We start from the raw sequence: 144,179 nt of genomic DNA on the forward strand, positions 1-144,179 counted from the left end.
AGTCCTGAGCTGCTAAAGAGAAGGTTGGCAGTTTGAACCCACCAGCTGCAGAGAAAGAGGAGGCTTTCTATTCCCATAAGGCGCTATAGTTTCAGAAATACCCACAGGGGAAATTTTAACCTCTCCTGTAGGATCAATATGAGTCAGAATCGACTTATCGGTGGTGAGCAAGTGGAGGGGACCCTAAACAGGTTCCGGTGGACCTTAAGCGTTCTACTCATTGTGCATGCTCTGTAAAATGTAAACCAAGATTTTACTTTTGCAAACATTATTTTTTCTAAACACATCTAACTGTGAAACTATACTCGCATGCGGGTCTTTGAACCTGGTCAGTGGTCTGGGGAAGTGAAGGGCCCTGACATCCTTTGTTGTTGTTAGTGCTGTCCAATCATTCTGACATCACAGGGACCTTCTTTGCAACACAAGGCAGCACTGCCCGGTCCTTTGCCAGCCTCAGGGGTAGTATGTTGGAGCCCATGGTTTCAGCTACCGTGTCCTCCAGTTCACCAAGGAGTTTCCTCTTTGTGCTGCTTACTAAACCCGTTTCTGAGGAGTCCATTCCAACTCACGGTGACGCCGTGTGGGTCAGCACCACGGGACCCCACAGAGCTTTCAAAGGCTGGTCGTTCAGAAGTCAATCAGCAGGCCTTTCTTCTGAGGGGCCTTGGATTTGAACCGCAAACCTTTTAATCAGCAGTGGTTGAGCGTGCTAACTGTTCACATTGCCCGGGGACACCCAACCCTTCTTACCCTCATCGCTTCATAGGTGATCCATCTCCAATCCAAGAGGGCAGAGAAGATAGATAATACAGCCTGAGCTGCGTATGTCAGGTCCAAACTTTTCAGTGTCATGGAACAAATAGCCAAAAACCTTGATTCCAAAGAAATGAGTAGCGGTGCACTCTTGGGAACTTGCTCTGTGACAGCAGCCACCAGGAAGACCCCGGTAGACCAGAGCCTTGCCACCCCAAATATGGTCACAGACTGGCAACATCAGGAGCTTGTTAGAAATGCAAATTCTCAAGCCCTACACAAGGTCCACTGAACCAGCGTGTGCAATTTACCAAGACCACCAATGGATCGGGGTACCTGTGAAAACCAAACCAAACCCATACTCACTGCTGTCCAGTCGAGTCAGACTCAGAGCAGCCCTATGGGCCAGGGTAGAGCTACCACTGTGCATTCCCAAGACTGTAATTCTTTAAAGGAGCAGACAGCTTGTTGTTCTCCTTCAGAATGCCTGCTAATTTAGAACTGCTAGTTTGGTGGTTAGCAGCCCACTGCCTAACCGCTAGGCCACCAGGGCTCCTTTTGTGCTTGTGAGAGGTCGAGCAAATACCATTAGCAACTAGAGAAGAACCTGGAAGAAGAAGAGCAGGGTGGGAACTGTGAGTCAATTTGGTCATTAGCACATTTCTGTGTTCACTTACTCTGTTCCTTCCCTTGTGTATTCAGTCAGCAATTCTTCTTTGAACATCACCTCTGAGCCAGGATCTGTGATATGCTAATTAAGCTGGTTTAGGAAAGGGGTCTGCCTAAGTGACTCCTGCTTCCTGGCTTTTCCTGCTTCCAGATCCCCTCTCTTTACTTCCTTCCACATTAGAAGCACATCCTTACATGTGCAGCTGATCCCTAGTTCAGGACCAGAAGTTACGTGTTGGCATGCATGCATGCTCATAGCTCGCTCAGTGGGAGTGCAAAAAGTCAATTCCTTCAAGAGCCTAGCACAGTCTGTAAGGTTGGGATGGTGTTAAAAGAGGTGGGGTTGGTGTTAGTTCCCGTTGAGCCCATTCTGCACAGGATGCCTTCATGTGACAGAGTAGAAATGTCCCCATTGGGTTTCCTAATCTGTCATCGTTACCAAAGGAGCCCCGGGGGGTACTTTAAGGGAATTGTTGGACTGTCAACTGCAAAGTCAGGGGTTCACACCTACCAGCTGCTCCGCAGGAGACAGATGAGGCCCTCTGCTCCCATGAAGATTTATAGCCTCAGAATCCCATGATTGGGTCGCTATGAGCCAGGGTTGGTTCCATGACAGACCCAAAGCCCACTTTCTGTCGAGTTGATTCCAACTCATGGTGATCTTATATACTTGTTGTTGTTGCTGTCGGGTGCCATTGAGTGGTTTCTGACCCAAAGTGACCCTATGCACAACAGAACCAAACACTTCCAGGTCCTGCACCATCATCACATTTGTTCTCTGCCAGAGTTCATTGATGCAGCCACGGTGTCAATCCAGCTCGTTGAGGGCCTTCCTCTTTTGTGCTGCCCCTCCACTTTACCAAGCAGGATGTCCTTCTCCAGGCAATATGTCCAACATATTTGGGAGGCAAAATCTTGCCATATATGCTGTCAAGGGCACTCTGGCCTGACTTCTTCCAAGACAGATTAGGTTGTTCGTTTAGTAGTCCATGGCAGGGTAGAATTTTCCCTATAGGTTTCTGAGATATTATGTCTCTATAGGAAGAGATAGCTTCATCTTTCTCCCACAGTGAAGCTGGTGGGTTAGAACTGTTGACTTTGCATTTAGTAGCTCTGTGAGTAGCCCGCCATGTCACCAGAGGTCCTTTGCGTTTGATGGCAGTGGGGTGGAATGTTTACAATGGCAAGACCTTTTTCTCATGCATTGCTACTGACCGCGGTCTAAAGCCCAAGTGCTTAGCCATTGGGCCACCAGGATTCTTCGTGGTAAGGATGTGTTCCTGCCAAAGTTCATGAACACTACACAGCAGTGGGGTTTTGGAACTGCTAGGTAGTTTAGCTTAGGGACTGAGGCATTCATTACGCATGGTCAGCAGTCTGAGCCATTGTCCCATGAACGAGTGGTACACTGCGCATGCTCAGAGGCTCAGGTTCCCAGCCAGGAAGGGGAGGTACACCTGGGTGTGTTCTGCACCTGAATTGGCCCAACAAGGCCAGGTGAATTCAGTTCAGCCAATGAGTTCAACCAGGGTCACCAGCACGCCCCACCTCTTGGAGTAATTTAAAAGGCAGGAGCACAGAGCAGACCTCGTGACTTTCAGGGAAGCTTCTAAGGAGATGCACATTTCTGAAGAGCCCTGCAAGTGCCTTTATAAACCTGAAACTTCTTCTAATTCTCATAAAACTCACTTGGATCACAAACTAGGCTTGGAGGTGAATGCTTTCTCGTGTGTAGCCAAGGAGCAAGGTATATCTCTATCCTGAGAGATCTCACAGAACCATTGATTGCCCTGGCATGTTTTGGAGTCCTGATGGTGTCATGGTTATACTTTGTGCAACAGTTTAAAACCACTAGCCACTCCACAAGGGAAAGATGGGGCTTTCTATTCCTATAAAGAGATACATCCTCAGTAACTCACAGGGGAATTCTACCCTGTCCTATAGGGTTGTTATGAGTCAGCATTGACTCAATGGCAGTGAGTGAGTGCCCTGGCAAGAATGCCTTGCATATCTACATTGACTCTCAGTTTCTGGTTAGCTTTTCACCACTTCACCCCATGAACTTGAACTGCAGTGGATGAGGGTTGGGAGCTCTGGCTCTGGGGCTGCTTGCTTGAATTTTCACATCAGGGCCCTGCCCGTGATGGGATCTTTGACAGTTGGGCAAATGAGCTCAAGCCCGAGTTTCCTTTTGTGCAGCATAGGCTGAGGAAGGAGATGTCTTCCTTCTTGTGTGCTAACTGACTTTTACCAGTTAGTATGAATTAGATCTTTCCACGAGGAAGATCAGGGAGAAGGATGACGCAACTTGGATAGAGGTGAAGGCAGCATGAGGGGACAGAGAGCGATGAAAGGACCACCATGTCACCATTGCCTACTCTTAGTGAGGCTGGCTTGGAGTGCAGGAGACGGGGAGAGTTAGGACACGGGCTAAAGGCAGTGCTCATTCATTACTTCCGGGCAGAGTTCAGCCTTTGGCATGCTTGTTGGATGCTGGCGCTGTGTTCATCCAATGAAACTTCAAAATTCTGTCCTGTCATTAACCCTTTGTCTCTCCTTTGTTCACGATTTAGAACGTCTATTCTCGGGTTCTCTTTAGAGCCCCAGGAAATCAGAAGTCACAAGTAACTTCTGTTTACAGAGAGGCCCCCAGCATGCAAAGGCAGGAGGGTGTGTTAACAGCACACCGGTCCAGTGGCTGGTCACGCCCATGCAGTACATTCTCCATCCCTTAGCTCACCAAGAGGAAAATCACCAAAGAAAAAAATTTTTCTTTTTCATGGATATTTACTTTTTCAGTTCCCTCCCCCACCCATAATCTGTGTGAATTACAATAGAACACGCACACACACACATACACACAATTTTCTGCCAGAATGTGTTACCCCAGTACATTCTACCCTCCTCCCTCACTGCCTCCTACCCTTTTTTCTCCTATCTACTTTCTTCCCATGACACCCAATGGACAGGTAGGGGAATTCAAAATAGACCCCAGTCTCAAATGTAGTTTAAAGCTCAATCACGCACTGCTATTGTGCCAGTTCTGACCCATAGTTACAGGATACAACTGTCCTTGTGGATTTCTGAAACAACAATTCTTTGTGGGAGTTGAAAGCTGCCCTTTCTACAGGAATGCAGCAGGTGCGTTTGAACTGCCAACCCTGCAGTTAACAGGCCAATGTGAAGGGATTTTGCCACTTTGCCACCAAGGATCCTAAAGGTAGCATGAGGAGAACATTTATTAAATCTTCCATGGTACACAGGCAAGGGGGAGACCTGAACTACAGCTCTCGGGATTCTTGGTGCCTCACAGTGGACAGTTCCAGCCGCATCGGATCCAGGCTTCCCAAGATTTGCAGAGCCACCAGCATAGTCTTTGCTCCTCTCCAGGATTCACAATTGCTTCCTGGTTGCTCAGGTATATAGGGGTTTAGTGGTTCTCTAATGCAATCATCCCATTTTGCAAAGAAGATGCTGATGCCCAGACCGGGGAGAAGATTATCGGAGGCCACTGAGAAGGACACCATCACCTCAAGTCCTTCTGACCCCCCACAAGTTTCTGCCAACAGCAATGAGCTCTGGGTTACCTACTCAGTCTTTTGAAGCCTTAGCCAGCTGATGCAGCTGCCAGTTGGATTGATCAGGGTATGTGACCCAGAGCTCCTTAGAACGCGCCCCACCCCCAAATGCAAATTTACTGCCATAGAGTTGATACTGATTCATAATGACACTATAAGACAGGGTAGAACTTCCCCTGCAGGTTTCTGAGACTAACTTTCAGCCTTTCTCCTGAGAAGTGGCTGGTTGTGTGGTGGTTTAGACCTTGCAGTTAGCAGCCTTTTAGCATGAGAGGTAGGGTCACATTTCTGTTCTGATTATGCTCCATTTTCTGAGATGCCAGTGTCGAGGCTCCCCCCCTGCAGGTAGCAGTGAGATTTTTCTCACTAAACTGCACTGGATGGGAAACTTGGGGCAAGTAGTGCATCGCAGCCAAGGAAGATCTCATTGACAATGCAGAACTTGAATAAGGCAGGAAGACACAGGAGTGGCCATCTGGCGGTGGGGAAAGTGTTCCAGGTAGGAGACAGTCAGTGCAAAAGGCCTTGTGATTGGGTTCTCCAAGCTTCTTCCTGGAACAGCAAGGAGACCAATGTGAGTGGGGCATGACACTCTGTGTAATGAGGAAAGATGATCAGTGTGTGGGCCTCCTGTATGATTGAGAAGCCAAGGGGAATTTTTAAACCCTAAGCCAGATCAATGCTCAAGGAAGCATCAGTCAAGACATCAAACGACACGTTGCATTGGCTAAATGTGCTACAACAGATCTCTTAAAAAGACTGAAGATCAAGGATGTTACTTTGAGGACACTGCCTGATCTTGTGCCAATTCTCGCCATGGTTGTTAGGTTGGAGGCCATTGTTGCAGCCATGGTGTCAGCCCATCTCCTTGATGGTCAGTCTCTTTTCTTGTGGACCTTCAGTTTTACCGAGCATGATGTCCCTTTCCATGGACTGGTCTTTCCTGATAAAATGTAGTAGCTACCAGATTGGATGTCATGCCTTTAGAACAGTGATTTTCAACCTTCCTAATGTTGTGACACTTTCATATAGTTCCTCATGTGTGGTGCTCCCCCCAACTATAAAATTATTTTTGTTGCTACTTCATAACTATAATATGGCTACTGTGATGAATCGGATGACCCCTGTGAAAGCATTGTTCGACCCCCCCCCATGGGGGTCGCGACTCACAGGTTGAGAATCACTGCTCTGGAACATTTTCATCATAGAAGAGAGTTCGGTTGCACAGCTCTGAGTTAGAGGGTGAGACGGGTTATTTGACATTCATTTGCTGATGTGTTTGCGAACCCAGTGGAAACACTCGGGAATGAGCATCTTCTTTAGCCATTTTCCTGGATCATTCAAATGCCATCTCCCTGTGAATGCCTCACTCCATCCTTGGCTTTCCATACTTGCCATATGAAAATGGGATAATATTCAATACTTAGCATTATATATAACCCAGTATTTGGTAGTCTGCCTCAAACAGATGCGAGTCTCTCTCTTTTTCTACTAATATTTAATTTTGATATGTGAAAACATACAAAGCAAAATCTGTTCCATTTCAACCCTTTCTGGACACAATGTTCAGTGACATTGGTCACACTCTTCATATTGAATTAACATTCTTGTTCTTTCTATTCTAGGTGTTTCCTTTCTTTTTACTTAATCTCTCTGCCACAACCCTCTCACATATATTTTGAATTATCTGTAGCCCATTTAATTTTGTGCTGATTTTTTAAAGACTGAAATACTCAAGGATGCAATCCTTTAAGAGCTAAATTGTTATTTAGTTTAAAGATGACTTCAGGGGACAGTTTCAATTCAAGGTTTGAAGAGTAACTCAGGGTCATAGTCTCTGGGACTCTTCCAGTTAAGTAAGTCTAGATAATTAAAGAATTTTAAATTATGTTCCACAAGGTTCTCCCTTTCTATCAGCATCCTTAGGAATCATGGTGCTATGGTGCCTGCTAACCTCAAAGTCAATAGTTGAAACCACCAGCCACTCTGCAGGGGAAAGCAAAGGCTTTCTGTTTCCTTAAAGAATAGCAAGCGAGGAAACCACAGGGGGTGTTCTATACTGAGTCAAAATTGACTCCATGGCAGTGAGTTTATGTTGTTATCGAAAAAAGAACACATTTTAATGGGGGCTCTGACAGATAATATAACAATCCATAAATCATTTAGATCAAGCGAGTTTGTACATATGCTGCCACCATCATTTTCTAAACACTATCATTCTACTTGACCCCTTTGATATCAGCTCCTGTTTTTCCCTCTTTCCTCAACCCTCACACCCTTACTAAATTATATATAAATTAATATCTTTATACACACCGTCTTCTGTGTCCCTCTACTCATATTTCTGTTATTCGGCCCCTAGGCTGTGTGTGTGTGTGTTCCATTGTTATCAGTTCCCTCTTCCTCCCCTTCCCTACACAGCCACCCTGTGCCCTCATGGTATCTGAGTCAATTCGAGTTGACTAGAGAAGCACATTCATAAACACTCATGTGTCTTAAAAAAGCTTTATATAGAAGAATAATTTTATATTAAGAAAACATCCCAGCCCAGTCCAGACCACGTCCATAAGTACGAAATTAACCCATATATCCAATAACAGTGTGTACATTTTTTTCAGACTTATGCAACACATGCAATGACACCAAGAGCTGGAAGATCACAGGGCAGTCGGTGGAATGTCTTATGGACCCAGTGGAGGTGGAAAGTGGCATGGGTCTCCACATGACTCCTCCCGTTCAAGGCTCTGGCTGCCGTCAATGTAGATCCATGTACCTTGTCAGCAGGAATATCAATCATGGGTGTCTCTCACCCCCAGGAAAGAATACAGGAGTTGCCAGAATCCTCAAGAGAAGGCCATGCCCACATTGAGACCTCACTGGCTATGGCCTGAGTGACAGCCTGGACTCCACTCCTATGCAAGATGATGGGAGATTAAAAAGCTACCACAGTATCGCTACTCCCATTACTGTTCCTGAGGATTTTATCTGTCCTGGATTCCGTGCGTGGTTGCTATTTTTTATGATTTTACTTTCAGCATCTATCTGTGGTGTCCCTGATCTGAATGCCCTGATGCAGTATCTGTGAGTCTCCTGTGAGCAGGGACTGTGTTCTCTACATCTGGGTCTTCTTAAAGCTTTGCAAATGTTGTCATTTGAATAACACTCAATACATATTTGTTGAAGGAATGGCATTGCAGGTGACAGTCAGTACCTATTCTCCCATCAGTTATATGGTTGGCGGTCTTTTTACCTCTCAGACATATAGCTGAATCATTACAATGTGAGGGTCTGAGCCTGGTTATATTATGGGGACATGTAGTCAAAAGACAAAATATGTTTGCCTAAAGCACCTTTTGAGTATGATGTTTCAATAAAATAAATTGGACAGATCCTGGCAGCAGACATGTTTCAGCCGCTCACAAGATATGTGGCTTTGGGTAGTGTACCCTAAGCTCTGAATTCAAGGTAAGTAGTTTCAATGGTCAATATGCATGTGAGAGCTGGACAGTGAGTAAGGAAAACTGAAGAAGAATCAATGCATGTGAATGATGTGCAAACAATACCGAAAGTCGTCTGGGCGGTCAGAAGAACAAGCAAATCCCTCTTGGAGGAAGCACGGCCAGAATGCCCCTTAGAAGTGAGGATGGCAAGTCTTCATGTCACATCCATTGGACATGCTATCAGGAGAGACTGGTTCTTAAGAAAGGACATAATGCTTGTTAAAGTACAGGGGCAGCAAGAGGGAAGAAGACCCTTGATAAGATGGATGTCCACAGTGGCTACAGCAATGGGCTCAACATGGACCAACGACTGTGGTGATGACACAAGAGCAGGCAGGGTTTCATTCCGTTGTACAGTTCCGGTCTCTGGTACAAAGGAAAATAAGTTGCCCTATTCTGTGGGGTCGAGGCTATTTTGCCTGCTGTGTATTTTGTCCTAAGGACTTGCAGTGTTGTTCTTTATACAGTGTTGTTGTTATTAGCTGCTTTTCGGTCCATTTTGACTCATAGCGACCCCCATGCATTTCAGAGTAGAACTGTTCCATAGGGTTTTTAAGGCTGTGACCTTTTGGAAGCAGATATTCAGGCCTACCTTCCTTAGGCACCTCTTGGATTCTGGGTGGGATTTAACTGCCGACCTCCTGGGTGCTAGTCAAACGCTACCCAGGGAGTCCTCCCACTGAATAGTGTGAGTGTATTCTCACCTAGGGTGCTCCTCTTCCAGTACTTGTTTGGACGGTATTCTCTTTTGATCCATAGGGTTCCATGGACTCATTTTCAGTAGTACATCATCAGGTCTTTCTTCCCAGTGTGTCCTAGCTTGGATGCTCTGGTGAAGCGTGTCCAGAGTGGCTTGCTCTGGTTATAATCGTAGCTGGTGACACCGCTTACAGCAATCACAGCTAGAGACAAATGACAACATGATGACAAACTGACAGATGGGTGGCAGCCTAGGGAAGGAATGATCAACACAACACAACCTGAGTGGAAATCGAGCTATGGAGTCTCTGAGAGTCCAGGCTCTTCGTCCTGGCACAGCCTGGGGCAGGGCCTGGAGCCAGGAACTGTGGCTGCTGGGGTGAGGACCCCCAGCTTCCCCACCTGGCATTCCCTCCCCAAACACAGCTGGCAGCCTGTGGGAATTGTCTTTCCCCTTGCACATGACAGCACTGACGAGCATAACGCAAACCTGCTGGTGGTTAATGACTGGTGACATTATGAGGCCGCTGCCCACCTTTGGTTGAGGGAATTTGCCAATGCTCGGAAGTAGTTGGGCTCTAACGAAATGCAACCCCTGCAAGCAAGCACTGAGTCAAGTGCACGAGGTGTGGGGCACTCTGACATCCCCGCGTGACCGTGAAAAGCAGGCTGCGGAGCAGTGGTGGCTGCTGAGGCTCCTTTCTCCTGGCAATACTGGCGTGCTGAAATGGTGGGCTGATTTGCCATGGAAAGCAGGGTTTCATGGGAACTTGAGGATTAAGAATCCACATGCCTGCAATCAATATTGTATGTTCATCGTATAATTTACTTTGAAAGGGAGACGACAGAGTTCTCCGAATTTTGGGGTGAAGTAAACCACTTTTCCAAAGGAGTAAGTGGATTTCTGTGTGTATGAATCATGCCCACCACTTGGGAGTGCAGAGGAGGATATGGGAGGATGGTAAAGAAGAGCAGCAGGAGAGGACCTGAAGACCTCCTGTTTCCTCAGGGTCAGGGGCCAGGCAAAACCAATGTCCCTGGAACACCACTGTCTCTCTGGAATGGTATTAGCACAGCTTGTTCTTTGCATACTGTACTGAGTTCATTCTGACTCGCAGCGCCCCTGTAGGGAAGAATAAACATGCCCCAATGAGTCTCTGAGACTATAATTCTTTACTCAAATAGAAAGCCTCATCTTTTTTCCATGGAGGAACTGGTGGATTCAGAACTGCTGACCTCGTGGTTAGCAGGCCAACACCGAAACTACTATACCACCAGGACATTTCTGTTTAGCCTAGAGACTTTCAAATGGATAGACCAAGACCCATCCCAACCCTGTTCACGGCTATCAACCCCCCTTTCTTTGAAGTCCCCACTACGTTCTGTGAAGTTCACCACTTTCTCTGTGTGTGTGTGTGTGTGTGTGTGTGTGTCTGTGTGTGTGAGAGAGAGTTATAAAAACAGGAACTTTGACCTCCTTTTAGAACTCTTGCAATTCCAGGGCTTGCTCAACAAAGCACAAATCCCCAGTGTCTTCAACCTGACTTGTCCCATGTGGAAATACACATTGGGGTTCCAGACACACTGAGCTAATGAGTGAGTGGACACTACTGTGCTATCTAAACAAACCCTGCGTGACAGGACTGCACCTGCCTTACTTAATTGAATAACCAGGACCGTTTTCTAAAATAGGTAATATCAACTTAATCTCCCTGCCATCGAGTCATTGCTGATGCATAGCGACCTTCTAGGACGGGAGAATTGCCCCCATGAGTTTCTGAGCCTGTAACTCTTGACAGGAGTAGAAAGCCTCATCTTTCCCTCACTGAGTGCTGCTGTTTTCGAACTGCTGAGTTTAAGGTTAGGGACACAATGTGTAACCCACTGCACCACCAGGAGATGCTTGTGTCAACTTTCTATATACGAAAATGAAGTGTCGCCAGGTCCGATGCCATCTTCATGGTCACTGCTGTATGTGAGTCCAAAGTTGTGGGCCAATACATCTCAAGGAGAATCGCCTGCATATCCAATGACACATCCCCGCACAAAACCCGATTTCCTTTTCTACTGATCAGCCTTGCTTAATGACTTGGCCAAAGTGAGCAAGCATAAATCCTCCCAGCCTCCCTTGCCAGGCACACTGTGGTTCCCGAGAGCAGTGTTTCTTCTACAATGGGAGTGCTCATGCTTTTGCCACACTGGGCAGATTCTATGAATATTTTGACTTTTTTAAAAACTTATTTGATCATAGAGCATGTTTCCCTTTTCCCTTTGTATGAGATGACAAAATTTCACTCACTTCCTAGTCATCCAAGGAAAGAGTAAACTTCCCTGCCCTGCCAGCAAAGGGCTTGGCCAATAGAATAAAAGTGGAAGGAGTTGTGTGCCACTCTAGATCAGAGGTTTTAAGAGAAATGGTCCTTTTGTTGCTTACCTATCCTTCAAGAGGCAGGAACCCTGGTAATATAGTGGTTATGTGTTGGGCTCTTAACCTCATGGGTCACATGCATGCAAGTCTTTCAATTTCAAAGCCTGATTGTTCCCCTGCACAAAGCTAACAGAGATAAGCAACAACTGCTTGTAGGCTGGAAAGATTGCCCGAACATAGTGTACTTTGGGGATTTCTTACTGCCAGGAGAAATACATTCGATGTGGCAGGTGACGGTCCTAGTATCTCTCAGCTGCCAATCAGAGGCAGGTTCTGAGCCTTCAGTCAGGGCCACTGGAGGAAGTGGCTCATGGTGCTGCTGCCATAGTCCATCCCAGGTCAAGCCCTCTGAGGTGCTGGGTTACAGAGTTTTGGATTGGCACTCAGTGAGGGCTGCTTCAAAGCTCTTTCCTTTCTTAAACTTGCTCCTGCAACCACATTCTTTCTGAAGGTCCTTGTCAGTAAGCCGAAATCCGACCCAATTTGCTAAGTCAGGACAAAATGCAAAGTTGATGGTACCGAGAGACATTAAACCACCTACAACCTTTTAGACCATGTCAACAGATCATCTGTAGCCTCAACTGCAGAAATATTTCACTAAATCCTCTCTGTTTCTCCACAAAGATTAGGAATGCCCTTCTATCTTTTAAAAACAGATATTGGTCTGGCACCACTTCGGTTCCAGCTGAGGTAGTGGATTCACCTGAGCTAAGCTCTAGAGAGGATCACTTAATCTTCATTCAAGATATATGTCATGAGGACTGTAGATCATGCAGGGACTGCACAATCCCTCTGTGTCGGCACTGGCTGCATCACGGTCTAGCCCATTGGGAAGACAGACGGACCCATGGCAATTATAAGGCAAGATGCTGAGGGTGCTGGGGTGGTCTAGGGATACAGGAAAGGAACTATTGGGCATGGAGGCAATTATGAAGGGTTCTTTTTTCCCATGGACCAAACCCATGCCAGTTGCCATGAAGTTAACTCTGATTCATAGGGACTCTTTTGGGCCAGAGTAGAACGACATTCTGTTGTTTTTTTCTATAACTGATTTTGTTGTTGTTGTTTGAAATGCAGCACCAGGCCTTTCTTCAAAGACACTTCTGGCTGGGCTTGAAGCTCCAACCTATGAGTTAGTAGCCCAGTATATTAGCCAACTGCACTACCCAGGGACTCCTCCATGTGACTAAAGAATGACTTAAGGACTTCCCCCACAGACCCAAACCAAAACCAAATCCACTGCCATGGGGTTGACCTCATACATGGCACAATAGACTGGCTCTGCTGATTTTCAGAATTGCACATCTTTACTGGAGCAGAAAACCCTCATCTTTCTCCCAAGGAGTAGCTGGTGGGTTTGAACCATTAACTTTGCCATTAGCAGCAGCCCAACTCTTAACCCATTATACCACCAAGAGTGGTTCAATTTGGAAAAATAGTATGTGATCACCTATCTATGAAGGGAAACCCCTCTCATAGAGTGCACTTACACAAATGAGAAAGAAATGAGTCCCCAAATGCCCGTCTTAATCAACAATCTGGGGAAGGGTGTTCTGGGAAGCAGCTTTCAAATGTTCCTGGAGATTTTAAAATTAATCAACCTAATCCCTGTTTTAAAGAGCCCTGGTGGTACAATGGCTAAGGACTGGGTGGCTAAACAAAAGGCTGGTAGTTTGAACCTACCCATGGGCTCTAAAGGGGAAAAGACCTGATGAGCTGGTCCCATAACGATCTCAGCCTAGGACACCTTTGGGTGCAGTTCTACTCTGTCCTGTAGGGTCACTATGAGCTGACATCAACTTAAAGACACACAGCACGTTTGACTCTGCATTATTTGTTGATAGAGTTTGTGCAGAGCATTCTGAGTAGAAAACAGACTCGGGCATCTGACATCAACCAGCAACAGTCTCTTTCCTTGAGAAAGACTGTGGAAAGGGATGAGGAGGGAGCTTCCAAAAGCGTGTGGAAAATGATATGAAAAAATAATGGAATTTTGCCATGAGCTTTTTGAAGCTCTCTTCATGAGAGCTAGTCCTCCATGGAGGTTTCTAGAAAAGTGAAACACGAAGGAAGAGGCTGGTAAGTCCCACTGAACAATTCCAGGGGAGATTGGGTCTTGACTCAGAGTACTTGAGCATTCTGGCTTATTCCTCCAAATAGCAAATCAGACTAGACCAGGTTCTGAGACTCAGGGAAGGCAAATAAGACACACCAGGCCCATGATTCAGACTTATGGGGAAAGTCACACTGGAGAGGGAAGGCCTCTTTACCTTGTGTGCCTGACAAGTGTCTCATTTGCCTCATCTAAAACCCAGCCCTGGAAATAAAGCTAACAGTACCAGCTTCAAACTTGTGTTTGAATCTTGTCTCTGTCACTTATTAACTTAGCCACCTTAAATCCCTTCCTCTAGTTTTCCATCTGTAAATGAAGCACAGTTCCAATCATAGGGCCTTCAGTAAATGGCTATTATTAGCTAGGCATGCACTCCTGTGTTCTAGGCGAGAGTTCTCAGCCAGGTTTTTGTGGGAGCTTGTTCTTCAGGGTATTGTCATAGATGAGTGTGTCACCCAGATTCCTCTCAGGGCCAAGAGACTGATTTCCCCAGCTGCTGAGAGAGCCACTGATAGAAAAGGTCCCAGCTGTCTGGCCCCTATCGGGATTGCCTCAGCTGATGAGAGCTCATCCATGGTCTGCTCCTTCCCAAACTAACCTTCATCCAACGACTTGTCAATGTAGGGGTATAAATGGCATAGTGGAGGCATTTGACCCCCCTGTAACTTCACAAAAGGCAATGGAGGAAAATCAAGATAAACAGCCCAAGGCTGATTCCTATGAGACAGAGAACAAAATGCCTCCACCCTCCTTTCTTTTCACAGTTTCTGACACCAACCATCCGTACCATGACACTCTCTTCTTCTCTGCTGGGTTTGATAATCCTTAAGTGGCAATGGCCACACAGAACTCACAAACAATACTTATTTTTCTGGGGTTAATTGGGGACCTAGCAGGTGACAATTCAGGATCAGAAATGACTGGGGATATAGTTCTTCAGTCAGGACAGTCTCTTCCCAGTGGTGTCCAGAGGCAGAACTTTTTCTGGTCCTTGGCCTGTGCCCTGCAGCTCCTTGACCTCTGCTCTGCTTGGGACCGTGTGCAAAGTTCTTTCAGCTCTGCTGATAGGTGCGTTGAGGCAGCCCGCTTTGTCTGGAAGCCTTGACCCAAAACACTCAGCTTTCTCATTCTGTGTGCTGGCGAGCTCCCTGTTCTGGGGTCTTGGTGTTGCTGCCTCTGCTTCCATGAGCTATTTATCTGCCACTGTTTTTCAGTGTCTCCTGATGCATCCAGTGTCAGGGATCTCTGTCTCCTGGACAGAGGTGGTGCTCAGAGTAATAATCCTGGGTCCAAAGAGCTCACTCCACTGCTGGCTCGTCTTTCTCGGTGCTCTTGAAACTCCACTTTCTGTTTCTGAGTTAACTCACCCAGGATGACCATACCGACCAATCCCCACATTAGGGGTCTACAGGTCTTATTTGAATGGTCTCACCTCTTCGAGGATGCCATGCACTTTACTGATATTATTAGCATGCTATCTACTTCCCTCGGTGGCATAGTTCCACCCTGTCATTGGTAGGCGTTACAAAGACTATAGCTAGAGGAGAACTAGTAAGCAATTTGCTGCAACACATTAGGCTACAAAGTCCCAGGCTACTGGTCACCACTTGGCCAGGTCCCAGTTACAGAGCTCCCTGTGATGGCTCCTTTTGCATATCAATGTGGCGAGGCTATGGTGCCCAGTTTTTTGGTCAAATAAGCATTCATCTATTTGCTCTTGCTTTTTAAACATTTTATTTGGGGCTCATACCACTCTTATCACAATCCATAGATATACATACATCAATTTTATAAAGCACATCTGTACATTCTTTGCCCTAATCACTCTCAAAGCATTTGCTCTCCACTTAAGCCCTCCGCATCAGGTCCTCTTTTTTTGTCCCCGCTCCCCATCCCTCATGAGCTCTTGATAATCCACAGATTGTTATTTTGTCATCTCTTGCCCTTTCCGGAGACTCCCTTCCCCCATTCTCTGCCGTCCATCTCCCAGGGAGGAGGTCACATGTGGATCCTTGTAATCAGTTACCCCTTTCCAACCCACTCACCCTCCACTCTCCCAGTATCACCCCTCACACCCCTGGTCCTGATGGTATCATCCACCCTGGATTCCCTGTGCCTCCAGCTTCCATATGCACCAGTGTACAGCCTCTGCCCTATCCAGTCCTGCAAGGTAGAATTTGGATCCTAGTAGTTGGGGAGAGGAAGCATCCAGGATCTGGGGGAAAGCTGTGTTCTTCATCGGTAATACATCGCACCCTGACTGACCCATCTCCTCTCCTAAAGCCCTCTATGAGGGGATCTCCAGTGGTCGACATTTGGGCCTCTGGTCTCCACTCTGCACTTCCCCCTTCATTCTCTATGGTATATATATATATATATATACGTATATATATTCTTTTTTTTTTTTTGCATGATGCCTTATACCTGGTCCCTTTGGCACCTCATGATCGCACCGGCTGGTGTGCTTCTTCCAGGTGGGCTTTATTGCTTCTGAGCTAGATGGCCGCTTGTTCACCTCATCTATTTGCTCTTATGAAGGAGTTGGTCTCAAGCAAAATAGAATACCTTCCATAATGTGGGAAGGGGTAAACCTATCAGCCAAAGGCCTTCAGCGCAGAAAGGGAGTTTCCCTAGGGTGTGTTCTGACCATTCTTATTCTTGTCTTTTCCCATCACCTAACCTATGGATTTTAGGATGAACATCTACAGAGCTCTTTAGGCTGTTGCCTGACCTATGAATTTGGAACTTGCCATTTCCCTATGTGAGCCAATTCCTAGAAATAAGCCTCACTCTATGGGGCTCTGGTGTCGTAGTTGGTGGCCCTTTGGGCATTCAACAGCAAGGACATCAGTTTGAAAACACCAAGGGCTCCTTGAGGGAAAGATGAAGCTTCGTAATCTCCTGAAGAGTTACAGTCTCCAACGCTCAAAAGGTCAGTTCTATACTGTTTTACACAGTCACTTTGAGTCCACCTTGATGGCAATGAGTGGCCGGTGCAGTGGTTAACCATAGGAGCCTTGGTGGATATATCAATATCTCCAGTTACAGCTATATAACTGGTTTGGTTTCTCTAGGGAACACTGACTATGACACTCTCCATAGGCAGGGCTGAGACCTCTGTTGAGATTTCCCTCTTGTGCCCTTCCTTGATTCCCCCCACAGGTGCTTATTCCCTGAGCATTCCTCAATAAATGTCAGGAATCCAGAGCTAATTCCATCACAGTGTCTCCTTCTTTCAGGGAGTCTGAATGGCTTCCGGGGAGTATGAACTGCAGTCTCCATCCAACTTCCTCCTTCTATTTCTATGATCTGGATCTTATTTGGGGCTCATTTGGTTGTAAACAGGTAAAGAGACCAATACTTGGAAGAGAGAATCCTAGGAAAATGGAAAGGTGGGGAGAACAAGAGGACAGCTGGCTCTGTCGACCGTTCCTGACCACCACTGGCATGTTCCTGTGTTCTTTGTGTCTGTCTCTCAGGGCACATGCTGTAATCTCGCAACATAGACTGCCTCCTCCACATGGCGGGACATGTGCTTCTGAATTATGCTTCTTAGATGCCAGGCCACTTGCAAAAGCGGGACTTTCTTTTTCGTTTTTTGTTTGGAAATGCTCCAGAAAAAGCGTCTAGTTGACACATCTTATGTCAGTGTCTCCACTGGGCCAATGAAAACAGCATTGTGACCGTATTGAAATGTGATGTCTTCCCCAGGGACCTGATGTTTCAGCCAGTGAGGTAGTTCACAGGGACAGATAAGAAAGGGGGTTGGGACAGATTAAAATAATAATAATGTCTATTTGCAAAGAATAGGGCCTTATTATTTTTCGGATGCCCCCATCTGAACACCCTACCACTGAATATAGGCAGGAGGTAGGGCCCACCTGTCACTCAAGCAGCTAAAAATGTACAGCACTTGCTGTAGCAGCTGCTAATGTGCCCATGTATTAGCATTTGGCACCCACCACTCCCATAAATACCAATGGTCTCACAGGAAGCACATGTAACTCCCCACACAGGGAACAGTCATTGAGCAGACAGGGGAGTTGACATCCTCCAGGACCTAATGCCACTTTAACCAATGACACATGTGGATAGGTGGAGCCACACTCCAGTTCCCTCAGCCTTTGTCTGGGACAACTACAAGAGGATTTATACTGTCTCTGGGAACCTACTCAATGACATTTCTTTATCGGCCTCTTCCCTTTGCTCTATCAGTATTACCCTTCTCCACTGGTCCTTCCTGGAGGCACCTCCCAAGGAAACAATAGTCTAGCTGCTATTCCAATTCTAGGGGATTCCAATTCTTGGTGACCGCATTCATGTGAGTCAATCAGAACTGTGCTTTCTGCAGATTCTTTCTCTCCCCTTTTTAAGAGTAGTTTTAAGGACACTGTGAAAGCTTTCCACCATCCAGTTCCAGAACATTTTCATCGACCCTGCAGCCATTAAGCAGTCATTCCCCATTGCCCCTCCCACCCCACCCTGGGAAACCACCAATCTACTCTATGGCTCTACAGGATTTACCTGTCCAGCATTTTTGCTCTAAATGGACTCACAATACATGGCATTTGGTGTTTGGCGTCTTTCACTACATGTCTTGCGTTCACCTGTGTTACAGAGTCTGTCTGAATCAAAGGCCTTAGTTTTCTTGTGGCAGACTATATGTATATCCCATTCTGTGTAGGTCATATTTTCTCTATTCTTCTACTGATGGGTATTGTTGGCTTATTGTTTACCTTTTGCCCATAGTGATTAGTGCAGCATCCATCTGGGTACTCGTCTTTCATTCTTTTAGATATGCACTTGGGAATGGACTCCCTGGATCAGCTGGCAAGGGTTCATGACCAAGTGGGTTATGTTGGGCTGCTAACCATAAGGCCAGCATTTTGGACCCTTTAGCTACTGCGAGATAGAAATGCTCTCATAATGATCCACAGCCCCCCAGACCCACCAGCCGCAGTTCTACTCTGTCCTTTTGGGTTGCTGTGAGTCAGAATCAACTCGATGGCAGTGGTAGTGATGAAGCCAGCGACTTGAGAGTGGAACCAGGGACCGTGGAGAATTCTGGCAGTAGCCATGGTGTCCTCACTACCCAGATGCCAGCAGCCACCAGTGAACAAAGGAGGCACAAGCAACATTCTCGCTGACTTCATGCTGGTGACCCAGCTGCCCCTGCTTCCTCAAATGCCATTTCCTCAGCTTTACTGGCAAGGGGGTGTACTCCCTATTATCATGTCACCAACTCTTTCAATGGTCCACCTAGCCAGGTGTGATTCCAGACACTGTGCAGCCACCATCAGCGCAGGTGGCTGCCCACCTCATTTGTACACATGCAAAGAATGTGATCATTCTAGGCATTGGTGTCCTTAGTCATCCTGGTTGGTATATTTACATCCCTCGGGAGCTGGGTCAGTGAGCAAGCACTTCTCAAGGTGCCCATATGATCTGTTTACTGAGAGTGCCAGCCCAAGGATCTGACTTGCCACCCACAGAGAACGCACCTCTGAGGCAAAGGGGAAGGCTTCTTTCTAACTGGGAGACCAGCAGGTCTTCTGCAGACATCACTCCCCTGCAGCACTCTGATCCGAGGCCTTTCATATTCCAAAGAGCAGCATTAAGATTCCCATCTGTCACCCAGTCAGACTCACATGTGCGAATTCTCTTTTCAGAGCAAGACAGCCAATGCAGTGAGCTGGGTAAAGGGGCAGGCTCACTCTGAGGAGACTCAGCCAAGAGTGTAGGGACAGGGAGTGAAATGTGCAGCTTCCAGCTGCCACCCAAGCCTCCTTAGTGCAGTGGCATGAGATCAAAGAGATAGTCCTTTGTGACTCTTTGATCTCCTTCCTGCCCTTGGTGGAATTAACACTGCTCAGTGCCAGTCTCTTCTGAATATATGGAAAAGATAGCTCAGAAAAGAGTAGAGTTAAATAAGAGCAGGACAGAGTAAGGTGGCTTCATGGTGTTGCATTTGTGTGTCTCAGAGCCCATCCTGGCTCACAGTGACCCTCTGTGACAGAGAAGAACTGTTCCACAGATTTTTCTAGGCAGAATTTTAGGGAAATGTACCTAGCAGCACAGTGGTTGCATGTGCGGCTGTAACAGAGAGACTGGCAGTTTGAACTCACTGATCCCCATTGAGAGAGTGAAGACGTGACTGCCTGCTCCCATGAAGACTCCTATCCTGTTGTTGTCTGTCCATTTGTGGTGCTGTGGTGAGTTGTGTGTTACTGTGATGCTGGAAGCCACGTGACTGGTATTTCAAATGCCAGCAGGGTTACCCGAAGCGAAGAGGTGTCAGGGAAACTTCCAGGCTAAGAACAGAATACAAAGAAGGGTTCCACTGCCCACTTCAGAGGAAGTAGCCGCTGAAAACCCTTACACTATAGCACAGTGTGCCTTTCCTTCCCGTCACAGGGAGTCAGAATCGCCTCAATGGCACATAACAACCAACAACACCTTTGAGGAGGGAAATCTCCTTCACAAAAGTTCAAATTCTTTAACAAAATATTTTGTTCATTCACATTTTTAATTATGCATAAATTTATGTCTACTTGCATTACATCTCATAAAAAGGCATAAGAATTGTTTTTGCACTGTTTAAAACTAAATAGAAGATAGTGAAGGTGAAAAATAGTTTTCGTGAATGTTGCTTTGAAATACAAATGGCATTGTCCTAAGAAATATAAATGAGTTAATTTTTTTAAATCATTTTATTAGGGGCACATACAACTCTTATCACAATCCATACATACATCAGTTGTGTAAAGCACATCCGTACATTCATTGCCCTCATCATTCTCAAAACATTTGCTCTCCACTTAAGGCCTTGGCATCATGTCCTCATTTTTCTCCGCCCTCCCTGTTCCCCCCTCACTCATGAACCCTTGATAATTTGTCAGATCTTACATATTTTGTCTCCCTTCACCCACTTTTCTGTTGTCCATCCCCCAGGGAGGAAGTTATATGTAGATCCTTGTAACTGAGGTCTCAGAGCAGCTGGGTGTGATGCGGGGGAGGCTCTGGAAGCAGCTGAAGACACTGTGGGAGTTGGCAGCCCAACAGTGAGGGTCACTGCATCCGGGGGTACCAGAAAACTGGCTGGGGTTGCTTATTCCCCTAGATGCTACCCCTGCCTTGAAGAGAACCGTGACAGAGGCCTGTAGACATGTGTCAGGAAAAGATGAGTCCTTCACTGTTTCCTCTTCCCACAAACCTTTGAGGAGAGCCTGCAGGGCAGGGGCTCGGCTCCCTGGATCCAGTCACCTGCCCTTCCCCACAGCCACACCCTCGCCAGCCCCAACTCCCCCTGCCCTGGGTTTGCTTCTTGAATCCAGAGGAGCAGCCTGGGCAAAGACCTTGAATAAACTTGTCCTTCAGGCAGCCCCTTTGATTGAGTCCCTTGTCCTCCAGAGTGTGGACACATGCACACTAACTGTTGGGGGACTCAGCTGTCACCACAGGGGCCAGGATCTGAAGAGGATGCTGACACTGCAGGGCTTCCTGAGGGAAGCCAAGGACTTGCAGAGCTGGCTGAGCAGCCAGCAGCTGGTGGCCAGAGGAGAGAGCACTATGAGCACACCCTAGTGAGGAAGGGGCTAGGGGCAAGGAAGGTTCCCTGGAGCCGAAGGAAGACGGGTGGTGGAGGGGGGGCTGCATGCACAAGGGGCTGATGGGGAACATCAGTCTGGACTGAGAACAGCTGTGGCTTCCTATTCCCCTCTGTGCGTAGAGGGGCAAGTTCTGTGGCTGTCCAGTCTTGCCCTGCCCAGTCACTCACTGAGGTGTCTCACAGCCCACCAGCCAGGGCCCCCTGTGACCCCTCTCCTCTCTTCTCAGCTCCTCTTAACCAAGTTTGCAATGTTTCAGCACCAAGTGAAGATGGGTGGCCACCAGGGGGCAGCCTGCCCCACTAGCGGAGAGCCTGCTGGAGTGGCGGCCCAGCACTGCCCCCAGGGCCCAGCAGTGGTGACAGGACCTACAGTGAGTACCAGCAGCCTGGAGCAGGGGTGAGTTTGGGGGAGGTGCTGGGCATGGGCTGGACGGGCTTCCAGGGAGACCCTTGCTGTGCTGCGGCTCTGCCAAACCCCTGAGAGGTGAACTGGCTTTCTGTGTGCCCACATTGGGGGCCCGGGCCACGTGTTCCAGGGAGCAACTTGTGCAGCCTGGAGTTGGGACCCCTTACTTAAGCTGAGAGGCCATGTCAGACGACCTTCAGCAAAGCTCAGCCTTTGAGTTCTGGGCTTCTGGCTTCAGGGCACGGTGAGGGCAGCTGCTGGTTCTGGCCCAGCTGCAAGCAGCCTGGCTGTACCTGGCCCTTCTGGGGACTCCAGATAGCACTGGGGAAACTGGGTGCACCGAGAGGCTGGGTTACTTGCTAGAGACCACAGCTAATTAGCAGTGAAGTTGAGACGCGATATGGCCCTCACCATAAAAAGGAAGTGTTTTCTGCCCTGGTGACCCTTGGCCTTCCCTGAGGTCAAGGGTGACCATAGCAGCCACATGAAGAGTGTCAGAAGCAGGGCACAGTGACTGCCTCAACCTCCCCACTCTCCCCTGCCGGGGCTCTTCCAGTCTTGGCCTAGTGCCTCTATTGCTGGGGAACAGGCTGGAGAGTACCCCACCCCTGCAGGGCCCACAACCTTCCTAGCAGTGCCAGCGGATCTGAGGAGGCACAGCCTGGCAGTGTGTGGCCAGGCTCCCTGGAAATGGTCCCATTGAAGATCTGGAGAGCAGACCGATTGTTTTCCTTTGATTGTGTTACAGACACCTTACAGGAGAGAAGGACGTTTATAGATCACTGTCTACAGTTTCTGACCTTCAAAGCACTCAAAACATTGCCATCAAGTCGATTTCTATCATCGAGGCCCTATAGGACAGCACACGACGGCCCCTGCGTCTCTGAGGCTGTCACTACGGGAGCAGACAGCCGAGCCGCGTCTTTCTGATGGGTTTCAGACCACTGACCTTGCCATGAGCAGCAGCCCGGGGCATGCCTTTTTCTGACCTTAGGTTTGACATATATATATATATATATATATATATATATATATATATATATATATATATATATATATATATATAATGCACATATATATATGAATTTTAATATAGAGGGTTTTGTTTTAAGTGGAAACATGCAGAGCAGTTTAACAATTTCTACACATTTTGTTTGCAGCTCTCATAATATAACACAGCACTCTTCTTGCCTTCTCCCTGGCCCCTCCCTCCCTCCTGAACTTTGAGGGCAAATGCTCCCCTTTGCTCTGGGAAGCACTTGCCTTAGAGGTGCCATGTGTTCACTTTATCAGCTCGACTGTTGCTTGGGCAGGGGTGATTCCCGGAGCTGCGCTCTGTTTTGGATTTGAAGGGCCTTGGTCTCGGGGTTCCAGCAGTCCCTGTCAAACTTGTAATGCCCTCTTCATGAAGTCACCTTCCATTGGCTTTCAAGCTGTGCACAAGTTGCCAGTTTGAGCTCAACCAGAGCAGTTTGAGGCGGTGGCTGGGCACCATCTAACTCTCCTGGTCTCCAGGACAAGGATGGAGGGCTGTGGTGTTGGTGGTCCGTTAGTCCTGTGGACTGCTTTGCTTCAGTTTTTTATTTTCTTCACTCGTCAACTCCAGATGGGGAGAGAGGGGATCCTAGTTGCTAGAGGTGGCTTTGCAATGGAGACAAACATTTTATACTAAAGTGAGATTCTTACGTGACATTTGCGTGACTGCAGCAGCCCCTGCTCATCTTCCTCCGTACTCACCCTAGCTGACCACCTTCCTGCCTCAGAGGATGGGGCACTCCCTCTGCCCGTCCACCCTCAGGTCCTCACTTTCAGTCCCACAGGATCCTGTGGTATCAATCCCCCCCTATCAGCCCCACCCCCAGCCTACACAAGGATTACAAACCCTTGCTCCACTCAGATTCTCTGTAGCTAGTGTCACCACCCTGTGTTCCTCAGAGTGTGCTCTGCACCCATGAGATTATTGATTGGTTTCCACCCATAGTGACCCTGTGTGTCCCACAGGGCTTGCTCTGGGGGCAACTCTCACAGGGCGAAACCAGGAAGAGGAGGGGAGGGAGCAGTTGGGCAGAAGAAGCTGTGATGGACCCCACAGAGCCAGACTGCCCATGGAGGACAGGACCCTGTGGCTGTTTCCCCGAAGGTGTGCCCCTCAGGGCAGATCAATGCTCTGGAGACCCCACCGCAGGTGGAGGCCCCTCGACCCCTCCTCAGTCCCGCACTCCACACCCTCACCTGCATTTGGAGCTGGGTGAGCTTCTCCTCCTGGGCCACCAGCTGCCTTTCCAAGTCCTGGTGCCAGGCATGTGGCCCTCTAAGGGGCGGATCCCTGCTCACCCCACAGTCAGGGTCTAGCAGGAGGTCCTCTCAGGAGGCCAGCCAGACCTCGGCCTGACCCAGCATTCCCCGCAGCTCCTCCTAGTCCTGGCTCACCTGGCAGTGGTCCTGGTGAAGGGCCCAGGCCATCCGGAGCTCCTGCAGCTGCCTGTCCAGTTCCCGGAGACACTGTGACCTGGGGGGCAGAGGGCTGTTGGGAGGGGCGCAGGGTGTCGCCTGGGTGGGATAGGGCTGGGTTACTGTGGAGCAGGGAGCAGCAGGAAAGGGAGCTCTGGCCACGCACCACCCTGGCCCTAGACCTCAGCGCGCACATCTCTGGGGCCATGACGTAGCTGGTGTCCAGCAGCTGCTACCCCGCCGGCCGCACTGCCTGGGCTCTGAGGCAGAGCTCCTGCCCCAGTGTCTTCTTGGCCCCAGCTGGCCCTTCTGAGGATATAGACTAGCACCTGCTTCTCTTGAGCCTGAGTGCTGGGTGGGGGACAGGGCATGGGAACAGGTCTCAGGGCCAGAGGGCAGAACAGGGAGGAGGCAGGGAAGTGCTGGGTGCCCCCACCCGCATGGGACAGAGCGAGCCCCCATCCAGGTGGGGTGGCACATACAGCAGTTCCTGGCAGTGCCTGAGGAAGGCGTGGCCATGGGCTACCCACTCCAGCTGCTGGCCCTGCTCCCAGGCCTTCATGTTCAGGTGGCCCAGGCCTCCAGCACCTCAGCCAGCTGCTCGGCCAGGCCCTCCTGGACCGCAGGGTGTACCTGGATGGCCTCCATCCCCATCTGAAACACCACCTTGTCCACAGCCACCAGCTCCCTCTGCAGCTGGCAGAGAGCAGGCTGAATGCTCCTCCACCCAGGACTCTGCAGGCCATCCTGGCTGTACCCCAGCCTAGGTCAAACCCAGGCCCGTCACCCCTATCCCAGAGGGGGAAGGGGCGGGCTGCAGTCCTGCCTGGGGTCAGCTGGGGGTGAGGGTTCCTCATCCATCCATTGCCTACAGAAGAGGGGTTCTTGCGGGGGGGAGGGACTGGGGCCCTCCCCTGCAGGAGGCGGTGCTGGCACTGCAGGACCTCCACAGACACCAGGTCGTGGCCAAGGACAGCACCCTCCACCAGGACCACCTTCTGCATGTGGCCCCACAGCTCGAGCGCCGCCTTGTGGAAGTCGAGGGCACAGCGGGAAGGAGGGCCAGCAACTTTCTCCCTGAGAACAGGGCCACCTCCTTTTGAGCAAAGACTGTGGCTTGGGGATTTGTGGGGCTTTAACACGGAGGGAAATAGGACGAAGACTCTATTCCCTAACTTATAACAGGGAGAATCTGGAAAGCTGGTATTCCACGGTAGGAAAGCCTCTACTTTGGTAAGTTAGAGGTAAAGTCCAAGTACATTATCCTGCTTTAAAAATCATTCCCACGGATTCTCCGTTAACAGCTAGGCTGCTTAATGTGAGCACATGGCTGATTGTATCTCTGTGTAGAAGCAGATATGATCCTTTTGCCCTCTCTTCCCACCGTGACACCCAGCCCCCGTTGTAGCTTCCCCCAATGCAGGTATTAGCTTTCCTCACCTTGGTGAGCTCAAGTACAGGGGCCTTACGATAGATACCGCCCACCTTGTGACCCATGTCACTACTGAAGAGGTGTGTCTCCAGGCTCCCTATACACGTCCCAAGATAGCAAAGGTTCCACTTCTCCCAGTTCCACGTGGTCCATCAAGAGGAGCTGACGTGAGCATGCCTAATAAAACATGTCTGACTCTGTATTGTATTCTCTCGCCCCTGTCTTTCCTGTCCTCTGTGACTTTACCGTGACCTTTACCTATTATCATCGCTGTACATTCGCGCCTTCTGGCCCTTCGGTGGTTAGAAGATGGATGGTTTCCTCTGATCACAGCAGGTTCCTGATGAGGCCCGGGGGCCACAGGCAGGGCCCGAGGGAGTAAAGGGTCTTGACACGCATGTTGGGAGGAAGGCAATAAGATGGGGAGCCCTGAGCACATGAGACGGCGGCTCAGGGAGCGAGTGGGCTGCCTGTCAGGGGGTCTGCCTGTAGCACCTCCAACAGTCAGTGAGGAGAGGGCTGGCCCCGGGGCCACCCAGCCCCAGGATTTCGGTTGCAGGACCTGTCAGGTGCTCAGTGCACTTAGACACCAGATCCCGCGAAAGGAGGCTGTGGGGAGGGGCGGCAGGGAGCTCTAAGAGTGGCGGTCAGCAAGAAGACCAGCAGGGCCTGTGCCCCCAACGAAACTGCGGCCTGTGCTCAGGGAGCATAGGGAGAGCCCACTTCGTGGTCCTGCCACAAGGAGTGACCTGCGCTGAACAACTCCAAACTGGGGGCAGGAAGGAGCGTGGTTGGACGGGGAAGGATGATTGATGCTGGGAGCTGGAGTCAGCCATGCCCCTTCATACAAACATGTGCACACGAGAATACACACAGAAGTATGCATGCACACACCCACATGCCCACCCCTACACATGAGCACACACACACACACACGCACACGATGCACACACATCTGGGGTAGGCCCCTTTGTCCCGAGCCCCTTGGCTGTCACTGGCCTGTCCCTCTGAGCACCCACCTCTCTGCGGGCTTTCATTGCCTTGTCCAGCCTCACCCATGTGGCCTCAACGCCGCTCCTGTGGACTTGACTCTGGGCCATGGAGCTGGGGGAGGCGAGTTCCAGGGCACCTGCCAGCTCCCTCAGGGCCTGCACCCTGGCAGCCCCACACTCTGCCCTTTCTCCCGGAAGACCTTGAAATTCTCTTCCAGCATCTGCCAAAGGTGGGGCTGGAGAGGGTCAATGTGGATGGAATTCAGGCAGCTCCTAAAACTCACGAAAGGGCCATCTGGTCCCAACAGCTCCCACATCCCTCAGCCCTGGTTCTAGAACTCTGCAGGGCATCTCCTGCCCCCTCAGCCCACCCAGCATCTACCCTACCCTCCGTTCCTCCATCCACTTTCCCAGCACGACTCACTTCCACACCCTCCAGATCCTGCCCACACTGTCTCTGGAGATAGCCCGAGTTCAGGGAACTCAGGGCAGCCCCTGCTGTCTGCAGCCTGTGGAGGAGGCAAACCTGGGTCGGTGGATCAGGGAGCCTGGTCACAAAGCCCACTTAGCAGGGTCACTTTCCCAAGCCAAGGGCTCCCTGCACCTGCAGGGGTGTTCTGGGAAGAGTTGAGCTGGGCTGAGGATGCCCTGCACAGCCCCAGGCTGACCCAGGTCACAGTACAAGCTACTGCGTTTCCAGCCCAGATGGAGCTTAGGCGAGATAACGATTTGCCCATGATCCTAGCCCAGAGGCTGGCCCGGAGTCTCAGGGTCCCTGCATTTGCTGCATGCAAGAACCATGGAGGGGTGCAGCTTCTACCTTTGAAGGGTGTGCAGTCTCTTCCAAACACACAGCATGCCTGGGTGGCACACAACGTGGCTACCTGCGGAGTGCCGGGCTTTAGAATGACCCCACCTACTGACTCATGGGGATCCTCCAGAGGGTTTGCAAGCCAGTAAATCTTTCCAAGAGCAGGGAACCTCTTCTTTCTCCTGAGGAGCAGTTAGTGGGGCTGAACCAGGCAACAGCCCAACACTTCCCAAGCAGGCCTCCTGGAGCATCGTTAGAGCAAGGGGTAAACTGCTAGTGATAATGGGCTCCTGGGAGGAGAGTTTGCAGAAAGGCCTGAAGCGCTGAGCAAGATCTCAAGACGGTGGCCCTCTGGGAGCTTAGGACAAGTTCTAAACCCAGCCAGGAAGCTGAAGGGCTGACCAGACAGAAGCTGAGGGGGAGGAATGAGCTTGCTGGGATAACTGCTGACCCCCGCCTGGGGGCAGGGCTTCCTGGTTGGAGCTGTGGGAGCTGACTCAGGCCAGACCCCACCTGCTCTGAGACACTGAGGCCACCCTCAAAGTTCACAGCCAACTGTCTCACGTGCTCATCCATATCCAGGTGGGTGCCTGGGGGAGGGGGTGGCTTCTGCAAGTGCTGCCACCCCAGGCCCAGAGTCCCACCCTCAAGTCTGGGCCCTTGGCCACCATGCTGTCTCAGGAGAAAGCCACAAGCCTCCCAGATGCTGTGTCCCACTGGGTGGAGGCCCCCCTGAGGAGATATGGATCGCACCAATGAATCACACAATCTGCCTCTGACCCCTTGAGGTCTCATCACCGCCCACTATCATCACCCCAGTGCCGCTTCCCACTCTGGACTAGAGTGCATAGGTATTAGCAAGAGATAAAACTCACAACACATGGAACCCAGGAACAGGAATGGGAATAGAGATACCAAATGACATATAACCGCACACCCCTCGCAGGGAGAGGAACAACAGAAAGCTGAGGATAAAAGAGACAATGGTCGATGTGAGATATGAAAATAATAACAATCTATAATCTATCAAGGAACCACGAGTGGGGGAGGAGGAAAAAAAGGGGAGCTGATCCCAAGGGCTCAATAGAAAGTAAATGTCTAGAAAAGAATGATGGCAATATACGTATGACTACGTCAGATACAATTGGTGTATGGATTGTAACAAGAGTTGTAAGAGCCCCCAATAAGGACACACTGAGGATGACAAAATACACCACTGAAAACCTTATGCTAATCATTGATACACTGTCAGGTAGTGGAGGACTAGTAAAACTAGGCAGAACCTTGTCAGAGAGAGGACCAGATGACGAACACTTTTGGTCAGATTAAAGGGGAGGATCAGTGACAAAGAGTCAGGCCGTTTGCAGGATGCATGGCCACGGGAGCTGCAACGATGGGTTCAAACATCAGAAAGAAATGAGGGTGGCCCAGGACTGGCAAGCCTTTCCTTGTCCTGTACATTGGGGTTGCTTTGAAGCAGACCAACTGGACAGCACCTACCAACAAGACCAACCGAGGAAGAGGAAGCCACTATGGTCCCAGAAACAGACATCACTAGGACGTGTCAGGAGACTTTTATAAAGGTAACCAATGGCCTGGCCCTTCATCACAGAAAGCTGGGGAAGCACCATTGTCCTGGTTTACCAGACGTTCCCCAGATAAATTACTGTCCAGCTGCCCATAGGAAGGAGAAATACCTATAGACATGAGGGAAGGGAGGTTCACTCCGCTATGGGAATGTGCTAATCTGTGCTCTGAAATGTTGAAATCCACAGAAACACGTGTATAAAAGAGAGTTGAAATTAAATGTTTTACCGTGGAAGACGGGTCACCACAGAGCTGTGTCTTTTGTGTTGAAACAAACTTTGCTGAATTTACCAGCCAGCAGTTGTGTGTCCTCCCTTTCTTTTAAGGTCGATGGAGACGCACGAGTGTAAGGAGAACGGTGAATGGTGGCCGTTCATAACCCAGGATCATCAGAAACCACAGAGTAAATTTTAGGAACGTAGACGTAGGACAGCGGAGAAAACTTCACTCAGGGACTTCAGTGAACTCTCCTTACAATGCTGAGGCCTGACACGCCTAGTGCCTGGGGGCAACCGGGCTCCTGCCCTAGGTAGTTTTGTTGAGCATGGCTCACTCAGGTGGTGCCTTTTCTCTCCCAGCAATATTGCTCCGTGAAATTCTGCCCATGATGAAAACTATTTGCCATGGGTATGTCTTTTCACATCATTGGCCGACTCTTCGAAGTACAAATGCTTTTCTAAACGGGTGCTGCCTCCCTGAGCTTTCCTTTGTCTTGGCTCAATTGATGCAGATTCCTGTGCTGAATAAGCCATGGACTAGCACAGGTGGGTGCTTGTCAGTATAGCCAGCACAAGCAGCAATTTCGTTTGTCAAGACCCACCTGGCTGGATCAAGATTCCTTATTCCCGTGAAAACGATTTTTATCCAAATTCTAGAGGAGCACCAGTGTGCCTCTGGGAGCTACACCCAGGCCTGCTGAACAGAGGCTCCGGAGTTTTCATTTTCTGACTGAAATTCAACACGGAATTTCATGGATCTAAGGAAACCGTGAATTGTGGACGTACCAGATTCTCACATCTTCATTGTCTAATGGAAGCTTAAGTTTCCCAGTCTGATCCGGCTGCCACTTCATTTCTGGCAATGACCATTCAATTGTGGACGTTCAGCCTTCTTCAGAGTCGTTCTGTGCCTGGAACACTTGTTTCCTCATAAAGGGAGACAATTGGTAGCAAACATCACTAAGGACATGGCATATATTTAGTCCCAGATATCACCACAGTTATTTTCTCAGACAAAGAGATCACTAGTCATTTGGTGCCAACAGAGCACAGGGAGCAATGCAGAAGGAAACCTCACAGACCTGCCTCTGGACGGTAGTATGTCACTGAGCTCAGTATATTTGAAATCATGCACTGCACGCATGAATCTGGCTATGCCTGTAGGATGAGAATTGCCATGATAACCTGTATTTCAAGAAGGAAAGTGGGTTCTATAGGATGACAATGAAATATTAGAGTCACTTTAATATTTGTTCTGCAAACAGAGAATACTAGTTCCTCCTTTCAAGTGGGCAGTGAGGAGAAAATTTAGGTTAAGGAAAAGAAAAACTCTCCATGGAGACCTGATTCCAACAGGAAATCCTCCCTATCCTTCATCTGTGTCTGTCTAGGGCTGGGTGTCTGTGCTCAGTGGGTCCTGTGTGCCCCCTGCTGCCCAGTGTTTTCCCTGTAGGGGAGGCTTATGTCTGGGCTCACACTGACTTCCCCTCACTGTGCTCCTTGCACAGTAATACATGGCCGTGTCCTCAGCAGTCACGGAGCTCAACTGCAGGGAGAACTGGTTCTTGGATGTGTCTGGGTTGATGACTAGACGATCTTTTAGAGATGGCGCATATTCTCTGTACCATTTTGAGCTGTAGTAGTAAGTCCTTCCCATCCATTCAAGGCCGCTTCCAGAGTGCTGCCTGATCCAATCCCAAGTAGCACTGGTACTGGAAAGAGAGTCCCCCGTGATGGTGCAGGTGAGAGTGATGGTCTGTGAAGGTCTAACCATCTGAGGACCAGACTCCTGAAGCTGCACCTGCGCCAGGCCACCTGGAGACATAGGAAATAAACATAAAACACCCTACCTCTGTGAATATGCCTTGTAGGATTCCATCTTCCCCCAACACTGACCTGATGGGAGACACAGCACTATGAGGAGAAGGAGGAAGGAAGCAGACATTTTGGAGCAAGGTCACCCTTATTCAGCAGTCACTTGAGTCCCTGGTGGGGAGACAGCATTTAAACAGGAAATCACATTAGTGATTTGCCTATGAACACCATTGGCTGGATAAGGTCTGGAGACTGTGAACAGTCCACGGGCACATAGGTCCTGCTGCTCCAAAAGGAGTTTTCTCCAAGACTGGCTCCTGCCGCATGCTGGACCAAGGCAGCTTGCAGACATGGAGGTTATCAGATGCCTAAGCAGAGGCTCAGGTTCACATCTTGCCAGATCGAAGTGTGTGCTCGCTGAAATTAATCAGAGTCCTGGTGTATCTGTGTTCTTTGATATGAACACTTCACATTTTCATTCACTTATTCTTTCTGTTGTTCATTGTGAGCTCTGAGAGCTATTCACACACCAGGAACTTTTCTCCACTGAGGAAAAAAAATCATTGAATCAAGCAAGCAAGTCAACAAGCAAGCAAAGAAATATTTGCCTCAAAAATCTAACCCTCTCTCCTTGAGTCTTTTCTGCCTCATAGAGACCCTGTATGGTTGAACAGAACTTCTCTGTGGGATTCTTGGTACAGTTTGACAGTTCATAAATGTACCCCGGGTCTGATAACCTCCTATTTCTGCAAGGACTAACTAGTGATTTTAAATCATCGAGCTTTCATTTAATAACCAGATACATAACCTCAAACTGTCACTTGCCTCTTCATATCTCCTCCCTAAGGTGTCTAATATATTACAGGGCATTATGATGTCACATTCAGGATGAAGGAGCCCATGAAAACAGCCATGGGTCAGAGTTTTCGCTCACATTACATACAAGTGAAGCTGGGCGATGGGTAAAGAAAGCTGGAGAATACTTTGATGGACTTTGAATGATGGTGGTTTTGGAGAAGAATTTTGAAAATACCATGGGGTACTATAAAAATAAATTGATCTTAGAGGGAGTACAGGCACGGAATTTCCTAGAAGTAAGGATACGGATGGTAGCACTTCACCTCACACACGTTGGTCATGCTATGAGGAGAGGGCAGTACCTGGATAAAAAGACTACATGCTCAGTAAAGTCGAGGGTCAGTGAAAAACGGGGACCTCCCTAATGACATGGATTGATGCAACAGATGTAGCCATGAGACCAAGCATAACCAGTGTGATGATGGCGCAGCATCAGACCGTGCTCTGTTCTGCAGAAGGTTGGTATCAGTTGGAACAGATTCAAAGGTACCTGAAATAAGCAAAAATGTGTCAAAACACACAACAGTATTCTACACAGGCCCTGTTAGAATGATAGTTTGGGGAAGGGGGTTGGAAATGAATATGTAATGTCATGTTGAAAAACACACTGCACCAAGGGCTCAAGTAGAAAGAAAATATTTTGAAAATAATGACAGCAACATATATACAAATGTGCTTGACATAATAGATGGATGTATGGATTGTGATAAGAGCTGTAAGAGCTCAAAATGAAATGATATTTTTTTAAAAAGAAGAACCAACTAATAAAAATTTTTTTTAAAAGAAATGTACTCATCAAAAGGAAATGTGTTCCAAGTTTCCAACCCAATTACTGCTGAGAAACAAAGGCAGGGGCTGGATGACAATGAAATGGGGAAGCTTTACTTGGAAAGTGGAAGGAATGATCCAAAAGGAGAATCCTCAAGATAAGATCCTGAAAAAAAAGGAATATAAAAAGAGAAGGAGAATTTTTTTAATTTATACTTTTAGGCATAAGGATCAGTAAGTAAATTTAGGGATTAATGGATATGTACCAGTTTCACAGGAACAATCATGGATATGCACAGGGTGGGGTTGTGATTATTGAAAAGACATGGCTTTTTGTACTTCTTGCTTCTAAATGTCTTTCCATTTCATCTGATGTCTTTCAAGCACATTTTGGATCCTTGGCCAAAGTCCTGTTTCATGGTGACCTGGAGGTTGGGAATGTCTTTCCTCTGCATGTGTGCCCAGCAGGTTTAGTCCTAAATGATAGTAGGACCCATTCTCAGAGGAAATGGGTCAACAAAGAGAGGGTATCAGGAAGTAAAATGCAGAATAAGTATCGGCAATACATAAGGTATGTATATTTCATAATCTTGTGTCAATATGTCATCTCCCAGGGGAGATTCCTTGGGGAAGTGTGAAATTTGCAGTGTTACACAGGGCCAAGGAGTTTGGGCAGTGGTCTCACACAGAATGTCCAATGACTTCATTGTTCTTATTCTGGAATCTGATTCTTCTTGGTTCCTTTATTGGTAATAAATTATTGGTAATAATTATTGGTGATAAATATTGGTAAAATTTCACCAAAGATTATTTACAACATTAATAAAAATAAAATTTCCTTAAGATGGTAAATCTATTGTCATATATTGTTGCTTATTTTCCTTTCCTCCCTTCCTCTCTCCCTCCTTCCCTCCCTCCTTCCCTCCCTCCTTCCCTCCCTCTCATCCTTCTTTCCTTCCTTCCTTTCAGGATGTAGCAGTGATTGATAGACAGCCTTGAGAAAGAATGTGCATACCATTTCCTCTTCCATCATTCCTGTCAAAGAGAAAACTGGGGTTTCTGTTAAAAATTAAAGAGTTTATTTGAGTAACAAAACAATCCAGGGAGTGGCAGTAGTATCTCTAAGGACCCAAAGTACTGATGTGAAAGGAAATTTTCAGAGAGTATACATACAGAGGGATCCGGGAAGTTACAAGAAAATTCTGATTGCTTGGCAATTTATAAAGTTTGAGTAATTTCACAATTATATATATATATATAAGTGTGTATATATATTATATATGAATAGGTGTGCTCATAAGCTTCTTGAAGTATGACAACTTTGGAAAGTAATTACAAAAACAATACACATCATCAACAACAAAAATGAGGTCTGACCTATATCTTTGGCAGAAAGCATCTCCTTATGCTGACCACATAGTTCTTTTGAGCTCCTTCGCAGAATTCAAAAGAAACTCACAAACAATTAGTGGCAGATCAATTAAACACAATCACATGTGGGACTACAGGAGCAGGGAAAGGACCCTGACTGGGAGAGGTACACTACTGCCAAACTGAATAGCTTACAAAATTGGGGCAGACATCTCTGATGTCCAAGTATGACTTAAGAGCATAGGACTCTAGCTCCCCAATATCCATCTAGGACATAACCAGGGAGTGTGTTCTTAACTGTGTCTCCCTGCACTGGCCAGGGTGCTCTCAGCAACCTTGCTCTGTCTGACACTCCTTACATTGCTTTACATTGCAAGTCAGGGACCAGAAATAACTCAGTAGAGGCTGACTATGTGGAGATAGAAGCTGAGTTTAGCTGAGTCTGAACTTAAAGTGTCAAACTGCTATTATTTTATGGTAGAAATATAAACTAGTTAGGGGAATTTTATACTTTGTTTAGCTGTAACTTTGCAAGAACTTCTCCATAGCCCTGACCCAGGTTAACCCCCTCTATCTTGTCTCACTGATTCTCCTGTGACTGTGTGTAGGCATGAGTTGTCATGGGTGCTAGCTAAGTCAAAGGCCTAATTTTTTCCTTAGTGTCATTTCTGTCCCTACTTGTTAAGATCTGGCACCTGTATACATGGCCGGTCTCATCGATATTTAGGGCCCTAGCACTGAAAGCCCTGAAAAAAAGATCTTAGTTAAAGCAAATTGTTTTCACCGTTTGTAGCTGTCATTCCAAGATTTGTGTCTGTGTGAAAAATTGTTTCACTCAGTCTGTGTACATGTGTGTATATGTGTTAGGCCAGGGTGACTAGAAAAAAAATGTAATGACACTCCTATAGGTATAAGAAAGAGCTTTATATCAAGGAGTGATTGTATATCAAACAAACATCCCAGTCCAGATCAAGTCCATTAGTCCAGTACTAGTCCAGGAATCCCTCATCAAACTCACACAGCCACAAGCAACGATGCAGAGTGCAGGAAGCACAGCCTTGTGGGTGAAGAGTTCTGTGGTGGACGCATCTCCAGGGCTTTGGCAGGTCTCCCAGTGGCCCCTCAACAAGAAGGTGAAAACAGAGAGAGGAAGTTCCCAGGATGATCCTTGTGATAAGGCCACACCCACTAGGAGCTATCATCAGGCTTCCAAAATCCACCTCTTCATTTCTATATCTTCAATTTGACATGACATTGTGTGTGTGTGTGTGTGTGTGTGTGTGTGTGTAATCACTTCTAGTCAGTTGGCCACACAGCTGTGTTAAATATTACATGGCAAAGGTGAGTGAGTGCTTCCAGTGCCTCATCTGCTTGTTGAAGCATTTCAGTAGGCATTCCACTGCTTCCTGGACCTACTTTTTCACTGATGCTCTTAGTGCACCTTTACCTTTTTCTTGAGTGATCCTGGTTTTTGCTCAGATGGTTCCTCTTGAAGCAGTGTGGGAAACAGCTACCTGTCTTTTGCCCTTTGTTCTGTATCCTTGAACAGCGTTCTGCCATTTGTTTCAAAGTTCACTGTAAAGGTGAACTCTCATGTATTTTAGCCTAAAGACCTTTATTATAGACATTTAGAGTCTTTACCACTGGGAATGTTAACATTTTTTTAAAAACTACCAAAAGTCCCATGGAAGTTTATTTCCAATAATTTTGATAAAGCTGCCTCTGAAGCTCACCCTGGCTAAGAAGGTTCTGGAGTCCCCTGGTGGAGAAGCTGCATTTAAAGATGCCAGGTATTTGTATATGAGTGTCACTGTGAATGGTATACAATATGGGAACAGGGAACAGCTTGCTAAACTCATGGATCACAACTCCACAGGAAGGTTTCCCCAAGAGCTGGTTCCTGAAGCAAGTGGGATGCAGGCAAGTGAAAGACCAAGAAGGTTTCCAGGGCTCTCAATATTATGACACACATAATTTAATCTTTGACTCAAGGAGTGGATGCTGGGTTTGAACCCATAACCTGTGGTTAGTAACTTAATACTTAGTCCACTGCACCATGCAGCCTTTTTATAAACATCTGCTTCAGGGAACCTGTATTACAGGGTAGTGTGATGTCACTTTGAGGATCAATTGCCTCAAATGCCTGTGATATCTGTACAATGGGTAGGGACGACTGCTGAAAAGTCGATGACCAAAATTATGGTTTGGGGGAAGATATTGAAAGTATCAGTGACTGCAAGTAAGGAAACCTTACTTTATCGACTCGGCATCCCTGATATTCTCCTTCAGTCTTATTTTTGTTCCCCAAATGCAAAGGGTATTTAAAAGAACGTGATTGGAGTTCTCAAAAATGTTCGAAAAGGAAAACACTGACTTGAACATTAAATTACATTAAAATACACTGTCAGGAAATAGCTTTTTTTTTAAGATTTCTGTTTTTTATCAGTAATAAATCTGGTGTACATGTACAAGGGACCCTCAAAGTGGCAGATATACTTATATTTCTTTTTACATATATACTCATACTTTGAATATATTGAGCATATATTCAAATAATATATTACAAATATATTGAAATATTTTAAAAACATTTTATTAGGGACTCATACAACTCTTATCAAAATCCATGCACACATCAATTGTGTAAAGCACATCTGTACATTCGTTGCCCTCATCATTTTCAATGCATTTGCTCTCCACTTAAGCCCTTTGCATCAGGTCCTTTTTTCCCCCTTCCTCCCCGCTTCCCCCTCTCCCCTCCTTTGTGAGCCATTGATAATTTATAAATTATTATTTTGTCATATCTTGCCCTGTCCTATGTCTCCCTTCACCTCGTTTTCTGTTGTCATCCCCCAGGGAGGAGGTCACATGTAGATCTTTGTAATCGGTTCCCTCTTTCCAACCCACTCACCCTCAATCCTCCCAGTATCGCCCCTCACATCCCTGGTCCTGAAGGTTTCAACTGCCCTTGATTCCCTGTGCCGCCAGCTCCTATCTGCACCAGTGTTCATACTCTGCTCTATCCAGACTTGCAAGGTAGAATTCAGATCATAATAGTTGGGGGGGAGGAAGCATTTAGGAACTGGAGGAAAGCTGTATTCTTCATCGGTGCTACATCCCACCCTGATGGACTCATCTCCTCCCCTAGACCCCTCTGCAAGGGAATCTCCAGTGTCCGACAAATGGGCTTTGGGTCTCCACTCTGCACTTCCCCCTTCATTCACTATGGTATGATTTTTTTCCCCTGATGATGCCTTATACCTGATCCCTTCGACACCTCGTGATCGCACAGGCTGGTGTGCTTCTTCCATGTTGGCTTTGTTGCTTGTGAGCTAGATGGCCACGTGTTTACCTTCAAGCTTTTAAGACCCCAGACACTATCTCTTTTGATAGCTGGGCACCATCAGCTTTCTTCACCACATTTGCTTATGCACCCATTTGTCCTCAGCGATCATATCATGAAATATTTTTATTTTATATAATGATATTTGTGTTTATTTATTCACTTTAACATATATTTACTTATATTGATATTCACAGTAATTTTCATATTTAGATTCATATTTATGTTCACATATATGTTTAGATTCATATGTGTATTTAGATTTAGATTCATTTACATTGACATGCATATTCATATTCACACTCAAATTGTTATTCATGTTTATATTGTCAATTATATTTACACTAATATTCATGTTCTTATTTGTATTGATATTAATATCTGTACTTCCATACATATTCACATGTATATGTGTATTCATATTTAGGGCATGTTTGAGTCAAATTAATCTAGCAACCAATGATTACTGTTTTCCAGTGCAGTCATAGAGGTCTACCATTTTTACAGTTTGAACATTTTTTATAGCATATGATCTATTTCTTCTTTTTTAATTTTCAGTTGACATCTTGGACATCAGACTTTTTAAACTTAGATAGATAGTGTTCAGGGCCCAGGCCCAATCCCAACTACATGGAAAGCCACTGCTCCCCCCAGAAGAATTTACTTCAGAAGATAGCACAGAAGCTACAGGTCAGAGAGAGGGATATGTCTGATCAAAGCACATGGGAGCAATGAAGGGTGAGGAAGAGGGAGTGGAGCACATCCTGACCCACCAAGCCTTGAGGACTGATATCCTTGCTCAGAGTAGTCAATGCACAGAGAGAACCATATGGCCGGCCCCACTAGGAGACATGAAAACCCTCATGAACCCAAAGCCCTACAGGGGACAACACTGGAGATACAGTGTGGGAGTGGCACCCGATCTGACCCCACCACAACAAGGCAAAACACTAAGGCCGGGCAATAGAACAGCAAGAGTACAGAGCAAGGAAGTCCCAAAGGAGTACCAAAAATAGACGTTGGGGCCAGGCCGTGGCACCCCATCAAACTCCACTGGAAAACACTCCTAAACGTCATCAAACAGACCTTGAACTATTATGTCTTTGTTTTGTTTTTGCTGCTGTTTTGTTTTCTTTTGTCACTTTGTCTTGCTCTGTCTTATTTTGTGTGCGTATTATTATCTCTGCAGGTCTATCTAGGTAAGATAGGCTAGATAAAAAATCTGGAGGAGAAAACAACGTGACCGATGGTCCTGGGGGAGGGGGGGTCAAAGGAGAGGGGGAGGTTGGGGAAAGGAAATGGTGTTAATAAACCTGGGGACAAGGGTACAAGAAGGGATCCAAAATCAATGGCAAGAAGCATGTGAGACGCCTGATAGGGATTGATCAAGGACAATGTAACTGAGTAGGATTACTGAATCCAAAATGGAGGCTGAGCATGATAGTGGGACAAGAGGAAAGTAAAAGGAAATAATGGAAAGAACTAGGAGGCAAAGGACATTTATAGAGGTCACAATGCAGGCATGCACATATGTAAATATATTTATATATGATGATGGGGGAATAAATCTATGTCCATATATTTATAAGTTTATATTAAGGTAGCCAATTGACATTGAACCTCCACTCAAGTACTCCCTCAGTGCAAGAACACTTTGTTCTATTAAACTAGCATTCCATAATGCTCACCTTCCTAATACTATCACTGAAGACATATGGGTGCATAATCAAATGTGGTGAAGAAAGCTGATGGCGCCCAGCTATCAAAAGATATAGCGTCTGGTTTCTTAAAGTCTTGAAAGTAAACAAGCAGTCATCTAGCTCAGAAGCAACAAAGCCCACATGGAAGAAGCCCACTAGACTGTGTGATCACGAGGTGTCAAAGGATCAGGGACCAGGCATCAAAGAACAAAAATTCATATCACTGTGAATGAGGGGAAGTACAGATTTGGGAGCCAAAGCCCATCTCTAGGCAACTGGACATGCCCCTACAGAAGGGTCTTGGGGAGAAAAAGAGTGCAGGGTGCAGTGTAGCAAATATGGAACACAAAACTTTCCGCTAGTTCTTAAATGCTTCCTCCCCCCACCACTATCATGATCCCAATTCTACCTTACAAATCCATCCCGACCAGATAATGTACACTGGTACAGACAGGAACTGGAAACGCATGGAATCCAGTTCAGAAGATCCCTTCAGGAACAGTGGAGTGAGTGGCGATACTGGGAGGGTTGAGGGAATTTGGGGATGTAAAGGGGGAACCGATTTCAAGGATCTATATATAACCTCCTCCCTAGGGGATGAACAAGAGAAAAGTGGGTGAAGGGCAACATCAGACAGTGTGAGATATGACAAAATAATAATAATTTATAAATTATCAAGGGTTCATGAGTGAGGCAGAAGTGGGAGGGAGGGGAAAATGAGAAGGTGATACTAAGGGCTCAAGTAGAAAGCAAATGTTTTGAGAATGATGATGGCAACAAATGTACAAATGTGCTTGACACAATGGATGGATGGATGTATGGTTTGTGACAAGAGTTGTACGAGCCCCACCCCACCCCCGCAAATGATTTTTTAAAAATAAAGATAGGTAGTGTTTTTCTAGAAATATGTCCACTTATTATAAATTTTCAAATTCACTGTTGTGATCTTCATAGTTTTGGTTCTGTTGTGATATTGGCCTTTTCATTTCTTATTCTTTATATTTGCTTTTCTTATTCCTTTTAGTTTAATAAATTTACCAGTAGTTTGTCAAACTTTGTTAATATTTTTAAAGAATTAACTTGTCTTATTGATTATTTCCCTGTTTCCTTTTCATTTATTTCTTCTTTTTTTTTTTTTGCTGCAAAAGATCTCTTTATTGTTTTTTTTTTAACAATTTATTGGGGCTCATACAATTCTTGTCACAGTTCATAGATATACATACATCAATTGTATAAAGCACATCTGTACAGTCTTTGCCTTAATCATTTTTTTCTCCTCTTTTCTTTTTTTACATTTTGTTAGGGACTCATACAACTCTTATCACCATCCATACATATACATACATCAATTGTATAAAGCACATCCATACATTCCCTGCCCCAATCATTCTCAAGGCATTTGCTCTCCACTTAAGCCCCTTGCATCAGGTCCTCTTTTTTTTCCCACTCCCTCCCCTTTCCCCCCTCCCTCATGTGCCCTTGGTAATTTATACATCGTTATTTTGTCATATCTTTTCCTATCCAGAGTCTCCCTTCCCCCCTTCTCTGCTGTCCCTCTCCCAGGGAAGAGGTCACATGTGGATCCTTGTAATCAGTTCCCCCTTTCCAACCCACTCACCCTCCACTCTCCCAGCATCATCCCTCACACCCTTGGTCCTGAATGTATCATCCACCCTGGATTCCCTGTACCTCCAGCCCTCATATGTACCAGTATACAGCCTCTGTCCTATCCAGCCCTGCAAGGTAGAATTCGGATCATGGTAGTTGGGGGGAGGAAGCATCCAGAATATGGGGGAAAGCTGTGCTCTTCATCGGTACTACCTCGCACCCTAATTAACCCATCTCCTCTCCTAAACCCCTCTATGAGGGGATCTCCATTGGCCGACACTTGGGCCTTGAGTCTCCACTCTGCACTTCCCCTTTCATTTAATATGGTATATATATACATATATACATATACATATATACATATACACAGATATACACATACATACACACACATACATCTTTTTTTTTTTTGCATGATGCCTTATACCTGGTCCCTTTGGCACCTCGTGATCGCACTGGCCGTTGTGCTTCTTCCATGTGGGCTTTTTTGCTTCTGAGCTAGATGGCCGCTTGTTCACCTTCAAGCCTTTAAGACCCCAGACACTATCTCTTTTGATAGCCAGGCACCATCAGCTTTCTTCACCACATTTGCTTATGCACCCATTTGTCTTCAGCGATCCTATCATGGAGGTGTGCAGTCAATGATATGATTTTTTGTTCTTTGATGCCTGGTAACTGATCCCTTTGGGACCACTTGCTCACACAGGCTGGTGTGTTCTTCCATGTGGACTTTGTTGCTTCTGAGCTAGATGGCCGCTTGTTTATCTTCACCTTTTCATTTATTTCTGCTCTATTCTTTAATATTTATTGTCTTCTGGTGACTGATGTTTTACTTAGCTCTTTTTTGTTCTAATTGTTGAAGGTTTGTGTTACCATGCTGACTTTTGCTTTATTTTTTGATATCTTCATATATTGTTCATAACGTATGTTCTTAGTATTGCTTCTGAAGTATACTAAAGCTTTTGGTATGCTTATTTTTGTTTTTGTAAGGAATTTAAAATCTTAATCCCTACCATTTCCAAGTAATTTAATGCACACAATTGCTCATTTTCCATGTTAGATTTTATTCTTTTATGTTCTTATTATTCATATATAATTTAATAATGCGGTGAAGTAACATTTATTTGTAATATCACAATTTTTAAAAATGTATTAAAGCTAGCATTGTAGCCTAACGTATGGTTTATTCTGAAGAATGGTACATATGAACATGAGAAGAAGGTACATTGACGTTTTCCCAGATAGTATGTTTCCTACATGTCTAAGAGGTCAGTAATTGTGGTATTTAGTTCTTCTGTTACTGTATTGATTTATTATCCAGTTGATATTTAGTGTTGTTCTGTCAAACCCAGTGTGGATGTATTTAACTCTATTACTGTAAAATTATGTAGTTCTATCTTTAAGTCTATAAGAGCTTGATTAATATATTTTGAGGGTCTGCCACTAAATTAATATATACTTATTACTATTTTTCATCTTGCTCTTTTGTTCCTTTTATCATATAATGCCCTTATTTGTCTCTCATTAAAGATTTGGTCCTATTTTATTATTAATTTGTATAGCCAGTAACACATTTTAAAATTGTAATTGATTAATATTGCTACCCTTGCTTTTTTAATTTCCATTTTCTTCTACCTTTGATTTTTAGATTATATTTGTCTTTGTGTCTTAATTGTGTTTCTTTTTTTTTTTTCACAGTTGAGCTTGCTTTATGGGTGGCATGCTGGCTGGGTTGTGGGGGCAGGGCAAAGACTCAGACTGAGCTTATCAAGGGACTGGGGCATGGCGTCCTAGCTGGTGCCAGGATGGGATCAACTCCTTCAGGACGGAGGGGCTATGAGAAGAGGCGGCAGAGAGAGCGAGAGAGGTGGGGAAGGAGGGAGGGGTGACAAGGGGATGGGGTAGGAAGAGAGACAAAGGGAAGGCAAGGAGGAGACAAAAAGCAGGGCCTGGCTGGGGCTGATGTACAAACCAGAGGTGCTCCGTCCGGTCAGCAGCAGGAGAGGCTCAAAGGGGAGCCTCCTGGGAAGTGTAGGCAGCCATGAGGGCCCGCTTCAGCTGCTCGTAGGTGACGAACATCACCACGTTCCAGGAACCCAGGCGGAGAAAGGAGGGCATGACCCCTTTGTAGAAGGCCCGGGGCCCCTCCTTCTGGAGCATGGTAAGGGCGCAGTTGCCAGCGCTGCTGTACTGGCCCAGGGCAGAGTTCATATATCTTGTCTTGACCACGTTGACGGGGAGGCGATAACGGTGGTGCAGAAGCCGGCCCCGAAGGCGGAAATGAAATGGCAAGGGAGGTCATCCGTCATGAGGTTGGCCTTCAGGAGGGAATCTTTGATGAGGTCATAGGTCACCAGTTCAGCACAGTTGACAATGGCATTCCGAGCCACATTGGGTGAGGTCCCTTTCCAGAGTCCCTGAAACCCTTCCTCCCGAGCAATGATCTTGTAGGCATCCACAGTGCTCTGGTATCTTGGGCTACCTCCAGCTGGGGCCTGACCTTGGAACCAGACCTTCACCACATCTGTGGGCTGGGCCACCACCACAGCCAGGGCACCAGTGGTGCTGCCTGCCAGGAGGCGGCTACCGATGCCGGCATGCTCAGAGCCCTTGGTGTAGAACTGCTTGACGGAGTCATAAAGGCCCATGCGAACAGAGGCGAAGCTCATCTGGCGCTGGAGGCCGGCGACCAGCCCGTTGTAGAGGTTGCGGGGGCCCTCTGTGCGCACCATGGTCATGGTGGTGCCCAGCACGCCGGGTACTGAGCGCTGGCTATGGCCCGCAATGGCCCTTGGCTTTCTCCTTGGATCTGCAGCCGGACTTTAGCGGTATCCAGGGGGAAGGTCATGAGATCCGCGATGCAGGCGGCTGTGCCAGCCCCCAGGAACTTCACCGTGGCGGTCGGGGGCACATCGGTAGCCTTGGACCCAACCATGATGCTGACTTCCTGCTACCTCCCAGTAATGAAGACGGGTGGAGAAGGGGAGGGCACCTTCAATCAGCAACGAGATGAGATAGAGGAACTCTGCCGGAATCCGGACTTGTAAGGTCTCAAGATGAGGCCTCCGAAGATCAAGCTTCTCTAAAGACGTCCCATTCTTCAAAGCCAACAGTGGCGATCAGGATCTGATCTCTTTGGTTTTCCATAGAAAATAGCTGAGATATGGAACACCTATTGGTCATACTATGTATCCGGGTTGCGGGGAGAACACGAGATGCAGATGGCAGTGCGGTCGGCGGGGACACAATCGGAGATGAAGCCGTCGCGGTGCAGCAGATTTATGGATCAAGCAGATTTATGCTTTTCACTGCCTCTTGAGAGGTGCATTGAGTCCTTTTACATTCCATGTCATTATTGATGTGTATGCATTTATTGCTGTCATAATGCATTGCATTTCTGGGGTTTTTTTCCCCCTTTGTGGAGTTATTGAGTTTTTCCCCTCAAATTTTGTGCCCTGAGTTCATTTTTTTAAGTTTCTGTTAATTTTTTTCATTATTATTTTGTAAGACTCCATGCTTTGTTCTTGTTTTTCTTATGGATTAGCTTTATCTTTTCTTCTTCTTCATCCTTTCCATATTACTTGAGAATTTTGTTAATAATTATATGATTCCAGACAATAATATTGGCATAGAAAATATTTTCTAGATCATTCTAAGGGAAATTTATTGAATAAATATGCATTTTTGAGTATTTATTAGGATGAAAAGATTCAAGATACATCAGAGGGTGTGAAGAAAATTTCCACTCAGCATGAGAATATTTTTTTTGCATTAACTATTTCTAACTTTGACAACAAATGGCCCTAGTTAGTTTCCTGGAGTGTAAACTGAGATCTCATCTATACTTATTATTCTGAAGTCTGCCTTTGGATCTCTGGTGACAGACAGACAAAGCCCATTCCGATGAAGAGAAGGCAAGTGCCAATGCAGGAAGTTTCCCAAGAGTCACTGTGCACGGTATCCCTAGAAAGGTGCTGACAAGGTGGGGAAACCACAGCTTCTGAGAGGAAATCATCACGATTTCATTGCCTGGCATCTGCTGAAAATGGCCTAAAGAACATTTTGAGAAATTAGTTTGCAATTTCCTCCCCTTGTGACATATTTACTATCCTTTGGAATCAAAGCTGTCCTTCCAATGAGTGCTCCCTTTATTGTGACTCCAATGAGTGATCTTACTAATGACTCCGCCCACCGGACAGGTCATTCCAGTTCACCTGTTCCCAGTGTCAGGAGTCTCTCTGTTTGGAACCCTTGTTTCTGCATACAGGGAGACAATGGGTAGCAAGCATCACGAAGGACATGTCACAAATTTAGCCCCAGAAGTCACCACAATTGTTTTCTCAGATATAGAGATCATTAGTCATTCACTGCACGATTCACTGACAACAGTGCACAGGGAGCAAAACAGAAGGAAACCTTCACAGACCTGACCCTGGGCGATAGTAGGTCACTGAGTACATTTGAAATCATGCATTGCATGCATGAATCTGGCATGCCTGTATTTTATTGTCAAAGGTTTTGAGTCATGGATAGGGTGAGAATTACCATGATAACCTGTTTTTCAAGAAGGAAACTGGTTTCTAAAGGAAGGCAATGAAATATTAGAGTAACTTTAATATTTGTACTGTGAACAGACAATGCTAGTTCCTCCTTTCAAGTTGGCAGTGAGGAGAAAATTTAGAGAGTAATAAATTCTACATTACAAATCTGACTAGATGAGAGGATGTGCATAGGCACAGATAGCAACTGGAAACACAGGGAATTCAGGACAGATGACACCTTCTGGACCAGTGGTGAGAGTGGTGATTCCTGAAGGGTGGAGAGAATGTGGGGTAGAAAGGGGGAACTGATTACAAGAATCTAGGTATAGCCTCCTCCCTGGGGGATTGACAGCAGAGAAAATGGTGGGGAGAGATGTCAGACAGTGTAATGTATGACAAAATAATAACAATAATTTATGAATGATGAAGGGTTAATGAGGTAGGGAGAGTGGGGAGGGAGGGGAAAATGAACAGCAGATACTAAGGGCTCAAGTCGAAGGCAAATGTGAGAATGATGATGGCAACACATGTACATATGTTCTTGACACAATGGATGTATGTGTGGATTATGATAAGAATTGTACGAGCCCCCAGGAAAATGATTTAAAAAGAAAAACAAAAACTGTCCGTGGACATGCTGAGAGATGAAAGAGGGAAGGAACCCTGAGTCCTCCTTGTCATCCATCTCTGCCTGTCTAGTGCTGGGGATGTGTGCTCAGTGAGTCCTGTGTGCCCCCTGCTGCCCAGTGTCTTCCTTGCAGGGAAGTTTGTGTCTGGGCTCACACTGACTTCCCCTCACTGTGTTTCCCTTGCACTTAAAGTAATACACAGCTGTGTCCTCAGCAGTCACCGAGCTCAGCTGCAGGGAGAACTGATTCTTAGATGTGTCTCTAGTGATGGAGAGCCGGCTTTGGAGGGATGGGTCATAATTTGTACTGCCATTATAGCATATGAGTCCCATCCACTGCAGACCCTTCACTGAGGGCAGGCGGATCCAGTGCCAGCAGTAACCACTGCTTGTGATGGAGAAACCAAAGACAGTGCAGGTGAGTGACAGCTTCTGGGAGGGCTTCACCAGTACTGGACTCGACTCCTGAAGCTTCACCTGGGACAAGACGCCTGCAGAAAAAACAGATGGTCCACGTCAGTCACGTGAATTCACAACAATTCCCAAAGACCCAGGGCAGATATCTGAATCTCCACTTTGGGAACTGTTACCAGGCACAGGAGAACACACAGAAATAGCATCTTTAGACCACAGCTCTGCTTTCCCAAGAGACCTAGAGCCCTGTCTGTAGAGAACTGATAGCTTTCCCGCCCAAGGGAGCCCTGTCCTTATAAACAGATAGTAATAGAGACCAGACAACCTTTTTCCTCCTGAGCCCATGCTAGGGTAGCTCTTTGTTTGACCTCATATGCATGTTAGTCTACAGAGAGAGAGCACTTGACCTAAGTGGTGTGTATTAAAGATCAAAGGAAAACCAAGTATTTCTGAGCTCAGTGTTTTCTCCCTCCAGCCCCTCAACGTCTCTGCCCTGCCTTGGGCTCCTGTATGTCCTGTGCCCTAGAGAGTGGACAGACTATCATTTGTTGAAACATCAGGTGGACACCAGGGTATCGTCATCACCCACAGTCTCCAAACATCTTTTCTTTCCACTTCAACACTTCCATATCAACCTCCTCAAAGTCTTCAGGGGTTTTCTTTGGGCCACTGCCATCACCAACACCAGCACTCCTACAAACAACACATCTCAGGTTTTGATAACTAGGGCCAATCTCAGTGTAAATAAAGAGATCCAAGTGGCATAGGGCCTCAGGGAGGAGGTTTCCAACTGGGGAATGTGGGCCCCAGAAAAGAATAGTTTCAACTTTGTAACTTCTAACTGATGCAAGACTGAGATGACAGTCCCTTGGTTTGCCAGAGCACATGCAACATTAGGGCAAAACTAGTCAGGAGTTCAAGGATAAATACATAACAGAGAAGTGAGTGAAAATTTAAGTCACCAGGGGTACAGAATAAGAATAATGATATTTCAGGTTTTGAACAAAAAGACACCCACTTGAGACCCAACATGCACCCTGAATTAAAATAAGGTCCATCCAGGCACTAGTCCTGATCCTGAGCAGGAGCTGGAAATAAAGGAGGGAAGGCGAGGGACGGATTAAACGGTAATCACCTGTAATACTTCAGCATCATTAATAAATCGATGTAATTTATACTCCAGGAGCCTTCCTTATTGGAATCTCCAGCCTTTGGTGAGTCCAGAAAATCAGGGGTTCTCAACCTTCCTAAGGCCACGACTCTTTAATACAGTGTCTCATATTGTGGTGATGCCCAAACATAAAATTCTGTTCTTTTTAACATTTTATTAGGGGCCCATACAACTCTTATCACAATCCATACATACACATACATCAATTGTATAAAGCACATCGTTACAATCTTTGCCTTAAACATTTTCAAAGCATTTGCTCTCCACTTAAGCCCTTTGTATCAGGTCCTTTTTTTCCCCCTCCCTCCCCACTCCCCTCCCTCATGAGCCCTTGATAATTTATAGATTATTATTTTGTCATATCTTGCCCTGTCCTATTTCTCCCTTCCCCCCTTTCTCTGCTGTCCGTCTCCCAGGGAGGAGGTCACATGTAGATCCTTATAATCGGTTCCCCCTTTCCAACCCACTCACCCTCTACGCTCCCAGTATTGCCCCTCACACCCCGGTCCTGAAGGTATCATCCACCCTGGATTCCCTGTGCCTCCAACTCCTATATGCACCAGTGTACAACCTCTGCTCTATCCAGTCTTGCAAGGTAGAATTCGGATCATGGTAGTTTGGGGGAGGAAGCATCCAGGAACTGGGGGAAAGCTGTATTCTTCATCGGTACCATATCACACCCTGACTGACTCATCTCCTCCCCTAAACCCCTCTGTGAGGGGATCTCCAGTGGCCAACAAATGGGCTTTGGGTCTCCACTCTGCACTTCCCCCTTCATTCACTATGATATATTGGATGATGTCTGCCTTATACCTGGTCCCTTTGGCATCTCGTGATCACACAGGTTGGTGTGCTTCTTCCACGTGGGCTTTGTTGCTTCTGAGCCAGATGGCCGCTTGTTCACCTTCCAGCCTTTAAGACCCCAGACACTATCTCTTTTGATAGCCAGGCACCATCAGCTTTCTTCACCACATTTGCTTATGCACCTGTTTGTCTTCGGCGATGGTGTCATGGAGGTGTGAAGCCAATGATATGATTTTTTGTCCTTTGATGCCTGAAAACTGACCCCTCATAAAATTATTTTCATTGCTACTTCATAACTATCATTTTGCTACTGTTATGCATCAGGAGAAACATGTGAAATGGTCGTTCCACCCCTAAAGGGGTCGCGACCCACAGGTTGAGAACTACTGTTCCAGATGAAGGCAGAATAAACCCGGGTTGGATTGGGTGAAGTTGCTGTGGGAGGTGTTCTTAGGAAACACTTGGCACCTCTGGGAACGCCTTGCACACACAGACACACATGCACACAGGTGAACACATGAAAATATTAGCAAACAAAAACCTAAAATGTACGCAGAGAGAATTCAAAAGCCAAGTCAAGTAAGAGACCATGTACAATATTTAACTTACAATAAGAGCTCACCCAAAAACCCAGAGCTTAGCATCGTGATCTGCGTGTTCGTTGCATTTATAAAATGTAATACTTGGTGACACTTTTTTTCCAGTTAATCTCATTTATCAAACAAGGTTTTTTCAACAGTAAATAAACTCTTGTCAAACTTCATTGTTCATTGTTCAACCATAACCACCCTTAAATATTATAAATGATCTCTCTCTCTCTCACCTCTCTCTCTCTCTTCCTCCTTTCAGTGTAGACTGGTTAAATTTTTTCATGTTTGTAATTTTTGAATACTAAGAGGGCACTACAGCATCACCCCAGGGCATAATTACCAATGAAAGCAAATTAATTAATTATAAAGATTGTTTAGCTTAATTATGTCTCCTTAATTATGTGTGTCTTATTTGGAGATAAATAGAATGAATGGGATTAACAATGAATGGTAATTTTTTTATCACCATTCTTTGCAAAAATCTGCCTGGGCACACAGACAAGACAGTAAGGCGAACATCAGCTTGAGAAGTGATGTCCACTGGCTGGAGAGTACATCGTCAGAGGACCATACTGGGGATACATGGTGTGGAGTGAGCCTGGTCTGACCCCCACCTCCCTCCACAGTGGGGTGGACCAATAAGGGAACAGAACAGGTCAGCAATGGGAGCCAGGCCAAGCCATAAAGCCCCTGAGGAGCCACAAAAGTAGACTTCAGGCTAGGAGGAGAAGTTCCCTAAACTCCCCAGGACCGGCGGGGAGAGAGTCATAAAGGTCAGCAGACAGATCTGGGATTATGTATGTTTTTAGGGTTGGGTTTGTTTGTTTTTTGCTAGTTTTTCCACCCTTTATAATTCAATCTATTCTTTCTGTTTTGTTTTGGCTTTTGTTGTTTTGCCTACCCATATAGGCAATGGTTTTGGAGGGCCTTGGTTCTGGAGTGTGGGGGAAGGGAGTGCTTATCAAACAATTCCATAGGTAGAGGAACAATTAGGAAATTAAATCAATAATGAGGAGGACTTAGAGATTCTGGGGGTGTTGGAGCAATAGCAATTTAGCTAAGAGGCATTACTAAGAGGCAGAAAAGGCGTGAGTGTGATGGTAGAACAGGGGGAATGTAAAACAAAATACAGAAAAGATCTAGGAAGCAAAACTATGGATAGAGGTATAAACATAAGGGTGTACATATATAAATATATTAATTCATAAAATAGAGATATTGACTTATGTACATATAATTGTATGGCCATACATTGAGGAAGTGGATGGACTATGGTCTTCTGCTCCAGCCCGCCCTCAACACCAGATCACTTTGTTCTAACAACATGGCATTTTACTGTATTGTTATTTAAGTTCAAGTTAATTGGGTACAAACATAACAATGGTTGAGAGACAACAATTAATAACACATTCTATGAGTCCAGTAATATTCTGATACCAGGGTCAGATAATGATACTTCAAGAAAATGTAGACCAATATTGATAATTGAGCTACAAGAAAAATTTTTTTAATATTAAGAACTGAGGCAGACAACATTTAATATGTTGTCTGACTCAGTTCCCAAATAACTTGAACTTAAATAACAATACAATAAAATGGTATTTATTCATAACTGCCAGAATCTGCACCTTTAAAAATCTTACAATTAGGCTAGAAGTGTCTCATGGAATTTTATTTATTTTATTAAATATTTTATTGGGGGCCCTTACACCTCTTATCACAATTCATGTAGTCATCCATTGTTTCAAGCAGATTTGTACAGGAATTAACAAGACTAACAATAGCATTGACCACACATGCTAATGATCCTCAGAAATCAGGATGGTGACATGTTGTCTCATGTACTTTGAATATGTTATCAGGAGAGATCCATCTTGGGAAAATGATATCATGCCTGGTAAAGTAAAAGGCAAATGAAAAGAGGAAGAGCCTTGTGTGGATCATTGGCTGCAGCAATGGGCTCAAACATAAAATCCACCGTGAGATGGAGCAGGACTTGGGAGTGTTTCATCCGATTGTACCTAGGTTCTCTGTGAGCTGGAACCTACTTGAGGGCAACTAACAACAACAACACACTGTCCTCTTTGTCCAAGACTCTCCTGTTTCCATTCTTCCCCCTGAGCTAAATCCTGTCCTTGATCTTACTTACATGACTGGTTCGCCTAGCAGGGGGTGAGTTCAGTTCTGGACATGAAAGTGACCAAAAGCAATTCCTTGAGGGTCTTTTTTGTGAGTCTGAGTTTGGGTCCCCATTTTTCTCCCACTCTCTCCAGGATTTTCTAAAGGGATTACTTTTGGAGCACTTGGTAGCAGTGGCTATGCACATCCCGTTCTGCTGATCAATCACTAATTTTTGGTGAGCAACCCACTGGAAAGTGGCTTGTATAACTAAGAAACCGTTTGGACTCTAGTTGCATGCTATTGTGGGTGGCTCTACAATGAATGAACAAACCCCTGTTTGTGAAGAGGGTAGAAGTTGGGCTGCTAACTTTAAGACTAGCAGTTTGGAACCACCTATAACACCACAGGAGAAAGAGTGAGCGTTCTACTCCAGCAAACGTTTTCATTCTTGGAAACTCACCAGGGAAGTTCCCCCTTGTCCTATAGTATCTATGTGAGTCTGCATTGACTCGATGACAATGAGGTTTTTATGGTGGAGGTTGGGGAAAGGGAAGTTATTGATTTATCCACAGAAACAGGAAACCTCACATGAAAACAGGTGTAGTAGCTACATAGTTTCATTTCAACTTGGGAAATAAGTCTAGGGGTAGAGGGTAGCCTGTCAATCAGATCACAGCTTGATGATGCCTCCTGGTGGGCATGACCTTCTCATGTAGATTCTGGGAATTTCTACTCTTTTTCCCTGGAGCTGTGCTACCCTCTCTTTCTGCTTCACCTTCCTGCTCTTGAGTAACTTGGAGAGCTAGAAGAGCCACACGAGACCCATGCCAGCACTAAAAGCTTCTACCACCATTGGATACACAAAACTTTTCACCCACTGGCCTGCGGTCTTCCTGCATTCGTCATCATTCCATGTGCTGTGTGAGTCTGAAGGGGAAATTTTGGACTACTATCAGATATATGGGCTAATATTGGATGTTTAGAGCTGATCTGGATTGGGATAAAATGTTTTCTTGTTATCTATTAGTCATTGATGTAAATCTCTTTCTTGCACATATTTGAATGACCGTGAATTTGTTTCTCTAGTCTACCCAGTATAACACAGCAAGTATTTCCAGAGAAGTCACCCTTTAGTTGCAAAACCTAGGCTAAGTTTTCCCAGATCTAAGGATAAGGTGGCTCCAGCAGAACTGGGAACATAAACCAGTTTAATTCAGAAAATATTGCCTGATAAGTGATGTTTGTGGATTCCTGATAAAGTCAGGTAACAGTTTTCTGTACAGCCTGGGGAACTATCTGACCATATTGGGAAACATAACCGAGTGTTACAAATCAACTTTCTCTATTTTCAGCCAGGAACTTTGGAATCTGACTTGAACTTTCATAAAGGAATTCCCAAGTATAACAGGCATGAAAGAAGCACAATCTTTCTGGATGCAAGTTAATCGGGAAATAGTTCACTTTGATCTTTCCCAAAAACACTTATTCTGAGAGTCTCAGCAGCCAAGAGTTACCTGCAGGTAGGAAATTTAAATTTCAGATCACTCAACTTGGAAAAGTCTTCCCCACTGTCCATAACGACCTGTTGGACTGATAGAAACTTGAATGAGTGATACATTAAATTAGCAGAGTGCACGAATCATGATAAGCATCATAGAAGAACATAACTCTCATGTTTAACTATCCCCAAAGCTTCCCGGTGAAATCAAACAAGAAGATAGTATAAATTCCAGCTCTATGGACATTACGTTTAACAACCATTCTCCCATCTACGTTCCTCCATTCCCTTTTCACTGCTCCTGCTGAAGGTTTATTTTTAAATTTTGTTAAAATGACATATAACTTACCTAGACGTGCATGCCATTAGGTACTTCTCTTTTCCCCAAAACCAGTCATACACGATAGTGCTTTAGGTCAAAGAATGGACCATCACTGTAAAGGTTAAGCAAGGACCCTAAGTTCTTGCTTCAGACCCATTAACACCTTGGCAGGATTGGATGGTTGGGTGTTTGGAGTTAGTTAGGAGGATGCACATCCGGGGAATCTGATCACAGGCTTACGCACCCAACGTACATTGTTGTATTTCACCCATGTCACCCATACACGCTCTCTGCTATGGGGGAAAGTACTGGAGCCTCGGCCATTGTTATCTGAGTCTCAGCCACTGCTGTGGGCCCTTTGGCGCGGACCGCCTCTCCCTGGCTCCTCCCCGAGCCCCGTCCCAGGCCCGCCATGCCCCGCCCACCCTTGCCAGGCACCTGTGTTGGTGCCTCAGCAGAAATGGGCGGGGCAAGAGCTGCCGTGAGAGGACTGAAGGCAGAGACCCTACTCCTCCCTGACCCCGCTAGCTCCTCCCCCTCCGGGTCACGCCCAGAAAGGGCCGGAAGTGGCGGTGTCTTATACTGAACTGCCGCTCACAGCGAGGATTCCGCTGTCTGGTGCTCTGCTTGTGGTGCCAGAGAAGCGCCCACAGCCTGAGCACCCTGTTGCCGGCGCTCCCAGGTGGGAGGCCCTGGGCTCCGGGACATGTGTGTGGGCGGAGGCTGTTTTAGTCCAGCTGACTAGGTTGCAAGCGCCCTTTCTCTCCCCCAGGAACCCTGCCAGCGCTTCTCTTGGTGAGAGGTGGGCGGGTGTCCCCAAGGCCGGTCCTATTTCCCTGCTTTCAGATTGGTTGTGGTTCATGGTGGGAGTCCCTGTTGGAGAAAGGGGATCCCGGCTGGGGTTTGGGGCTTCGGGGTTCCCTGATTCTCTCTTTGCGGGTCTCCTAACCCCCCTCCCTTGTTTCCTTCCGCACAGCGATGCCTCCTCCCGAGACTCCTTGTGCCTCCTCAGCTCAAAAGTGAGCCCGGGATCTTGTTCTGCTGACCTCTCTCTGGACCCGACCAGAGTCTGTTCTAGGCGCAAGATCTGTTACTGGTCCGTGACAGAAACGTCTTCCCTGGCTTTAAAATATTGGTGGCCGCCCTTTCTTCTTACTCTTTGTTTTTATTTCTATCTATATATTACTAAGGTTTTTAAAATCATTCCCATTTCATTTCCTTTCTATTCTTTATTGTTTCTGTTGGGTTCAGTTTGTGAAGCACAAAAGGAGTGGATGCCTATAGATGAAATAACATGCGAGTGTCTGTAAGGATGTCTGGGTGGGGTCGGGGTGGGTCGCTGGCGGAGTTGGGGAGGGTGAGGGGACTTGGGGAGTAAGAATGAAGGATTGAGGGGACTGAACACTACAACTGAAGGTGACTAATAAGTCTGCTTAAAGGCGATTTAATCATAGTGGGAAAATAGACGATGTGAAATCGATTGTGGTAGTGATTGTGGAATGCTTAAGTAGGCTGAATTGTGGGATTATGTGGGATATGTGGATTAAGTGCCCCAAAACGTGTTAAAAAGAAAGAAAGATGCTCTCCATCACAAAAGTAATCTAACTAAACTATGCACAGAAGAATCAAAAACCAAACTGAAACAAAGGAACCAAAAACAAGGTAATGCTAAGGTGTTCAACCTCTATTTGGGGGATGAAACTGGAAGTGACCCTGAAATGGGCCCTTGGCGTTTGAACGTTGTGAGGCTGAAGGACAATTTATTTGGGGCTGGTGTACTGGGCGTTGGCCCTGGGGCCCTTGGCCAAGGCGCCTCTGCCAGCTGTCCAGGCAGCAGCAGGCTCATGGTCACCAGGATGTCGCAGGCTGTGATGGTGGAGTAGTTTGGAATGTGCCAGTTGAGATGCCTGGTCGGCGATGTGCCCAAAGGTGTCTTTGATCAACGAGTGCACAACGCTCATGGCCCTGAACGAGATACTGGAGTCTGAGTGGACCTACTGGAGCATCTTGTGCACATAACACACAGTAGGTCTCCTTGCCGCTGCATTGGCATTTCTTGCTGTGCTCCCTTTGAGCCTTAGCTGCAGCCTCCTTGGGACTCCTCCCTGGAGCAGGCAGGGACTTAGCAGGGTCAGGTGGGTTTTTTGACTGGGACGGTACACCTGGTAAAGGTAATGTAGGTGTCCTAAGGCGAGCTGAGGGAGGACAGAAACCTCCCCTGGAGCAGAAATTGTTGAAGCTCACTGGATCTTGATTTTTAGTAGGAATTTAGACCATGAAAGAAGGACCTCTAGATCCCTCTGACCTGTTGGGTTTTCAGCAGGAAGTGTTGGAAAAGTTACCACAGGGATAACTGACTTGTGGTGGCCAAGTGTTCATAGTGATGTCACTTTTTAATCCTTCAATGTTGGATGATTTGATCTAATCTTCCTTGTAAGATGGGGGTGGAGGGGTGAGGGGCAGGAGTAGAGGAGAGGAGGGAGGACAGGAGAGAGGAAGGAGGTGAGAGGGAATGATTGGAGCTGCCTCCACATTCCCTGATCGCCCCTAGCCTTGAACCCCGGGCAGCCACCTGCTGGAAAAGGTGTGTAGGCCAGCCACTGAGTGGGGACTTGTTTTTCTCGACACTACCTAGGTGGTCAATGAGGAGGTCCTGTTAGGAAAATGGGTTGGAGATGCTCACATTGTGCACTTGTGTGTCAGCATGCCGTTTGGATCCCTGGCCCGCTGTCGGCACTCTCCCACCCTGGGGTCCCCAGGCTTTCCCACCTGTCTCACAAACTTGAATAGTTGAGTTGGATCCCATTTTATTTTTGTAGATCTTATCATTGTTTCAAAATGTTTCACACACACAAAAATCTATTTTCAATTTCATTATTTATGTGATTTTGGTGTGTACATAAGTGCATGTGTGTGTACCATACACATGCTTTTGTAGTATCCTTTTTGATAATGACTAAGGATGTTTACCAGTAGTTTTGTTAGGGCAAAATGTGTGCTACCTGCTAACTGCATATATAAATCTCCTAGTACTGCTTTTGCCCATTTTAGCCCTGCAGGCAGGCTGGCCGGCTCTCCCTGCTCTCTGGCAAACAGCATCACCTCCTCCTCCTCTTGTGTTTTAGAAGGGTATAGGTGTGTTTGAAAGATGGTCAGCATCTTAATATGTAAGGGTTAATGGTTTGGGAGTTGGAGATTAGCAGTTTATCATTAGGGATTTAAGTACCAAGTATTTTTGTGTGTTGAAATGTTGCCTAGAACATTTTAACATTTACTACCTATATATAGTATTTATGACCTATTTGGCAACTTTTTAAAAATTTAATAAATCTTTTTATTGGGGCTCATACAACCCTCATCACAATGCATAAATATTCGTTGCCCTCGTTATTCTCAAAATTCTCCTTCCACTTGGGTTCCTGGAATCAGCTCGTTTTCCTTTTTATCCCTTCCCTTCCCTCCCCGCTCTCCCCTCCCCCATGAACCCTTAATAGTTTATAAATTATTATGTTATCTTATACTTCCAGGCCTCTCCCCTCACCCACCTTCCCATTGCCCATCCCCCAGAGATTAGAGGAAGGTGATCACACAATGATGGTTTTTGTTCTAGGTGTCTGCCACCTGGTCCGTTCAACACCTTGTATTCGCTTAGGTTGCGCACTTCTCTGTGGGCTTTGTTGTTTCCGAGCTAGATGGCTGCTTGTTTGCCTTCAATTGGCAACTTTTTTACATGACATCTTCAATTTATGATGAATAAGGAATTTTCTTTTCTTCTTTTTGGAAGTCATTTTCTTCTTTTTATTAATTCCTTTTTTCTGATCAATCTAGCTAGTATCATTTTTAATATGAGTGGTGAAAATGGATATGTATGTTTATCCTGATTCTGCGGTGGGGTGAACTTTTTTCTCTTTCTCTTACATGTGACATTTTCAAAGTTTTTTTTACAAGAATGTATATTAGCATATTGAGTTTTACCTATTTCATGTTAGATTTGTAGTTGTTTTTTTTAACATGAAAAGCTTTTTACTTTGTTTATTATTCATTCTGTGTCAATTTAGATAATTGACTTTTCCCCCATCACTAGGCATATTTGAGTGTTCATTTTCTTGTGTTAAATCAATTCTGGGATGAATTAGAATTAATCTTGATGCATGCTTATTTTAATATATTGTCTGACTCAGTTTCCTATTTTAAAAATAACTTTTTCATTCAGATCCATTATCAACACTCGTCTATAGTTTTCTTAAAATATCGTCATCTGACATGGGTATCAGGTTATTTCTTGTCTCATAGAAAATGTTACTAAGTGCTCTCTAAAAACTATTGTTATATTGGAACCCAATAAGTTGAACTTAAGCAACAAAACAGTAAAAAAAGTGCTTATTAATCTTATGTGAATACTCTAGCTGCCAGAATTTTTAGTTTTCATCTATCTTACAGTTAGGCTGGAAGTTTCTCAAGAAATTTTATTTTGATTCAATTGATTATAGACCTTCTAAGCATCCTGCAATCCAGTGAGTAATTATTGTCAGTCTCTTGCTCTGCTGGATCCTCTGAACTTCCAGCTGAACCCTCAGTGTACAGGACTGCATGATTTACAGTTTCCTAGACAGACAAATAGCTGCTCACCACTTAGTGAGTGTGTTGTTTTAGACTAGAGCCCATGTTCCTGAAAGTACTCTGCCACCTGGCATGCTGTGAGGCCCTTAGAGAACTGCCTTCAGCTCACCAAAAGAATGGACTAATGAGGGGTGGAAATGCCTCAGTGATTTTGTTGTCACCTTGTTTGTTCCAACTTTTTTTAACTGAAGAAACCTCTTCCCTTTTTTTCATGAGAGAAATAATATCTTTTGTAAACATAACACACTAATGTCATTGTGTTTGCGCTGGGTGTATATTTGTGGTTTCTGAGACTGTTGTCATATCAGCTGTCATTGAGTCAGTGCCATCTCACTGGGACCCATTGCACAACAGAACAAAACATTGCACTCTCCTGTGCCATCCTCATAATTGAGGATGAACGCATGTTTTTTAAAAATTTATTTATTTTAACTCATTTTATCAGGGGCTTGTACAGCTTGTATTACAATCCATGCATATATCAATTGTGTTACACACATTTGTACATGTTGCTATCATCATTTTCAAACATTTTCTTTCTACTTGAGCGCTGTATCCGCTCATTTTATTCTTCCCTCATGAAGCCCTGATAAATTATAAATTTTTATTGCTTTTTCGTGTCTTATACTGTCTGATGTCTCCCTTCACCCACTTTTCTGTTGTCCATCCCCCTGAGAAGGGGTTATATGTAGATCATTGTGTTCATTTCCCCTTTCACCCCTCACCTACCCCTTACTCTCCTGGTATTGCCACTCTGATTATTGGTCCTGATGGGTTTGTCTGCCCTTGATTCCCTGTGTTTCTAGCTCTTTTCGGTACCCATGTGCATTCTCTGGTCTAGCCAGTTTCGTACAGTAGATTTGGGGTCTTGATTGTGGGGTGGGGGAGCACTAAACAACTAGAGAAAAGTTGTATGTTTCATAGGTGTTATACTGAACCCTAACTGGCTCATCCTTGTGACCCATTCTGATAGGTTAGTTTATTGTGCCAACCTGGCTCATAGGAACATGGTATAAATAATGTTGCAGTTTGATTGGAGGGCAAAGAGATAAATGGCTAGGCAAACCGTGCCTCTCTCTCTCTTGCACTCTTCTCATCAGATCAGGGTGCGCCTGCTAGTTCTCTGCCACAACTTGTGAGCTACACTAAGTGTTGGCCTAACAACCTGTGGATCATGTCGCTAGAGCTTGAGGTTCCTTTGAGAAGTGCTTCATCATGTTGCTGATGTATGCATCACTTGAGCTTGGGACTGTTGGATCCTATCTTCTTGCTCTTTGTTGATGATCTGCCCTTTGTTTGCTGCCTGTGTCCAGACTGCCTGCATTGCCGTACATAAGACTCACCTGTCTGCTTCCTTGACCTTGGACCCAGTGGCCCTCATGAGTTGAAGGACTTCCAGTATATTAAATGTTTCACGGAAGTGAGTTGAACTGAGCACTCTGGACAGCTGTGTGAACAAATTAGCTGCTATATTCTTTTGTGCTTTATATGTCTATCCATTATATAGAATATATAATAATATATAATGATTATATATAATGGTTTTATATATAATGATTATATATTGTATATGTAATAGATGTATGTATGCACATATCTATATATATTCACAAGTGTCCTGGTTTTGTTTCTGTGTAACACACCCTTCTGTAAGGGGGTGTCCAATTGCCTACAGATGGACTTTGGGTCTCACTCCACACTACCCCTCTTTCAAATTGATAGGATTTTTTGTTCTGTGTCTCTGATGCCAGATACCTGATCCTATTGACACCTCATGATCACACAGGCTTGTGTGCTTCTTCCATGTGGACTTTGTAGCTTCTCAGTTTGATGGCCTTTAGGACCCCAGAAGCTATATCTTTTGATAGCCAGGCAGCATCAACTTTCTTCACCATATTTGCTTCTGCACCATTTTGTCTTAATCGATTGTGTCAGGAAGCTGAGCATCATGGAATGCCAGGTTATTAGAACAAAGTCTTCTTTCATTGAGAGAGTAATGGGGTAGAGGTCCAATGTCTATCTGCTACTTTTATACTTAAAATTTAAATATATTTACATAGATATGTTACCCTTTTGTCATGTATATGTGTACATATGTAAATGACTGTATTTAGAACTCTATAAATGCCCTTTGTCTCCTACTTCTTTCCTCTATTTCCTTTTACTTTCCTCTTGTCCCACTATCATGTTTGGCCTTCATCAGTTTTCAGTAATTCCTCTCATTACATTGCCCTTGATCACGCCCTACCAGGCATCCTACACTCTCCTCAAAGTCGATTTTAGATCACTTGTGCCCTTGACCCCAGGCTTACAGCCACTTCCTTTCCCCCACTTCCCTGTTTCCTTTATTCCCCCCCCCCCAGAACCATCAGCCCCATTGTTGTCTCCTCTGGTGTGTTTATCCTGCCAATCTTATCTAGATAGACATGCGGAGACAATAATAAGCACAGAAACAAGACAGAGCAAAATAACAACAACAACAAAAAAGGAAGCAACCACCGGGAAAAAAGAGAAAAGACTTAAGAATCATTCCAGGTTTGTTCGTTGATCATTAGGAGTATTTTACTGTTGGTTGAGTCTGATGTGGTACCATGCCTTGGCCACTCAGTCTGTTGTTTTGTATTTCCCGGGCACTTCATTGCTTTGCTCCTCTTGCTGCTCTGTTGCATGCCCTTAGAGTTTTGCCCCAGTGTGGTGAAGTCAGATCGAGCACATTTCCCACAGTGTGCCACAGTGTTGTCCCTCATAGCGCTGTGGGTCATTAAGGGATGCCGTGTCTTGTGATTGGGATGGCCCTATGGTCCTCTCTGTGCATTAGGCAATTTGATCAGGAATATCATTCTTCGGGTTTGGTGAACCATTTGTCGCAGTCACTTTGTTAATCCATTTGGTAGTGGGATTCATGTTTTTCACTGCCCGTCATCTTTACCAAACAAAATATCCTTTTCGAGGAATGATCTTTTCTGATATATGTCCAAAGTATATAATATGAACTCTCACCATCCTTGCCTCTAAGTAGCACTCTGACATTACATCTTCCAAAACAGACTTGTTTGTCCTTTGCATGTCCATGGTATGTGGGACATTCTTGTCCAGAACTACAATTCTAATATATTCATTCTTCTTCAGCCTTCCTTTGTTCATCTTTCAAATGCACAAGAGTCAATTGACAATAGCCTGCTTTGGTCAGGTGAAACCAGTCCTCCAGGTAATATCTTTTCCTTTCAATACTCTAAAGAGGCATTGTTCAGCAGATTTATCTAATGCAATGATTGATCTCTTGACTGTTATACTTTCAGTATTCAGGATATTTGTTTGTTTGGTGTTTTTTCTATACACAAACCAATTTTTTTCTGGAAGGAGTTAAAATTTACTCAAGCTTTAGATTAAGAATTTTGATCAAGGAGGGGCTGTCGGAGCCAGCTCAGGAGTCAAACCGTCCTGAAAGAGGGGGAATGATTATTAGGGTAAAAAGAAGAGATTAAAAGTATTGGGAGGGCAACAGTGAATACCGAAGCTTCGGGTTTGTTTTACATACTCCTTTTATCCATGCAGAAACAACCCGGGGTTTATTATCTCATTGTTAAGCAAGCACATTTGCTACACATAGCAATTTTGTCTTCTGCCAAGGCAGACATCCCTGAGAAAATTAAACAACCTATCTTCCCAGACTTTGCATACTTTCTTGTTCTTTTTTTGTTGTTGTTGTTCTTGTTCTTAACAGTATGTTCAAAACGTAAAGTCACAGAAGAAATCAGCAAACACTGATACATAGTTCATGAGACTTATCAGCTGTTTCAAAGCTGAGTCTTAATGGCCTTCAACAGCCCCCGCTTTTTTTATTTACTGAAGACGTCTTTACTCAAAACGTCAGCAGATCACTGTGTCTGTCTTAGGTTGTGAAGTCCTGAAATCGCCCTTACCCGTCATCAGTCACTGTCTGCAGGAGACTATGACCTGTCTTAGGTTGGAATACTCAGACTCGATTTTACCCGTCTGACTAACCAGCCTCTGCCTTATACTCCTGTTTGGGGAGGGAGTGAAGTATGCAGGTGTACTTCCTGTAATTTTGTTCCTAAAGCCAATAATTCAACCATAACCTTGTGCAGTATCATAGGGAGTATGCATAAGATAAACAATACACACACTCCCGCTGTGACTAGAGAAAAAGCATGTGAGGTAGGCCTCTGAGATTTCCTAACGAAAGGAAAGAATCTTGAAAATGCTGGAGCCAATCCTCAGCAACCTTGTCGACATCAAAATAAAGAGACTTAGCATCTTTTATGGCTAATATTTCTTGATGGATTTGTAATCAATCTAAAGACTCATTAGCATTGTGCCAAGTACCTTGAAGATGATTCTACACTTTAATCCAGCTATACTGACTGTTAGTGTACTATTTAGGTGTAACACAGATCCATGTATGTACAGCATGGCACTGTAGACTAGACCTGGCCTTAAGCCCCTGCACCTCGTCTCCTAAATACATGACCATGTCATAAAGAGCATTTACTTTTTGTTCTAACTTCCTGTCTATATCTTCTTGAGTACCCAAAACATTAGTCACATCTTTGGATAATTCATTTCCACAGTGGGCAGTTTGTAAGATTTGTGAAAGTACAATTGCTGCAGTAGTAGCAGTAGCAACTAAACTTAATATAGCTAAAATACTTGCTATAAGCAAACCTACAAAACACTTAAATCTGGTTGATGCTTTTTCAGTCTCTTCTAATACCTGTAACCCTCTTTCTGAATACCAAGGCCCAGTAATATTCACTGGCAGCATAACAAAAGAAGGTTGATATAAAATGGCGATGACAATACCTTCAGGGGACCAGGTAATACAATTAGACAAATTGCAGTTATTACAAGACCTGTTAAACTTAGAATCATCATGATCTATAGTAATATTCCCTGCCAAAAGTACATAAGGCGATGGTACGCAGGCAGTAACATTTCCCTGTAGTCTGGAGGTAGGGCCCATAAGATTCATGTCCCCCTAAGCAGCCCCTATTTTCCACCACTGAGTTTGTGGAAAACCCAAGTCTGACCACCAAAGTCCTGCAGACAGCCCCTTTTCCCATTTGGCAGTGTTTTTTTTTTTTGAGTATTGTCCTGGTTGACAGACCAATCGATGATATATCTCTCTTTTGTGACGTTATACCTGATGGGCTTGTCTGTGAGACATGATCTCCACAATATGGTTTTATTATTCTTTTGAATCTCTAGTCTACATGAGGAAAAAGACTGTGGAGTGGGTGGAATAACATTTCCTTCACTTTGTACAGGGAGGGCGTGAGTCATTAACCCACATCTTGATTTCCAGACCTTCCCAGATAGCAGGAAGTAAGAGTGGTGGATCAGAAACTTAAGCCTAGTACTTCTCACTGAGCCATGTCCCCAGAAGCACTCTGAGGCAAATTACCATCTGCATGGTTTGCAAACTGCACCAACCATTCAGGCAGCCCCCATGCTCCATCAGCATCCTGTGTAAAAACCCAAACATGCCCTCCTCCCCATATTAATAGCGGGTTGGGGCCATTCCTCCAGGCAAAACAAGCCAATGATATCTCTTCATAGGCTCTTTGAAGTTGGTGGAAGGGACACTAAAGGCAAATCTTTTACAATATTTTGGATCCAAGGGTGTGGTATAAAAACAATCTTTTAAATCTAAAATGATCTTATATGTATTGGCTGGAATAGCAGAGGGGGAAGGGAGCCCAGCCTGCAGGGCTCCCATAAGTTCCATAGTATCATTAACCCTCCTTTACTGTTTTTCCTTACAAAGCAGCTGCTATCGCAAGCCCCTGAGTAAAGAAAGGGTCAATGTCTGAGCATAGTCTGATATAATCGGACAGGTTGCCCTTTTTTCCAAAAGGTCTCAGCGCTGCCTGGCAGGCAGTATTTGCATTTTCAAAGGCCAATTGTTTCCATTCTGCGGCGGGAAGCACCTCGAAGGAAAGTGTATCTAATAAAGATTGAGTAACAGAGGCAGTTGGGCCATATTGGGCACAAGCAACCTTGAGTTCTTTTAGCTGTTTGAAAGGAATAGGAGTAAGCCCTCTCCAATAGTTTGTGTTGTTTTTCATCAGTTAACCTTATTTAGAGAGCTTGAACCCCATTCTCTGGGCAAAGATGATGGAAGATAAGTCATCCTTTTCCTTGATCCATCTCATTTACCTTTAAACTTCTGCATTCACGTTGGCTCTTGGCATCACCCATGTACCTACAACTAGACATCCTTTGAGTGTAGCGTGCATTCTTTTACAAAGGCTTTATCATTGCCATCCATAAACACAAGAGCTTCAGAGAGGAGAAAATAAACATCCCTCTGGGCCTGTTTCCTAGTTAAGGATGTCTCTGCATTGACTAGTTCACCTCTAGGATTTGCTGTTCATGTCCTTCTGTTTCTTATTGTCCACTTTAAAAAGAAGTTTCACTGATTAGCGTACTCTGCTGTGCATATTACTATGGGCCTCTAATGGATTCCCCCAAGCTTAGTAATTTCTTAACACTCAATAAAGTATTTTATTCAAGGAGATGTGAGCTCATAAAGTTTGAAGAGCTCACATGGGTTGGACTGAACACACGCAAGCAGGAAACTCACATAATGACATTTGTGTTTTAACAGTCATATTAACATACACATGCCTACTATGAACAAATCAGCACATATACTAGAACTAACAAATCTTCATACAATACCCTCAGATTAATAAATATACATGCATTTACTTAAGAAAAAACCCACAAAGACACACTAAAATATACTAGAATTATAATAATAGAATCAATGCAGAACAGACTACAAGTTCTGTCACATAGTATAACATATTAAGGCACAGAGTAGTTCATGTGTACTAGCACATACAAAAAAACAGACAAAGTGCATACAAGAATATACACACTGAGCTACAAGAATGTGGAGGTGTGTGGCAGAGACATTTTCTCTGCAGGTAGAGGAAATAGGTACCTAATTTAACTAATCCTTCTTAGGCTCCTCTACATTTCTCCCCTGAGGGTCCCTGTTATCTGTGGACTTGAGTGACCCCTGAGCCCTGCCCTCTCCCTGTATGGGTGTATGTGTCTGGGTTCCCATAGCCTTTCCCTCTGTGTGTGCCTGACTCAGAAATATGTGATCATAACTACAGCAGTCACAGTACTGATTGACAGAAAATCAGTCCCTGGGCATGTCTCTAGAGAAGGATATTCTGACAGAACTTGAAGGGAACCTGTGGGTGCCCTGTACAGAATAGGACGCTTATAGCCCATGCACAAGGGGACATAGGGCAGGAAGGGAGGTGAGGTCTGGGGAGGCATGTTGAGACTAAGCATAAAATGTGTCTTATCTCCCTTTTCCTACTCTTGTATCAATATGCACAACTGCTAAATTAAACAGCCTTTGGAGAAAAAAAACTGACTCTCAAATTAGCCTGTGGTGGACAAGGACAGACAGGAGCTGTGAATGAATAAAATGAATGAACTCGGAGAAGAAAGTCTCCGTTTGGATGAATGGAGAGAGGTGACTTGATCTAGGATTGGGCTGCTGGTGGTAAGTTCACACACACACATACAAAGATAATAAAGTGAGATCCTTTGCACAGCAGGGACTGTTATCCCGAGGAAGGAGGGAATACAGGAGGGTTATTGAAAGCAAGGGATAAAGTTTTTGATGAAGCCGATGATTTGAACAGAATTTGTCCTAGATGCACGAATTACCAATTACATGGGAAATTTGAGACAATTCAAGGGAAAAACGAAACAAGCTAAGTTTGAAATCATCCTATCATCAGAGGGAGATTGGGTGAGTGTTTCAGAAAGACGGGAGGAGATGCACTGATTCCCTGAGGGATGCTGAGAAGGAGAAGAATCCCCAGACACAACAGGAAGCCAGTAGTGAAGCTCCATTTGGACCTGCTCCTGGGTCTGAGTCCTGTGCTCTGCAGATCCTGAGGGATTCCTGCAGCCTAACCTCTTCCACTAGGGTACATTCATGTCTGGGTTAACTCTGACTTCTCCTCACTGTGTGCGTTGGTCTGGGTAGACTAGAGAAACCAATCCATAGACACACGTATATTGTGTATAAGAGATTTAATATAAAGGGCAATTGTACATTTAGAAAGCATCTTAACCCCAGTTAGGTCCAAGCCCATAAGTCCGTTATTAGCCCATGTGTCGGATACCAATGTATAAATTCCTCTTCATACTTATGAAATACATGCAATGATCCAGAATGCAAGATGATCACAGGCCAGTGGGCAGAAAGTCTTTGGATCCAGTGGCATTGTAAGCTTTTCAGCGGAGACGGGTCTCTACATGGCTTCTCCAGAACCCAGGGCTGCATGGGGTAGGTCCATGTGACTTCTATTCAGGGATGTCTCACAGAGAGTCACCCTTGTCAGTAGGGTGTCTCCCAGGGATTAGAGAGTCTCTCTTCCACCTCCAAGATGGAATACGGGATTTCCCAGAATTCTCAGAAGGCCATGCCCACGCAGAGGCTTCATTGGCTATGATCCAATTGACAGACTCCAACCCTTCCCTCTTTATCCTCTGAAGTCCCAAATTCACACCAGATTATGTAACTACCATACTGTGCATCTTTTGCACAGAAATACAAAACTGTGTCCTTGAAGTTCAGGTTGTCCATTTGAAGTTATAGTATGTCCTTACCATTGTCTTTGAAGATGGTGAATTGGCCCTTCGGAGAGTCCTACCAACACTATTCATGTATGAAACCCACTGCCGCCCCTTCTCTGGGGCTAGGCAGATCCAGTGTATATTATAAATACAGGCAATGAATGCAGAGACTGTACGGGAGAATATCAGAGAAGCCTCCGACTGCCTCAAGTCTCCCTCAGATGCCATAGCTCCACCTCACACTGGACACCTGCAAACACACAGACATCCTGATCCTGAAAATCATATTTACTGCCTCTCACTCATGCCCCCTCATGCACACTTTCTCTGCATCAAAGCATCTTTTGAAATTCCAAAAAGGAAAATTGAGCTCAATAGAGATTCCACTGTGACTTGATTTGTTCAGTCTTGAATGGGGGTACCTTGGAATTCCAGAGGTGGAGCAACTGTCCAAGAGCTTCAGAGTTGGGACTTGGATGGTTTTCCTCAGCAGGGGAGGGGTCTATTTGCATACCTTCTGCCTATATAGTCATAAGTAATGTTGAATGACTTCTAAGAGAGTCACTCCAAGAGTAGATAAGAATGTTCTAGATATCTTGGAAAGCCCTGCGTGTGGGGTTCATTATGCAGTGTGCTGCTAAATGCAAGGTCAGTCATTCTAAATCTCCAATGGCTCTGCAGGGGGAAGAATTCTCTACACAGCCATGAAGATTTATAGACTCAGAAGCCTACAAGGGCAGCCCTATTCTATAGGGTTGTTAAGAGAAAGAATTGACTTAATGGAAATGTCAACCTACAGTTAGAGACAGTGCCTTGAAATGTGCCCTCCTCCTCTCCACCCCTTAAGTGTGGTGCTTATTCATTTCTTGATGCAGTTAAATAAATATTCCCCTAGAAATATATATTTAATCTGACACAAGCTTCCCTTGTCTAATTCTCTTTTAAATTATCTTTTGGAAAAGAAAATTCATATGCTAAAAGTAAAACCCTCCCCAGCCCCTTCTAGACCTTCCCTTAATTGTCCCCTTGAGCTGAATATGACAGCGGCTCCTGAGTCTCGCTCCTTCCCTGCAGGTTTGTCTTGCCTTGAATCAAGCTTGCCTTCCCTTCACAAATCTTTTGCACACCAAGAATTTTAAGGTACTGAGTTAAACTTAGAAGTTCTGTAGATGCTGAAGGTCTCTACATACCCAGAGAAGCCAATGCTGTCTGTGAATTTGCATAACACATCAGGACGTTTCCAGGGCATCTTCCAAAAACTAGAGGAAGTCTCCCATGCTTGAGGAGTTGATTGTGCTCTCCAAATCTAGGTATTATGCTTTACAATACTAATGCTTTCTTTTTTATTAAATACTTTTATTGGGGGCTCTTAGGGCTCTTATCACAATTCATGCATTCATCCATTGTCAAGCACATTTGTACATATGCTGCCATCATCATTTTCAAAGCGTTTGCTTTGTACTGGAGCCCTTGATATCAGTTCCTAATTTTCCCCTCCCTCTCCCACTCTCCCTCTTTCATGAACCTTGATAAATTATAAATTATGATTTTCATATTTTGCATTGTCTGCTGTCTCACTTCACCTACTTTTCTGCTGTTTGTCCCACTGGGAGGGAGTTCTATGTCAATCCTTGTGATTGATTTCCTCTTTCTACTCCCACCTTCCCATTACTCTCTTGATATCTCTATTCTCATTGTTGGTTCTGAGCGGTTTATCTGTCCTGGATTCCCTGTGTTGCGAGATCTTATCTGTAGCAGTGTAAATATTCTGATCTACTAAGATTTATAAGGTAGGATTGAGGCCATGATAGTGGGGGGAGAAGCATTAAAGAACTAGAGGAAAGTTGTTTGTTTCATCGGTGCTGTAGTGCACCCTGACTGGCTCTTCTCTTTCTTGTGACCTTTCTGTAAGGGGATGCCCAATTGTCTACAGATGGGCTTTGGGTCTCCACTGCACACTCTTCTTCATTCACAAAGATATTATTTTGTTCTGGGTCTTTGATGTCTGATACGTGATCACGTGTACACCTCATGATCATACAGGCTGGTGTGCAAAGAATGTACAGACGTGCTTTATACAATTGATGTATGTATATTTATGGATTGTGATAAGAGTTTTATGAGCCCCTAATAAAATGTAAAAAAAAATAATTTGACAAATCCTGGTTAAAGGATATGTTTTTCTCAAGAGAATAATTACCTATTAAAATAATAAATATTGACAAAAATAATATACAACTGTCAATTATTTCAGAAATGGTAAAATCAGGTTTGGTTTGGTTTTCTCTTCACAGGAGATACTTGGGCTGGGATTCACACACATACAATTTCAACCTAAAGTAATTTGGAAAAAATAATTAGGATGGAGAGAAACTGATTGTGTTGAGTGAAGCACATGGAGGTCAGAATTTAACGGCATAGAGAGACTACCAGTCCTTCTGGGATTGATTTCAACTTGTCCCAAGTGTGATTTCTTTCTCCCCTGTCTTCTGAGGAAGAATATGGGCTTTTAATTTTTAGGATCTGCCCTCCAGGAAAATAAGAGGCATGCGAACCTAGTTGCTGAAGGTTCCTTGAAGTGCTCTTCCACATGGGTGAATTGGAAAACTCCAGACACAAGAGCAAAGAAACACTTGGCACCCCCTGCACCTGCTCCTGTGGCAAAGATTGTGTCCCATGTACCCTGAGCTCCCTGTGCTGCCCAATTAGGGTTGTGATGCTTGAGATGTTTGACCATTAAGCCTTCATTGTGTCTCCTAGTACGTTTCCTACATTTTACATGTCAGTGTCCTCAGGTTTCAGATTGTTAAAACACATGAAGCTGGTTGAGCTATAGTGGTTGCAATGCATCAATATGTGAAAACTGAGTTGTTGCTAAGACTCATCACAAGGCTTCTGTGCCACCTAACACAGGTCGTGTTTCCCAGAGCCTTTTAGATCTAGAAACATTGATATTTTCAGACCTGGAAGCTAGACATAGCACTTTGAGACATAGCACATAGCTTTCCCAACTCATGACTGGTCTGTAGCAGCTCTACCTGCACGATCACACCTAGGAATACGGGGGGAAATATAATTTAAAACCATTCTAAGATGAAAAGAACTGCTTTTGACATGAAGGTGCTTACAGGGTAGGACATTCATGTCACCAAGAAGAATCCAGAAGGGTGTCACCTCCACAGGCATCTCTGATTAACATGGTAAGGATGAAGGCCTAAGATACCTGACTTTCATGTGTGACTTGGAGCTCTGTTACCATATTTTACTGTAGGCGATCCACGTGTGCTGTGCTTGTGGAAGCAGAAAGAGGATGGCTCTGAGTAGGAGCAGTAATGGCCTCTAGAGGGGATTTTCCTGACCTGTGTTCTGTGAGGTCAATCTCTACCCTTCATCATTTGCACTGACTGTGGACAAACAATTTCTTCCTGAAAACCATGGGTAGATTTGTAGAAATGCAGACAGTTGGCCTGAGGTGTGAGCCATAATGAAGGGAATTCCTGGGGATACTATTTTCCTAGGAATGTTCCACTTTCTCTCTGGGCAGCCCAGTTCTACCCTTAGGACAAGGGTAGCCCATGAGATGTGCAGGCTGTTGAGTTAAAGTGGAAGGTAAAATGATGAACATTTCTGAGCATCCACTTCAAAACAAAACACTTTTATTAGAACTTTCCCCCTTATATAATTCAATACTTCAACCATATCAAGAAGAGTTGTATAATCTTTACCACAGTCAATTATAGAACAATTTCTCCCCCTCTGTAATCATTATTCATGTAATATATTTCACATACTTGCAAAACTGTATGCAACAAAACTTTCACCGATTCAACGCCTTCTACATGTGTAATTCAGTGCCATTGAGTATTCTTTTCAGGTTGTACAACCATTATTTTTATCCCCCTGCATATTGTTTCACTGCAGTTAAACTTAATTTAATGCCCCCCTAAGCCAAATCTCTTCCCACTTCACACATGGTAACCATAGATCGTTTTCTTTCTTTCTTTCTTTCTTTCTTTCTTTCTTTCTTTCTTTCTTTCTTTCTTTCTTCTTTCTTTCTTTCTTTCTTTCTTTCTTTCTTTCTTTCTTTCTTTCTTTCTCTTTCTTTCCTTCCTCCCTCCCTCCCTTCTTTCCTTCCTTCCTTTTCTTTCTTTTTCTTTCTTTCTTTCTTTCTTTCTTTCTTTCTTTCTTTCTTTCTTTCTTTCTTTCTTTCTTTCTTTCTTTCTTTCTTTTCCTGATATAACATTCACATTTCCATACTTAAAACACTTCTAAAAAAAAGTTGTATGCCCATTTTCAAAATAAGCTTAATGCTCCCTCCTGCTTCACAGATCCACTGATTACTCCTCCCCCTTCCATATAAACCATTGCCTCAGTTATGTTCTCTATTCATCCACTCCTTTACTTCCAAACTTGGAAATAATAACAAAAACAATTAAAAACAAAGATATAATTAAACATAAAGAAAAATTATAATGACATAAAGATACAAATAAGAGTAGAGTACAAAACAAATAGAGAAGGTACCTACTTCGCTTTTCCTGTCCTGCTCTTTATCTGCCTCCATGGTTGCTGTGGTAGTTGTATAATCTGCTGTCAATTTGAGACTTAAGATGAAGGGATGGAGTTTAGTCTGTCAATCTGGGTGCAGTTTGATGACATCATTTGGAGGCACTGAGGAGAAAAATAGCTCGCTGGAGGCAGGACACAGTCTCATGCCCTGTGAGACATTCCTGTCAACAATGCACAAGGAGCTACGCTAGAGGCCTGGAGCTGAAGGAGCCACGTGGAGACTCTTAACAGCTTTGAGATGTTTCCACCCATCTCCACTGGATCCACAAGACTTTGCACCCACTGGCATGTGCTCTTCATGCATTCGGCATCATTGCATGTGTTGCATGAGTCTGAAGAATTTATAGTCTGGTGTCAGATATCTGGGCTAATATCAGACTTATGGACTTGAACTGGACTGGGCGGTTATGCCTTCTTAATGTACAATTTCTCTTTGATATAAAGTTCTCTCTTGTACACATATGAATGTCTGTGAATTTTTTTCCCTAGTCCACCCAGACTAACATAGTTGTGGAGTTTCACATGTTCACTTTGCAGGCACTAGGTAGAGGTGCCCATGGTATATGACAGGATTTAGCTAGATCCATCCTCTAGGTGATCATATTCTGGGTACAGGATCTTAACATGGCTCTGCTCAATACTTACCTTCATTGAAAAATCAATGAAGATAAGGGCATTACAGCAAAGTGGGGTGAAGAAAGCAGATGGTACCAGGGTATCAATTATCTGGGATCTAAATGGCTTGTCTCCAAGCAGCCATCTAAGTCAGGTGTCAAGGAAGTCCACAATGAAGAAGCACACCAGCATGTGTGACCCAAAGATAGTGACAATTCAAATGTGATGAAGGAAAAACCTTCAGAGCTCAAATTATGAACATCCCATTTGTCGAAGGGTAGGTGAACAGTGAGAACTCAAAAAAATCCATCTGAAGAATATTTAGTCATATTAAACCTCTGGCAGATCCCCTTGAAAAGCTTTACTCTCAGACAGAGATAACTGCGAACTTGATCACGGTGGATCAGACCATGGCATAATATGACAATTGGTCAGTTGACCTACCTCTCGATCCAACCTGTACTTGCTCTAAGGTAAAGCATTTCTCACTTGTTCCATGACAGGATTTTTTTTTTTTTTGCTGAACTTTAAAATATTGATGGTAGTCTTTCCTTCTTTATTCTTCATTTTCATTTTTATCTTTATATTATTATTATTTTCTTCTTGCTGTTTTATTTTGGTTTTGTTTTTTGTTGTTTCTATTGGGTTTCAAAGTTTGTAAAGCACAGAAGGCACGGATCCCTAGAGACAATAACTGATGCAATGGTCTATAGGGCCCTAGGGGAGTAGAGGAGTAGGAAGGGTGAGGAACTTTCGGGAGCAAACAATGAATGTGGGAGGGGGAGAGAACCAAAGAATTCATTATTATATATATGCATATATACATATAGTACAACATTTTAAACATCTATGTAAATGAATACTATTTTTAAAAAACATTTTATTAGGGACTCAGACAACTCTTATGACAATCCATACTTACATTAATTGTATAAAGCACATCTGTACATTCTTTGCCCTCATCATTTTCAAAGCTCCCTCCTCCCTCATGTTCCCTTGACAATTTATAAATTATTATTTTGTCATATCTTGCCCAGTTCAGAGTCTCCCTTCACCCCCTTTTCTTTTGTCTGTCCCCCAGGGAGGAGGTCACATGTAGAGCCTTGTAATCGGTTCCCTCTTTCCAACCTACTCACCCTTTACCCTGCCAGTATCACCCCTCATACCCTGGTCCTGAAGGTATCATCCTCCCTGGATTCCCTGTGCCTCCAGCTCCTATCTGCACCAGTGTACATCCTCTGCTCTATCCAGACTTGCAAGGTAGAATTTGGATCATGGTAGTGGGGTGGGGTGGGGTGGAGGGAGGGGTGGAAGCATTTATGAACTGGAGGAAAGCTGTATTCTTCATCAGTGCTATATCACACCCTGACTGACTCAAGTCCTCCCCTAGACCGCTCTGCAAGGGGATCTACAGTGGCCAACAAATGGGCTTAGGGTCACCACTCTGCACTTTCCCCTTCATTCACTCTGGTAAGATTTTTTTTTTCTTATGATGCCTATACCTGATCCCTTGCACACCTCTTGATGACACAGGCTGGTGTGCTTCTTCCATGTGGGCTTTGTTGCTTCTGAGTTAGATAGCCGTTTGTTTACCTTCAAGCCTTTAAGACCCCAGACACTATCTCTTTTGATAGCCGGCACCATCAGCTTTGTTCACCACATTTGCATATGCACCTGTTTGTCCTCGGTGATTGTATCATGGAGGTATGCACCCAATTATATGATTTTTTTGTTCTTTGATGCCTGATATGTGAATATTATATACATCTATTTTTAAAACTATATAAAAACAAACAAAGCTTGACCAATGGTTACCATGGGTGAAGGTGAAATGGTTGTTGCTTAGGGGGGATTCAGTTTATATTATTGGTGATGGGATAATTTTGAAAAGGATATCAATAATGGTTGTAAACATGAAAAGTATCATCAAAGATACTCAATTGTACATATAACAGTGGTTGAATTGGAGAATGTTTTCCTGTGTACATTTTGCCAAAAATGTAATGATATGAACAAAAGGAAGAAAAAATTTAATCGATAGTGATGATGATTGTATGCCCCCCACTTTTTTTAAAAAAGAAGCATCTTTATTAATACAGTATTTATTTGTCTCTGTCAAACCTTGAGCCAATTATTTTCCCCAGGCTGTCCGGGGAGGTGCAGGGAAGGGAAATTTTGGGCAGAGAGACTTGGGACAGAGAAATGTGGGGGGTAGATATGGCTCCTTCACATGGTAAAAAGGATGAGGAAGGCCACCATCAGGCAGAAAAGCCCGAGGGCCTTCGAGAAGGCAAAGCCCAGGATGGCATAGGAGAAGAGCGGCTGCTTCAGAGAAGGGTTCCTGGCATAAGCAAGGATGAGGCTCCCAAACCCAGTCCCAATGCGGGCTCCAGAGATGCCACTCCAACTGTGGCAGCCCCAATGAGCTTGGCTGCTGTGTCAATGTCCTTTGAGATATGCTGGTTTGGAAGCTGTGACTAGGGATCAATCAAGTCAGGGAATGTAGGGATGCCAAGCTGCTGAAGCGCTCTTCTGTCAGTGTCTAGGATGTTTCTGCGCCACAGATGGGACACCTCATCAGCTGGGAGGCATTCCTGACCAAGGGATGAGTGGAGAAGAATTTGGCACTGGCAAAAAATTTTAGGGGATGAGGGGTAGTGGCAGGCAAGCTGCTCCTACTGCAGAGAAAATCAAGACAGGTATATGCCTCTTCTTGATATGATTGAATTATATCATGTGCATGAAATTCCAATAAAACTGTTTTAGAAAAGAAACAGAAGATCATCTGTTACTTACACAGACCCTCATTGAAGGGCTTTGGTTAACAGGCTCATGGCCCAGTGCCTGTCTTTGTGAATAACATTCTATTAGCACACAGCTATGCCCTTTTCTCTTTCCTGCTGTTGTTTTCACAATCAGTAAGGTTGAATAATTGTCTCCAAGTCTATATGACCAATGGAATAATCAATTATAGTTTTCAGAGGTCTTTTTGAAAAAAGAAATTTACTGACCCCTGATCTAGGGGAAGAATCTGGATGAAAAACAGCAAGGCTTGATGAAAAACATAATTCTAAACTATGAAGATTGTTTGACAGGATATAATATTTTTTAAAAATAACTGATAGATAAGTAAGAACTACCAATCCTAATGGGACAGTCATGACTTGCCTAGCTGTTAAATGAAAATTCAGTCATTCAGACCCACGAACTGCTGTGTGGGAGAATTTGTGGTGGAATAATCTCATAAGGAAATACAGGCTTGGAAATCTTGTAGGAGCAGTTCTAGTCTGTCCTCTAGAATTACTATGACTTGGAACTGATCAATGTCAACAGAATTTTAGTTTGGGTGAAAGCAACTTTTTACAATATATTGTACTTGAATAAATGACACCACGTTTCAAACCACCAACTTTACAGCCATTAATTGAGGCCTTAACGGTTAGCACTCCACTGAGTCTTCCTGAAAGATATTCAGACTGTGGCAGTTACATGATCTCCTGTGAACCTGCGAAGGGGTGCAGTCTAGCCTGTCAATCAGGTCACGCCTTAATGACCTCATTTGGAGGTGCAAAGGAGATGAATAGCTCACTGAAGGCTAGATACACTCTCTCCCTGTGAGGCATTGTTGTTGACAAGCCACATGGAGCTATGCTAATGGCAGCCAGAACCTTGGAGCTGGAGGAGTCACGTGGAGGCCCACGCCAGCAGTAAGATGCTTCTAATGCCACTGGATCCACAAGACTTTCCACCCACTAACCCGTGATTTTCTTGCACCTGGCATTGTATCATGTATTGCATGAGTCTGAAGAGGAATTTACAGAATGGTATCAGACATATGGGCTAATATTGGCCTTATGGGTTTAATCTGCACTGGACTGGTGTGTTTTCTCAATATACCGTTGCTCTTTATATAAAGCTTTTTCCTATACACATAGGAGTGTCTATGAATTTGTTTCTCCAGTCCACCAGGACTAAAACACTGACCTTCTCAAAATACACGCTGATCACCCCTGGAAAATTTCTACTCCCTATGGGACAAGCTCATTTGGGTTGGTTGTTTTTCTCTCTATGAGAATGTTTTATTTTCTTACAATACAACTTTGAATTCACAGATATTAAGGGTAGGAACTGAATCATAAAAAGAAAACAAAACATAAATTCCCGTGTGAAATAGTGAGATGAAGAACCCTGGATCACAATAGAGATCCAGACTAGAAACTCCCTCTCCAAATGCACATGATCCAGAATCATTCCTTCTGTTCATGCCCTTACAGAGCCCTGCAACACAGCTCCCTCCCTGCATAGGAGGTTTGTGTCTGTACTCACTTTGACTTCTCTCTGTGTTTCTTCCCCACCATTATACATGGACTTGTGATTGACTTTTAGACTGTCCTTTCGCTGATACGGTGTGTTCTTGGCAATGTCTCTGGAGATGGTAAACCAGCTTTCATGGAATCTGTACAATATGTGATATCAACAGTACTAATAAGACACCCTGCAGGCCTGGAACTTGGCTCATACAGGTCATGGAAAAGTTCTAAATGTAAATCCAGAGTTTGCACATTAGAATCTCAAAAATGTCTTATGCTCCCTCAAGTTTCCTTCAGACTCAACCAGTTGCACATTGCAATTGCCATTTTCAAACAAAATATATGCCGGTCATGAAAACGATCACACATGTCAACTATGTGCAACTCATACCCACTCACACACACTTGCTCTCAATAGCATTACTTATTAAAATAGCTGCCTGAAAAACCCAGCTTAGTACAGACTCCATGATGATTCTGTGTTCATACAAATTTCAGAACAGCGACTCTTGTAGATTATGGTACTGAGGATCTTCTCCAAGAACTGTTTTGTTGGGATTGGGGTGTTTTTTTTATCAGCATAAGGAGGGCCTTTATTTGCATATGCTTCTCCTGGAGAGAATGAGCCTGATTCACAGATAAAGCAGTCACAAAACCCCATGCTTCAATCCCTGAGCGTTTCACCTCTGAGAGTTTCCCCAAGAAGAGGAAGAAACTGACATATTGGCAATGAGGCCTATTTTCCCAGGTGTATTAAATCAGAATAAGAGCTAAATTTGAGTAAATACATCATGAGACTATATCCAATGGACTATGTGCAGATTTGCATGTGAATGGTAACTTTGTAATAAAGTTTAAAAGGGGTCAATCTGAGATGAGAATGTTGGCTGCTTCCTCATAGAACACATTCCCTTCCGTGACTTCTCCACTCTTCTAGAACAAGGCCTATTCTTTCAGGCCACAGAAAGTGATGAAGAAGATGGTTGAGGAGGGAGACACAAATTAAGTTTGAGAACAGCTTTGGGAATAAAGGCAGTAGTCCTCTCCTCTCAGGGACTTATATCTTTCTAAGATACTCAGAACAAAACCAAGAGCATTTAAATTGTCAGATACTCATTTTCTCTCTGCAATAGATTATGTAAAATTAGATATTCAAATATTTGAAGGTCAGCTAAATCTAGAAATCTCATTGAATTCAGCCAAAAATAGCTCCCATTCAATGTGTGCTGTAAATAGGAGTGGCTTTTGTAAGTCACTAAGAAGGAAGAACTTTTCTTTGACAACTACACTCCTACATCTACTCAAGAGTTATTCTAGTGTGGAAAGAGTACATGCAACACTAAAAAAATTACCTTTGACACAGGAAGACATGCAGTATCCACAAAGTCATCATTAATAAAGTTATTCACACCTAATCTTACATTTCATACAGGATCTTATACCAAAATAGCTGAAATTCTTCACTTAAGGTTGTGTGTCAATGGATACTGGGAATGTTACCGGTATCAAACAACAAAATACTAGCAAAGCCACTAGGAGGAGGATGAGCTCATTAATAGGACAAATGTGGACCCTCTGGGTGAAACCAGAAGGAGTGGCCGACATTCTTTGGGGCTGTGAAGGTGAAGATACAACATCCAGCATGAAGAACTGAATGATCCCGTTTGGCCCTAAGCTCTCCCTGAATCCTGAATTTTCACAAAAAGGTAGTGTGTTTCCTGGACTATCATGGGCTGCAGGTTCTGAAGGATAGACTGATATAGGATATTAACACCCAGATAATAAAATGCAGTTGGCGAATTTATGTATTTTCAGATGGGATTCCAGAAAAGATACACACACACACACACACACACACACAGCCACAAAGGTTAGGAAAAACAACCAAAGCTGTCCTGACCCCTGAGATTTCCCCAAATGTTGGAAACTTGACTGAATAATTTGTGGTAGTAGAGCCCTGTGTTCGCACTCTACCCTGGGGTAAAAAAAAGGAAAACAAAAAAAGCAAAAATCAGCAACAACAAAAATTGTGTCATTTGAAGAAACAAATCAATATAAAATAGGCAGACTGCCTATCTTTTATTAAATTATTAGCTAGATGATTGCCAGAATTCCTCAGAGTGTGCTGAAAGAACATACTGTTAGACTTTCAGCCAATACTCAAACACTTAATAGATACCTTTACCCAGGCACCATTTTCCTGAAGTCTGATTGGAAAATATTTTATCTGAGCGTCTTGAGAACTCTGATGCAGGGACCGCTGGCAAAGTCATTTCCTGTCCTTAAAGGTTAAGAAGCGGATTGTTGCTGTGGGACAGAATATAGTTTTGGTTACAATATAACTTTGAATTCACAGATGCCAGGAGTAGGCACAGAAGTATTATTTTTTAAATTAGAGATTTCCCACAAGGAACTGAGATTTCTGAGAATCCACATATAACCACAGGAAACCAGCCTTGAGCTCCAGCTGCTCCTGGGTCTGAGTCCTGTGCTTTGTGGGTCCTGCGCACCCCCTGGAGACCAATATCCTCCCACCAGGGGAAGTTTGTGTCCGGGCTCTCACTGACTTCCCCTCACTGTGTCTCTTGCACAGTAATACATGGCTGTGTCTTCGGCTTTCAGGCTGTTCATCTGCAGATACAGCGTGTTCTTGGCGTTGTCTCTGGAGATGGTTAATTGGCCCTTTACTGAATCTGTATAGTATGTACTAACACCAGTACTAATGCCTGCGACCCACTGCAGGCCCTTCCCTGGATACTGGCGGGCCCAGCTCATCCATGGTCACTGAAGGTGAATCCAGAAGCTGCACAAGAGAGTCTCAAAGACTCTCCAGGCTTTCTCAGATCGCCCACAGACTACACCAGGTGCACCTCACAATGAACACCTGCAAACAGACACTCTGATTAGATGACTTACATACAAACACATGCACTCACAATTATACACACACACAGCAAGCTCTACAATGATTACCATGTAAAATGGCCAAAATGAAAGCCACGTTTGGTACCAAATTCATTATGTGTCCTCTGGACTAGCTCTTGCTTTCAAAATATTAACAGCAGAGACCCGAGAAACGGGTACTGTCCTCTGAGAAGTCCCACATCAGGGCCTGTGGTTGTTTTATCAGCAGGCAGAGAGCTGCATTTGCATGTCCCCTGATATTTAGAAGCAGATGAGTAGAGAATATGGACAAGAGTTCTCCCTCAGACTGAACGAGCACTCCCAACAGAAAACAGCTCTTAAGCAGGTTGTTTATCAAGCATTGCTTTAATTGCTATCAATTATCAATCTTTTTTAAAAATAGTTTTCAATTTGTAAACTTTATATTACATACATAACAAACTTTCTAATTGAGTGGTATGAGCATTCACAATGCATCCTCTCTGATTCCCCTTATGGTGTGGATTCACATGATGATAGTGGACCGTTCTATTACCTGTTTCTTGTGTGGGAACCTTACTGATTTTCTTTCCTTCTAAGCATTTCCATATTTCAGTGATATTTGTACAGTGTGGACAGGAAGTTCTTCATAAAGCATGTCCACAAAACATGCAGAATGGTGTCTCCTCTCCGGTTTCTGATCTGAGAGATTCCAGTCCTCCTGCTTTTGTGATAATCAGGAAACCTGGCTATTTATCACTTTTCTTCATCTTCTAAAAGAGTCAGTTTTCATATAATCAGCTTACTGGTTGTGTTCCTGTTATTTCATTTATCTTGGTTACTTTTTTATTGTCTCTCCCAGGCCCATGCTACCTATGCCATGGATATTACCTATGCATACTCACCTTTTCTAGTTCCATTAGTTGGAAACTGAAGTAATCAATCTCAGAGTTTTACTTCTACACTATACAACTGTGTGTTGCTATAAATTCCTCATTAAGTTCTCCTCAGATGAACCCCACGGTTTGTTGTCTTGTGATTTCATTTAATCCAGTACAGCCATCCAGGATGTGAAAATCATTAAACACATGTTCATGACACAAATAATATAGTATATATCCACATATTCATCACTCACACTCACTGCCATGAGCCAGTGCAGACTCATCATGACCCTATAGACAGCGTAGAATTGTCCTTGAGCACTTCTGAAACTGTAACTCTTTAGGGAGAAGAAAGCCCTGTTTTTCTACTGTGGAACAGCTAGTACTTAAGAACTCCTGAAATTTCAGGTCGCAGCTTAATGAGTAACCAACACACCACCAGGATTCATTTATGCATACATATATTTAAATGTGTTTATGCATACAACATATAAATGAATGAATATTGAAATTGATGTGGTGTTTTGTAATATTTAGGAAGACAAGATTCTCAGAGAAAATGTTTTGGAGGGAAAGGAAACCCTAGATACTAAGAGGAAGCTCCTTGCTCCCATGCCTCCCCCATTGCCCTTGCCCAGAAGTCTGGCTCCTGTGCTCTGTGCAGCTCATGTGATCCCTATAGACTAAGGTCATTATTACAGGGAAGGTTGTGCCTGGATGGCACTGAGTCCTCTCACTGTTCCTCTCACACAGTAATGGACAGCTGTGCCCTCAGTGGTCATTGCGCTCAGCTGCGGGGAGAACTGCTTGGTGGATATGCTTTTGGCGCTTGAGAGTCAGCTGCATTAAGGCAGGTAATTGTTTCCTGATGCTCAAACATATTGATAACAAGTGCTGCAAACTTTTCTGCTGGTTGTGGTAGATTCAGGTCCAGAAATATGGAGCCACAAGAGACAGCAAATCTTAGGGAGAGGATTTGTGAGGGATTCATCACTCCTGGGCTCAAATCCTGATGCTGTACCTGTCACAGGGCACCCAGGACAGGGAGGAAAAAAATCCATGCTGACAACTAATGTAAGTCTCTTTTATGTTAACCCATTTTTGGAGTCTCTTGCTATTACGAGAGACATAACTTCCAGGCCAAAGAATATATGAAAGAAAATAAAAACTTGCGGACAAGTTATACAGTTTCTGGAGAATTGTGACCAGTGTGGTGCCTTTCACCATGTTTTGAACTTTAACCTGGAAATTGAAGGAGTGATCTGCATGTTAGAGCCCAAGGAGAACAAAGTAGAGATACTTTCAATCTTTTCTCAAAAAACCGAAAAGAGAGTCTAATGTCTTCATCTTCTCTGGAATTGGCTTCCATTTATTGAGAACTCAAGTTCCTTACACCAAAGAGTGGAGAAAATGTCTGGACACAGAAAGCTTAGAGAGTGTTAAGAAATTCTGATTTCATTAACCCCCAGCTGACAGTGGATATTACTTCTACTGTGTTCTCTCATTTCTCTGAATAGTCTCTTGAAAATTCAGTCCTCTTTCTTTAGCCTAACATGTAAATTAGCACGAGTTGAGATGGTGGACATGTACAGAGTTTTGAGATGCAAATGGGCAAAGGACATGAATAGATACTTGACTAAAGGGGACATTCAATTTGCAAAGATACACATACAAATATGTTAATTCCCATTACTCATTGGTGGTGTTATTGTTTATTTGGTTGACTTTGTTTTTGAGATCTTTTCTTGGAATGGTTACAGAATACCTGGCCATATTTTCTGGAAAACATTTTAAGCACTTTCACGGAATATTTTTTCTAAAACATATATGTTTAATACAACCTGTAGTGTGGTTTGTTTGTTTTTTCCATGAATTTTCATTGTGCATCACAGTAATACAGAATCATTGAAAGCTGTAGTAGTTTCTCTGTGCAACACGCTGTTCTGAGCAAATAACCTGAGAAGCTGTACTAACTGAAAACTATGACATCAAGATTGAAGGAAACCAGGTTCATAATCCGGCACATGCAAATGACATAAAACTACATGTTGTAAGACAATATGACTTGTAGAACTTACTGATAAAGAGCAGGGATTACTGCCTTCACTTTAGATTAAAATTCAATGTAAAGAAAATTAAACTCCCTAATATGGGACCAATGGAAAGTATCAGGATAAATGGGGATAATATTGAAATTTGGAAGAAGTTCATCTCTCTTGGATCTACAATCAATATTCATGGAAGCTTGACTCAATCAACAGCTGCATTTAGTTGAGGAAACCTGCTGCACAGACCTCGTCAAAGGTGAAGAGCAAGGAAGTCTCTTTGAAGACTCAGATGTACCTGGCCCAAATTATGAGGTTTCCAATTGTCTCATGTGCATGTCAAAGTCGGACAATGAATGAAAAGGATGAAAGATCAAACGATGTACCTGAATTATGGTACTGGAGAATAATTTGATGGTAGGATGGACCACCAGAAGAACAAACAATTGTATATTGAATGATGTGCAATGCTTAATAGAAAGAAGGGAGGAGGTGATTACTTCATCTCAAGTACTTCGGACATTTGTTAGGAAAATCAGAACTTGGATAAGGACCTAATGCTTTATGAAACATAAGGTTATTTAAAAAGGTAACCTTTAACAAGCTAGATTGGCACAGTAACTGCAAAAAAGGCCTCATACATCACAACTGTGAGAATGAAGCAAGACCTACGCTTCATTCTGTTTTCTCTAGTGTTGCTGTGGGTCCAAATTTATTTGATAGGACTTAAAACAGCAAAATGCAAGGTCAATGACAAACATTGAACTCAATGCAGAGTAAGTGAAGGCATTCACCTTTCAAATTGGAATCAGATAAGGCTATCATTAAATACCAATCTTAATTCGTATTGTGCTGAAACTGTGGTAGTTAAATAATCTGGTGTCAGCTTGAGAATATTGAAAGTGAAGGGGTGGAATTTAGCCTGTCAATCGGGTCACAGCTTGATGACCTCATTTGGTAATGCTATGGAAATAAATAGCTTGCTGGAGGAGGGATACACACTCACTCTAGTTGTGGGATACAAAATGCCCCCCAGCTTTGTCTCACACAAATTTCTGACAAACAGAGGTTATTTGAAAGCTCATGGTGGGAGGTCAGATGCTTAGACATATTCCTCCTGCAGGCATCTGTTCCACTCTAGGTGGGGTACCCACCCAACTGTTAATGGTTTCCATGGAGAGCCAGGAAACAGGTCAAACCTGCTTGGTGACATACAAAGTTAGGCTGCCATCCCGAATCTAGGATCCACCCATCTTATCACATGTAAACCCTTAATCCCTCCTCTTCCTATAGTGTATGTACCCCTATATCACCCCCCCTACCACTACTGTATTACCTATACCACAACCCTTTTCTCTGATGTATGTCTTTACCTGTAATTCGGGGGCTTACATGCCCCACCCAAAAGAAGATATATAAGCCTGGGTTAACAATATAAAGCCCTCTCCCCTCACTCTCCCTGGCTCTCAGCTCTCCCTTCATCTCCCTCCATCCTTGCTCCCCTGTTCCCTTTCCCATTGTCCTCCTTCCTCTCCTCCTCTCTCCTGCCCTCCTGTCTCCCATCTCCACGTGGACCACCAAGTGGGGCTGAGGTGAGCATGCTACCAGGAAATGTGTCTGACTCCATTATTTCAATCTCTCTTCTAATCTCTCCATATTCTCTAGGACTTTATTATAATCTTTATATATCTCAACTGTACTATTGTGCCTATCAAACCTGCAATTAGTTGTGGGAGGCTGACCTTTACCTCACACTCCCTGTGACACGTTCCTGCTGATAAGACACATGGAGCTACACTAGATTCCTGCAGCTGGAGGATCCTGTAGAGACCCCTGCCAGCATTGAGAGTTTCCATTGCCTCTGGATCCACAAGTCTTTCCACCTACTGGACTGCGATCTTCCTGTATCCAGGGTCATTGCATGTGTTGCATGAGTCTGAAGCGGTATTTTTAGATTGGTATTGGACATATGGGTTAATATAGGACGTATGGACTTGGATAGGATGTTTTCTCAATATACAATTGCTCTTTTATGTAAAGGTCTTTCTTAAACAGATTTGAGTGTCTATGAGTTTGTTTCTCTAGTCCACCCTGACTAACACAAACTTTGAACAATAACTATCAGTCAACAAATGAAAACCAAATGCATCCTAAATGGCAACAAAGAGGTAAAACTCTCTATAATTGCTGATGACAACTCTCTGTAATTGCTGATGATTTTCTAAACATAGAAAATCCAAAAGCCCTAGAAGAAAATTGTTGAAAGCTCTGAAAAGGAAATCAGAAAATAATATCATTTACAATAGCTACCTAAAAGATAAAATAAATGGAATAAACCTAAGAGAACCAAAGTCTTGTAGAAAGAAATCTATAAGAAAAACACTACTCCAAGTTACCAAAAGAAATGCAAATAATGAGACTAATGGACCATGTTCATGAAGCAGAAGGCTCAGCTTTGTGAAAATAACACACTCTAAGCAATCTATAATTATAATGCAATTACCATTATAATTAACTTCTGACCAAGATCCCAGTGTCTATCTTCAAGGACATGGAAATTACTGACCATATTTTAAAAGAAATGGGAGGAGATGAGTCACTCAGGGTTCAGTGTAGCAACAATGAAAATCAAAACCTTCCTCTAGTGCTTGAACGCTTCCTCCCCTCAATTCTCATGATCCCAATTCTGCCTTGGGGACCTGGTTAGACCAGAGGATGCACAGCGGTGCAGTAAGGATCTGGAAACAGGGAATCTAGGACGGATGAACCCCTTAGGACCAGCGGTGAGAGTGGTGACACCTGGAGGGAAGGGGGTATAGAAAGGGAGAACCGATCTAGGGGATCTACATGTAACCTCCTCTCTGGGTGATGGGAAACGGGAAGGAAGGTGAGGGGAGAGACCGGACAGTGTAAGATAAGATAAAATAATAATTTATAAACTATTAAGGGTTCATGGGGGAGGGGGGAGAAAAGAGGGAGGGGTAGGGGAAAAAGGAAAATGAGATGATTCCAGGAACCCAAGTGGAAGGCGAATTTTGAGAATGATGAGGGCAATGAATGTATAAGGATGCTTTACTCAATTGATGTATGTATGGATTGTGATAAGAGTTGTATGAGCCCCAATAAAATGATTTATTAAAAATTACTCTTCAACTTAAAAAAATGAAACAAATCCATCATAAAAAGGCCAAAACTACACAGACATTCCATACCTAGGAGATCCAGTGGTGTTGTAGATTACAAAATAGACTACTATTTGCAAGTTCTGCAGTTCAAGACCATCATCTAATCCTCAGGAGAAAGACAAAGCTTTCTGATCATGGAAGGTTTTACAGTCTCAGAAATCCAAAGGGGCAATGATGGATGGTTTGTCCTGTACAGTTTCTATGAATCTTAATTGATTCAACAGCAGTTAAGTTGGGTGTTTGGGGGTGGGGGGACAATCCCTATAACTGCACCTGAGATTGACCTATGGGAAAAAGGACAATCACAGTTTAAGTGGATCATCGCTAGACTTGTCTCTGAGTCCCTAAGACAGTCTTCTCTGGAAATGTCCACCTGGAAAAAAAATCACTCACTTGTGTCTCAGGTATTCTGGATGTGAATTAGCTAGTTTCTAGAGAATATACTAGAACAGATTGATCCAGATATAAAGCCAAGGGTCACACAGCAGAATATGTTTCACAAATCCAGGCAGATGAACTACCTCAAGAAATGATTTCAAAATAATTTCCCTATGCAAATGAATGGATTGAAATTGAGGACACAACCTTGTATGAGTGTGCAAGATAAAAACAAATTTTTAAAAAATGTCCCCAAACAAAGCAACACACTCAGGGAATTAAAATAGAGATAAAATGACTCCAGGTGGGAATACACAGTTAAAATGGAGTCGGCATAAGTCTAAACATAGGACAAGCTACTAGAAACTTCTTCAGAAGAAACAGAAATTTACCTTTGGGCAATAAATAAGCAGGAGCAGCTCCCACACTCCCCCGGCTTTGTAAAAATTAAAGAAACAACGCAAAATTCTTGAAGAGTGTATGTGGGAAGGGAGATCTTCCGTACTTGGCTCTTGCCCTTCTATCGAGACCAATACGCTTTCCCAAAGAAAGACTGGCCTTCACTTTGGCTGAGTTCCTGCTCACTGAACCCCATCTTTGTACAGCTGGGCCTGTCTCTTTCTCCTTTTACTTGCCACCTGCCAGACTGTTGACTGATAGCCACCAACCTGGGTCACCTCACTTGAGGCCTCCAGTCCTGGAAGGACTTAGCCCAGCTACCTGGGAATGCCAATCATGTCTCAGTGCGCGGTGCATGCGCTGGAATATCACTTCAACAACCTCAAGGGTGGGTGTACTCCCCGCAGACACCCTACTGGCTGGCAAGGAGCCAGGGCATTTCCAGACCTGGGTTCTCCTCGCGCCCCGCTCCCCGGGGAAAGTTACTGCACAGGTCACAACATTGGGCAAACCTCAGGAGGAAGCCCTAACGTTCTGTGCACCAGCTGCAACCACTCGCTTCCTGAATAGCGTTCACTTCTTCATAGCGAGAGAAGAAAGGGACCCGGGGCTCATCTTTGAGCTGAAGATGTTCCAGGAGTCTCGGGGAGGTGGCACACTGTATGGAGACAATGCAGGGGGCTTAGGAGAGACCTGCAAAGCGACTAATCGGGAACACAGACGCCCAAAGCCAGTCTGGGATCCCCCTTTCTCCAACAGGTTTCTCGCAAGGAATTCCAACCAATCCCCAAACAGGGGGATGGGACCAGTCTCTGGGACACCCTCCCACATCTCACCGTACAAGGGGAGAGGTACTGGATAAGAGGAGGTGAGGGGAGAAGGGTGCTTGCACCCGAGCCAGGCTGCTGTGTGCGGCAAGGTCACCCCAACTGGTCACCAACACGACCCCAACGTGGGCGCGCCGACTACACAGAGCTCAGGCTGCAACACTTCTCTGGCTCCACACCGTGCACAGCAAGTAGGAACCTAGCTATGACCCTCACTTCCGGGTAGGACACTGCCACTTCTGTCCTGTCTCAGCGTGACGCGGAATAGGAGAAGCATAGTCATGGGTGTGATTGGGAAACACATAAGTGAAAATTCAGTCAGGACAGACTTCATTAAGCACAGATATTCAGGAAAATATGGATGTGGTAGAGGTTAATATGGATGTGGCAGAGACATCAAAAACAGTAGTTCCTGGTGCTTAAATTCCCACCAACATATCTGAAAGTTTGTTCTTCATAACACTGACCATACAGGAAATAATTCAGATGAGTTGGAAATAATGCAATGTGTAGGTCTTAGTGGGGAAAAACCCCCCCACCAGATTCTTATCCTGAAAAACGGTTAGATTAGTATTACATGTATGATCAAAGTCACATATCCCATACAGCACTGAGCTAAAAGCACCAACCTGTGACATTCAGTATCCACATCAGAAAAGGTGATGCCTGAGTCACTGTGATAGTGGGTCAGGATGTCATTCTCTTACAACCAGAATCTCACAGCTGTGCTCAGGGCCTCATAAAACAATTAACAATACACTTCTACCATATCGACACAGTTGTATACAAAATAAACTGAATATGTTCTTCAGCTCTTGGATAGTCGAGTACATTTTAACTTCCAGGTGGTGCTTATACATGTCTGAGACTGAGAAAATCAACCACTGCATCACCTGTCTAGTTTTGGACTATTGTCTATAAGGACACTACTTGCTGTGGTAAAGATGAAACATGTTCTATAAAATGTAAAACACAAAAGCCTAAGGAGCTGTTTCTCTGCTCTCTGTGGTTCTATGAGTCAGAATTCACACAACAGCTCTGACTTTATTGTTCTTCTTTTAAATGTATTTTCTTATTCTATATATGTAAAACCTTTAGAGTTTTGTGTATTTGCAAACCGGAGGCAAAAACAAGAGATATATCACTTCAACCATGGAGCTTGGTAAACAAGAGGAAAACTTTTTAGATTGAAAGAGGCTGAGACAATGGGCTCAAATATAAGAACAATTATGAGGATGGTTTAGGGCAAGCCAGTGTTTCTCCCTGTGGTGATATGGTCACTATGATTTGGAACTAACTTAGTGACACCTAACAACAACCTCTCTTGTACAGGGACTGTATGTACAATAAGTACTGAAATGTTAGAGTGTTTCTTTTTAAAATAAGCAGTAAAGTAATAATCATTCCAGAATCTTGTTGAAAAAAATATAATCATGGTTTTAATATGTATACCTGCAATATGAATCACTAGTAAAGGACAAAATTGAATAAATATAGATTTGTACAAGAAACCTTTTTATTAATGCATGAGAAACTTTAAAAGAAAATTTTATGACTACAGAGAATATGGGGTAAAATTATTTATAAAATACACTCTACAACAGAATATATTATACTAATATTTTAACAATAAAGGAACATATTTGATGATTACATAATATTGGTTTAGGTGAGTGAGTAGATCATACATCAGACCAGTTTATCTTTACATTTGTGGAAATGGGATGGATTGAGTTAGAGAGCGCCTATCCCTGACTTTGAGTTCATATTTCAACTTGATTAAGTGGGATTATTACCAGGGATACAAGAATGTTTCAATATTAGAAAAAATTAATGTAACCAATCACATAAATAGGACAAATAATAAGAACCATATCATATTAATAGATGCGTAAAAGGCATTTGACAATATCTACTACCTATTCCTGATAAAAACCCTCAATAACATAGAAATAGAAAGGAGAGACCTCAACACATGAAATATATTAAAGGAAACATTCTGTGTAGGACAATTAGTTGACTGTAACTTGGTCGAAATAGACACTTATTCACATAGAAAGGTTTCATAAAAACCTATGTGAACATAAGAACCCACAGATTGGGGGGAAATAAATCTTTAGCAGTGCGGGGAGAGAGAGAGAGCAAGGGAGGAGAAGAAGACAACAGGATAACTGGCATTTTCAGGGATTCCCCATCTTGATGCTCACCTGATCATACACAGGGAGCAGAGCCTGAAGCACAGGGAGCAGAGCCTGAAATCAGTGTCTGAGTTTCAGAGGCGTCCAGGTGAAAAGCAGGAGAGATGTGGTCAGGTGGAGCAGATGGCAGCAGATGCTGTCAAGTGTGTGTCTCTGTGGCCCTAGCTGCTGGAGTGTCTCTTGGGGAAATTCCCACTTGGGAAGCATGCCTTCCACCCATCACTTTTCTTTCAGTTTGTCTTTGTGCCTGGACTTGTGTGGTGTTGGGATTCAAATGCAAACGCTTTTCAAATGCAAGCTGGGCCACCCAAAGTGCTCAGATTTCAGCAGGGCTTCCAGACTAAGAAGAAACTACTAAGAATGAATCCTTTGCCTTGCCAGGCCCTGAGCCTCACCTCCAGGAACCTCCCTCCACGACACCCTCATTACCTCCAGGCCCCGCCCCTTCCCACAGAGACCACCCCACCCCCTCCCCAGGTGATAGTTTCCTGCTGAACCCATTTCCTCTGAGTGAGAAGGATCCAAGAGTGCGGCCCAAGAGCTTCTGTGGGTGAGTTTCTGTGTTTCTGTGCTGATCCCTGGCGCGGAATCCCCTGCAGGCCTGGAGTCCCAGCTGTGTCCGGGTTCCCGTGGACGTTACACTTCCCGCACCCCATACAACAGTGTTCCAGGTCGCCGCGACCCCCTGGGACATTTCCAGTTAAATCCTTATTGAATTGGTTGCAGGCCTTTGCCTTCGGGCGCGGGAATACTCTGGCCGCTTTTCCTGCTCAGAGCTCCTCCGTCCAGAAAGGCGCGATTGCGTGTTTTTTTTTTTTTGGGGGGGGGGGTTTGCCTGGGGCCTGTCCCTTCGTGTCAGGTCGCGGGCATGAGAGCATGGGGACCCCAGAGTGGCCTTTACTGAAAGGAGAGGCAGCCTTTCAGTCATCAGGCCACCCCACTGATGACCGAGGTCTGTATTAGAGCTTAACTTCTCAGCACCCTGCTTTGCAAAGGGGTACCAGAGCAGTGACAGCCCCAAATCCCCGCACAGATCTGGTCCTTGCATAGATTGCAGAGCCCCACATGGAGTGAGCCTCTATTGAGTGGTTTCTGCCCAGGAACCAAGGTAGTAGGTAATCTGGCCCTCAGGCTTTGCAGGGTGGCTTTGCTCCACCTCTGCAGGCAGCCCATGGAGAAGCAGTTTCTCTTGGAGGTTTGCCTGAGTGTGTGTCCTTGATGGAGATCACCAAACTGGAGACAGTCCAGGGGACTCCTAGTCAGGAGCCACTTGCTTTTAGCCTTTCCCTGACTGCATTGGTCAGGAGGCCCTGGACCCATTTTGTAAGCCTGCTATCTAAGGATGGAATGTCTGCCATTGAGATGCATGCTTTTGTGAGTTTCCTTTGCCCCGCCCCTCCCCCACACCCTCTTTGGCTCACATCTCAGTTGTGAACCTTGGAAGCCATTTCCACCTCCTGTTGGTGGCTTCCTTCATTCAGATGATGTGTTTGTGCCCTTGTGCTGTCTTTGTCTCATAAGATTTAATAGATGTTCTCTTTAAACTATATTTAAAACGCGGTCTCCTTTTTACTCTACTGCATGTTCTTAACCATTTCTGCCCATCAAAAACTAGCTTGTGCTCTGATTTGGACTACAAAAGGAACTCCAATCTCAAATATAATTTACGGAGAACATTTATTAATTATTAAAAGAGACAAAGAGAATACAAAGACGCGGACCCATCACCGGATGGAGATCATAGTGCAGTTCAGGGAAACAGTCAAGTCGGGAATCGAATGAAATAAGATTGCAACAGAGGAAACGGTCACACGTTTCTGATTGGTGGAGCATCAGTACAGCATGTTATAAATGGGACTACAGAAGCAGGGACAGGACTGTAACTGAGCCACCTTCATTGCCAGATAGAGCATTTTACAAGATTGTTCCAAGTCCTTCTGACCCAGGCAGTCAGGGCTCAACTGCTAAGGCATGGCTCCTGACTATAGGACCCTCTGCATTACCTGGAGATCAGTGAATGGTATTCACCTTCCCAGTTCCTCTGTCCCTGGGCCAATTTAATCTATTTCCTTGCTTGATGATCAGAAAGAATTCAATGGAGGCTTAATCTACAGCCATCTATCCTATAGCGCTTTACTCACTGGAGTGCTAAGACTTTAATCTCTAATACAGCTCCTTAGATTTGTGTCTGCGGATGCTGGACTTTTCCACTTGGAGTGTGAAGAGCCCCAGGGGGGGGATGTTTCCCCTATAAGCCTCATCTCAGAGATTGGTTGCATTGATGGCTCATCTCTCTTTAAACTGCCACTTTCCCCCCTGCCGCCACCCTCTTATGATCCTTCTTGGCTCTTAGAGCTTGCTGGCCCAGATTTAATATCCACTCATATTTTTAATAGGGAGTTTTGGTTTCCTTTTACATCCTTTTGATTTGCAGGACCCAGCAATTATTTTACTTACTTATTTTCAAGTCATTTTATGTATTAATGTGGAGAAATAATAGGTCTTCCCCTGTAGTGTTTCAGTTTTGAAAATCCACAGGGCAGTTCTACTCTGTTCTCGGGGGGTCACTGTGAGTCAGAATTGATGTAAGTTAGTGGCACATGTGGTCAAGGTCAGCACTTTTTGGTAATTTCAGTTATTTTATTTTCACAGTGACATAGATTGAAATCCATCATTTATCCTACTGGATACAGAAAGCGTTTGAAATATCCTGATGTTTATTAATTAACCAGATGAATTTAGCTTCTATATTTTCCAGCTTATGCTTGAGTTGGTCCCCATCCTCCCCAACCCCCTCTCCCCACATGATTTATTTTGAAATCATTAATAGTGGACATACATCCACATCCTAATGGCTGCATACTGTGACTTAACGACCCTAAGTCTCATTTGCTAACCTGCTGACACTCGCCTCTATATTTCCATTGCTTAAGCTTGCTATTTCTGCATTGGTCCCCGGACCCACCAGATTCAAAATGTTAGTGGGCTGCTGCCCATGCCCATGTTGGATATCAGCAGGAAGTTCCCTAGCTGCTCCACCCCCCTTAGTCAGCGTGTACAGTTGTGATCGGAGGAGAAAAGTATTCCCGCCCGTTCGTGGTTTCTTGCTGTATAAACCAGAGTTCAAGTAGTGCGCTTGGGGCCCGATGGATTGAGCGCCAGCTGTTTCCTGGCGGCCAGCTCCAGTGAAGCTTTGCATTTGATCCTTTTCCCTGTGGCCCTGATTAATCTTTTGATTTACTTTTTTTTCATATGTTAGCTCTTCAATTTGTTTGCATTTGCTGTTCAAGAACTGAGTCCTACTAATAGCTCCTCCTTTTAAAATTTGTGTCATGATTATTTCTAATAGAAGGCAACCTCCAGATATATAACTGTTATATATAGTAAGATAGCATGTTATTTAAAATAAGATACCATTTTCTCTGTGCCCCACTGCATGATAATGCTTGAATGTTCTAGCCTTTTATCCACGCGTTCTTGATAAGAGGCTTGTTTTGTCCACTGCGCTACAGTGGATTCTGTGAGTGATGTCACAGCACCTTCCACTCCTCCTTGGGGTTTCTAGGCTATAATCGTGCGTTACCAGATGGCCACTTCATGGAGCTGCCAGTCCTTTAACCACTGGAGCAGTGGGGCTTCTTCACGTACTAATTTAGATGGGCCACACTGACATGTTATTCATTGCAGACATGGTGATTCTTAATGGGAATTATATTTGTTTTTGATTTAGTCATAATTTCAATGTAATATCCATGTGTGTACATAGACAAGAATATGTGATCATGTTCAATTTCCCCTTTGGTTAGGTGTCATGGAGTTAGTTCCATCTCATGGCTATGTCATGTGTTATAGAGCAGAACTGTTCCATAGTTTTTCTAGAGCATCATGTTTGTGGAAGCAGATCTCCTGTTCTTCCACAGTAATGCGGGCTGTTTACCCCCATCAAGTCTCAGGGGAACAGTCTAGTGCAAGCTGTTTGTGCCACCTAGAAACTTTGTCCCACCCCCCAAAACAAACTCACTGCCACACAGTCAATTCTGACTCATAGTGTTCCTCCATAGGTATCTGATAACAAAATCTATACAGAAGCAACCAGCCTCATTTTCCTTTTGCAGATGTGCTGGTGAGGTTGAACTGCCAGCCTGCAGAGTAGCAAATGATACCAGAATTCATTTTTCCCCCAAAGGAATGAACCAAATCAAGCATCTGCCATCAAACCCACACCAACTCCTGGAGACTCCATGTGAGTCAGAGTGCAGGGATGTTGCCGAGGGGTTTCAGTGACTGGTTTCTCAAGTGCATCACCCAGGCTTTCTTCCCTGGAGACTGAGTAGACACAAACTTCCAGCCTTTCCATGAACACCTATCCATGGTAACCATTATCATGCTCAGGGACATAAAAAACTAAGCAAGACACACATGTGTGTATGTACACACATGCCAGAACCTATGAAACCTGGCAATCCATCAAAGAAGGAAAATTCAAAACTACAAGGAGATTGAGTTTCTAACTATAACATGAAAAACCACACAGTTGAATTTGTAAAATTTGCAGGACCCAGAAAAATAAAGTCATTCTGTAAATTTTCAGCTCTCAAGTTTTTATGTGTATCGTACATATATACGGTAACCTAACTGGTCTCTTTACCATAGATAGAGAATAAAATTAATATCAGCTTTAATAGATCTTTAAGAGAGATGCTATATGTAAATAGCTTAGTATTCTTTCTGAATTATCATGGAAGATGAACAGGGATCCTAAATACTTTTAAGATGTACAATATTTGAGGAATTAAAAAAGATTTATGACATTATTCTATTTAGCATAATTTTGCACTGTTTAGCATAATCTATTAGGAAAAGATATGCAGTAGCTTCCAAATGGAAAAATTCCATTATTTTTATTCCATTTTCCCATGGCCTTTTTCAAAAACCCCTTGTGCATTCATGGCATGAAGGATTGGCTACCAATGAGCTCCTTGTATCTCAATTAAGTAATACTTGTTAAATATCAATCATTTTGCCTACCATTGGGTTCCTTATGGTGACCGTATGTGGTTTCAGAGTAAAACTATGCTCCGTAAGATTTTCATTGGCTAACTTCAGAAGTTGTTGATTTCTTCTAAGGTTGCCTTCAGTCTCTAATCATTTGTTTGGTAGCTGAGCACTCTGTTGCTCACACTACTCAGGGACTCCATTTAGGGACCTGCATCTTGAAGTGTGAGTGCTTACAGGCAGAGCCCTGTGTAGCCTGATGTGTCAGGAATTAGCTTCCCTTACAAATTGGTGGGCCTTTCTGGAGCTGCTTTTCTTTTTCTGTAGGTCTTTCATGAGTTCCTGTAATGATACTTTATTGTATGTGGGACACGTGAACAAAGGAGTCCTTTTGTCCAGTGGGTTAAATATTGGGCTGCTGACTGCAAGAGCAGCTGTGCACACTCACCAGAAATGTGCAGAGAAGATGAGTCTGCCTGCTCCACTAAAGATGTGCAGGCGTGGGAGTCCTACAGGGAGTTCTGCTCTGTGATAGCTCTGCTGTGAGTTGGACCAGATGTGGTGGCAGGGAGTTATGTGCGGACAATGCCAACCCTTGTTCTTGACCCCTTATTAGCTATTTGAGGCTAAATGCAATTTGATTCACATTTTTTGTGGACTCTTGTGAAGTGCAAAAAATAAAATATTTTTTGTTGACAGTTTTGGGAACTGATATATTAGTGGAGGAGAGTTTTTTGGAACATGCTATTTTTTTTTAATCATTTACGTTGGGCTCAGACAACTCTTATCACTATCCATACATCCATCCACTGTGTCCGATGTCTCTCTTCACCCACTTTTCTGTTGTTCATCCCCCATTTGTCTTTAGTGATCTTATAGGGAAAGTGAGCACACAATGGTATGAAATTTTGGAACATGCTACTTTTTTATTGATTTCAATCTTTTTGCATTTCTTCATTGAAATCCCAACGACACACCTTTCTGACTTCCTTTATCCTTATAAAAATGTATTTGTTCAACCTGGGCTTTGACTATCCTTAAAACATAGCAAGTACATTTCTTCCTAATACCCTGTGGTCTGGTATTTTCTCCTCTAGGAACAAACTCTTTTGGACTACCCATTAGTTAATCCCATCACATCCTTCAAATCACTGTTTTCAATGAATGCAATTGATTAGACTACTAAGGGCAGATAAGGAAAACCACTTGTAAACAAAAGGGCCCATAGGCAGGTACACAGAATGATTTCACAATGAAATCAGCTGAGAGAGTACCTGTTTTCACCGCCCCTCTGTATTGAGGACAGATGTTTGCTCTGGGTCCTAACTAGAGTAATTAATTAGAGGCATTTAAAAGGATGCTTTTCTTGTTGTTAGTTACCATCTAGTTTTCTCCAATTTATTACAACACTGTGCACCCATGGTGATGTAGTGTGCTATGCGTTGGGTTGGTACCCACATGTTCAGCCATTCAAAACCGCTCACTGGTCCACAGTAGAAGATGAGGCTTTCTACTCCCTTAAAGAGTTGCAGTTTCAGAAACGCACAGGCCCTGTTCTACTCTGCTCTGTGGGGTTGCTTTGAGTCAGAATTGACTCAATGACAGTAATTTTTAAAAAAAATGTACACCAGAAAGAAAAACATGCCCTGTGACCTCCGTACTCTGACTTCAACATGGTCAGCTTTTATCTCTGAGACTGGAATGGTGACTTAGAGCTCTTTACATATTGGTCATAAACCTGAACGTCCTCATTTGCATTTCTTTTAACTATTGCCTCTTTTGGTTTACTTTCTTGCTGGTGCTTCTTCATGCTCCACTTATTTTCCAGAATGGGAAGTTCCATGAATGCTTATTGCTAACGAGCTTTTCATTTAGTGGCTGACCATGGAGCTTCCCTCTCCGGCCCCTGAAGACCTAGGTGCTCTTTGACTCCTTAGCCTGTATGTTTGAGAAACGGAAATCGAACTGAGCATTTGCAAATTCATCACAGAACCTTCCCATGTTGTTAGAATTTCCTTATCATGCCAGGGTTCTCTGGCTAGTGTTTCCTAAAGTGATCATTTTATTTCTCCCTACACTAGCTCACGAAATGTAAATATGTATGTGTTAATGCTTAGGCTCCACCTCTGTTGCATTTCTCATACGAGTTATTATCATTTGGCCTTGTGCTTTTGTTCTTGTTATTTACTGTGGAGTGTTTTCAACTCATAGCCACCTCATGTGTCCAGGGTTGAACTGTTGGTTTTGGAATGGTGTGCCCTCTCAGAACACATTGGTCTGGTTTTGTTCTGATTTGCTCAATGGTTTTTTATTTGCTCAATCAATCTAATAATTTCTTATATGCAAGAGCCAGTTGTACGGCCCTGAGGTAAGCAGTATTGTCTGAGGGTCCTGGCTTTTCCAGGACAATGCGTTCCAGTTATCTGAATTGAATAGATTGTTTTCTTCATCTCCTCTTTGTACTACACAGAAGATCCAGATCATCTCTGTAACTGATGACTGACAGAATAAAAAGCTCTGGGCATATGAACAGAAATGTAATTGCCAGGCATTTAGTTGTACACACATGGACCTGCATGCTGACCTGGTTCAACAAGTTTTCATTTGAGCAATACTGAAATTGTGAGTAATGTTGGTGACTTCAGCTCTATCCCATTGGGAGCAACATCTGCTTAAAAGTGAGTGACAAGAGGACTAAATGAGCCAATGTGGCCAAATCTTTTTGGAAATTGCCTCAGAATCGTGGTTGCTGAATAAATGCAGTGTTTTATCATGAACATGTTGTGTGAAAGAGGCCCTAGTGGTTCACTGGTTTAATCGATGCCGCTGGCCAGACCCTCTGTGGCTCCAGCATTCCAGGCCCATCAAGGGAGGCCAAGGAGGCTGCGTGGGCCCGTGAAGATTTACAGACTTGGAAACACTAGCGAGCAGTTCCACTCCCTGTTTTATGGTCAAAATGAGTTAAAATGTACTTGACCGCAGTCCATTTGGTTTTGGTTCATCATGAAGGAATGGGAATGCTTTAAAACCCGGCACCCGATGCACTGCTGTGGATGAGATTTTGAAAGGCTTATTGGATCGACACTAGGTTACACTGTTGTAGCAGAATTGTGGAGTGACCGTGACAGCTCATGCGACTTTATGCCATAGCTAGTTGGCCATGCTGTGAAATCTTAGCATAAAGTGCAACCTTTTCTATGTTGTTGTTAGGTGGCTTCGTGTCCATTCCAGCCCCTAAAGCCCTCTATGTAACAGCGCGACACACTGCCCTGTCCTGCACCATCCTCACATGTTCCCACGTTGGAGCCATTGCGACAGCCCCTGTGTCGATCCATGTTGGCGAAGGCCTTTCTCTTCTTTGCCTCTCTCTCCCTCACCAAGCACCATGTCCTTCTCCAGGGACTGGTCCCTCCTGAAAAGATGCGGGAACAAAAGTATGACAAGTCATGGAGGCCAGTCCCACAGCTGAGAGAATGCTAGTGGTCATAATGTTCAGCTAGTCGGCCTTCCATGATCTGCAAATGTGAAAAAAATCTTTAAAAATCTAAAATGTGAAAAACATCTCAAAGCCTGGTATGTAAGTCCTCGTATCCTAACAGTTTAACATTGAAATGCACTGAAGTTCAGTCAACTTATAAGAAAATTGGAACCTAAGTACATTTTCCCAATCAGCAAAAAGGACATGCTATTATGATACTGAATATATTGTGCTCTTTTGTCAGTATATCCTATGAGCTTAGTGTGTATTGATGTGCGTATCCAGTATTTTTTGAGGGGAGCAGTCCATAATAATTACATGACAGTAGCTTTGTCTCAGTGGGAAAATTTTCAAGATATCTGCATATATTCTTTTTTTTAATCATTATATTACAACTCATCACAATCCATACATCAATTGTGTAAAGCACATTTGCACATTCATTTCCATTATCAATCTCAAAGCATTTGCACTTCACTTAAGCCCCTGGCATCAGCTCCTCATTTTTGCCCCTCCCTCCCCACTACCCCCTCCCTTATGAACCCTTGATAACTTATAAATTATTATTTTGTCATATCTTATACTGTCCAAAATGTCCCTTCACCCACTTTTCTGTTGTCAATCCCCCAGGGAGGAGGTTATATGTAGATCCTTGTAATCAGTTCGCTCTTTCCACCCCACCCTCCCTCCATCCTCCTGGTATCGCCACTCTCACCACTGGACCTGAATGGATCATCCACCTTGGATTCCTTGTTTCCATGTTCCTATCTGTACCAGTGTACAGAGGGTATCTATATTCTATTGTTACCTTTCACTCTTGCCCGGTTTCCCTTTTCAATAGCTTGTCCTATCTCATTGAAAATACAAAATACACAAGCGTGCAACTGCAGAGTGACTGGAAAGTAGGCGAGTAACATAGACACTCTATAGAAAATTTCATAATTCCCCAAATAATCATCTCTATCACCAGGTAATACGTCAGCTCTTGATCACGTAGAATTCTCCAAGAAGATACCATGACTCCAGGGCTTTGGGTCCCTACTTTGTTAGTTCATACCAGCAGCTCTCCAATGGCTAAGGAGGGGCGACAGGGAGAAGCACAAATTCTGCAGTGTTTCCTAGTTGTCATCTTCCTTTCACCCTGTGCTTCCTGTTCTGATAAATATTTTAATTTCAATCCTCCCTCCAATGGAAGAGAGGATATGAATTTGGAATCGAGGCTTTTATTTTTGATTATTCATCTGATTTATGTGTTCTGACTGTTCTCTATTCTGAAACAGCTAGATAGAAATAAGGCTGCAGTTGGTCACAGACAAACTGTACAGAGATAAACTCATTATGCTAGAAGCATGCAGTCCTTGGGATAACATGTAATTAGTGAGGGAGTGTGTCTAGTGCAGTGTTTCTCAACCTTCCTAATGCTGCAACCCTTTAATACAGTTCCTCATGTGTGCTCACCCCCCAACCAAAAAATTATTTTCATTACTGTAATTTTGCTACTGTTATGAACGGGAGAACCCTTTGAGAGGGTTGTTCAACCCCCAAAGGAGTTGCAACCCACAGGTTCAGAACAGCTGATCTAGTGGGTGAAGTGGGTTAGCTAAACCCTGATGGAAATCCTTAGAGCAAGACCCCTGTGTCTAATGCCCATGTGAAGTCTCTGTTTCCTCAGGACTGTCTTCTTCATCCTTTCACATAGTGGAATGCATGGTACCTTGCCAAGCCAGAATATACGGGATGTTTTAGGACACTGTGGCTGTTGAGGAGGTGGCTCTGAATTTCTCCGAGGAAGAATGGGCATTGCTGGACCTTTCTGAGAGGAAACTATAGAGACACGGGATGATGGAAACTTTTAGAAACCTGGCCTCAGTAGGTATGAATATTTTCATTAAAAACGGAATGATGTGTGCGTGCGTGTGTATATGTATATTTGTGTATGTTTCATACTCAGTGATGCTATTGCAGTATGTGAGCTGAGTAATGGGAATACTTTGTTATATAAACAAGTGTAGTACTTTCCTCTCAGGTGCATGATGTCATGTTTCCCCATGAATATAAGGCTCTTAGTGTTATACTGATTTCTTATAGCAAGTGTGACTATGAGTCTACCAAGTTTCCTTACGTGTTATAAATGTGAGTGTTGACCTTTGGTGCAGAGAGGCTATGTGTGCATTGTGCCTTGTAAGAGCTCTGTGTTTTTTCAAGGTTAACATGATAGCTTTATCTATTTATTATCTATTTATCCATTGTGTGTCAAGCACAGTTGTACATGTGTTACCTCATCATCCTCAAAACATTTGCTTTCTACTTGAGCCCTTGGTATCAGCTCCTCAATTTCCCCCCTCCCTGCTCACTGCCTCTCCATCATGAACCCTTGATAATTTATAAATTATTATTTTTTCATCCTTACACTGTCCGATGTCTCCCTTCACCCACTTTTCTGTTGTCCATCCCCCAGGGAGGGGGTTTTATGTAGATCCTTGTAATGGGTCCCCCCTTTCTGCCCCACCTTCCTTTCACCCTCATGATAGCACCACTCTCACCACTGGTCCTGAAGGCATCTTCTGTCCCAGATTCCCTATGTTTCAGGTTCCTATCTGTACCAGTGTGCATCCTCTGGTCTAGCTGGATTTGTAAGAGAATTAGGTTCATGATAGTGGAGGGGAGGAGGAGCATTTAGGAAGTAGAGGAAAGTTGTATTTTCATTGTTTCTACACTGTACCCTGACTGGCTCGTCTCTTCCCTATGATCCTTCTGTAAGGGGCTGTCCAGTTGCTGACAGATGGGCTTTGGATCCCCAATCTTCACTCCCCTTCATTCACAATATGCCCGATACTGATCCCATCGACACCTTGTAATCAATCCATAGGTTGTGTGCTTTTTCCATGTGGGCTTTCTTGCTTCTAAGCTAGATGGCCACTTGTTTACCTTCAACCCTTTAAGATCCCATATGCTATATCTTTTGGTAGCTGGGCTCCATCACTTTTCTTCACATTTTCTTTGCACACAGTTGTCTTCAGCTATCATCTTAGGAAGGTGAGCATCGTGGAATGCCAGGTAATAGAACAAAGTGTTCTTGCATTGAGGGAGCACTTGCATGGAGGCCCAATGTCCATCTGATACCGTAATACTAAACCTATTAATATATGCACCTAGATCTATTTCCCCACCCTAATATAAATATATTTACATATGCACATGCTTGTATTTAGACTTCTGTAAATGCTCTTTGTCTCCTAGTTCTTTCCTCTATTTCCTTTTACTTTCCTCTTGTCCCACTATCATGCTCTGTCTGTAGTTCAGTAATTTCAGGGTTTCAGTAATTCTTCTCAGTTACATTGCCTTGATCAATCCCTACCAGGCATCTTACACCCTCCTTGCCACTTATTTTGTGTCAGGGGAAAGGCCAGACCCTAACACATCACAGCGGGTCGGTTGGTGCAATTGTACAGTGATAATAAATAAAGATTATAGTAAAGTCATAGGGAGCATGAGAGCTAGAAGAGAGATTGAAATAATGGAGTCAGACACATTTCATAGTTGCATGTTCACCTCAGCCTCACTTGGTGGTCCACATGGGGAGAGAAATATTTATTGCTAACCAAGGCTTTTATATCATCTGGGGATGTGCAGGCTCCCTAATTACAGGTGAAGAAATCCATCACAGGAAAGTGTTGTGCTATAGGTAATATAGTAATGGGAGTGGGCTGCTGTAGGGGTTCATATGCTGTTGGAAGAGGAGGGAGTAAGGGTGTGCATGTGACAAGATGGGCGGACCCGAGATTCAGCATGGCAGCCTAACTTTGGATGTCACTGAGCAGGTTTGACCTGTTCTCTGGTTCACTGTAGAAATCATTATCAGTAAGGTGTACTGTAAACCCACCTTGCAGGGTCTAAATTGAAGCTTTTAGGGGGAAGTATCCCATTGTCCTTAACAGCAGGGATGGGCCCTATATGTGGTGGGACTAGACAGTCCTCTGACAGCTGATTGCCTTCAGGGAGGTAACTTGACAATTATTTACCATTAATTGTGAGCAGTGTCCTAAGTCTAACATATATTTGGGGGAGATGACTTGGAGAAATCTTTCTGTTTCCCACTATTTTGGATCACTTATTGATTGTTCCCTTTTCCCTGGGTTGGTTAACACCACTTTCTTTCCCCCACCTCCCCTTCTCCCATGTCATGCTCCCCGCCCCAACCATGGGTCCTGTTGCTTTCTCCTCCAGATTGTTTATCTGGCCTATATTATCTAGTTAGAAGTGCAGATATAATATGCACACACACACACACACATACACACACACACAAGCACACATACACACAAAAGAGCAAAACAAAATGACAAAAGAAAACAAAACAACAGCAACAAGAAAAAAAGGGAAAAAAGAGAAAAGCCTGTAAAAAGTTAGAGGTCTGTATGTTGACCTTTAGGAGTGCTTTTCTGTGGAGTCTGATGGGGTGCCACGCCCTGGCCCCCGAGTCTAATTTTGGTACTCTTGGGACTTCCTTGCTCTACTTCCCTTGCTGTTCTGTTGCACAACACCCTTAGTGTTTTGCCTGGGTGTGGTGGGGTCAGATCGGATGCAATTCCCAAACTGTCTCCAGTGTTGTCCCCTATAGGGCTATAGGTCAGTGAGGGATGTCATGACTCATAGTCGGGGCAGCCATAGTGCTTCTTTTTGCATGGGCTGCTCAGAGCAGGCATATTGTCCTCAAAGCTTGGTGGGCCAGGATGTGTGCTCCACTCTCTCTTCCTCCCCCTTCATTTTCTCCCGTGTGCTCTGATCAGACATGTCCCTTTCCCTGAGCTGTAGCTTCAGTGTTGTCCTCTGAAGTAAATTCTTCTGGGGGAAGGGGCAGCTGTCCTCTTAGTTGGGATTGGGGCTGGCCCCTCTGATATTTTTGTTATAAATAGATTTTCATCCACCAAAATTCCACAAACCTAGAGGAGCATAGGACTGGCTCAGTGTCAGGGAATTGTTGATTATCTTTTCACACTTTCCTTGTGATGTGTTTTTCTCCAAGAGCAGCATGTCAGGTACACCTTTTTGCCCTCATATGACACTAATGTGATGGGGATCTGCCTTAGGCTGGGTTCTCTAGAAAAATAAAACTATAGACACTGACATATGCATAAGAGAGAGCTTTTCATCAAGAGAACATCCCAGCCCAGTCCAACTGAAGCCCATGGGTCCAATGCTACCTAGAGCATCCATGGCTCAGTGTGTTCAAGTACCCAAACTTCAGTTTTTGGGTGAGCATCAATCCTATCTGTTGTCCAGCTTGATATATGTGTGTGTATCACATACATATATGTGTGTGTATCACATACATATATGTGTGTCTATATAGTCACTCTAATATTATATGTGCACACGAATGCCTTGGTTTAGTTTATTAATTCATCAGTATATGAGGACCTTCAACACTACAGAAAACTACAGGACTCTAAATTCATGCTTTCATCACAGAATGGGTGGAAACAAATTCCCTGTTTCAGGGTTTTAATCTGAACACATTTGTACTTCCTTTTCTGTAAGATAAATGCTATAATTTTGATCATGCTGTATTTCTTTTTTTATTAAATCACTTTATTGGGTCTTGTAGAACTCTTATCATAATCCACACCTCCATCCATTGTGTCAAGCACATTAGTACATTTGTTGGCATACTCATTCTCAAAGCATTTTCTTTCTACTTGAGCCCTTGCTGTCAGCTTCTCATTTTTATTCCCCCCTCCTCATGAACCCTTGATAATTTGTAAAGTATTATTTGTTCATCTCTTATACTGCCCTATGTCTTCCTTCACCCACTTTTCTGTTGTCTATCCCCCTGGGGAGGGAGTTATACGTAGATCATTGTGATAGGTTCTCTCTTTCTCCCCCCACCTTCCCCTTCCACTTCTGATTAACAATTAATAGTTAGGGAGTTAAGTACCAAGAGTTATTTCAGCGTGTTTAAATGTAGCCTACAATGTTTTAGCATTTATTAGCTATTCATGGCATATCGTGAATATTTTATGGATGTGATAATTAAATTATGATTAAAGGAATTTTTATGTCTTTTTGGAAGCCTCTTCCTTAAAAAAAAGTGAACCTGGTAGCTCTAGTTAGAACATACAGTCAATTTTTAATATCACTGGTAAAAGTGGACATTTATGGTTGTCCTTTTTCTGACGTGGAGTGATGTTTTTTCACGTATGACTTTTTCTTTTTAGGAATGTATATTAGCATATTAACATTTTGAACTATATTTGTTTTATGTTAGATTTGTAGAGTTATTTTTCCTTAGCATGAAAAGTCTTTGACTTTGTTTAGTAAGTTTTGTGTCTATTTAGATTATTAATTCTTTTTTACATTAATTGGTATATATTACAGTGCTCATTTTCTTATATTAAATCAACTCTAGGATAGATTCTACTTAATTATCATGTGTAATTATTTTCATGTGTTTTCTGACTCTATTCCCAATGTTTTCAAGAACTTTTTCATGTAGATCCATTATCAATATTGCTCTACAGTTTTCTTGAAGTATCATTATCTGACCTTGTTTACAGGTTATTACTGGTCTCATAGAAAATATTAGTAAGGTTACTCTGACAATCATTGTTATGTTTCACCCAATAACGTGAACTTAGACAAAAAGAATAAAGCGTCTATTCATATTGCGTGAATACTCTCCTGTCTAGCTGCCAGAATCTTCATCTTTAATCTGTCTTACAGTTAGCCTTGAAGTTTCTCATGGAATTGAATTGTGATTCAGTTGATTGTAAACTTTCTGAACATCCTGAAACCCACTCGACTCTCATAGATCACTTGCTCTGGCTGGATCCTCTAGAGTGATAAATGATTTACACCCCTCTTGACGGGACAAATCGTCACTCACACCTGAGACTATGGATGGGACATCCTTGAACCCAAGCCAATAAGCCCACTACTACAGTGTGTGTTGTTTGCCATCAGTCAGCATTACCTAGAAAGCTTGGAATCCAGAATTTAGGTCAAGATGACAAAATGGTTTGATCAGTCATCTCTTTTCTGGATACATCTTGCATTTTTAAGCATCTTCCCTCACCTTGGCTCTTACCACGACCCCTTGCCATTCCATGACTGTAAGCTGCAGTCTTTCCCAAAGGCTTTAAAATCGGACATCTGTAAACACAAGAGCTTAAGAGAGTAGCAAATAAGGATTCCCCTGGCTTGTTTTCTTGTTTAGAATATCTCTATCTTGGCCAAGGTACCTCTAGGATGTGCTATTGGTGTCGCTCTGTCTCTTGTTGTCCACCTGTACAAAAACTTTCTCTAGTTACTACACTATTGTGCATAAATGGCCACCCAACCATAGGGATTTCTTCACACAATAGATATTGTAAAGAATACCCAGGATGCAAGGGGATTGGAGTAGGTTTTACTTAATGAGAAGCTCAGCCTGAGTTGGAGTGGCAGATATGAGCGTGATTCAGCTTGATCACTTTCACCAGATATGTCAAGGGTTTTGGTCTGAGGTTCCGTTATGGGCTTTTAAAGAACATTCTTCATAAAATATTCCGTTCTTCAGTTAGATTGCTGGTGAAAAGAAGATATTTACCTTCAATGGAGCTTGAGAAATTTGAGGCCTTAAGTACTTCCACTTTGTGGATCCAAAGTTGATCATGATATTTGGGAAATTAGTAAAATTGCTCTGCAAAGATAGAGTGGACCCTTGTTTAATGCAAACCCTCAGCTTTGAGCAGGATTTTGATCCCAGGTGGTGGGGGTGGTCACTATTTAGCGCAAGAAGTACAGGCCAAGAAAGTGATATGCCTTTTTCAACATTGCCTCCTCTTCTGTTTCAGAACAAAGATTTGCCACAGAGAAATACAGTCCAGTCTAGGGAGCTAGAAATCTGGTACTAGTGTCTTGCACATTGAAGCATGACAAGGAAGGACTTCAACTTCTGACTGGGTCGTGAACCAAATCCATTCACCTGACTCCAAGCAGGGTGAGCATCCCTGGGGTTCCTGGGGTCAGCACTGGGCAGAGGAGTTTGAGGGGAAGCAGGAGGGATCTGAGCTTTCTGGGGTATGAACCCAGGAAACACCAGTGTACAAGAACCCAGGCTGCCCCATTGGTCGGGGTCCGAGCAATTTGCGCATCTCCCGGAATGATAGAATTTGCTGATAATGTAACCATGTATAATTGTATTAGAACTTAAATTGTGAGCACTCCAGTTTGCAAAAGGCGGGTGGCATAGTGGTTACAGATTGGACTGCTAACTGCAAGGTCAGCAGTTCAGAATTACAAGTCACCCCTGAGGAGAAAAACAAGGTTTCCAATCGTGGTAAGAGTTATAGTCTCCGAAATCCACAAGGGGCCATTCCACCTCCCTTTAAAGGGTCACTGTAACCAGAATCCACTCTGTGGCACTGAGTTGGGTTTAAGGTTTGCATTGCTGATGACAGTGACAACTCTGTCCATTTGCTGCCTCCCCAGTTTGATTAAGCCTCCATTGAATTCCTTTTGATAATTAGCCAAGAATGTAGATCATCTTACCCTTGCGGAAAATGCCTTACAAAATAGATTGCCTGCACTCCTCTCCATCCATCCCCCTCCAAGGGCCTGCCTAGATGTATCCTTGATGGAGCTCACCTAAGCGAGGACAGCACAGGGGCCATTGTTATGAGTCTGGCCTTGATTGCCTCAGTTTGAAGGCCCTGGACCAATCTTTTAAGTCTTTCTATCTAATAATGTGCCACGCCACAAGGGAAAGATGGGGCTTTCTATTCCTATAAAGAGATACATCCTCAGTAACTCACAGGGGAATTCTACCCTGTCCTATAGGGTTGTTATGAGTCAGCATTGACTCAATGGCAGTGAGTGAGTGCCCTGGCAAGTAAGCCTTGGGTATCTACATTGACTCTCAGTTTCTGGTTAGCGTTTCACCACTTCACCCCATGAACTTGAACTGCAGTGGATGAGGGTTGGGAGCTCTGGCTCTGGGGCTGCTTGCTTAAATTTTCACATCATGGCCCTGCCCCTGATGGGACCTTTGCCATTTGGGCAAATGAGCACAAGCCCAAGTTTCCTTTTCTGCAGTATAGGCTGAGGAAGGAGATGTCTCCTCTCTTGTGTGCTAACTGACTTTTACCAGTTAGTGTGAATTAGATCTTTCAAAGAGGAAGATCAGGGAGAAGGGGGAAGGATGAAGCAACTTGGATAGAGGTGAAGGCAGTGTGAGGGGTCAGAGAGAGATGAAAGGACCATCATGTCACCTTTGACTACTCTTAGTGAGGCTGGCTTGGAGTGCAGGAGACGGGGAGAGTGAGGACACGGGCTAAAGGCAGTGCTCATTCATTACTTCCGGGCAGAGTTCAGCCTTTGGCATGTTTGTTGGATGCTGGCGCTGTGTTCATCCAATGAAACTTCAAACTTCTGTCCTCTCATTAACCCTTTGTCTCCCCTTTGTTCACGATTTAAAACTTCTATTCTTGGGTTCTCTTTAGAGCCCCAGGAAATCAGAAGTCACAAGTCACTTCTGTTTACAGAGAGGCCCCCAATATGCAAAGGCAGGAGGGTGTGTTAACAGCACACCGGTCTAGTGGCTGGTCACGCCTATGCAGTACATTCTCCATCCCTTAGCTCAACAAAAGGAAAATCACCAAAGAAAAAAAATTTTCTTTTTCATGGATAATTACTTTTTCAGTTCCCTCCCCCACCCATACTCTGTGTGAATTACAATAGAACACGCACACACACACATACACACAATTTTCTGCCAGAATGTGTTACTCCAGTACATTCTACCCTCCTCCCTCACTGCCTCCTACCCTTTTTTCTCCTATCTACTTTCTTCCCATGACACCCAATGGACAGGTAGGGGAATTCAAAATAGACCCCAGTCTCAAATGTAGTTTAAAGCTCACTCACGCACTGCTATTGTGCCAGTTCTGACTCATAGTTACAGGATACAACTGTCCTTGTGGATTTCTGAAACAACAATTCTTTGTGGGAGTTGAAAGCTGCCCTTTCTACAGGAATGCAGCAGGTGCGTTTGAACTGCCAACCCTGCAGTTAGCAGGCCAATGTGAAGGGATTTTGCCACTTTGCCACCAAGGATCCTAAAGGTAGCATGAGGAGAACATTTATTAAATCTTCCATGGTACACAGGCAAGGGGGAGACCTGAACCACAGCTCTCGGGATTCTTGGTGCCTCGCAGTGGACAGTTCCAGCCACATCGGATCCAGGCTTCCCAAGATTTGCAGAGCCACCAGCATAGTCTTTGCTCCTCTCCAGGATTCACAATTGCTTCCTGGTTGCTCAGGTATGTAGGAGTTTAGTGGTTCTCTAATGCAATCATCCCATTTTGCAAAGAAGATGCTGATGCCCAGACCGGGGAGAAGATTATCGGAGGCCACTGAGAAGGACACCATCACCTCAAGTCCTTCTGACCCCCCACAAGTTTCTGCCAACAGCACTGAGCCCTGGGTTACCTACTCAGTCTTTTGAAGCCTTAGCCAGCTGATGCAGCTGCCAGTTGGATTGATCAGGGTATGTGACCCAGAGCTCCTTAGAACGCGCCCCCCCAAATGCAAATTTACTGCCATAGAGTTGATACTGATTCATAATGACCCTATAAGACAGGGTAGAACTTCCCCTGTAGGTTTCTGAGACTAACTTTCAGCCTTTCTCCTGAGAAGTGGCTGGTTGTGTGGTGGTTTAGACCTTGCAGTTAGCAGCCTTTTAGCATGAGAGGTAGGGTCTCATTTCTGTTCTGATTATGCTCCATTCTCTGAGATGCCAGTGCCCAGGCTCCCACCCCTGCAGGTAGCAGTGAGATTTTTCTCACTAAACTGCGCTGGATGGGAAACTTGGGGCAAGTAGTGCATCGCAGCCAAGGAAGATCTCATTGACAATGCAGAACTTGAATAAGGCAGGAAGACACAGGAGTGGCCATCTGGCGGTGGGGAAAGTGTTCCAGGTAGGAGACAGTCAGTGCAAAAGGCCTTGTGATTGGGTTCTCCAAACTTCTTCCTGGAACAGCAAGGAGACCAATGTGAGTGGGGCATGACACTCTGTAGTATGGAAAGATGATCACTGTGTGGGCCTCCTGTATGATTGAGAAGCCAAGGGGAACTTTTAAACCCTAAGCCAGATCAATGCTCAAGGAAGCATTAGTCAAGACATCAAATGACACGCTGCATTGGCTAAATGTGCTACAACAGATCTTTTAAAAAGACTGAAGATCAAGGATGTTACTTTGAGGACACTGCCTGATCTTGTGCCAATTCTCGCCATGGTTGTTAGGTTGGAGTCCATTGTTGCAGCCATGGTGTCAGCCCATCTCCTTGATGGTCAGTCTCTTTTCTTGTGGACCTTCAGTTTTACCGAGCATGGTGTCCCTTTCCATGGACTGGTCTTTCCTGATAAAATGTAGTAGCTACCAGATTGGATGTCATGCCTTTAGAACAGTGGTTTTCAACCTTCCTAATGTTGTGACACTTTCATATAGTTCCTCATGTGTGGTGCTCCCCCCAACTATAAAATTATTTTTGTTGCTACTTCATAACTATAATATGGCTACTGTGATGAATCGGATGACCCCTGTGAAAGCATTGTTCGACCCCCCCCCATGGGGGTCGCGACTCACAGGTTGAGAATCACTGCTGTGGAACATTTTCATCATAGAAGAGAGTTCGGTTGCACAGCTCTGAGTTAGAGGGTGAGACGGGTTATTTGACATTCATTTGCTGATGTGTTTGCGAACCCAGTGGAAACACTCGGGAATGAGCATCTTCTTTAGCCATTTTCCTGGATCATTCAAATGCCATCTACCCTGTGAATGCCTCACTCCATCCTTGGCTTTCCATACTTGCCATATGAAAATGGGATAATATTCAATACTTAGCATTATATATAACCCAGTATTTGGTAGTCTGCCTCAAACAGATGCGAGTCTCTCTTTTTTTCTACTAATATTTAATTTTGATATGTGAAAACATACAAAGCAAAATCTGTTCCATTTCAACCCTTTCTGGACACAATGTTCAGTGACATTGGTCACACTCTTCATATTGAATTAACATTCTTGTTCTTTCTATTCAAGGTGTTTCCTTTCATTTTACTTAATCTCTCTGCCACAACCCTCTCACACATATTTTGAATTATCTGTAACCCATTTAGTTTTGTGCTGATTTTTTAAAGACTGCAATACTCAAGGATGCAATCCTTTAAGAGCTAAATTGTTATTTAGTTTAAAGATGACTTCAGGGGACAGTTTCAATTCAAGGTTTGAAGAGTAACTCAGGGTCATAGTCTCTGGGACTCTTCCAGTTAAGTAAGTCTAGATAATTAAAGAATTTTAAATTACATTCCACAAGGTTCTCCCTTTCTATCAGCATCCTTAGGAATCATGGTGCTATGGTGCCTGCTAACCTCAAAGTCAGTAATTGAAACCACCAGCCACTCTGCAGGGGAAAGCAAAGGCTTTCTGTTTCCTTAAAGAATAGCAAGCGAGGAAACCACAGGGGGTGTTCTATACTGAGTCAAAATTGACTCCATGGCAGTGAGTTTATGTTGTTATCGAAAAAAGAACACATTTTAATGGGGGCTCTGACAGATAATATAACAATCCATAAATCAATTAGATCAAGCGAGTTTGTACATATGCTGCCACCATCATTTTCTAAACACTATCATTCTATTCAACCCCTTTGATATCAGCTCCTGTTTTTTCCCTCTTTCCTCAACCCTCACACCCTTACTAAATTATATATAAATTAATATCTTTATACACACCGTCTTCCGTGTCCCTCTACCCATATTTCTGTTATTCGGCCCCTAGGCTGTGTGTGTGTGTGTGTGTTCTAAATCCATCATTGTTATCAGTTCCCTTTCCCTCCCCTTCCCTACACAGCCACCCTGTGCCCTCATGGTATCTGAGTCAGTTCGAGTTAACTAGAGAAGCACATTCATAAACACTCATGTGTCTTAAAAAAGCTTTATATAGAAGAATAATTTTATATTAAGAAAACATCCCAGCCCAGTCCAGACCACGTCCATAAGTACGAAATTAACCCATATATCCGATAACAGTGTGTAAATTTTTTCAGACTTATGCAACACATGCAATGACACCAAGTGCTGGAAGATCACAGGGCAGTCGGTGGAATGTCTTATGGACCCAGTGGAGGTGGAAAGTGGCATGGGTCTCCACATGACTCCTCGCCGTTCAAGGCTCTGGCTGCCGTCAATGTAGATCCATGTATCTTGTCAGCAGGAATATCAAGTTATGGGTGTCTCTCACCCCCAGGAAAGAATACAGGAGTTGCCAGAATCCTCAAGAGAAGGCCATGCCCACATTGAGACCTCACTGGCTATGGCTGAGTGACAGTCTGGACTCCACCCCTATGCAAAATGATGGGAGATTAAAAAGCTACCACAGTATCGCTACTCCCATTACTTTTCCTGAGGATTTTATCTGTCCTGGATTCTGTGCGTGTTGCTATTTTTTTTAATGATTTTTCTTTCTGCATCCATCTGTGGTGTCCCTGATCTGAATGCTACTGATGCAGTATCTGTGAGTCTCCTGTGAGCAGGGACTGTGTTCTCTACATCTGGGTCTTCTTAAAGCTTTGCAAAAAGTTGTCATTTGAATAACACTCAATAAATATTTGTTGAAGGAATGGCATTGCAGGTGACAGTCAGTACCTATTCTCCCATCAGTTATATGGTTGGCGGTCTTTTTACCTCTCAGACATATTCCTGAATCATTACAATGTGAGGGTCTGAGTCTGGTTATATTATTGGGACATGTAGTCAAAAGACAAAATATGTTTGCCTAAAGCACCTTTTGAGTATGATGTTTCAATAAAATAAATTGGACAGATCCTGGCAGCAGACGTGTTTCAGCCACTCACAAGCTATGTGGCTTTGAGTAGTGTACCCTAAGCTCTGAATTCAAGGTAAGTAGTTTCAATGGTCAATATGCATGTGAGAGCTGGACAGTGAGTAAGGAAAACTGAAGAAGAATCAATGCATGTGAATGATGTGCAAACAATACCGAAAGTCGTCTGGGCTGTCAGAAGAACAAGCAAATCCCTCTTGGAGGAAGCACGGCCAGAATGCCCCTTAGAAGTGAGGATGGCAAGTCTTCATCTCACATCCATTGGACATGCTATCAGGAGAGACTGGTTCTTAAGAAAGGACATAATGCTTGTTAAAGTACAGGGGCAGCAAGAGGGAAGAAGACACTTGATAAGATGGATGTCCACAGTGGCTACAGCAATGGGCTCAACATGGACCAACGACTGTGGTGATGACACAAGAGCAGGCAGGGTTTCATTCCGTTGTACAGTTCCGGTCTCTGGTACAAAGGAAAATAAGTTGCCCTATCCTGTGGGGTCGAGGCTATTGTGCCTGCTGTGTATTTTGTCCTAAGGACTTGCAGTGTTGTTCTTTATACAGTGTTGTTGTTATTAGCTGCTTTTCGGTCCATTTTGACTCATAGCGACCCCCATGCATTTCAGAGTAGAACTGCTCCATAGGGTTTTTAAGGCTGTGACCTTTTGGAAGCAGATTTTCAGGCCTACCTTCCTTAGGCACCTCTTGGATTCTGGGTGGGATTTAACTGCCGACTTCCTGGGTGCTAGTCAAACACTACCCAGGGAGACCTCCCACTGAATAGTGTGAGTGTATTCCCACCTAGGGTGCTCCTCTTCCAGTACTTGTTTGGACGGTATTCTCTTTTGATCCAAAGGATTACATGGACTCATTTTCAGTAGTACATCATCAGGTCTTTCTTCCCAGTGTGTCCTAGCTTGGATGCTCTGGTGAAGCGTGTCCAGAGTGGCTTGCTCTGGTTATAATCTTAGCTGGTGACACTGCTTACAGCAATCACAGCTATAGACAAATGACAACATGATGACAAACTGACAGATGGGTGGCAGCCTAGGGAAGGAATGATCAACACAACACAACACAGCCTGAGTGGAAATTGAGCTACGGAGTCTCTGAGAGTCCAGGCTCTTCGTCCTGGCACAGCCTGGGGCAGGGCCTGGAGCCAGGAACTGTGGCTGCTGGGGTGAGGACCCCCAGCTTCCCCACCTGACATTCCCTCCCCAAACAGAGCTGGCAGCCTGTGGGAATTGTCTTTCCTCTTGCACATGATGGCACTGACGAGCATAACGCAACCCTGCTGGTGGTTAATGACATTTTGAGGCCGCTGCCCACCTTTGGTTGAGGGAATTTGCCAGTGTTCGGAAGTTGTTGGGCTCTAACGAAATGCAACCCCTGCAAGCAAGCATTGAGTCAGTGCATGAGGTGTGGGGCACTCTGACATCCCCGTGTGACCGTGAAAAGCAGGCTGCGGAGCAGTGGTGGCTGCTGATGCTCCTTTCTCCTGGCAATACTGGCGTGCTGAAATGGTGGGCTGATTTGCCATGGAAAGCAGGGTTTCATGGGAACTTGAGGATTAAGAATCCACATGCCTGCAATCAATATTGTATGTTCATCATATAATTTACTTTGAAAGGGAGACGACACAGTTCTCCGAATTTTGGGGTGAAGTAAACCACTTTTCCAAAGGAGTAAGTGGATTTCTGTGTTTATAAATCATGCCCACCACTTGGGAGTGCAGAGGAGGATATGGGAGGATGGTAAAGAAGAGCAGCAGGAGAAGACCTGAAGACCTCATGTTTCCTCAGGGTCAGGGTCAGGGGAAACCAATGTCCCTGGAACACCACTGTCTCTCTGGAATGGTATTAGCACAGCTTGTTATTTGCATACTGTACTGAGTTCATTCTGACTCGAAGCGCCCCTATAGGGAAGAATAAACATGCCCCAATGAGTCTCTGAGTCTATAATTCTTTACTCAAATAGAAAGCCTCATCTTTTTTCCATGGAGGAACTGGTGGATTCAGAACTGCTGACCTCGTGGTTAGCAGGCCAACACCGAACCTACTATACCACCAGGACATTTCTGATTAGCCTAGAGACTTTCAAATGGATAGAACAAGACCCATCCCAACCCTGTTCACTGCTATCAACCCCCCTTTCTGTGAAGTCCCCACTACGTTCTGTGAAGTTCACCACTTTCTCCGTGTGTGTGTTTGTGTGTGAGAGAGAGAGAGAGTTATAAAAATAGGAACTTTGACCCCTTTTTAGAACTCTTGCAATTCCAGGGCTTGTTCAACAAAGAACGAATCCCCAGTGTCTTCAACCTGAATTGTCCCATGTGGTAGTACACATTGGGGTTCCAGACACACTGAGCTAATGAGTGAGTGGACACTACTGTGCTATCTAAACAAACCCTGTGTGACAGGGCTGCACCTGCCTTACTTAATTGAATAACCAGAACCGTTTTCTAAAATAGGTAATATCAACTTAATCTCCCTGCCATCGAGTCACTGCTGATGCATAGCGACCTTGTAGGACAGGGGAGAATTGCCCCCATGAGTTTCTGAGCCTGTAACTCTTGACAGGAGTAGAAAGCCTCATCTTTCCCTCACTGATTGCTGCTGTTTTCGAACTGCTGAGTTTAAGGTTAGGGACACAATGTGTAACCCACTACACCACCAGGAGATGCTTGTGTCAACTTTCTATATAAGAAAATGAAGTGTCGCCAGGTTCGATGCCATCTTCATGGTCACTGCTGTATGTGAGTCCAAAGTTGTGGGCCAATACATCTCAAGGAGAATCGCCTGCATATCCAATGACACATCCCCGCACCAAACCCGATTTCCTTTTCTACTGATCAGCCTTGCTTAATGACTTGGCCAAAGTGAGCAAGCATAAATCCTCCCAGCCTCCCTTGCCAGGCACAGTGTGGTTCCCGAGAACAGTGTTTCTTCTACAATGGGAGTGCTCATACTTTTGCCACACTGGGCAGATTCTATGAATATTTTGACTTTTTTTTAAACTTATTTGATCATAGAGCATGTTTCCCTTTTCCCTTTGTATGAGATGACAAAATTTCACTCACTTCCTAGTCATCCAAGGAAAGAGTAAACTTCCCTGCCCTGCCAGCAAAGGGCTTGGCCAATAGAATAAAAGTGGAAGGAGTTGTGTGCCACTCTAGATCAGAGGTTTTAAGAGAAATGGTCCTTTTGTTGCTTACCTATCCTTCAAGAGGAAGGAACCCTGGTAATATAGTGGTTATGTGTTGGGCTCTTAACCTCATGAGTCACATGCAAGTCTTTCAATTTCAAAGCCTGATTGTTCCCCTGCACAAAGCTAACAGAGATAAGCAACAACTGCTTGTAGGCTGGAAAGATTGCCCAAACATAGTGTACTTAGGGGATTTCTTACTGCCAGGAGAAATACAGGCGATGTGGCAGGTGACGGTCCTAGTATCTCTCAGCTGCCAATCAGAGGCAGGTTCTGAGCCTTCAGTCAGGGCCACTGGAGGAAGTGGCTCATGGTGCTGCTGCCATAGTCCATCCCAGGTCAAGCCCTCTGAGGTGCTGGGTAACAGAGTTTTGGATTGGCACTCAGTGAGGGCTACTTCAAAGCTCCTTCCTTTCTTAAACTTGCTCCTGCAACCACATTCTTTCTGAAGGTCCTTGTCAGTAAGCCGAAATCCCAACCAATTTGCTAAGTCAGGACAAAATGCAAAATTGATGCTACCAAGAGACATTAAACCACCTACAACCTTTTAGACCATGTCAACAGATCATCTGTAGCCTCAACTGCAGAAACATTTCACTAAATCATCTCTGTTTCTCCACAAAGATCAGGAATGGCCTTCTATCTTTTAAAAACAGATATTGGTCTGGCACCACTTCGGTTCCAGCTGAGGTAATGGATTCACCTGAGCTAAGCTCTAATGAGGATCACTTAATCTTCATTCAAGATATATGTCATGAGGACTGTAGATCATGCAGGGACTGCACAATCCCTCTGTGTCGGCAGCGGCTGCATCACGGCCTGGCCCATTGGGAAGAGAGATGGACCCATGGCAATTATAAGGAAAGATGCTGAGGGTGCTGGGGTGGTCTAGGGATACCGGAAAGGAACTATTGGGCATGGAGGCAATTATGAAGGGTTCTTTTTTCCCATGGACCAAACCCATGCCAGTTGCCATGAAGTTAACTCTGATTCATAGGGACTCCTTTGGGCCAGAGTAGAACGACATTCTGTTGTTTTTTTCTATAACTGATTTTGTTGTTGTTGTTTGAAATGCAGCACCAGGCCTTTCTTCAGAGACACTTCTGGCTGGGCTTGAAGCTCCAACCTATGAGTTAGTAGCCCAGTATGTTAACCAACTGCACCACCCAGGGACTCCTCCATGTGGCTAAAGAATGACTTAAGGACTTCCCCCACAGACCAAAACCAAAACCAAATCCACTGCCATGGGGTTGACCTCATATATGGCACAATAGACTGGCTCTGCGGATTTTCAGAACTGCACATCTTTACTGGAGCAGAAAACCCTCATCTTTCTCCCATGGAGTAGCTGGTGGGTTTGAACCATTAACTTTGCCATTAGCAGCAGCCCCACTCTTAACCCATTATACCACCAAGAGTGGTTCAATTTGGAAAAATAGTATGTGATCACCTATCTATGAAGGGAAACCCCTCTCATAGAGTGCACTTACACAAATGAGAAAGAAATAAGTCCCCGAATGCCCGTCTTAATCAACAATCTGGGCAAGGGTGTTCTGGGAAGCAGCTTTCAAATGTGGCTGGAGATTATAAAATTAATCAACCTAATCCCTGTTTTAAAGAGCCCTGGTGGTACAATGGCTAAGGACTGGGTGGCTAAACAAAAGACTGGTAGGTTGAACCTACCCATGGGCTCTAAAGGGGAAAAGACCTGACGAGCTGGTCCCATAATGATCTCAGCCTAGTACACCTTTGGGGGCAGTTCTACTCTGTCCTGTAGGGTCACTATGAGCTGACATCAACTTAAAGACACACAGCACGTTTGACTCTACGTCATTTTTTGATAGAGTTTGTGCAGAGAATTCTGAGTAGAAAACAGACTCAGGGGCATCTGACATCAACCAGCAACAGTCTCTTTCCTTGAGAAAGACTGTGGAAAGGGATGAGGAGGGAGCTTCCAAAAGCGTGTGGAAAAATGATACGAAAAAATAATGGAATTTTGCCATGAGCTTTTTGAAGCTCTCTTCATGAGAGCTAGTCCTCCATGGAGGTTTCTAGAAAAGTGAAACACGAAGGAAGAGGCTGGTAAGTCCCACTGAACAATTCCAGGGGAGATTGGGTCTTGACTCAGAGTACTTGAGCATTCTGGCTTATTCCTCCAAATAGCAAATCAGACTAGACCAGGTTCTGAGACTCAGGGAAGGCAAATAAGACACACCAGGCCCATGATTCAAACTTATGGGGAAAGTCACACTGGAGAGGGAATGCCTCTTTACCTTGTGTGCCTGACAAGTGTCTCATTTGCCTCATCTAAAACCCAGCCCTGGATAAAAGGCTAACAGTACCAGCTTCAAACTTGTGTTTGAATCTAGGCTCTGTCACTTATTAACTTAGCCACCTTAAATCCCTTCCTCTAGTTTTCCGTCTGTAAATGAGGCACAGTTCCAATCATAGGGCCTTCAGTAAATGGCTATTATTAGCTAGGCATGCACTCCTGTTTTCTAGGCGAGAGTTCTCAGCCAGGTTTTTGTGGGAGCTTGTTCTTCAGGGTATTGTCATAGATGAGTGTGTCACCCAGATTCCTCTCAGGGCCAAGTGACTGATTTCCCCAGCTGCGGAGAGAGCCACTGATAGACAAGGTCCCAGCTGTCTGGCCCCTATCAGGATTGCCTCAGCTGATGAGAGCTCATCCAAGGTCTGCTCCTTCCCCAAACTAACCTTCATCCAACGACTTGTCAATGTAGGGGTATAAATGGCATAGTGGAGGCATTTGACCCCCCTGTAACTTCACAAAAGGCAATGGAGGAAAATCAAGATAAACAGCCCAAGGCTGATTCCTATGAGACAGAGATCAAAATGCCGCCACCCTCCTTTCTTTTCACAGTTTCTGACACCAACCATCCCTACCATGACACTCTCTTCTTCTCTGCTGGGTTTGATAATCCTTAAGTGGCAATGGCCACACAGAACTCGTAAACAATACTTATGTTTCTGGGGTTAATTGGGGACCTAGCAGGTGACAATTCAGGATCAGAAATGACTGGGGATATAGTTCTTCAGTCAGGACAGTCTCTTCCCAGTGGTGCCCAGAGGCAGAACTTTATCTGGTCCTTGGCCTCTGCCCTGCAGCTCCTTGACCTCTGCTCTGCTTGGGACCGTGTGCAAAGTTCTTTCAGCTCTGCTGATAGGTGCGTTGAGGCAGCCCGCTTTGTCTGGAAGCCTTGACCCAAAACACTCAGCTTTCTCCTTCTGTGTGCTGGCGAGCTCCCTGTTCTGGGGTCTTGGTGCTGCTGCCTGTGCTTCCATGAGCTATTTATCTGCCACTGTTTTTCAGTGTCTCCTGATGCATCCAGTGTCAGGGATCTCTGTCTCCTGGACAGAGGTGGTGCTCAGAGTAATAATCCTGGGTCCAAAGAGCACACTCCACTGCTGGCTTGTCTTTCTCAGTGCTCTAGAACCTCCACTTTCTGTTTCTGAGTTAACTCACCCAGGATGACCAAACCGACCAATCCCCACATTAGGGGTCTACAGGTCTTATTTGAATGGTCTCACCTCTTCGAGGATGCCATGCACCTTACTGATATTATTAGCATGCTATCTACTTCCCTCTGTGGCATAGTTCCACCCTGTCATTGGTAGGAGTTACAAAGACTATAGCTAGAGGAGAACTAGTAAGCAATTCACTGCAACGTATTAGGCTACAAAGTCCCAGGCTACTGGTCACCACTTGGCCAGGTCCCAGTTACAGAGCTCCCAGTGATGGCTCCTTTTGCATATCAATGTGGCCAGGCTATGGTGCTCAGTTTTTTGGTCAAACAAGCATTCATATATTTGCTCTTGTTTTTTAAACATTTTATTAGGGGCTCATACAACTCTTATCACAATCCGTACATATACATACATCAATTGTATAAAGCACATCTGTACATTCTTTGCCCTAATCACTCTCAAAGCATTTGCTCTTCACTTAAGCCCTCTGCATCAGGTCCTCTTTTTTTGTCCCCTCCCTCCCCGCTCCCCCCTCCCTCATGAGCCCTTGATAATCCACAGATTGTTATTTTGTCATCTCTTGCCCTTTCCGGAGTCTCCCTTCCCCCCTTCTCTGCCATCCACCTCCCAGGGAGGAGGTCACATATGGATCCTTGTAATCAGTTCCCCCATTCCAACCCACTCACCCTCCACTCTCCCAGTATCACCCCTCACACCCCTTGTCCTGAACGTATCGTCCACCCTGGATTCCTTGTGCCTCCAGCTCCCATATACACCAGTGTACAGCCTCTGCCCTATCCAGTCCTGCAAGGTAGAATTTGGATCCTGGTAGTTGGGGGGAGGAAGCATCCAGGATCTGGGGGAAAGCTGTGTTCTTCATCGGTACTACATCGCACCCTGACTGACCCATCTCCTCTCCTAAAGCCCTCTATGAGGGGATCTCCAGTGGTCGACATTTGGGCCTCTGGTCTCCACTCTGCATTTCCCCCTTCATTCTCTATGGTATATATATATACCCATATACACACAGATATATATATATATATATATATATATATATATATATATATATATATATTCTTTTATTTTTGCATGATGCCTTATACATGGTCCCTTTGGCACCTCGTGATCGCACCGGCTGGTGTGCTTCTTCCAGGTGGGCTTTATTGCTTCTGAGCTAGATGGCCGCCTGTTCACCTCCTCTATTTGCTCTTATGAAGGAGTTGGTCTCAAGCAAAATAGAATACCTTCCATAATGTGGGAAGGGGTAAACCTATCAGCCAAAGGCCTTCAGCGCAGAAAGGGAGTTTCCCTAGGGTGTGTTCTGACCATTCTTATTCTTGTCTTTTCCCATCACCTAACCTATCGATTTTAGGATGAACATCTACAGAGCTCTTTAGGCTGTTGCCTGACCTCTGAATTTGGAACTTGCCATTCCCCTATGTGAGCCAATTCCTAGAAATAAGCCTCACTCTCTGGGGCACTGGTGTCGTAGTGGGTGGTCCATTGGGCATCCAACAGCCAGGACATCAGTTTGAAAACACCAAGGGCTCCTTGAGGGAAAGATGAAGCTTCATAATCTCCTGAAGAGTTACAGTCTCCAACGCCCAAAAGGTCAGTTCTATACTGTTTTACACAGTCACTTTGAGTCCACCTTGATGGCAATGAGTGGCTGGTGCAGTGGTTAACCATAGGAGCCCTGGTGGATATATCGATATCTCCAGTTACAGCTATATAACTGGTTTGGTTTCTCTAGGGAACACTGACTATGACACTCTCCATAGGTAGGGCTGAGACCTCTGTTGAGATTTCCCTCTTGTACCCTTCCTGGATTCCCCCCACAGGTGCTTATTCCCTGAGCATTCCTCAATAAATGTCAGGAATCCAGAGCTAATTCCATCACAGGGTCTCCTTCTTGCAGGGAGTCTGAATGGCTTCCGGGGAGTATGAACTGCAGTCTCCATCCAACTTCCTCCTTCTATTTCTATGATCTGGATCTTATTTGGGGCTCATTTGGTTGTAAACAGGCAAAGAGACCAATACTTGGAAGAGAGAATCCTAGGAAAATGGAAAGGTGGGGAGAACAAGAGGACAGCTGGCTCTGTCGACCGTTCCTGACCACCACTGGCATGTTCCTGTGTTCTTTGTGTCTGTCTCTCAGGGCACATGCTGTAATCTCGCAACATAGACAGCCTCCTCCACGTGGCGGGACATGTGCTTCTGAATTATGCTTCTTAGATGCCAGGCCACTTGCAAAAGCGGGACTTTCTTTTTCGTTTTTTGGTTGGAAATGCTCCAGAAAAAGCATCTAGTTGAACCATCTTATGTCAGTGTCTCCACTGGGCCAATGAAAACTTCCTTGTGACCGTATTGAAATGTGGTGTCTTCCCCAGGGAACTGATATTTCAGCCAGTGAGGTAGTTCACAGGGACAGATAAGAAAGGGGGTTGGGACAGATTAAAATAATAATAATGTCTATTTGCAAAGAATAGGGCCTTGTTATTTTTCGGATGCCCCCCATCTGAACACCCTACCACTGAATATAGGCAGGAGGTAGGGCCCACCTGTCACTCAAGCTGCTAAAAATGTACAGCACTTGCTGTAGCAGCTGCTAATGTGCCCGTGTATTAGCACTTGGCACCCACCACTCCCATAAATGCCAATGGTCTCACAGGAAGCACATGTAACTCCCCACACAGGGAACAGTCATTGAGCAGACAAGGAAGTTGACATCCTCCAGGACCTAATGCCACTTTAACCAATGACACATGAGGATAGGTGGAGCCACACTCCAGTTCCCTCAGCCTTTGGGTGGGACAACTACAAGAGGATTTATACTGTCTCTGGGAACCTACTCAATGACATTTCTTTATCGGCCCCCTCCTTTGCTCTATCAGTATTACCCTTCTCTACTGGTCCTTCCTGGAGGCACCTCCCAAGGAAACAATAGTCTAGCTGCCATTCCAATTCTAGTGGATTCCAATTCTTGGTGATCGCATTCATGTGAGTCAATCAGAACTGTGCTTTCTGCAGATTCTTTCTCTCCCCTTTTTAAGAGTAGTTTTAAGGACACTGTGAAAGCTTCCCACCATCCAGTTCCAGAACATTTTCATCGACCCTGCAGCCATTAAGCAGTCATTCCCCATTGCCCCTCCCACCCCACCCTGGGAAACCACCAATCTACTCTATGGCTCTACGGGATTTACCTGGCCAGCATTTTTCCTCTAAATGGACTCACAATACATGGCATTTGGTGTTTGGCATCTTTCACTTCATGTCTTGCGTTCACCTGTGTTACAGAGTCTGTCCGAATCAAAGGCCTTAGTTTTCTTGTGGCAGACTATATGTATACCCCACTCTGTGTAGATCATATTTTCTCTATTCTTCTACTGATGGGTATTGTTGGCTTATTGTTTACCTTTTGCCCATAGTGATTAGTGCAGCATCCATCTGGGTACTCGTCTTTCATTCTTTTAGATATGCACTTGGGAATGGACACCCTGGATCAGCTGGCAAGGGTTCATGACCAAGTGGGTTATGTTGGGCTGCTAACCGTAAGGTCAGCATTTTGGACCCTTTAGCTACTGCGAGATAGAAATGCTCTCATAATGATCCACAGCCCCCCCCATACCCACCAGCCGCAGTTCTACTCTGTCCTTTCGGGTTGCTGTGAGTCAGAATCGACTCGATGGCAGTGGTAGTGATGAAGCCAGCGACTTGAGAGTGGAACCAGGGACCGTGGAGAATTCTGGCAGTAGCCATGGTGTCCTCACTACCCAGATGCCAGCAGCCACCAGTGAACAAAGGAGGCACAAGCAAGGTTCTCGTTGACTTCATGCTGGCGACCCGGCTGCCCCTGCTTCCTCAAATGCCATTTCCTCAGCTTTACTGGCAACGGGGTGTACTCCCTATTATCATGTCACCAACTCTTTCAATGGTCCACCTAGCCAGGTGTGATTGCAGACACTCACTGTGCAGCCACCATCAGCGAAGGTGGCTGCCCACCTCATTTGTACACATGCAAAGAATGTGATCATTCTTGGCACTGGTGTCCTTAGTCATCCTGGTTGGTATATTTACATCCTTGGGGAGCTGGGTCAGTGAGCAAGCGCTTCTCAAGGTGCCCATATGATCTGTTTACTGAGAGTGCCAGCCCAAGGATCTGACTTGCCACCCACAGTGAACGCACCTCTGAGGCAAAGGGGAAGGCTTCTTTCTAACTGGGAGACCAGCAGGTCTTCTGCAGACATCACTCCCCTGCAGCACTCTGATCCAAGACCTTTCATATTCCAAAGAGCAGCATTAAGATTCCCATCTGCCACCCAGTCAGACTCACATGTGCGAATTCTCTTTTCAGAGCAAGACAGCCAATGCAGTGAGCTGGGTAAAGGGGCAGTCTCACTCTGAGGAGACTCAGCCAGCAGTGTAGGGACAGGGAGTGAAATGTGCAGCTTCCAGCTGCCACCCAAGCCTCCTTAGTGCAGTGGAATGAGAGCAAAGAGATAGTCCTTTGTGACTCTTTGACCTCCTTCCTGGCCTTGGTGGAATTAACACTGCTCAGTGTCAGTCTCTTCTGAATATACGGAAAAGATAGCTCAGAAAAGAATAGAGTTAAATAAGAGCAGGACAGAGTAAGGTGGCTTCATGGTGTTGCATTTGTGTGTCTCAGAGCCCATCCTGGCTCACAGTGACCCTCTGTGACAGAGAAGAACTGTTCCACAGATTTTTCTAGGCAGAATTTTAAGGAAATGTACCTAGCAGCACAGTGGTTGCATGTGCGGCTGTAACAGAGAGACTGGCAGTTTGAACTCGCTGATCCCCATCGAGAGAGTGAAGACGTGACTGCCTGCTCCCATGAAGACTCCTATCCTGTTGTTGTCTGTCCATTTGTGGTGCTGTGGTGAGTTGTGTGTTACTGTGATGCTGGAAGCCACGTGACTGGTATTTCAAATGCCAGCAGGGTTACCCGAAGCGAAGAGGTGTCAGGGAAACTTCCAGGCTAAGAACAGAATACAAAGAAGGGTCCCACTGCCCACTTCAGAGGAAGTAGCCGCTGAAAACCCTAACACTATAGCACAGTGTGCCTTTCCTTCCCGTCACAGGGAGTCAGAATCGCCTCAATGGCACATAACAACCAACAACACCTTTGAGGAGGGAAATCTCCTTCAGTAGGGCTGGGTGAGTTTAAACTGGGTGGCTTCTTGGTTAGCACTTGAGCTCTGAATCATCTCACCACCAGGCTACCATCTTCATGATGCAGGCAAATAAAACCATCTTGGTCCTGCTCGGTATTGCCAGCGTCATCATGCTCTTTCTCCCATAAGCACATGTCTGGTGGTTGGACCACAGCAAACCCGGTTGACACTCTTTCCTCATCACCCTGTGTGTCAGAGCAGAAGTGAACCATGAAGTTTTCTTTGATTAAAAACATTTTTATTGTGATTTGGGTGAAGGTTAAAGAGCAGCTCAGCTGTCCATTGAGCAATGCATACACAGTTTGTTTCATGTCATTGACAGCAATTCCCACAATGTACCATCACTTCCCCCACATCTTCTTGTTTCTTGTCTCCAAGCTGCCTTCATTCTCAACTTTTTTGAACTTCGTTCTTTGGGGATATGCTGTCTTTTGATCTCATGTAATCTATTATTCTACGGTATTTGTATGTCTCTAATGTCATTGTTCCCATTATAGGCCTGTCTATTGTTTTGTTGAACATCGAGCCATGATGAGTTCAGTTCCAGACCTGCATGGTAACTAAGCACCATAGTCTTGCAATTTCACCAGCCTTTATCCAAACAGTAAGCTTGGTGTTTTATCATGATTTTGAGTTTTGCCCCACATTTCCCTTCTAGTCTAATCAAGCCCTTCTAATGTGATCTCTTTCATAGCAGTCGATAGTGGGAGCTAGGCACCATCTAGTTCTTCTGGTCTCCAGTGGTGGAGGGTGATCGTTGCTTGAGTCACTAGTCATTAATTCATTGTGCTCAATCAGTTCTCCTCTTCTGCTGTCCTCTGGATGGGGAGAGACCAACTGTTGCCCCTTTCCTGATTGCTCAGGAACTTTGAAAATCCCAGAGACGATGGTCCTGATCCCCCAGGCTCAACAACTCATTCCCTCACAGTTTTTGCATCTGTCTCAGAGATTTTTTCCACCCCCACCCAGTTTTATGATATTGGTCCCTGTATGCTCCACCATATACCTGGATCTATTTAACAACCAAGGCCAATACATTCTATAAACTTTTCAATGGCCGAGGATTCTGAAGAAGATTGCCAGGCTTCTCTTTCACAGCTCCTCTAAGTGGGTTGGGAATGACAACTTTTCCCTTAATAGCAGAGCTCATTAACTGTTTACACCCCTAGATACTCCTTACTCTTAGAAAACTCACTGCCATCGAATCCATGCTGACTCACAGCCAACTTATAGGGCAGAGTAGAACTGCCCCTGTAAGTTTGCCCCTGTGAGTGTCTTAAACTCGAACTCTTTATGGGAGCAGAATGCCTTATCTTTCTCCCACAAAGCAGCTGGTAGTTTCAAACTGCTGATATAGCAATTAGCAGCCCAACCTGTAGCCACTAGGCCACAAAGGCTCTTTTTCTTCTTAGCAAAGAGAGGGAAAATAAGCAAACGGAACATTCCCCTGGTGCTTCCCGTGGATGCTGTGATGGGAGCTGGATCCTGAAGGCCCGGATTGGCAGAAGCTCCATTTACACAGGAACACATGCCTCCCTTGTTAGTATTTGCATTGGGCAAGCAATTTCCTGCGCTGACATTTTGCATCTAGTTAAATGCCAGCAACTCCAGAGAGACATAGCTTTTACCTGTGGCTCTGCCCTTCTGGACAAGCCTTTGGTGCTCGAGGGGGCTACTTTCAGTCTATGATCTTACATGTCCTTTTGGATCCCTTCATCTCTTGTTTTTGTTTTGATTAACACAAACTGGATGAACAGCTTCAGGCTTAATATAATCGCTGCTGAATATTTCATTGGGAAATGTTCTTAAGAAGGCAGTTGGCATCCATGATCTAAGTGTATGCATAGAGATTTCTTTTCAGATGGTAAAGTGGCTTTGAATAATTATTGTTATTATTAGTGAATTAAAGACAAATGTGCCTCAAAATGTGAACATCAGGTGTGTGTGTGTGTGTGTGTGTGTGTGTGTGCATGTTTTAAAGAGCACATGGCTTGGTGATAGAGAGGGCGAAGCACTGGTGAGGAGCACATGACAGTGTTCAGAGAGATGACAAAGGGTAGTGATGAAACAAAACAGATTCCAAACTCACATCCTCTGCTCCCTGCCTCAGCGGGAGGTCGCAACAAGGAGCAGAAAAGCCAAGGGCATTTACTGCCCTCTCACAGCTGACAAGCGCCCCAGAAGGCACGGGGTTTTAATGCCAAGGCTTTGCTGCTGTGAGGTAGGGAGGGGGGCTTGCCATAGTTTCCACACGCTGACATCACAAATATACCGCAAGTGGGTGCCTTTAACACACCAAAGTCAATGTTCTCACAGCACCGGAGGCTGACAGCATCATGCCAGTGCACCAGCTTGATGGGCAGGCTCTCTTTGTCCATCCCTGGGGGCTGAGGGCTCGTGAGCGGTATTCTTGTTTTGACTTCAAAAACCTCCATGGTTGGTGGTCCTTGGAGCTCTTTGCCTTCTTCCCTTGGAGTTGGTTTGCTTCAGTGTTGAATTGAATCCTTTTGTATCAGCCAAGTGATTGGTGTAAGGTACAGCCTCTTTAATGTCACAAAGAAAATCTCTGCCCAGGTGGGATTACATCCACAGTAAAAAATCCCACTCCTGTAGAGCTCACTCCAGCTCATCATGGCCCTCTCCAGGGGGATTCCATGGCTGGGCATCTTTATGGAAGCACACAGCCACAGTTTTTCTCCAGAGAAACAGCTAGTAGGTTCTGAACTACCGACTTTGTTGTGAATAGCCCCCTTCTTAACATGTGCGCCAGAAGCCCTGCTCTGCGGTTTGATGAGCAGCCCTTCTGGCCATTGCTAAGGGCTACATGACAAAGCCATTTGGTACAAGCAACGTTGTCTTCAGCAAAGAATGAGTTTAGCTGGCCTCAGTAGGATGCTCAGCAGGGAAGTGATAAACTGCTTGGCTTGGGTTTTATGAAGGAGAACCATGGGAGCTGAGATGTGCAGTCTCTTGATTTGAACCCAGACACTCTATCTCCCAGCCTGAACTCTCACCATCACACTCAACTTTTGGGGGGTCAAATGTTTGACTCACCTGAGAGATGTGCAGGTGAAAGCGTGCCCCAGAAACATCTCCCTCCCATCCCTGTCATCTCGGAGAGTTCTCCAGATAAGGATTGGTGGTTCATGTGAAGGGACATATTGTAGCATTTCCCTTGCACTTCTCAAAGGCAAGAAAATGACCCACAGCACCTCGAGTTGCCAGCAGTGTCAAAGGGGATGTGCTCCTTGAGACTCAAGCTGAGTCCCCAGGAGACGAGCTCTCAACTATGGAATTAGCGCTTTTGAAAAGGGGCAAATCTTCCAGCAGTTCTCTCTTCAGAGGCCTGGCTGTACGCTCTGCAGACTTGTGGGCACGCTCACTCTGGTCAACCCAAATTCTTGGGAGAGGCTAATCTGTCCCTAGAAAACTGGCCACATGCAAAATCATAGAGACCAATATCTGCCTCCTGCTGGAAGGATATGGAAGGAGAAGGGTGGCTGGAGTCCTCTAGGAGGGAAGTTGAGAGCCAGGAGAGGCAGCAAAGCCACAGTTCCAGCAGGTGGTGTCCTAAGGCTAAGGGAGCTTCCCAAGGATCAAGTGAGTCCTGGAGGTGTCTGCAGCCCATCTTGCTGAGGGCCTCCATTTATTTCAAATATCTATGGATAATGGGAAGGGCCCCCAAGGCCCGCTGGCTGACCTCATATGATACACCGTGAACTATCCACCTTGGCATCCTCCAAAGTCTCTGAAAGCTGCAGCCCCTCCCACCCACTGGCAGCCTTCTTGGACAGGATTTCCTCAACACTGCTGCAACCATGGGCTCACACACAAGGACCATTGTGAGGACGGTGCAGGACCAGGTGGTGCTTCAATCTCTTGTGTGTACTTTTGCTATGAGTCAGGAGCTCACTCAATGGTATCTAACAAGTTATTGTGAGATGACATAAGAGGACTTCGTGGAGGCCCTTCCAAGAGAGGGTTGGAACATAGCATGGTAAGAGGCCTGGTCAGGAATGTGCTCATTGTTTCCATCCCCTTCTCCCGGAAGCCACTGCTCTAGGGAGGAAAGGCAGGCCCAGAGACAGGGAAGGGCTAGGGAAGAGGGAGCGATAGGAGAGCAATAGAAAAGACAAGTTACTCTCCCTCATTCCCAGTATAGCTCCTCAAACCTCAGGTAAAGCCTCTGATTCTGAGGCTTATAATAGGATCAGACTGAACATTTAATCCCTCAAGCTGCCTGGAAAGTGTGGGAGCTGATGAAGATGGCAAGAGGTGAAGAAGGAAGGAATCTACTGGTTACAGATGTGAAAGCATCTGTTAGTGAAGCCTTCTCAGTTTCTTATTGCCTTATCAATGTCATCAGTCCACTTAATGTACTCACTTTCCAAATGCCTATGAACCAATTGTACATACCTTGAGTTCTTTCTAGGAGGCAATATTAATATTCTCATTTCCGAGTTGAGGCCACAGAAGTTTGGACAACTTCTGGTTGTTGTTGTTGCTGGCAGGTGCTCATCAAGTTGGTTCCAACTCATAGCAACCCCTGTGCATACCGGAAGGTAGCATGGCCCTGTCCTGTGTCCTCCTCTCTGGAGGGCACTTGCCTCAAATCTTTAAATTCAAAGCTTCATGTTTTGTCAAATGAAATCATTTCTTCAGTCAATCTCAGAAATCTTTATGTAAAAACGTTGGAAACGCCTTTCACTCAAGGTCTAGGGAGGCTGAGTAAGGTGGGAGGGGCTCCGGGACAGATGGTGGGAATCACTCCTGCAGATGGGTGGTAGGTTGGCGAGGCCAGTCTGACTTGCCTCCCTGGTGACTGACCTCAACCAGCAATGGGCAGCTGGACACATGGCATGAAGTGACCTCTGGTCTTCGTGGTGGTGGATGCCAGTAGACCGTCAGGTATGGGAGACCCATGAGAAAATAGGTTACTTTTCTCTTTCTCTCCGAGTTTCTCTGCGATCTCTTTATGCTGCCTGAGCCCGCATGCATACTGACAAAGGCAGACATGTGCACACACATGGCAAAGTAAATAGAGACGCCCACATTCACAGACGTATCCATCCACGTGCAAATAGGCACATATGTGCACATGCATACCAAAGCAGACACAGACATCCATGAATGCACATGTATTCGTGCAAACTGATTTTCATGGGGAAAAAGATCAGATCTATCACTGTCAAGTCCACTCCAACTCAAAGCAACTGTAGAGCACAGAGGAGAACTGCCTCATTGGGTTTCCAAAGCTGTCATCTTTTCAGACACAGTCAGCCACCACTTTCTCCTGCAGAGCAGCTGGGGTTTTCCAACTGCCGAACTTTCACTTAGCAGCTGAGCACTTGCTGATTTTCATAGGACTCTGGAAATCAGTTTCATTGCCTGCTAGTCACACCTCCTCTGTGAGTTAGCACAGCCTGGTAAGCTTGGAAGGAGAAAAATCTTCCTTCCCGAGGTAGTTGAGTGGTTTTCCCCTGAGGAAATGGTTTAGAAAAATATTTCCTTCAAGAAATCAGAACACTCTTGAAGATAAATTTCCTGCCAAAACATTTGTTTGCTTGACAACGAGACAAGTGAAGCAGCCCCTGACTTCCCCCTTGGGTCCTCTTTCTCATCATGACTGCTCTGCTCAGCTACAAGGCTCCAGGTCCTGGGATCAAGGGTGCCCTTCTATCTGGAACCTCACAGGGCTCCACTGTGAGTCAGGGAAAGACCTGGAAACTTGAGCATCCTGAAACGGGGCCTGCATAGCAATATCATCCGTCATCAGGCTCATCGTTTCTCTCATTTTTTGTAAGATCATTGAGCCCTTGGAGCCCTGAGAAGTTCTCTCAGAGGAAGCCATCCTCCTCCCATGAATCCAAGAGGGACTGCTTAAAGATTGTTGTCTTGTACTTACAGGAATACCAGCAACCAATTGCCATTGAGTCAACTCGGACTCATGGAGAGCCCAAGTGTGTTAGAGAAGTCCAGTCCCTAGAATTTTCCATGGCTGGGGTGGTTTTTTTTTCCAGAGGCATATCACCAGGCCCTTCTTGGAAGGCACCTCTGGGTGAACTCAAACCTTCAACCCGTAGTTCGCAGCCTAGCTCATGAACAATACCATCCAAGGACGGTACAGTTCCTTGCAAATGGTCACCTGCAGTAGATGAACCAAGGTCAAGTAACTGCCTGAGAAACATCAACCAGAGGAAAGCAGAGTGAACCCCAGGGTTCTTGGGAAGAGGGCCAGAGAAAACAGCTTTCTCGGGACATCAGAAAGGAGAGGACTCCACTTTTTGGATGCCATAGAACAATCCCAAGCCAAGCATGGGTGAGAAACAGACCCCACCCAAACCCAGCGGGCTGGATTCTGTCGCCAAGTGTTGAACACCAGACATGGATATGACAGAGCCGCTAGTGGTCCGTGGAAAGAAACTGTTTGCCCATTGTCTGGTAGTTTTGCAGCATTTGAACAACCAGGCCTCTGCTGCCTCTTCTGGCCTGAAATATAATTGCAGCCATAACCGCCCAGCGCCCAGCGGTTCAATGGGTAGAACTCCCTGGGGAGGGCTAACTACCCAAATCATTTGGGAGATCATTTTAGGATTGTCCAGGAGATCTTTGGCTGTGTCTATTATATGAACGATGGTGTCTTTTTTTTTTTAAAAAGAAACTTTTTATTGTAAGGTGGGTTAAGATTTACAGAGAAAATCAGCTTTGCATGTAACAATTTATACACGTTTTGTTATGTGACATTGATGACAATCTCCTGCAATGTAATATCACTCATGCCATTGAAACTCTGCTTCCTGTTTTCATTCACCCTTCTCCCCTAACCTTGCCTGCCTTTTGAATTTGGCCTTGGGCAAATACTGCCTATTTGCTTTTGAATGGTGGATGGTTCTGAGGAATGTGTGCTCCTCAGTGCTATGATTCATTTTGGTGTAGTTGTTCTTATCAGGTGCCATTGAGCCAGTTGCAACCCACATTGACCCTATGCCAAACAGAAAGAAACACTACCTAGCCCTGAATTATTCTCCTAATTGTTCCCAAGCTTGAGCCCCTTGTTTCAGTCACTGTCAATCCATCTCCTTAAGGGGCTTCCTCTCTTTCACTGTCCCTCTACTTCACCTGGCATGATGTCCTTCTCCAGGCACTAGTCTCTCTTAATAACATGACCAAAGTATGTGAGAGGAAGTCTCACCATCCTTGCCTTTAAGGAGCCCTCTGACCATACTTCTTCTAAGACAGATCTGTTTGTTCCCTTGGCAGTCCATGTTACTTTCAATATTCTTCACCAGCACCACAATTCAAACATATCAATTCTTCTTCAGCCTTCCTTATTCAATGTCTGACTTTCACATACTTATGAAGCAATTTAAATTACTATGGCTTGGGTAAGGTGCACCTTAGTCCTCAAAGTAACATCCTTGCTTTTTAGCACTCTACAGACGTATTGTGCACCAAATGTATCCATATGCAATGCGTCATTTGATCTCATGATTGCAGCTTCCAAGAGCATTGATTATAGACCTCATCAAGACAAAAATCCGTGACAACTTCAACAAATAACAACAAATAAAACAACAACAACAAACTTCTCTATTTATCATGGTACCTATTGATCAAGTTGTGAGCATGTGTGTCTTCTTGACATTGAGTTGTAATCCTTACTGAGGGCTGCAATCTTTGATTCTCATAAGGTTCACTTTATAAACCTGTTTATTTTTCAGGGGGTTGAATTCAGTTCCAGACCTGAAGGGTGATGAAGGACCATAGTAGTGGGGATCTCACTAGTCTATCTAACCAATAAACCTCATCTTTTATCATTATTATTATTACTATTGGTAGTAGTAGTATGACTTTCAGTTTTCTTACACATTACTCCCCACTCTATCTAGCATCATGTACCATGATCCCTTTCAGAGCAGCTGTTTGTGATAGGCAGGCACCATTTAGTTCTTCTGACCTTAGCATCATAGAGGCTGAGGTACGCATAGTCCATTACTGATTTGGACTAATTGTTGCCAGGCATCTTGATTTTCTTCACTGTTATTTGCTCCAGACAGGGTGCAATAGTTTATTGTGCCAGCCTGGCCGATAAACACAAGTAGGATTAATCGAAGGGCAGAGGGATAAATGGCTTCGTGAGCCTCGCCTTGCTTGTTCTGTGCCTCAATTTAAAGGGGTACACTGCCTGTGGGATGCCTAGTTTGTGGACTGTGTCGCTGTAAGTTGAGGTCCATTTAATCCCACAGGATTGGAATGTTCGTCTCTGGAGCTGGGGACCGACAGTTGGTGACAGTTGGTGACTTGCCTTGCTGTTTGCTGCCTGGGTATATATAGCCCAGCTCTCTCTACAGAAAGGGACTGGCAACTGGCGGCTCTCAAGCCTTAAAGGACTGCTAGTGTCTCACTGTTTTATAATTTAACTATTAGTTTCTTGTGTTATCTATCTGTATATAATTTAGTGGTTCATTTCTTGTATTGTATATCTAGCTTTATAGATATATTTATATATAATTACTAGCAATATGGTTTTGTCTCTCTAGAGAACCCTGTCCAACACATAGGGTGAGACCAAGAACTGACTTTTAGTTTGCTACTCACTAGCTTTTGAAGACCCCAGTCACTTCCCTGATGGATACAGAACATTGTCTTTGTGAGCTAGTTTGTACCAATTGATCTTGAGGTCTCTCAGAGCTATGTTCCTGATCCCCCATATTTAGGACACGCTCCCTCAAGGGGTTTTGTTATAGCTAAGACATTTTCATAACTATGCCTCCTGGATGCACTATTATATTCATGGGCATATTTGTAGTATATGCTAATATGTATATAGAACTATTCTCTGGCAAACCTATATTTATTCATGGGGCTAGTCCCATTCTCCTTCCCACAACTGCTAAGATTTTGTGGTTTTTCTATCTATCTATTTATCTCTTTAGCTATCCTTGTATGTTATTGTTATTATTGGAGTATTTATTTCTGTTGCCTTTAATGCTTGTAGTCTACTGAGAAAGGATAGTGTTTTGATGTTCCAAATGTTTCCCATTTTCTGGGTTACATGACACAAACCAAGAGAAGAAGAGAAAAGAAAAAAAATTAACCCAAGTAATAACACCAACAATAAAACCAATTTAGTCTTTTGGTTAAGAATTAGTCAGACTTTCCCACTCCTAGGCTAACCCTTGAAAGAAAAAGAATGAGATAAAAGACCATAGGGAGGAAGAAAGGAGAGTGGGAGGCAAGGGAATAAAGAAAGAAGGTGGCAGGGTTGTGTGAACAATTAATGTGGACCTTCTTTGATGTGTATTAAAAATAATATTGACTGGTTTTTTCAATACTCACCAAAAATTATTTATGTCAATCAAGAAAACCTCACTACCCTGGAATCAATTCTGACATATAGCAACCCTTTGGACAGAGTATAGAACTGCCCCTGTGGGTTTCCAAGGCTGTAAATCTTTATAGGAGTAGAAAATCTCATCTTTCTCTTGTGGAGTGGGGGTGGGGGGAGTTTCGAACTTCTGATCTTGCCGTTAGAAGTCCAACTCATAATCTACTTCACCAACAGGGCTCCTCCTTTCATCATTAATCTAGACTGTTTGACCTTCTTGGCTTACTGGGTTTTATTTTCTCGCTTTGGAAGACATGGTACCAAAATACACACCATTTCCTAGCCCCCCAAAAATCAAAAGTAAGCAAAAACAAAACAGGAAAAACTAGCAACCCAATCCAAACCAACTAACCTTTTTAGCCATATAGATAAAGGATACTTGTAGCCAACCTCTGTGTTGGGGGCAATAGGGATGGATGGGGACTGTGGTTAACAGGCACGTGTCAGCTCATCCACAGGGGACATTCAAATTCTAGCTCCAGACTGTTGTTGCCTTGGGGAAATGCAAGGATTTTAAGGCCTGATTTTCTGTTTGTAACTGAGATGCTGAGAATATAAAATTCGATGTGAAATCGTCAACTTTTCAAATATTGGATCACATTAGTTAAAACCACTTTTCAGGCTGCTCATCATCATACTAGCACGTCATTAGGCTAAAATCATATCAAAGACATCTGGTTTATCCCCTGTGCCCTTTAAGGACAGCTGAAACATGAGGACGGGAATTTGACATTTATTCTTCCTCTAGACCCTCACCCTTTGCCTCCATCGGCTGGCGTTCATAGAAGAGGCAGACGGTTTTGTTCAACTTCAGCATAATCAGAGTCCTGAGAGTTAAACACAATACATATATCATTTCATACTAGTCATTTTAATATTAGCCCAAACAAAACCAACAAAAACCCAACCCGTTGATGTTATGTTGGTTCTGGCTCCCGAGGACCCCCTGGGTGCCAGGGAGAAACTACAAATCACAGGATTCTCAAGCCTGTGGGCTTCTAGAAGCAGGCCATTAGTTATTTGTTCTGAGGGGTGCAACTGCCCACCTCTTGATACGTTGAGTCCTTAACCATTTGTGCCACCCAGGGTCTCCCAGTCTTCGTATGTGACCCCCAAATTCCTTGACAGGCTACCTATAGGAAGGTAGAGTCTATGTCCTTTCCCCTTAAATTGGGATGTTTCATGACCTCTGTGACCAATAGATTATGGAGAAGATGACACTGTGACATCTAGTTTGGGCAACCCCCTTTCCTCCCCCAAAGTGCTTCACGGCTTCTGAAAAATCCCTTCAAAGACTTCTTCTTGAGTGCTCACCCTTAGAATGTCTAGCCTCCACGTGCTACCTCTCAGGACACTTCTCAGCACCCGAACACTATGCTGAAAGAAGCCTGAGCCACCTGGAAAGGCCACGTGGAGACACTCCAACCAACAACCTAGCTAAGCACCCAGCTAACGGCCAGCTTCAGCTGCCAGCCCTCTGAGTGCACGTGTAGGCACTGGGGTCACCAGAGGCCCCTGCCCCAGCTCCCATGTGACTGCCAACTCATGGGAGACTCCAAGCACGACCCAGTGGCCTCCCAGCAACCACACGATGATGGTCCTTGTTTGAAGCCACTGCGTTTGGGGAGGTGGCATTTCTTGCCCAGCCACAGGGATGAGAACCTGCATCTCAACAACATGCAGGTGGGTGAGGGGGCCGTCTCTCGAGCAAGGCAGCCTCCCTTCTTGTCAACTCCTGGGGATTTTTGTTGTTCTTGCCACTGCTGCCCCAATTCCCCAGGAGCTAGAGGAAGGCAGGCAGCAGGCCTCATGTGGCCAGGAGGCAGGAGCCTTTGTGGGATGCAGTTACAATGGGAGAGATAACCTTAAAGGCAGGAGCCTGACTTTACCTTTGCCTCCTGAACATTTGGGATGCAGAACACCTGTCAAATCCCATCTTCTGTCCAACCCTGATCATATGTCTGTCTTATGTTTGCACACAGGACGCAGACTTGTGAACACCCAAAGAACAGGGTCTGGCGCCAAGAAACCAGCGCCACAAGGAACTGATGTTTCTCCAGCAATGGGGAGGGGTGGGATGAGAGGAAGAAAGGAGTACAAATCACTGGATCAAAACAAGGTGGGGAAAGGAAGGAGGAAAGGGAGAGAGTGAAGGAGGGAGACTGGGAGGCTGAAGGGAAAAGGCAGGGAAGTAAAGGAGAAAGGTGGGGGTGGGGAGAGAGGAGCGATGAAGAAATGGAGGAGTGCGGGAGGGAAGATGGAAGGTGAAGGCAGGCAGGAAGACGTGAGCAAAGGGAGGGAAGGAAGAAAAGAGAAAGAGAAGGGCAAGAAGAAGAAAGGAAGGTAGGGAAGAAAGGAAGAAAACGAGAAACCTAATGTCAATGGCACCCTCTATGTTTTTATTTCCTGTTTTTCTGAGGTAGCCTCTTCAGCAGAAGCAAATGGGCTGAATCGCCTGAAACTCCACCTAGGTAGAAAGCACGGGTTTCATTTCGCCAGGGCCTGTGTAAATGTTTGAACTGAGCAGCATTAACACTGAGACAGTGATTACCCCACGTGGCTGTTGCACTCTGATGATGCCAAGGCAACGGGAAAGGGGGCTCATTATTTCTCCAGGTGACAAAAAAATTGTATTTTGACATTTCACCCTGAATGTGGGGAAGGGGGGCGTGGTGGAGGAAGCAGGGGCCCTTTGTGGAGTCTCCTCTTGCCATTGTGATGCCCCTTGGCCTGCCAACAACCTGAGATCCTGCACGCTGCCAGTGAGGGGCTTGGCTGCAGGCCCTAGCCCAGCATTTCTTATCAGATTTACTGTGACAAGTGATGGGAGAAAAGCAAGATGCTGTTAACAGCGCATCCATTCAGACCCTGCTATTTAGAAATTTGGATTTATATTTTGTCAGAGAGAAGTAGCACTGATGTTAATCTTTGCACTACCCTTGGAAAAAAATCATTCATAATCTAATAACAATAATCCATAGCATTTGTGGAGCTCTGAGAACCAAGGGATGGTCAGAAGCATTTTTAGACAGATGTCTCATTTCATCTTCAAAGCAACCCAGTGAGGAATAAGAAAAGTTGGCTTATGACTTCCCTTCTGGAAAGTGAGTCTTTGGAAGCACAGAGAGGTCCAGGTTTGCCCAAGGTCACATAGTCAATAAGTTAGAGAGCCTGGATTTGAACCTGAGCGGTCTGCTGCCAGAGGTACTTTTTTGCTCGTGTTTATTAAGGCAACTTGCAGCTCTGGCAAGGATTCAGATAGAATTGAGGATCACTTTTTTAAACAATTTATTAGGGGCTTATACAACTCTTATCACAGTTCATACATATACATACATCAATTGTATAAAGCACATCTGTACAGTCTTTGCCCTAATCATTTTTTTCTCCTCTTTTCTTTTTTTACATTTTATTAGGGACTCATACAACTCTTATCACAATCCATACATATTCATACATCAATTGTATAAAGCACATCCATACATTCCCTACCCCAATCATTCTCAAAGCATTTGCTCTCCACTTAAGCCCTTTGCATCAGGTCCTCTTTTTTCCCCCTCCCTCCCCTTTCCCCCCTCCCTCATGTGCCCTTCGTAATTTATACATCGTTATTTTGTCATATCTTGCCCTATCCAGAGTCTCCCTTCCCCGGTTCTCTGCTGTCCCTCTCCCAGGGAAGAGGTCACATGTGGATCCTTGTAATCAGTTCCCCCTTTCCAGCCCACTCACCCTCCACTCTCCCAGCATCGCCCCTCACACCCTTGGTCCTGAAGGTATCGTCCACCCTGGATTCCCTGTACCTCCAGCCCTCATATGTACCAGTGTACAGCCTCTGCCCTATCCAGCCCTAACAGTGCTTCTCTCTATCCTTGTGGAGCCCTGGTGATGGGCTGGGCTGCTAAGTAGTAGCTTAAAGAGGCTTTCCCCTCCTGTGAAAAGTTACACTCTCGGGAGACTCACGGGTTGCTCTGAATCAAGGTGAACTCAATGGCAGTGAGTTTGGCTTTTTAATGTCTCTCCCTGTTGTTGTTGTTGTTGTTGTTAGTTTGCCATCCAGTTGGTTCTGGTCCATGGCAAACCTATTCACAGCAGAATGTAACAATAACAGCTCCTCCTCCATCCACCCAAGTGTTCCTATGCTCAGTCCTCTTGTTGTAGTCACTGTGTCAATCCAGCTCTTCAAGGGCCTTCAACCTTTTTTCACAGCCCTTCCATTTTTCTAAGCATGATGCCTCTCCAGGGACTGGTCTCCACTGACAACATGTCCAAAGTCTCACCATCCTTACTTCTAATGAGAATTCTGGCCGTACTTCCAAGTCAGATTTTGTTTGTTCTTTTGGCAGTCCATGGTACTGTCAATATTCTTTGCCAGTACCATGGTTCAAATTCATACAGTTTACCTGGGTCTTCTTCACTCAATGGCAAGCTTTTCACATGCAGATGAGGCCAATGAAAATACCATGGTTTGGATCAGGTGCACTTCCTGCTTAAAGTAACATCCTAACTTTTCAACATTCTAAAGAGCTCTTATGCAGCAGATCTACCCAGTGCAATGTATCTTTTCATCTCTTGACTGCTGCTTCCAGGAGCATTGCTTGTGGATCCAGACAAGACAAAATCCTTGACAACTTCAAGTTTTTCTCGATTTATCATCATGTTACCTATTGGTTCAGTTGTGAGTATTTTGGTTTTCTTTGTGTTGAGTTGTACCACATTGAAGGCTGCAATCCTTGATCTTCACCAGCAAGTGCTTCAAGTCCCCCATCCTTGTCACCAAGCCAAACTGTGTCGTCTGCATATAGCAAGTTGTTAATAATATTTCCTCCAAATCTGATTCTGTGTTCTTCTTCATATAATTTGGCTTCTCTGATTATTTGCTCACCATACAGATTGAAAAAGTATAATAGGTGGGTGCAACCTGGATGCACACCTTTCTTGATTCTTAAACCATGCAATCTACCCTTGTTCTATTTGTGCTACTGCTTCTTAATCCATGTACAAGTTTCACATGAGCAAGACAAAGTGTTCTGGAATTCCCTTCTCAAAACTCTCCATGTTTTGTTATGATCCACACAGTCAGATACCTTGGGTGTTAATAAAACATAAGTAAACATCTTTTGGGTATTCACTGCTTTCAGGCAAGATCCATCTGATATCTGATATCCTTTGTTCCACATCCTCTTCTGAATCTGGCTTAAATCTCTGGGAAACCAAACTCACTGCCTTGTAGTTGATGACAACTCATCCTGACCCTATAGTATAGGGTAGAACTAACTGCCCCTGTGAGTTTCTGAGACTGTAACTCATTATGGGAGTAGAAAACCTTGCCTTTCTCCCACGGAGTGACTGGTGGTTTTGAACTTCTGACCTTGGGGTTTGCAATCCAACCTGTAACCACTGTGCCACGATGGCTCTTGAATGCTGAATATGGTAGCTTTCTGTCAATGAATTAATGCAACTGTTGTTGTATTAGCTTCAGTACAATTTGACTCACATGTGATGCCAATGATAGTGTTACATAATTTGACCATTCGGTTGGTCTCCCTTCTTTGGTATGTATACACATATGGATCTCTTCCAGTCTGTTAGCCAAGTAGCTGTATTCCAAATTTCCTGACATAGATGTGTGAGTGCTGCCAGTGCTTTATCAGCTTGTGGAAACATTTCAATAGATATTCCAGCAATTCCTGGCATCTTGTTTTGGGCTAGTGCTTTCCATGCATCTTGAATTTCTTCTTTCCTGACCATTGGTTCTTGCTCATATGTTACCTCCTGAAATGGTTGAATGTTGGTCTATTCTTTGTGATACAGTGACTCCATATTGTTTCCATCTTCCTCAGATGTTTCCTTCATCATTCAATATTTTGCCCATAGAATTTTTTAATATTGCACCTCGAGACTTGTCATTTTTCTTCAGTTCTTTCAGTTTAAGATATGCTGAATATGATCTGCTTTGGTTTTCTAACTCTAGGCCTTTGCACATTTTGTGATAATATTTTACTTTGTATTCTCGAGTTGTCCTTTGAAATTTTCTATTTAGCTCTTTACTTCATCATTTCTTCCATTTGCCTTAGCTACTCTCTGATTAAGAGTAAGTTTCAGAGTCTCTTCTGACATGCACTTGTATCTTTTCTTTATTTCCATTTTTTTAAATGACACTGTGCTTTATTCAGAGATGTTCTCAAAATTTGGTGGGTTATTATCAAGGTTGTATATTGACTCTCGTGTACTTGTTTGCATTTTCTTGAACTTCAGCTTGAGCTCACATATGAACAATTGCTGATCTGTTCCACAATCAGTCCCTGGACTGGTTTCAGTTGCTGATATTGAGCTTCTTTTATTGTCTCTTCCCACAGGTGTAGTCAATTTGATTTCCGTGTATTCCATCTGGAGAAGTCCACATTTATGGTCACCTTTTTTGTTGTTGATCAAATGTTTGAAGAAATCATTAATCATGCAAAATTCTAACATACAATCAAGATAAATTGGTAATTATTGGTGATTGGAGTGCAAATGTTGGAACCAAAGAGGAAAGAACAGAAGTTGGAAAATATAGTATATGCTATCAGCAATTTATTGGTCTTGCAAACTCTGTCATGCGATCTCCAGCTTGGTTTCTATCACCAAGACCATATTTTTCAACTACTGATCCTTCCTCTTTGTTTTCAACTTTTGCATTCCAATAGCATTTTGATAGCAAGTCTGACAAATTTGGGACTGAATATGGGGGTAGAATTATTCAATTTCTGCATCACCGGCTTTGGGTGGTTGGTGCATAAATTTGAACAATAGTTGTATTGATTGGTTCTCCTTGAAGGGGGCTAGATAGCATCCTATCAAAGATAACATTGTACATTAAAATAGATCTTAAAATGTCCTTTTGATGATGAATGCAATGTTGTTTCTCTTGATTGTGTCATTTCCAGCAGAGTAAACCATAAGATTTTCTGTTTCAAAATGGTCAATATCAGTCCATTTCAGCTAACTAATGCTTACAATATCAATCTTTATGTATTCCATTTCATTTTTAATGACTTCCAATGTCCCTAGATTCATATTTCATACATCCCAAGTTTCAATTATTAATGACGATTTGAACTGTTTCTCCTCATTTTGAGTTTTGGCCCATCAGCAAATGAAGGTCCTGATGGCTATCCTCGATTTGCATCATTATGGTCGACTTGCCTATGAAAAGTCAGCTCTTCCTCTTCCTCAGCCAGTATTTTGAGTACTTTCCAAGTTGAAGAGCTCATCTTCTGGCACACGTTCTGACAATGTTCTTCTGTTGTTCATGGGGGGTCTAGTAACTGACAGTGTTGCTGCTATCCATAGGGTTTTCAATGGCTCATTCTTCCCATGCAGGTAGCCAATTCCTTCTTCATTGTCTGTTCTTTGTCTGGAAGCTCTTTGGGTGACCCTGCTGGTATATGAAATGCCAATCACATAGCTCCCAGTATCTCACAAAACAAAAGTCACCACAGTACCACAAAATGCCAGACAAGTAATGGACCTCTATTTTTAGTGAGGCGCGGCCTGGTGGGAGGAGTGGGCCCTTAGGTGGTTCTGATCCACTTACTGGAACAAATACTGTTAGTTCTTATTTCATAAATGTGAAATGCATAAAAGAGACCCCCCCCCCCAAAATATCCTCCAATTCAGACTTTCTGCCTTTTAAAAGAGGATAACCCACTCTGATTCAAAGTCATTGAGGTGTTTTGTTTTTCCCTCCCTCTGAGGCTACAGAGACTAGACTAATCACAGCTGAAGTGGAGCGACTGAAATGACTTAAAGCACCAGCTAGACTGGCTGTCAGAAGCAGCTACAGTCAACAGCTACAGACTGACAGAGCTGCTCAGCCAAGAGCTGAGGGTTCTCAACTCCCACTTCTACTGATGGGCACAGCCAGTGGCCTCTGGGAGTTGACTGGAACCCAGCAGCCAGCTGTGAGGAGCAAGCTAATTCATCTCAGCCTGGCTCAGGTCATCAAGTCACTGAAGGAGTATCGGGAAAGAGGGAAGAAATTTGGGGTCCCACATTTGGCCACAGACAAAAGTTGTTCTGTGTTTAGACAGTAGTTCTGGGCCTGAGTTTGGGGCAGGTGTGATGAAGGAAAGTCGGCTCCCTCCCTGCATCTGGGAACAGATGGTGGGGCTGCCCTGGAAACAGCAGGCCAGTCAGCTGGAGCAAAAAAGGCTTGGCCTCTAAAGCCCTGGCAGGGCAGACTGAAGCTACCTGGACTGTTTTTTCTTAACCCAATGGCTCCTGCTACCCTCACCACCCCCAACTAGGTAAAAGGGAAGAAAGATGCATTTTCTTTACAGAGGCAACTTTCTAGAAAGGAGACCAGCCCACCAGCTGTGAAAGGTCCCCTTAAACCATTTTACTTTGAGCAGGAGGAAGAAATGTTGAGATTCCCAGAGCCACGTGGAATTGTGGATCCTCTAGTTTAGGTTCCAGTGATGCCAGATCGATTTTTCTAGAGAAAGTCAAAATTCCTGTTTTCTTAAAAACCTCCTGATTTTTTCAAAGGCGATTCAATAACATTGGATAGAAGCCAAGTAGGCCAAAGAGCCCTGATGGCACAGTGGGTTATGTGTTGGGCAGCTAACTAGAAGGTCAGTAGTTTGAAACCACCAGTCACACTGGGGGAGCGGGGGGTGGGGGATAGGGTGGGGGGCTGTGCAGAGATGAGACCTTCTAGTCCATATAGAATTTCAGCCTCAGAAACCCACAGGGGCAGTTCCGCTCGGTCTTACAGGGTCACTGTGAGTTGGAATCTTCTAGATGGCAGTGAATAAGCAGGCCAACCAGAGTCCACACAGGTCCTCATTTGGCCATGGGAGTCCCCAGTCTGTGACCCTCACAGAATCGACCTTTGTGTATCGATGTTAAAAGTGAGATCCAGAGAGGGGAGCGCCTGTCCCCTTGAGGAGCACCGAGTTGACTTTCCAGTCTCCAATCTGTAGCAGACATTCCCGGTGCTCCTTCTCTTCATTCCCAAATTCCTGATTCCGTGTACTCGCCTCAGTCACCAAGGGCCAGCTCTGAAGGTCCCTTTGCTGGTGCTGGCTGAATGTGCTGAGGAACATATGCCCCTGGGAACAGCCCTGACCAGGCCCCTCACTCCTTGGATGGCAAAACTCTGAGAGGCATGTGCTACACCTACCCCTGGAGACTTCCTAAGTGATTAAGCAGCAGGTTCCCAGGTTTGTAATTGGATTCACAATCTATTTGTTATCGGTGGCCTTCCCTCCACTGGCTCACAATGCCACATCATTACCTGCATGCTCAGAGTTTCCTAAATAAGCTCATTGCCTTTAAGTCTTTGGCCAGGGTCTGCTTCAGTGAGAACCCAAACTAAGCCCAGGTCTGAATCGTTATGTGTCCTTCCTGCCATCCAGTTGATGCCGACTCATAGCGAATCTATAGGATAGGGTAGAACTGCACCTGAGAGTTTCTCTGACTGGAACTCTTTTTTTTTTTTTAACATTTTATTAGGGGCTCATACAACTCTTATTACAATCCATACATATACATACATCAATTGTATAAAGCATATCCGTACATTCTTTGCCCTAATCACTCTCAAAGCATTTGCTCTCCACTTAAGCCCTTTGCATCTGGTCCTCTTTTTTTTACCCTCCCTCCCGCTCCCCACTCCCTCATGAGCCCTTGATAATCCACAGATTGTTATTTTGTCATATCTTGCCCTATCCGGAGTCTCCCTCCCCCCCCTTCTCTGCCGTCTGTCTCCCAGGGAGGAGGTTACATGTGGATCCTTGTAATCTGTTCCCCGTTTCCAACACACTCACCCTCTACTCTCCCAGTATCGCCCCTCACACTCCTGGTCCTGAAGGTATCATCCACCCTGGATTCCCTGTGCCTCCAGCTCCTATATGTACCAGTGTACAACCTCTGCCCTATCCAGTCCTGCAAGGTAGAATACGGAGCATGGTAGTTGGGGGGAGGAAGCATCCAGGATCTGGGGGAAAGCTGTGTTTTTCATCGGTACTACATCGCACACTGACTGACCCATCTCCTCTCCTAAACCCCTCAGTGAGGGGATCTCCAGTGGCCAGCAAATGGGCTTTGGGTCTCCACTCTGCACTTCCCCCTTCATTCACTATTATGTGTATATATATATATCATATACCATATATTTTTCATAATGCCTTATACCTGGTCCCTTTGGCACCTTGTGATCGCACAGGCTGGTGTGCTTCTTCCATGTGGGCTTTTTGCTTCTGGGCTAGATGGCCGCTTGTTCACCTTCAAGCCTTTAAGACCCCAGACACCATCTCTTTTGATAGCCGGGCACCATCAGCATTCTTCGCCACATTTGCTTATGCACAAGTTTGTCTTTGGCAATCGTATCATGGAGGTGTGCAGCCAATGCTGTGATTTTTTTTTGTTTTTTGATGCCTGATAACTGATCCCTTCGGGACCTCGTGGTCACACAGGCTGGTGTGCTCTTCCATGTGGTCTTTGTTGCTTCTGAGCTAGATGGCCTCTTGTTTATCTTCAAGTCTTTAAGATCCCATACACTATCTCTTTTGATAGCCGGGCACCATCAGCTTTCTTCACCACATTTACTTGTTCACCAGCTTTGGCTTCAGCAGTTGTGTCTGGAGGATGAGCATTGTAGAGTGCCAATTTAATAAAAGAAAGTATTCATGCATTGAGGGAGTGCTTGAGTTAAGGCCCAAGGTCCTGCCGCCACCTTAATACTAAACCTATAAATATAGACACATAGATCTATTTCCCCATCCATATATATATTTGCATGCACATGTCTTTGTCTAGACCTCTATAAATGCACTTTGACTCCTAGCTCTTTCCTCCATCTCCCTTGACTTTCCTCCTGTCCCACTACCATGCTCCGTCCCCACCTGGGTTACAGCTATACCTCTTCTTTACGTAACCTTACCCTTGATCATTCCCTACCAGGCCTGCCACTTCCCCCTCACTACCATTTCGAGTCCCATGTTGTTCCCTTGTCCCTGTGTTTGTTAACACCACTTCCTTACCTCCCGCTCCTCCCCCTATCCCAAGTGCCCCCGGAACTGTCGGTCCTGTTGTTTTTCCTCCAGATAGTTCATCCAGCCTCTCTTATTTAGACAGACCTGTGGAGACACTAACATGCACGAAAACAAGACAGAGGAAAACAAAGCAACAGTATACAACCAGACAACAAAACAACAAAAACTAACCACTGACAAAGAACAAAACAAAACACATCAAGAAAGAAGAGCTTGTAGTTAGTTCAAGGATCATTTGTTGGACCTTAGGAGTGTTTTCCAATACAGTCTGTTGAGGCACCACAACCTGGCCCCAAAGTCCACTTTCAGCATTCCCTGGGGACCTTGCCACTCCATTCCCTTGCTGTTCCACTGCACTCCACCACACTTTGCCTCGGTGTGGTGGAATCAGGTTAGGTGCAATTCGCACACTGTGTCTCCAGTGCTGTCCCCTGTATCACCCTTGGTAACTGAGGGGCATCTTGTCTCATAGTGGGGCCAGCCATGTTGTTCTCTTTGTGGACTGGCTGCTCTGAGACTGGAACTCTTTAGGGGAGTAGAAAGCCTCATCTTTCTCCCTTGGAGTGGCTTGGGATTTCAAATTTGCCATTTCAGACATTGCGTTTAGCAGCCCAACACATAACCCCTATACCCCACCATAGCTACAGAAAACAATAAAGAAACAAAATCCAACAACACTCATTGCCATTGGGTGCATAACAATCCTATCGAGAGAAAATACTGTGGCCTCCTGGGTTTCCAAGGCTATAACTCTTTGTAAAAATAAAATTGTGTTATGTTTTCAGTGAAAATTTACATAACCGATTAGATTTTCATTTAACAAATTCTCTACTTGTTTAGCGACATTAGTTAATTTTTCAATAAAAAGGAAAGCAGAAAATTAAAAAAAGAACAAATGAAAAACGTGTTAAGAGTAAAGACAAATGATAAGATGTTAATTTTTAACCTAATCATATCTGCAACAATACACTTTCTGATGTACTGATGTTGAGCAGGGTTTAATCCCATCCCTGGTGAATGGTCCCAGGGGATTTAATGGAGGCTTATTCTCTGTGGAATCTCTGCCAATGCATTTTGAGTTTTTATACTCATCTAAGGTTATAACTCTTTATGGGAGAAGAAAGCCTCATCTTTCTCCAAAGGAGCGACTGGTGAATTCCAACTGCT

Source organism: Tenrec ecaudatus, chromosome 13, assembly GCF_050624435.1.
Source record: "Tenrec ecaudatus isolate mTenEca1 chromosome 13, mTenEca1.hap1, whole genome shotgun sequence".
Classification (NCBI taxonomy): domain Eukaryota; kingdom Metazoa; phylum Chordata; class Mammalia; order Afrosoricida; family Tenrecidae; genus Tenrec; species Tenrec ecaudatus.